The 112,208-nt window shown below is 32.0% G+C and overlaps 2 protein-coding genes and 2 long non-coding RNA genes across 5 annotated transcripts; 1 reads left to right on the plus strand and 3 right to left on the minus strand.

Annotated features, from left to right (window-relative positions):
* Window positions 1-1,047: 1,047 nt before the first annotated feature.
* LOC143052143 (uncharacterized) lies at window positions 1,048-5,661 on the minus strand. The gene is made up of 4 exons (XR_012971007.1): window positions 5,526-5,661; window positions 4,750-4,826; window positions 3,541-3,612; window positions 1,048-1,235 (listed from the first exon to the last, which is right to left on the minus strand). It is a non-coding gene; the product is annotated as an uncharacterized LOC143052143 (long non-coding RNA).
* Window positions 5,662-10,065: 4,404 nt separating this feature from the next.
* LOC143052144 (uncharacterized) lies at window positions 10,066-37,935 on the minus strand. Its single transcript, XM_076225105.1, has 19 exons — window positions 37,838-37,935; window positions 37,333-37,380; window positions 35,436-35,512; window positions 34,873-34,944; window positions 33,848-33,959; window positions 33,471-33,553; window positions 32,488-32,556; window positions 31,583-31,700; window positions 20,104-20,244; window positions 18,647-18,664; window positions 17,826-17,858; window positions 16,254-16,274; window positions 15,916-15,933; window positions 15,049-15,147; window positions 14,518-14,532; window positions 13,984-13,998; window positions 12,450-12,464; window positions 10,641-10,824; window positions 10,066-10,171 (listed from the first exon to the last, which is right to left on the minus strand). The coding sequence occupies exons 1-19, from the start codon at window positions 37,869-37,871 to the stop codon at window positions 10,129-10,131; spliced, it is 1,215 nt and encodes a 404-aa protein (XP_076081220.1). The 5' UTR covers window positions 37,872-37,935; the 3' UTR covers window positions 10,066-10,128.
* A 2,925-nt stretch (window positions 37,936-40,860) lies between these two features.
* LOC143052145 (death domain-containing protein 1-like) lies at window positions 40,861-91,917 on the minus strand. Of its 2 annotated transcripts, none has more exons than XM_076225106.1 (13): window positions 91,782-91,917; window positions 68,414-69,138; window positions 58,366-58,750; window positions 55,924-56,107; window positions 53,969-54,103; window positions 53,375-53,557; window positions 51,910-52,038; window positions 50,174-50,423; window positions 47,165-47,294; window positions 46,468-46,581; window positions 45,234-45,663; window positions 44,108-44,371; window positions 40,861-42,927 (listed from the first exon to the last, which is right to left on the minus strand). In XM_076225106.1, exons 2-13 carry the CDS (start codon window positions 69,114-69,116, stop codon window positions 42,826-42,828), a joined length of 3,009 nt encoding a protein of 1,002 aa, XP_076081221.1. In that variant the 5' UTR covers window positions 69,117-69,138; window positions 91,782-91,917; the 3' UTR covers window positions 40,861-42,825. The 2 variants fall into 2 exon arrangements, with proteins under 2 accessions (XP_076081221.1, XP_076081222.1); XM_076225107.1 differs by lacking the exon at window positions 91,782-91,917 and adding an exon at window positions 81,906-82,016.
* A 14,764-nt stretch (window positions 91,918-106,681) lies between these two features.
* On the plus strand, window positions 106,682-110,307 carry LOC143051130 (uncharacterized). Its single transcript, XR_012970611.1, has 3 exons — window positions 106,682-106,872; window positions 108,401-108,499; window positions 109,043-110,307. It is a non-coding gene; the product is annotated as an uncharacterized LOC143051130 (long non-coding RNA).
* The last annotated feature ends 1,901 nt before the right edge of the window (window positions 110,308-112,208 follow it).

Below are 112,208 nucleotides of genomic sequence, written 5' to 3' on the forward strand. Positions count from 1 at the left end.
GACAAAGATGCGGGAACAAAACACACATACATAGTAGGTAAAATGAAAAAAAAATAGGGGTAGAGCAGTCAACATTGTTTAATAATCTAAATCACTATAAAACAAACAAATTTGAAACAAAGAAGCACAAAATGGCATATAGACCAAGCGTATTAGCAAAACTTAACAAAGAACATTTGCAGAATGAAAGACAATAATACAAAAAAATGTTGCACAACAGCACACTAACGGGATGTATACACGTAAGTACAGAGCCACGTCATATATATCAAATTCACACTGAACTGCATATAGACAAAGCACGTAAGCAAACACAATAGATAAGAATACGAGAATTATAATAGAACATTGACGGGATGTACAAGTACCAAACCACGTCAAATGGATATGGATACAACAGACTAAACAGTAAAAGTAATATTCATAATGACAAATAAAAGAATAGTATAACACGTTATAAAAATGATAAACAACGTCAATGCCCATAAGCTATACGTCAAGACCATCGTGTACTAAATTTGAAGTTGATACCGAATATTTAGCAACAAGATATTGGTACTTTCCGATGAACTGTTTTAGAAAAATTACATTCTTTGAGGCATGCTAGGATAAATTTGTGCCTCTTGTTTGAAAGAAGCCATCTCAAAACTTCATCATGACTACAATTGTCACCAGAATAGTTCTAAAATATATTTTCTCTTTGTCAAATAAAAAGCTTTTTTTCAACCACTTTGACTGTTTTGAAGTGTACATACTACAACAAATCCGAAGACTTATATTTGTTTTGGATTCGTGTTATATCAATTTCGAATTTTTTTTGCAGTAACTTTTATAGAAGTACCGTTTGTAACTTATCTATTCATTCCTTTGTTACTATTTAAGTTATCACAATTCATACATTGATACAGAGAGTAATAGTGGAATATCAAGGATGGGAAGTTGTTGCTCAAAATAATTTTGTATATATAAACCAATCTCACTCAAATCCAATGTTGTGACACGCTAAACTCCGCTATCTTCATTAAAATCCGATGTTATATATGATACGCTACATTCCTAGTATCGTAGCGAAAATTACACTTGAATTTAATGAAATTGTATATCAACATACTTGCATACGGTTTATCGCAGGTTTCTAAATTGCAGTATGAAGAATTACAACATTTCGAACATTCAGTGGTATCACCTGAACGCTTCCCTATCACAGGTAGCAATCCTATTGAAATATAACATTTCTGTAAAACAAAAATATATCCATCAATCATTCCCATCAGTCCTGGGTGTGTACTATCTATTAGATTTATTAAGTTTACTCTAAAATATTTTAAGCTGGAAGAACTTTTAACATTTATTTAATTTGAAATCATTAATTTGTATAGTAGGGCCGTCAGTTGGAATTTGATCAACCAATTGTTCACAAAATATGAGTTACCGATGTCTGTGTGCATCCTATCCGGACTTTGATCTACCGATTGTTCATAAAATATGACTTACCGATGTCTGTATGCATCCTAATCGGAATTTGATCAAAACATCGTCCATAAAATATGACTTACCGATGTCTGTATGCATCCTAATCGGAATTTGATCAAAACATCGTCCATAGAATGTATCTTACCGATGAAAGTATGCATCCTGATCGGAATTTGATCAAAACATCGTCCATAAAATATGACTTACCGATGTCTGTATGCATCCTAATCGGAATTTGATCAAAACATCGTCCATAAAATGTGTCTTACCGATGAAAGTATGCATCCTAATCGGAATTTGATCAAAACATCGTCCATAAAATATGACATACCGATGTCTGTATGCATCCTCATCGGAATTTGATCAAAACATCGTCCATAAAATATGACATACCGATGTCTGTATGCATCCTCATCGGAATTTGATCAAAACATCGTCCATAAGATATGACTTACCGATGTCTGTAGGCATCCTAATCGGAATTTGATCAAAACATCGTCCATAAAATATGACTTACCGATGTCTGTATGCATCCTCATCGAAATTTGATCAAAACATCGTCCATAAAATATGTCTTACCGATGAAAGTATGCATCCTAATCGGAATTTGATCAAAACATCGTCCATAAAATGTGTCTTACCGATGAAAGTATGCATCCTGATCGGAATTTGATCAAAACATCGTCCATAAAATATGACTTACCGATGTCTGTATGCATCCTAATCGGAATTTGATCAAAATATCGTCCATAAAATATGACTTACCGATGTCTGTATGCATCCTAATCGGAATTTGATCAAAACATCGTCCATAAAACATGACTTACCGATATCTGTATGCATCCTCATCGGAATTTGATCAAAACATCGTCCATAAAATATGTCTTACCGATGAAAGTATGCATCCTAATCGGAATTGGATCAAAACATCGTCCATAAAATTTGTCTTACCGATGAAAGTATGCATCCTGATCGGAATTTGATCAAAACATCGTCCATAAAATATGACTTACCGATGTCTGTATGCATCCTAATCGGAATTTGATCAAAACATCGTCCATAAAATGTGTCTTACCGATGTCTGTATGCATCCTCATCGGAATTTGATCAAAACATCGTCCATAAAATATGTTTTACCGATGAAAGTATGCATCCTTATCGGAATTTGATCAAAACATCGTCCATAAAATGTGTCTTACCGATGAAAGTATGCATCCTAATCGGAATTTGATCAAAACATCGTCCATTAAATGTGTCTTACCGATGAAAGTATGCATCCTGATCGGAATTTGATCAAAACATCGTCCATGAAATATGACTTACCGATGTCTGTATGCATCCTAATCGGAATTTGATCAAAACATCGTCCATAAAATGTGTCTTACCGATGAAAGTATGCATCCTGATCGGAATTTGATCAAAACATCGTCCATAAAATATGACTTACCGATGTCTGTATGCATCCTAATCGGAATTGGATCAAAACATCGTCCATAAAATATGACTTACCGATGTCTGTATGCATCCTAATCGGAATTTGATCAAAACATCGTCCATAAAATATGACTTACCGATGTCTGTATGCAGCCTAATCGGAATTGAATCAAAACATCGTCCATAAAATATGACTTACCGATGTCTGTATGCATCCTAATCGGAATTTGATCAAAACATCGTCCATAAAATACGACTTACCGATGTCTGTATGCATCCTAATCGGAATTGGATCAAAACATCGTCCATAAAATATGACTTACCGATGTCTGTATGCATCCTAATCGGCATTTGATCAAAACATCGTCCATAAAATATGACTTACCGATGTCTGTATGCATCCTAATCGGAATTTGATCAAAACATCGTCCATAAAATATGACTTACCGATGTCTGTATGCATCCTAATCGGAATTTGATCAAAACATCGTCCATAAAATGTGTCTTAACGATGAAAGCATGCATCCTAATCGGAATTTGATCAAAACATCGTCCATAAAATATGACTTACCGATGTCTGTATTCGTCCTGACCGAAATTCGATCAAGCCATTGTCCAACAAATATGACTTACCGATGTCTTTATACAGCCTGACCGGAATTTGATCAACCCATCAGGTGTTTGCACACGTTCACCATAGCATTCCTTAATTATTAGAATAACATAATTAATATTATGGATATGTAAAATTATTTTTTGACATAAAACAGATTTTTCCTCGGTTCATATAGTAATTTACATGTTATATAAAAATCCGGCCAAAAAATGAATCAACCAATCAAGTTTTTTGCACAAGTTCACCATAGCATTCATTAACCATTTAAATAATATGTAATACTATATAATATGTAATATTATATAACATTATTTATTATATAATATGCAATATTATATAATATTATTTTATTAATATGGAATATTATTTTATTAATATGTAAATAATATTTTACTAAAGTAGTATTTAATATTATTTTAGGACTTTATAAAAATTTCACATTGACTCATTTAGTTCGGCACACGTTATTAAAAAATATGTACAGTTAAACACTTTAGAATTTAAGATAAAACATTAAAATTAAATTTTAGTTACCACAAGTAATTTATACGATGTTGTTTATAAACAATGTAATGTTTATAGACATTTTGCGTGTTTTGATCTATGGTGGGGTTCGTGTTGCTTAGTCTTTAATTTCCTCTGTTGTGTCTTGCTTACTATTATTTGTGTTTGTCTTTTATTATTTTTGCCATGACGTTGTTAGTTTATTTTCGATATATCAGTTTGACTGTTCCTCTTGTATCTTTCCCCTCTCTTTACGCATGTAATTTCCTCAAATGTTTGTTTCTGACCAGGATTTGTATCATTTTTATAAGATTTGAAAATATGGGAACTACTGTTGCTTAAATATACGCTGGTAAGGCACGTTTGCCATAAAGATCAAGATTTAAAGAACTGGATTCGATTTCACAAAAACACTTACGACAAAGATTGATTGTTAGAATACTGATTTTTTCATGACTAAAGACCAATCTAAGTCATAAGTGTTTTTGTGAAAGCGACTCCTGCTTATTATTTTAAAATACATGTTATGAAATATGTTGGGCTTCGGCTTACTTAAAAAATCATTGAAAATTTTACATGATCCTATCTATTATCCAAATCTGCGATATAATGAATCTAAATGTACTGATAACTAACCTCGTCAGGACCACACTCAGTAACTTGTCAATAATAATGCTATGAAAAATAAAGAGAGTACATTTTTCCGCCAAAATTTCACTCACCTCGTCAGGACCACACTTAGTTACCCTAGTACAATCTCTTTGGTGGGGTAATACATCACAGTCATAGCACATTATGGCTTTAATAAAGAAAAAACATATAAGTTTTGGAATAAAGTAGAGAAGATATATGGAGACTTGAGACACTATTTATCTGACAACAGTATAAACATTTGCCAATCATTTAAGGTCTATTAAAGAGACCCTATTTTCTCAAAACATTTGTTTTTAGATTTTTGTACAAGTATTGTTTATATCCTGCGTATATAATTAGAGATCTAGACTCAAATATACTTTGCGAAGGTTATCATGACCTTAAATTGCATAACCACTGAAGTATAGTGTCGTAATCTAAATATTATATTATGGATTAACTCATTAAACGGAGTGATTTTGACTGAACTAATGACGTTGCATAATTTCCATCAAATTAACAAAACTTTATTTGTTTCGATAGTTCGAATTTGATAGCTTTGAATAAATTTGCCCATTAACCCCCACTTTTCTTTTTATAAATATTTTACATATATCAGCTTTTTTAAAAACTCTATTTTTTTTTTAAACTTGAACTTGATTGAACTATGAAAAATCAAGAGAGAACAGTTTCCCGCAAAAACTCCAATAGCTAATATCTCGAAAACAGACACATTGACCTTGTTATTTTGATCACTCTTTGAATAGGAATGTCTGTGGAGAAAACTTGAGAGTACGAAGCTTTAAAGTACTGACCTTCATGAGGACTACCTGCATTACTATAGTACAGTTAATTATATACCTACCTGATGCAAGGTGAAGACTTAGTATGCATGACATTGTTCCTGCCACTGCTAAAAAACAAAACATCTTAAATGTTAGGTTTTACTTTAAATGTACAATAAGATAGAATTGTTAAAAAACAAGGCTTAATTCAACTAACATTTGAATCAGTAAAGTGGAAAAGTATATAAATTATTATATTACCGAATGCTAAAACAGTAACTGAAATGTCTGCCATTTATCTCAATAACAGATAAGATATAATCTTTGTTCTTAATACATGTATACGAGTGCATGTCCTATGTGTAGGTGGTCTGGGTCCGACAAAGGCAGGTTAAAATTTAAAAGTTTGAAGTTAGAAAATATGTCTATATAGAGTGCCCAGCTCTATTTCGGAATAATATAATTATGTTAAAGAGCCTATAATTCCAAAAATCAAGATACCTTTTGCTTGTATAAAAATTACTTAATCAAATGCTCGATTTTGACAATGAATGTCTCATCAGTGAAGCTCGAAGCAAAAATGTTTGAACATCCAAAACATATTGAAATATCAGAATGCCTATATATATTGGTTTGCAATAATACATCAAAGATTATAGTGTTGTTTGCGTTCAGACATAGCTTTGAATAAATGCACCAATTGTGAACTTGTTAATAGATAACTTATCCATTATAGTTAATTTAAATTAAAATGTCATTATTATTTTGAGAGATGAGAGATTATCTTAAAACTATCTAGTTTTATACTGCTGAATTTGTTTGTATCTGTTTTGATTTGTCATATGTTACATTTGAATACAAAACAAAACTCTGATGAATATTTCATGAATGTTACGTGACACCTTTGATAACTATTTACACCACTGGTTCGATGTCACTGCTAGTGGACGTTTCGTCCCCGATGGTATCACCAGCCCAGTAGTCAGCACTTCGGTGTTGAAATGAATATCAATTAAATGGTAATTTTTATAAATTTCCGGTTACACAACTTTGTATTTTTCGAAAAACTAAGGATTGTTTTATCCCAGGAATAGATTACCTTAGCCGTATTTGGCACAACTTTTTGGAATTTTTTGTCATCCAAGCTCTTAAACGTTGTACTCGTTTGGCTTCACAACTATTTTGATCCGAGCGTTATTGGTGAGTTATATGTAGACGAAACGCGCGTCTGGCGCATTAAATTAAATCCTGGTACCTTTGATAACTATTTACGCTTATTTTTCTTTTAGTACTTAAAGATGGCGTTAGGTGAAATTAAACATATCTAGAATTGAACAAATATCATACTTATAGAAAACCATTAGTCAAGGAACAAAATAAGTTAGAATTATTATTATGTAATACGAGGTTTGGCTGGACACAAGGCAGGAATCAACCCATTATATTTTCTTACGGTGTCCTATGCAGGGTTTGGAGTATGACAGTTGTCATCTAATAGTTCGTATCGTATCTATGAATGATGTATTGTTGTTTATTCTTAAGTTGCACTTCGGTGTTTCTGTTGTTTCGTTGTTTTTTCTAATGGTTGGTGTGTTTATCTTGGTTTCGGTTTGTGGCCCGAATTTGTTTTCCCGCGATTTGTGACTTTTGAGCAGCCTTTTGTTTTCCTTAATTTATGGTAAAATATGGTCTTCCATAAATATTGTGAAGAGATATATTCAACCGGTTGTGTCAATCAAATGTGGATTGTCAAAAAATCAAAAGATTTTCTGCAGAATCTTTAATCACTATCTACGCATCTTTCCAGCAACATTAAAACGTTGGATCGTTCACAGCTTTTCACTGTTTAATATCATGCTCAGTTGAAGGATCGACTAAACCATCTAATTATCCAGCGTTTTTGTCAATACAAATAGGAAAAATAGAGTTTTGAGGATTCATATTTGAACAGACATTCAAGGTATTCCAATGGGTACTAATTGTGCACTACGTATGGCAGACTTATTTTTGTACTCGTAGAAAGGAGATTTCATTCAGAGCTGTCTAAAAGAGAAAAAAAAGGGCCCCAGCAAAATTTTTCAATAAGACTATTCAGATCTATTGATAACGCCTTCCACTGAATCGCCCATATCTTAGTCAGTATTTGCATCATTTATCCCAGTGAACGTGAAATCAAGGATACCACTGGTACTTAGGATTGCTTCATACCTTGTTTTTTTTTAACTCAATATTGTCACAGATGGACGACCTTACACTAAATTCTATCAGACACGGGATGATTTCAACTTTACAATTAACAATTTTCAATTTCTTAACAGTTACAAACCATGTGCATCGTCGTATAGTTTTACATATCTCAATTGAAACGTTAAGCTTGTGCATGTTACACAATATAGACATCATATACAGGAGTGTGCTGCTTACGCAGACACTGTTCGAACAGAGTTATGAGGATGATAGATTCAAAATGACTCTTCATAAATTGTATGGACACAATCACGAATTGTTTGATCTACATGTACACGATGAGTCTGTGTTTAAAATTACCAATGACATTTTTACCACGTCTTAGATTGTCGATTACCTTCTATTTTGTTGTGGTTTCGGGTGGATAACGTGATATAACGTATCGTTTTTAGTTCAAATAATTATAAAATAGTCTTTTAATACCGTCATTGTCGTAATTGTTTGGACTGGTGTTGTAAAATAATTGTACGCAGTACAAGAATTAATTTTGTTACATAAGTGCGTCACTGTTTGAGATGCCATGTGCAGCTGGTCATTGATGGAAGAAGTTTATTGTTGGTTTTCATTAAATAATATTCTTTTTAACAATGCGATATAAGCAGAAGGTTTGGTTGGTCGTGTGCCAAGCCTGAATATTGCAATTGTTACCAAATATATCGTTTCTATGTGTGTTGGCGTTTGTTTTTGTTGCAATGGAGTGTTCCTGTTCTTCTTTTGTTTTCCTCTCATAGTTGATGTGTTTTCCTCGGGTGTAGTTTGTAACCAATATTTGTTTCCCTACAATCGGATTTTGAACAGCACTATACTACTGTTGCCTATAAATGTGGAATCCTTTTCTTTCGATTTAAGATCCAAAACAATACCAATGCAAATATAATGTAGAAATCTGAGTCATTCTTGTCCCTCCATTTTTTAAAACTCAGATATCTCGAAAAGGAGCTCCATAACCTATCAATATTATTAGCTTAGTTTGTTTCTAAACTGATCGTCTTTCGACTTATAGTATCACTTTTTAAATATTTGTCTTTTAATAAATGATAAGGAGCATGATAATCACATTTCTTTTCTACATTAGAAAATGCCTGTACCAAGTCGGGAATATGACAGTTGTTGTTCATTTGTTTGATGTGTTTTGTCATTTGATTTTGCCATGTGATTAGGGACTTGATTGAATTTTCCTCGGAGTTCAGTATTTTTGTGATTTTACTTTCTCCTACTTTTAAGTACCATAACTCCTTATATAAGATTATTACAACTTTTTGATATTCAAATTAAAAAGATAATAACTTGACCTTCAAAACGTATAAATCAAGGAAAACAACAGAACCATCAACATGGACACAAACAATGAGAAAACAGACTACACTTTACATCTCAAAAAAAAATTGAAGATCAAACGACATGCAATAAAAAAAAAAAAAAGGTTGAAACAATGTGCTTCTGAAAGAAATGCAGTTCTGTTCCGAAGTTACACATATCTTGTTCCTCATATTAAAATATGTAGATGAGTCATAATCTGTGATATAAAAATGTACCATCTCATGGATTTGTCTCTTTTCAGAAGTTAAGGGGGCTCGCGGGTCTAAATAATTTTTTTTTTTATTTAATATAGGATTTCGCTATATTTTTCTATAAATGAACTTGATCTTATACTTAATAGAAAAATGAAATAAAAAGATGGGGTCACCGTTCATTTACGCTCACAATCTGCCTTCGAAAGAAAAATACATTTTTGTTAACGTCCCTTTTTTCTGTTGAAATAATAGGAGAAATAGCAGTAATATCGAAATAAAAAAAAGAACTAAATTACAGAAATCGCTAAAATTTTACAATTATTTAGTTATTGTACAGCTTATTCGAAAAAAAAAAACAATTATAGGTCACCGATGAGTTAAAAAAGATATTTCAATTTTAATGCCAAAAAAATGGCATTTTTGCACCAAAGGGAGATAATTTGGAGCTTTTTCAATGATATCTACATTTTTAAAGTCACCTGGGGCCAACAGAAATTGATTTTTTGGAATGATTTTTGTACCATATGATAAAGTAACAACTGCTTAATGTAATAGATAAAATTTGTAATGAAAAATAAATGTTTAATTTTTTTCTGAAAATCTTATACCTGCGAGCCTCCTTAATTAAGAACCTTGCTAAAATGATGCGTTTAGTCCTTTCGAAATGGTGAAGTTGATGTTCGATACCTCGCGTGAAAAGTTTGCAACTCCCTCGTCACATTGCCGACTCCATACAACAAGTCTTTGGATCCGGTTTTAAGGCAAAATACCTTTAATTAAGCATCAACTTTTTTCTATAAAACAAAAAATCAAATAAGCCTTTTTAATTTCAGCTAACACACAGTTATTAATATATATCTACAAAATAACCTGATTTATTTTTAAAATATTTCAACGCCATATCTGTATTGGAAACATCTAGTTAGTTGGATATGCAGTCAATCGGTTTGGGCATTCTGTCCACCCTGAAAATAAAACAAAATCAGTATTTAAGTTAAACGTTGGTGTACTTCATTTAGATTACAATATATGTATAATATGTTAGATAACTGCCTTGAAAAAATTAAAATAAGCAAAATACTGATCTACTAGAATAAATTCTACACGAAAAGTCATTAAGAAAAAAGGAAAATCAAAAGCTAAAGCACATCCAACGAATGAATAATAACTGTCATATTCCTAACTTGGTAACAACATTTTCACATGTAGAAATGGTGAATCAAACCTGGTTTTATAGTTTGCTTAACATCTTGCCATGATGACAGTCGCATAAATTTCATTATATTAACAACGATGTGTGAACAAAACAAACAAAGAGAATGAACACATACTAACATCAATATAACATTTCAAAACATCTTATTAATCAAGGTATGACAAATTTTTATTTTTCATTTATAAACGGTCACAATGCAGGTTCTATAAATAACTTACTCTGCCTGTTCCGGTTTTTCTAGACGAAGACATGTGACATCAGGACACGTGAATATGCCCTTCTTTTTATTGCAAAAGTAACAACAGAATTTTTTCAAATCTTCAACTGTATCTGACTCTGCGCATAAATTAGCTTCTCGATCTAAATATGCACACTGGCAATCTGGTATTGGATCAGTACAACCTTGAAAATGTAGCAAAAAACAGTTAAAATTCATCTGCTTTAAAATAGATTTTGACATTTGCTGAATAGCACATCTGAATTATTAAGGAATACATTCTTTGGTTTTGCATTGCGCTTCAAGTTTGTAAATAATACACTTAAAAAAATGAAATAGGGTATGCGCTCAATTACTAGTACATAGCAGATCTTGAGCTTCTGATCGAAATAAATGACAACATTGTACCTTTCGATCATATAAACGACATGCACATCAATACTTGTAAACAAAATTATGATGTGTCTTTTCCGTCGTTTAAGTTCCATAACTCCGCAATGTCATATTAGAAATTACTATAGAAAAAAACCTGAGGGATTGTTATCTCACTAGATTTAAACCATTCATCAAAGTTGCATGATAAATTCTCAAAGCACGTTTGACTTGTTTTCCAAAAACTAGAATAAAACCCCATAACTCTGAAACATAAAATCTTCAATTAAAAAAATGAAAAGTAGTTTACGTCAATAGTTGCATGTACATTGGTTGAAGCGTGTATGATTTAATGTCTTACATGCTGACCACGGACGAATGGTCGGTCGAAAAGAGGGATAACAGTATATATTATCGGGTTTTTTTTGTCACTGGAGCGCAGAGAACGAACTAAAAAGCTTCACATTGTGTCGAGCAGCTGATATTTGATGATAGATATCCGAAGAAACCCCAATTATATATTTATCGTTCTGTAACTGGTCTTTTCTCCCTCCCAAGACAGTTTTACACTTGACGAAAGATAATGCCTGCTCTCGTCTCAAAGCCGTGATACGAGAATTATGGAGCGACAGAGCAGTGATATAGGCATAGGGAAGGGCGATAAAAAACTGTTGAAAAATGTGTCACTCATCAGGTTGATACAAAGCAGAAACATATAACGAAATACAGACCTGATGTGGCAGCGGTGCATACAACCCCTTAAGGCTCTTAGTATTGTGCTAGTGTACTAGCAGTTACTGACATCAACTTTGAAGCGAATAGCATCTAAAAAAGGGCCTTTACTGAGTTTGGCCATAAAATGTAATTCGTAACAGTACAAGATCAAGTCGTATATTTAAGGGGCACAATTGCTGCCCACATGAATACCTACAACACACCGACAAATTTTATTGCCGAAAGGTGGATAAAGATCAGCTTTTATCATGTCATCAAACCTTTAAAATCAAATTGATGTCGTCGCAATGTTGGCTGGAAAGGCTACAAGGCAAATTAATTTATCCCCGAAAATAACATGAATAAGTTTAATTCAAAGTATTCACTTCACTTCACGGATTCATACATATAAGTTCTCATTTCAGTCTAGCCAACCATGTTTTAATGTCTTTTCTATAATGCCATTTAAGGATTTAGTAGGAATTAAAAATGTTTAGAATTTAAAATTCATACTTTAAGTCAGAAGGGCACTACTTACAGAACAAATCATGCTAAAATTATTGATAGGCTATGGACCTCCTTTTTTAGATATTTGATTTTCAACATATGGCGGATAAAGATTATAGTTAGGTAATAAGGGGCAACATATTTTACCCTATATCGTCGGAAATGTTAGCACACAATTTTAATATGCAAATGAAAAAAATACCGAAACAGTGTTTACCTGGTGTTGTGGCGGCTGAAAAGCAAACAGAAAATATTAAAACTTTTTCAAGCATATGTAGTTGACAAAAAAAATGAATTAAAACTTAAACAACGACGAAAGCATACAAATCAAAATCAATTAACAACAATGTTTGTTCCTGTCGACATTGAAATTACATTAGTCTATATTACTAGTATTAAAACATTTGACTTTTCTACACTTTATACAAGTATTCCAAATTCCAAATTCAAAAACAAATCGAAAGAGTTAGCATTGCTTTGTTTCATCAAAAGGAATGGCCAAACGCAGATACAAGTATCTTGTTTTACTTTGTAAAGGATCACTCTGTTTCAAACAAACAAAAAATTCTCTGAAACTGACATTATCAAGATGCTTGATTTTTTTATTGACATCATATTTGTTACGATCGGGGGACGTGTTTTTCAACAGACTATCGGCTTTCCAATAGGAACGAATTGTGCCCTCTGCTTGCCGACTTGTTTCTTTATTATTATGATGCTGACTTCATACAGGAACTTCTTAGGAAGAAAGATAAGAAGTTAGCAATATCCTTTTACTCTACTTTCCACTATATAGATGATGTTCTTTCACTAAATAATTCAAAATTTGGTGACTATGTCGAACGCATCTATTCCATTGAACTAGAGATAAAGGATACAACAAATACAGTTACGTCGGCCTCATATCTTGACTTACATCTAGAATTTGATAATGAGGGTCGATTGAAAACAAAACTTTATGACAAAAGAGATGATTTCAGCTTTCCAATTGTGAACTTTCCATTTCTAAGTAGCAACATTCCAGCAGCAACTACATACGGTGTATATATCTCCCAATTGATACGATATTCCCTTGCTTGCATTTTCTATCATTATTTTCTTGATAGAGGGTTGTTTCTCACAAGGAAGCTATTAAATCAAGAGTTCCAAATAGTGAAGTTGAAATTATCTCTTCGTAAATTTTACGGACGCCATCACGAGTTGGTTGGCCGTTATGGAATAACCGTTTCACAAATGATATCGAATATGTTCCTTACGTCGTAACTACAATCCCCTTCCCTTTCATAAAAGTGACCTACCGAATCAGATTGTTTTCCGGATTTGTTTCTCATAAGCAACACGACGGGTGCCACATTTGGAGCAGGATCTGCCTACTCTTCCGGAGCACCCGAGATCAGCCCTAGTTTTTGGTGGGGTTCGTGTTGTTTATTCTCAAGTTTTCTATGTTGTGTCATGTGTACTATTGTTTGTCTGTTTGTCCTTTTCGTTTAACCATGGCGTTGTCAGTTTATTTTCGATTTATGAGTTTGACTGTCCTTCTGGTATCTTTCGTCCTGTTTTTACTAGTTAACTTAAAATGATACAAAAAGAGAATTGTTGTCGTGTATTCTGATATGTGTAATTGTGGTCATTTGAGCTGTTTTATGTCATAATAATTACATTACACTAAAATATGATACGATTCTGTAATTTGGATTGCCTAAAATCATATCACATAGTATCTAAATATACCTATATACATTAATGTTTACCTAGTGTAGTGGTGGCTGAAAAACAAAATAGAGAAGATTCAAATTTGCTCGAGCGTACAAAGTTTTGTGACAATGCATAAATTCTTTTGTAAACATCTATAACTTGAAACTTACAAAACTTTTACAATAATCTTAAACATACAAAATGATAACATGACAGCAAAAGATAGAAACTCAATGACGGACAAAAATTAAATCAATCAAACATTGAAAAAAGTATTCAGCTGAAACATACTAAAATGAACAACAGGTAAAGTGCATGCACAAACAAACGAAATTATAATATCACATACATGTATATGTGATCCCTTTAATCATTTATAAACATATTTTAACGGCAACTTTTTGTTGCCCAGTTGAATGGGATCTACGTTCTGTTTCATGTATGTTTGTTTGTCTGTTTGTCTTTTAGTTAAGGCATATTCAGTTTATTTATGACTTATGCGTTTGAATGTCCCTTTTTATCGGTCGCCTTTCTCTTATTCATAAGGTAGTCAATACAATTGGGATTTTTTCATGAAAAAATGATTTTACCTGCTGTACTTGAGTCTGAAAAACAAATACAACATATCTTAAAATAACCCTCAGTAGCATAGTTTTTTGAATTTTCAGACAAAAAACTAATACAAGAACATATGAAGCAAACAAATAACATTAGCATGAAAAATAAAAGAACAGCTATCTGAACCAAAAACACAAAAACAATTGTAACACAAAACGAAAATAAAACATAAGCAGAGGTCAAACTAATAGCAAGTAAGAAATGTGTGTCTGACAAAGTTCTAAGTCTAGCATCTTTGATGATAAAGAGGCAAAAAAAAAACAGAGTGGCATTCAAACTCATACTTCGAAAAAAACACTTGACATGAAATTAAAAAAAAAAGGCCATCATACAAACATACAAACAACAATACACAAAACAAAACATGGAATACCAAAGACTGAGAAAAAACTGTTGGTGATATCAGGTGTTCAATATAGTTCCGCTGGTTTTGCTTCACATTATGAATATAAGATGGTTAACAGTACTTGTACGTATTTTCCTTTATAATGTGTTATACATACCTGAACATAAACTACATGTTTTCTTACACAACTTTGCTATTGATGCTACAGTACAAGTGATCGGTGCGCAATTAATGCCAGGAAAGTCAATGCATAGATCTTAAAAGTAACAATGAAAATAAAAATTATACATAGTTATTTTACATGTAAAGAAGTTGGTGATAGAACGAATAACATTGGCACATAACAAAGGGTATATATATTTATTTTTCTATTCAAGTGTACGTTAAGGTTTCAAATTAACCAACTAATATACTGGAACTGCAATTGTAAGCATTTATATTTGTTTATTAAAATAAGATATTGTGTATACATCAATGTTTTCATCATTTTTTTAAAATTTTTAATTGGTCAGTAAAATACCTTGATTTTTTTTTTCGATTCTTTTAATACAGAACATGTGTTAATGCTCCGCTTACGACGATATATGACAACGCTCCGTTCTACTTTCTGTTGTAAAAAACGGAATTCTCTGGCTGTGTTGCAATTGTTTTTATGTCAGTTAATTGAAGCGTAAGCTATATTTGTCATATCAAAAAATTAATACGAAAAGGAGTACAGCAGTTTAAAAAAAAAATTGTCAACGAAATCTTTTTTGACCATGGCAAAAAAGACGAAATGACGAAAACTAACAGTACTCAAAAGTTATAACAATGGTACCAGGATCATAATTTAGGACGCCAGACGCGCGTTTCGTCTATATAAGACTCATCAGTGATGCTCATATCAAAATATTTATAAAGCCAAAACACTCCATAGAAATTTGAAGACTGAGCAACACGAGTGCCTTCATATCGGGGGCGGATGTGTGATGTTACGGAAGGGTAAACTATTGTCTTCACCTTATCTTCTCAAATCAATACTCACTTGGATCAATAGTCGGTGCTACAAAATATAAAAGAATACTAGTAGATGATAAGTAAAGTTATTCATTTAGATCTATACAATCACTTCTTCTATCAATCAATAAAAAAGCTTCTAGTAATCTATGAAGACATCTTCTATCAATTAATGGAGTTTTCTGTTCAAGTATTATACATTATTTTTTTTTATTGAAGGATTCCAAAAATTTACCCCATTATTAAGGGTTTAAACGGAGTTTACAAAAGAGTGAATAAAGGTTAAAAAATAGACTTTATAGATAAGAAAGGGTAGAATAGATGGTAGTAAGCAGTGTAAACGCTATCTTGTTTCTAAATACTCACTACTAGGACCAACTGTTGTCGCTAGAAATATAAAATTATTGATAATGATTATTATTTTACAAAAATGTAGCTTTGTGTATTAAGTAGGGTGCTCACTCCTTAATTTTCGAAATGATGCCTTTTTCATAACAAAATGTATACTAATTAAATATGAAATATTACGACAAATTGTGTAAACATATTTTCATTGACTCTCTATAGTGACATAAAAACCAAGGACTTGGATCTACGGAAAATACACCAAGTGTGACAGTTTTGTTTAATGTATACATGTATTTGCAAGGTGTGTATTTAATGCATGTCGGAGGACATTGTATTGAATATTTTTAAAGGCGTTTTGATTACATTATTCTTATTATTCAAAAGCTTATAAGTATCCAGTTTGTTGGTTTTTCTGATGAGGTTAGATAAGATTATTCCTAAGGTATGGTAGAGAGCCCGACATTTAAAAAAGTGTTATTTTCGTATAATTTGTTTACTGATTTTAGGAAAATATCTATTGTGGTTATAATAAGTCGATTTTTCAATTACCGAATTGACTCTTGTATTACACGCTTTAAGCACAGTTGTTTCCCCTTTCAATGTAGAATAGTTTTACATTGGAAAAAATGATACGGACAGAACCATAAAAACATGTACGAAACACCTATATGCTGACACATTGTTAATTCGTCATAGGAATTGGTATATTGGTATTTCAATTTGAGTGGAATATATAATCCTATTGTAATGACTTAAGTCATGATAAGACCAAAATGGCAGCTATGCAAATTAGAAAAGCACCTAAAATTTTGCCATCTTGCATGACAAGTGCGTCTTGATTAATTCAAAAAAATGAAGTAACTATTGATTTTAAAATAGTTTAGATAACACGTGTTACCATAAGATCAAATGTACTGACACACATTGAAAAAATGAACTGTTACACATACTGTTAATTCAGAATTGTTTTTTGATTTAAATGTGATTTTAATATTTTGTGATATTGAGAAAAATCCTGTTTAATTTATATATAAAAATCAAAATGCGTGTTGAAATTATTGCTATTATAACCCTGTCGAATTTTTCGCAATTATAAAAACATCGCAATAATTTCTGAACTTACAGATAGAAGATAAATTTAGTATTTCCGCTAGCTTTTGTTATCAATAAATAATTATATATATATATATATATGTTCTTTGGTGGGCAGATTCACGTGTGAATGACTACATGTAATTACAGTGCTAATTATGGAATTGCCAAATTATAGTCTATTTTTCACTAGTCATTTTTTGGGCCCTTTATAGCTTGCTTTTCGGTGTGAGTCAGGACCGTACTTGAACCAACAATTGTTTACTTTTTATACATTGTGACTTTGATGGAGAGTTTGTCTCATTGGCACTCACACCACATCTTCTTATATCTATCAACTAATTAGACATAAGTATCACAAACACAGAAGTAAGTGCTAACAGCTTTTCTAAGGCTATCTGTCATTTAAATGTTTCGATCAGTGTAGTCAAACTTATAAAGTTTTAAATTTGCGTAGTCGTTCTCCGGATCTAAATAAAATAAAATTATAAAACTTACCAGTAGTCATTGTTGCTACAGGGGCATTTGTGACTGCAAATAAATAAAAAAAAAAAAAAAAAAAAAACATAAATCAAGTGTTCTAATACTTTGTACACTTATCAAATATATGTAAAAAATACATCAAGATGTTTTATAAATTCTAATAAGACAAATAATGATGTACAAGTATAAGTTTATATAAGGCCTTCCAAAATGAGCAAAACTAATAAATCAAATGTCCACTTTTAATAGATATCAATCTATAAAATAAACCAATGCCAACAGTTGTTTGTTATATAGACCAGTCCTAAACGATTAACAAACTATTCAACTTCATACTGTTTTGTCCTTTCAGCTTTTTTGTATTCGAGTGTCCGACATTGAAGGAGAATAAACGCATGTCTAACGTACAAAACCATAAGCTTGGTATCTTTGAATATCTTTTATTTACTGTTTAAATGTAGGCATCTGGTAAATATATTTTCTATGTTGACTGCCGTACCCTATTTATTTTACATTTTCCCCTATTATGTCTGTTGTGTTCACACATTGTTGTATATACAAGTGAGAGGTTGAGCTAGCTATAAAACCAGTTTTAATCAGCCATTTTCTACATGAAAAATGTCTGTACCAGGTCAGGAATGTGACAGTTGTTTTGCATTCGTTTGGTGTGCTTGAGCTTTTGATTGCGCCATTTGATTAATAGGAACTTTCCGTTCATTATTTTCCTTGAAAATTTGTATTATAAAACGAAAAAAACTAGCTTCGTAATGTATAACAAATTTGTTATTATATTTGGCTGCATGTCCAAAACTAATTGATGAAATCATATTACTTACTAATCGGTCCTGCTCCACCTGAAAATGCAAGGTAAAATATCATTCTTTTATTTACTTCGTACAAGTATGCGATGTTATTTCGACTTTGACACTCAAATAACTGACCAGGTTGTATAGTAACTTTAGAATTGAATGCTTATTTTTTTTTCTAAGTAATTCTATTTTGGTATTAACGCGTATATATACCGAGGCAAAGTTGACATGAAGCGCGATTACATGTAAGATAAGATATAGGGTGTAATCAGTTTTTAACACTACTACATTAACATGTAGTGTTTCAGTTATGACGTTGTCATAGGAAACACGTGCAGTCATACATGATGCATTTCATTGAGAATAAAAATATAATTTTGGAATTGTCTCTCGAGAAAATAATCAGCCAATCAAACGTTAGCATTCATCTGAAACACACAGGTTTTGTTTACTCACGTACACATTCATTTTTTGCATCATTTTCGTTATAATACAATAATAGCATATATTTAAGAATTGAATGCTTTTTTTTGTAACTTTATTGGGGTGTAAAACGTTAACCGAAGTACATTTAGTATGAAGCTACAAAAAAAAGTATTCGATACTTATAATTACATTTTTTAGATAGGATCATGAAAACACGATTTATATCAAGTTTTTATTTAATTTACATGTGCACTTTATTGTGTGACCTCGTTTCATCATGAATGATAAATTTTATTGTAAAATAAAGTTGATTAAGGAATGACTCGAGATTGCAGTGTAGCCAATCAGAATAACGTATTATAATAAAACACACATCTAATGTAAATATTGTATACTATTACATATACTTATAACGTATTATTTGATCTAACCTTCATCTTTACTTTTGATACAAAAACACTGGAGAGATTCCGAGGGATTATTCATCATTCCACAGAACTTGCACGAAAATAGGAATATCATTTAAAATACAGCCTATCTTGTCCATCCCGACGCAAAAGTCTACAAACTTATTTTAAGGAAAACATCGACAATTTTAAGTTTTTAATATCACCCGTACTTGACAAAGTATTAAATTGAAAAATAAACGCTTTACCCCATCAATAGTTCATTGTTGGTAAACTAATAGTCGTTCATGTACCCTTGTCTTCCTAGCTCATTTAGATTGAGATATTGAGATAAATAAGAGAGCTTCCATTTGTTTTGTTTTTTTTGGGGGGGGGGTGTGGGGGGGGGGGGCTGGCTAGTTTGATATTTAATAAAAGGCAGGACAGGAGTTACGAGTTAAAAAAAAGTAGGATGAGCAATTTGGCAAAAAAGGCAGATTGTCATCTTAAGTAAAAATAAAAGTCAGGATAACTAATAAAAAAGTACTGAATAGAGTGAAAAAATAAAAAGGCAGCACAGAGATTATTGCAATATTTTTTCATCCTAGTCCCCCTTGAAAATCAAATGGTAGCTCCCTAAACCAACTTATTCAACATTTATAAAATACTTACATGTTTTACAAGTGTATGGACATTGGTAATATTTATAGTAGTCTTGTGAACATTCATTCACGTGTGCTGCGCATGCGGAAGATGAATTATCACGACAGAATGATAAAGGTGGTGGTATTGTTAGTTTTGAATGCGGTATATCTGTAAAACAAAATTAATACTTTCCGTTATTTGAATAGAAAGATAACAATTAAAAGTATTTGAATACTTCTTCAATTTTACATTAATTTTACAAAATATATTGCATGCGAGGAATTATAACGCTTATTCAAGTATTTCACAAACTTTATTCGCAATTTTTTCGCAGTTTAAAATTAAACTGTTCAAATCAACACATATATAGATATATGAAGATGTGGTATGCGTGCCAATGAGATAACTTTCCATCCAAGTCACAATTTATAAAAGTAAACCATTATAGGTCAAGGTACGGCCTTCAACACGGAGCCTTGGCTCACACTGAACAGCACGGACCCTAAATATTACTAGTGTATAGCAATTCAAACTGGAAAACCAACGGTCTAATCAATATAAAAAAACTAGAAACACTTAGCTGTGTTTGGCAAAACTTTTCGTACTATTTTTGCCTTTTTAACATTTCTTTTAATTTTTTTTAGTTAGATTCGTGCGTCACTGGTGAGTCTTTTGTAGACACAACGCGCGTCTGACGTAAATACAATATTTAATCCTGGTATCTATGATGAGTTTATAATGAACCACATAAATAGACGACAACCACTGAACATCAGATTCCTGAATACATGAATTGTGAAGCAGCAATAAAGCAATTTTTATATTTTTTGTCTTATAGAAAAATAGACGACCTACTGAACTATTTGATAGAAGTTAACAAAATACATGCTAAATTGCGACAGGGGAATAGATATATGGTCACTTTTTGTCTTCTTCCCACCGGCGAAAAACTCTTGCCAAAGAAGGGTATATGTTCAGCTGTACGGGATATACAAGTACACAGCCACGTTCGCTCAAAGTGGGGTCGTTAAATCCGATCCCGCGTGTGAAAAGTGCCATATTTGCAAGGCACATTTTCCAAAATACCTTCATTTCCCGATAGCAATAAATATTTACAGTTCCTACATCCCGGAAGGGACCTACCTATTATATTAATTGTTAATTGGTGTTCGTCCTGAACATGCAGGGATATACGCATGCGCCAATTTGAAAGGTCGCCTTTTTTTCGAAGTGAAAAAAAACTGAGAATTCTGAATTTTATGTGTATTTCTGGGGTTGAATATCATAAACAATTATAGTTAAAGTGTAAATAAGTGTCAAAAAGAACTTTGTTGCTGTGAAATGCAAGGATTGCAAGGATTTGACATACTAGAATTCGACCCGCCTAATTCAAAATCTACAGGATCGTATGTGGATTCAGTAATGGCGACGTCTGTAGTAAATCAATTCATAACAACGGCGGATGTCCATAATGATAAAACTGTGAGTAATAACAAACGTCTAAAAAGATCTCTTGATTATGATTCTGAGTCCGATTCCTGCTCGGAAAATACCAAAAAACTTAAACCAAATAGTGTACACAATGACAGTATAAACTTGATTGACGGGTTGTCAATTTCATCCGATGATCATCAATATACACAAAATAAACAGTGTTCAGAGAAAGTCGATGATATATGTGAGTTAAAGAGTTTACTGGTGGGATTAGGTAGTAGGTAGCATGAACCAATTTTGTGATATTATAACTAAACGGATGGGGGATATAGAAACTAACATTCCAAAACAAGTGGCTCAAATGATCGATCAGAAAGTGTCGGAGAAGAAATGAAAAAGGTTAAGGTACAATTTAAAACAGAACAAAAGACGGAAAAAGTCAGCTCCTTAGAACAATCATATGCTGATGTCTTAAAACAAAATAAAAATCAGAGTCAAGCGTTAAGTGAAGACAAACTCTCAGTGGTTATAAAAATTTTTGCCGAAACAGAAAAGGAAAATATATCTCGTAAAGTGGGAGGACTAATCAAAGATGGATTACGTTTAAAAAATGTCCAGGTTGCCGCTGTAGAACGAAAAATAAATAAAATTCCAGGTAAACACGGAGTAATAATCGTTAAGTTTCAAAACAGTGATGACAAGCAAAAAGTTATGAAAAAAAAACGTGAACTTAAAGACTCCCGTAACTATAAAGATGTTTACATAGATAATGCTATTCCAAAAGCACAGCGCCTTACGAATTCCAATTTGAGGAGTATTGTTAAAGCGATTGGTAAAGACAAGCTTGAGATCAGAGGCTCGGTGATTAGACCTAAATACGCTAAAAGTACACGTGACACGAACACACATAATAGGCGTGATGACCCAGACGATACACAAATCAATAATGATACACAGAGCGGTAATCATGGCTATCATAACAGACACAACAATCGTGGTCGTGGGAATACTAGAGGTGGAAATAATCAAAGACGTGGAGGTCACTACTAGGTTTCATGCGGATTTTGGAATATCAACGGATGGAAGGTGGATGTAGATAGTGAGAAATATAACTTTTTAGCTGAATGTGTAAGGTACTATAATCTGCATATACTGGGTTTAGTAGAAACCCATCTTACAGGGAATACTGGTATAAATATAGATGGATATACATGGTTTGGTTTGAATCGAAAGGAAATTCACATTAGAGCTAAAACCGGATCTGGTGGTGTTGGGATTTTAATTCGTAATGATGTGCGAGATGAATTTAATATTAAAATCGTAGAAGATAACACAGATGGTATAATCTGGGTAAAATTTGAAGATAAAAACTTTGAACATAACTGCTTTTATGTGTGTGTTATATATTTACCGCCGGAAAATTCCACAAGGGCTGTGAATATTCATGAATTTTTTGATATTTTAATGACAAACATATACACTATCCCACAAGGAAAACCATTTTATATTTGTGGTGATTGGAATAGTCGTTGTTCAGATTTACCGGACTCTATTGAAGGAATAGATAAATTGCCACAAAGAAATGTGGTAGACTTTCAGCATAATGGATATGGAAATATTTTTGTGACTTTTTAACAGATGTAAATTGCTGTATTTTGAATGGTCGAAAAATTTTACATAATGAATTTACATTTGTATCTACTAGAGGAATGAGTGTGGTGGATTATCGTGTTTTGCCATATGAACATTTGGATCATTTTAACAATTTTAATGTTATCAGAACAAGTTCAATAGTTGAACAAATTAATGCATTGGGAAAATACAACTTGAAGAAAGCTATGCCCGATCATTCATTACTAACTTGGGATTTTACCTTGAATTTTGAACAGATATATCATGTTAAGGAGGGGTATTTGCGAAAAATACCAGTCGAGAGAATGTTAAATTTCACGAGCCGTAAGGCGAGGGAAATTCATTCTCAAGACTGGTATTTTTCGCAAATACCCCTCAATAACATGATATATCTGTTTAATTACACCGAATGTTAATGTACTAAAACGCATTGATGATCGTGACGTTACAAGCGTCCAGTCGGATAGAGTATTGTTTGGCAAATACCACGACAGAGAGGGTAAAAAAGGCATATCCTTTTAGCAAATACCCCGGCGGCGTTAAAAGTGAACGATATTCATTTGATAACAGTAAATTGGTGAAACATCGCTGGCTATTAACCAATCAAAACCCCGGATTCTTACATAAGGTGTAATTATGACTCAAATTGCTGTATAAATACACAAACAAGAGGAACTTCTGAGACAAAGAAAAAATATGATACAAGAAATTTACCGGAAGATTGGTTGTGTCAAGAATCTACTATCGCTGAAATTGATAATGCTATTCGTTTTTTTAGAAAATTCCATTGCCGATCAAAGTAGTATTGATAATATGTATGAAAATTTTGTGAAAATCGTTAAAACCGAAATGTGTAATAAATTACCGGCTAAAAATATTGTTCTATCAAATGGATTTAATATTAATAAAAGAAGAAGGTGTAAAAAAGAATGGTGGAATGAGGAGCTTACTTTATTGTGGAATGAAGTGTGTAAAGCCGAAAAAGTGTGGATTAAATGTAAAATTAAGCGTAATAAACGGGAGTTGCGACATATATTTGTGAATAAACGTAGGATATTCGATACGGCCGTTCAGAGTTCTAAACGAAAATATTGGTATTCCTTACAAGAAGATTTAATAAAGTCTTGTGATAATCCAAAGGAGTTTTGGAGGAAAATTGGTAAAATAGGAGTTGGTAGTGAACGCCGAAGTTTTATCCCAATGGAAGTGAAATTAAGTGATGAGTCAGTATCATGTGATAAAAATGTAGTGTTAGATAAATGGAAAAGTGAATTTTCTAATATGTTAAATAGAAATAATCATAATAGTGTTGAATATATTCATAGTAATGAAAATGTGTATGATGATTATCTTGATAGCTTTATATCATATGAAGAAGTGTATAATGTACTGTTGTCTTCAAAAAATGGTAAATCGCCTGGCTGTGATGAAATTACAGTTGAACTTTATAAGAATCAAACTGCATTGTTAGCTTTAACTCGAATTTTTAATATTTGCTTTCACTCTGGTAAGATACCTGCTTTATGGTCGAAAGGTATCATTACTCCGATTCCAAAGAGCTCTACTGCAGATCCAAGAGACCCTATGGCATACCGTGGAATAACTTTGGCTCCTGTATCTTATAAACTTTACTGTGGTGTATTAAACTCTCGTCTTACCGTTAAACTTTATGAACTTATTTTTCTTCATGATGAACAAAATGGTTTCAGAAAGGGACGAAATACTATAGACCATATTTCTACTTTGACTACTGTCATAGAAACACGTAAATTACATAAATTATCAACATATGTAGCATTTATAGACTTTAAAAAAGCTTACGACTGGATAAACAGAGATTTGCTTTTTGGTAAATTGGAAAATTTAGGTATAAGTAGTTAAATGTTAAATGCTATTTTTTCACTTTATAGAAATGTATATTCATGTGTTAAAGTAAATTGCAATTTTACTGATTGGTTTGAGGTTAAATGTGGTTTAAAACAAGGGTGTATTCTGTCTCCAATTTTGTTTAACATTTTTATTAATGACCTTGTAGATGAAGTTAAAAAAATAGATATTGGAGTAAAAATTGATGATGAAAAAATTTGTGTACTACTTTTTGCAGATGATCTTGTATTTTTAACAGAAAATGAGAAAGATCTACAAAAAATGTTGGATACTTTAAATATATGGTGTTGTAAAAATGATTTAGTTGTAAATCTAGAGAAATCAAAAATTGTACATTTCAGAACTCAGTCTACACCAAAGACAAATTTTACTTTTGTACTTAATAATAATGATATGGAAATTGTTCCTAGTTATACTTATCTTGGTTTACTGTTGTCAGAATTTTTAGATTACAATTGTATGGCTAAGGCAGTAGCTAAATCTGCAAGTAGGTCATTAGGTTTATTAATAGCTACATGTAAAGCTAATGGAGGTTTTCAATTTGATACATTTACAAAACTTTTTGATACACTTGTTATGTCTGTAATTGAATACGGTGCCTCAATTTGGGGTCACCAGGATTTTTCTCGTATTAATGCTGTAAAAAATAGAGCAATGAGATTTTTTATGGTTGTGGGTAAATACACCCCTAACTTAGCCTTATATGGAGATATGGGTTGGATGCCCAGTATTATATCTTAGTGGACATGTATTTTTAGATTATGGTCGAGACTTACTAAACTGTCTCATTGTAGAGTTAATAAAAAGGTTTTCTTATGGGGCAATAAATGCTGTAATAGTAAATTTAAAAATTGGAATTATAGAGTCAATGTGAAATTTAAAGAAATGGATATGGAGTTTTTATGTAATACTGATTTTTCTATTGATAAAAATACAATTAAACAAATTGAACATGAAAATTTGTGTAGATATAAAGAGAAGTGGTACTCTGACTTAATGTACAATGAAAGAAGTAAATTGCGAACGTGTAGAATGTTTAAGCAATGTTTTAATAGAGAAAAATATTTATGTATTAATATGCCTGGAAAATATAAGAGTGCATATGCTAAATTTAGATGTGGTGTTGCACCTCTGAGAATAGAAACTGGTCGATATGAAGGCATTATGGTTGACAATAGATTATGTTTTAATAAGCAATGTAAGAAAAATAACATTATTGAAGATGAGAAACATGTGTTCATTAACTGCCCAGTATATGCAGATTTACGAGCTATTTTATTTAGACATGCTAGCTCTTTTAATTGTGATTTTGTTAATTTGTCTGATGATGATAAATTCAAATTTTTATTCACTGATGAAAATGTGTGTTACTTTTTAGCCAAAATCTGCTATGATGTATTATTAAAAAGAAAAGGTATTTTATATAATTGTAGATAATAATGTGTTTTGTAGAAATGTTGTTTTTTTTATAGTCTCTCATAACTCTTTTTAGAGTGGCTCATGTTGTTTTAAATATTATTGTTATTTTATTAATGTATAAATGTATGTCAATTTTGAGGTGAGACTTTAATAAAGTATTTGTCTTGTATTTGTCTGTGTGCATGTACTTTTTGCAACTGGACGTTAGCAACAGACTTGGGGTCAATTACATTGGAATGTAATTAATACACATTACATTGCAAAAATGATCAATTACACTAATTACACATCACACAGTTTTTGAAATGTAATTAATTAAATTACAATTACTTTACTAAAGTAATTAATTAAATTACACATTACATTTCATCATGATATTTTTTAACAATCTTTTACATGTATATATAATGCATGTGTAAAATATTCATGTAAGCATAGTTTAAGCGTTGCATTTGATAATCATTTAATTTAGTTATTTTGATGTTTTGTCATTTAGTCTGAATCTGTCTGGTCTGAAAACAGCAATTGTAAATAAGCTTTCGACAGAAGCTAATGTGCTAGATATTGCTTGATCAGAACTTGGAAGTTTTATGATTAGAAGATCATCATATTGATAGGAGAGGGAATTTGTTCCTATTTACAAAAGGCATTTTGACATCTCAGAAATGAACTCATTTGAATTAAACATAATATGAATAAAGAAATTATAAATGAATTAAAATATATTTTTTTATTTTACTTAAAAAATATTAAAAAGTGTGCTTGTCACAATATTGAAAATAATTTTCAGTACAAACAATGTATACAATGTCTAAAAATAAGCAACATTTTGCTAATTAGATAAAATATATGTAATAGTGGCATTGCCTCTGGACATTTTAATCTGATTAATTGCTGTTTGTTTTTACAGCTGTTAATTTTTATTTCTATAATCCTTTTGTGTATACTAATTTGACAAAATGATTGTATGCAGTGATTTTAAATTCTAAAACTGTCTAAGAAAGATGTTTTATAGTGACACACTTTTGTGTTGTGTTTTGTTTAACAAGCTGATTAATTAAAATTATCAATCTATTTAGTTAAAAGATCTTTCTTAAAAACTGAACAACACTAATATATTATTCTCACATTTTGTAAATTATAAGACTATTGAAAAAATCTGTAGGTCAAATAAATGATATTAAAACTTCAGAATAAATTACAGACTTCATGTATTAAAAAAGCATGTGATATCAATATTTGAAAAATACATGTACATATAATTTGACAATTTGTATAATTAAACACAAATCCTTATCTTTAACACCATTCAAGTATATGTAATTGAAATGTAATTCAAAAGTAATTGAGCATTACATGCTTTTTTCAATGTAATTAATTAAATTACCATTACATGTAATTAAAAAAAATGCTCAATTACACATTACATGCAATTAGATGGAAAATTGTAATGCATTACAATTAATTACCATTACATTTTTAATTACCCCATCCCTGGTTAGCAACTATAAAATAATCAATTAACAATACCTTTAATATAAGGTATTAAATATACGTTCTGTGTATTTTCAGTGACAAAGTGTTTGTTTTATATCAAACCGTTATTAGTCCAGTCAAACTAAGATTTAACCTCAAACTAATTGCAACAGAAAATGTTTTAGTTCTAATCTATAGTATTATGCCCTTTATATTCACAGAAAAAAGTCCCATAAAATCTAACTTGAGGAAAACTGAAAATCAGCATTTTAAATTTCCTATGGAAATTAACATTGGGAGGGGAGATAACTCTTGCAAAAATTAGTCTTTTTTGGTCAGTTTTTGGTTGTTTTTCTTGAAATATATGTATAGTATGATACTTTGATGGGGTTATAAGTTTGTATTTGACTAAATTATATAATCTTCTGCTCATGAAATGTACAAAACCGAAGTGTTATGGGTAGTTTTATTTTTTTCGTACATTTTTCATTAAAGAAATTGCAAATTTGAAGCTTTATAACCATTTTGAAAAAATAATGTGAAAATTTGGTAATGTTTATATCTGTATATTATATTTTTTCAGCAACTTACTTATCTTAAGAAACTTTAAACCACAAAAAGAAGAATACATGCTTAATTTTTTTTTATTAAATTTGAGATTCCTTACCTTGACATTTTGAAAAATTCAATAAATGGTCAACTAATAAATTACGAAATCTAGATTATGGCTTGATAAAATATATGAAAACACCTTTAAAATAGTTTGTTATACTCTAAAGACCGCTAAAAAATCAAAAATCAATACATTCTGATAAATAGAAGCGGTAAATTTATAATTTTGTATTTCTGCCTTTTTTGCAAGAGTTATTTCCCTTTTCAATGCAAATCTCCATAGGAATTTTAAATGGTGATATTTTTAGTTTTCCTCAACTAAGATTTTGTGGGACTTTTTTCTGTGTATATTTGGGGTATAATACTAAAGATTAAAACTTAAAAATCTTCTGTTGCAATTACTTTCAGGTTAGGGTCAAATTTATGCTAGATTGACTGGACTATATATACAGTGGGCGAACTGGTGACAAAATATTACCTCCCCTGTAAACAGTGCACTCTTCTGACTAGAGGTAATCGGTAAAAAAAACACGATGATGTTGTAATGGTTTAGCTTGTTTAAAATGAACTAGCATAAACAAACTAAGACGTGTTAACATAATGTGAATATGATAACGAATCAGGTAAATTATTTCTTGTTAAGTTTATCACCTCATCGTATCATCATATGATAGGTAAATGCGTGAATTTTCGATTTTCAGTGTCGTCAGGGATCAAACTTCTCATCCTTTCATTATTTGATTTTTTTAATACTATCCAATGGTCGGAACACCTTGATTTTCTCCCAATTTGTAAAGTTGATTATGTTGCATGATACATGTATATATTTTTATCGGGGGAAAAAATTGATATGCAGCAAAGATTGCCAGTTTTTAATTTGTGTTGCTATGTGAAATAATGGGAGGTAAATTAAAGTATAAGAAGGCGCGCTTTTTCAAATAGTAAACAATGTAATTCAGATGCATAGTATTTTGTCAAATGATAAAGAATATCGTAGAAACTTACTAGAAATTCATCTAATTTATAAAATATATACAACATGACATACTGAAATTTGAAAAGGGGTAAAACCACATTATCTTGAACAAATTCAGTTAAAAAGAGGGGGGGTGAAAATGCTACGAAATATAGATTATATTTATCTGGGGTCTACAACCAAAGAATGATGAGACATGCAACTACATAACTACTTTTTCAATTTGGGTTTTTTGGGTTTTTTTTTTAGCATCTCTGTTCAAACGTACTTTGGTCTAATATTTTCAGGTTCTCTTTGGATTGCCAAATAATATTATAATCACCTAATTGAATGTTCAAATTATTTTGCAGTGATGTTTTGTATGGAAGGAAGACTGTCATAAAATCCAACAGTTCCGGATGGCCCGTTAAACTAATTGCTTAACATCAATAATGATGAAAGATTCAAGTGTCTGATCCAGCACAAGTTTAGCCAGATTTTTTACAATAGACAGTGCCTGGCATTGAAAGAATATCAAACGGATGTTTTATGGAATGATTCTCACGTACATATAACAATCATATGCATAGGAATGTGGAGCTGGACTCTTTCATGCAACAATTTTTAATTTCTAATATAAACTCCGAAAAGACAAGAGCATAGAAATGTACATGAATGAGAAACATTCTTTGTGAATAAAATCCTTTAAAACTTAAATGTGTCATTAATGTTGCATTATTTATCAGTAGAGATGATTAGATTCCAGTCAGATTGCCCAACTGAAGGTTTTTGTTGGAAATGTTTTGTTAATCTTGGCTGTTTTGCAAGACAAGCTTGTCTGTGCAGGTTGCTCGGCCGCCCCTTTCAGTATGAGACAATATTTTGTTTATTACTAGTATATACTAAATCACTGACGCAAGACTGGAGCGGGGCCCCCTTTAGGCAGTTAGTGCGATTCACCTTAGGTTTCAACCATTACATGCCAAACCAGGGGAGGGGGAAGGTTTTTTCATATTAATAATAATTGAGATTTAACATATACTTTCCTATATGTAGTGTTTGTTTTAAAGTATTGCCAACAAAATTCCTCAAATTTTGGTTCTTAATATTGTTTAAGAAAAACACCTTACCCCTGTACTTCATAAAAGTGCAAAGTCTTCTTCAACACACGTGCATGGTTAATTCGGATCACATATTTTCTATTCCGATATTATAAGAATTCCAAGGTTCATATCATTTACAATACTATTCAACATTTTTCTGGGATTTTTTTTTTTACTACATTAAACCTCGAGGTTACATTGTAGTAAAAAAAAATCCAATAAAAACGTTGAATGTAAATGATATTAACCTTTAAAGTCTTATATTATAGGACTCATGTTTTTTCACATATAATGTGTTGATCAATTATGTTATGATGATTTTAATAAACTTCACATTAGGTTATTTGTCACGTATATTGATTACATTATATCGAGTTGTCCCAACGATACACTTGTCGGTGTGCTCGATCATACGAATTTACCGACATTCATATAGACAAAATGACCCAACTTTGAAAAATTCTTGTGGCGAAACTACATTTCGGAACATGTTAAAAACTGGATACTCAGAAAGCTGCATTATTAAGGTTTGATATATATTTTTTTTTCAAAAAAAAAAAGAAAAATATGCAGTCAAATCTGGCAGTTTTTTACACACCCCTATGTTCAACAATCGATTGTTCAATTAACAGCATGCTTGGCAATTAAAAATTCATATCTTAACAAATTTAGCTTTAACATATACTTTACTTATAGTGGTTGCATAAAAGTTATATAATGGTTTTGTGTTTTAAGAGATATTCATCCCTATGCATATCGGTTTTTATGCGTAAATTGTCTCTCCTTTTTTTCTACCTTTTCTATCTCTTTCATAAGAAGAGTGATTTTTCTATTGTTCTAGTGTCACTGGAAATCCCACTGTATACATGTACTTCGCATGCTAGTACACATACTTAGATTCTATAAATGAGTGGCTTTTAAATCGTATTACTTTTAGTGAGATAATAAACTTTCAATTGTATTTTAATATTTTATTATATATACCTACTTTTCCCGATACACAGCTCTCTATTACAGTTACTACCATCACAACACTGCCCACAGTAATCACTTGCTGCCCTCCGCCCAACACCACCTGACACAGGGTCAAATCTAGCGGCGCATTGCTAATAAAAAAAGCAGTGCGTTTAAAAATAGCATTCAGAGTAAAGTATCATTTCTCACAGATCAGTATGTGCTTTTTCTGACGTCCACATTGACCATGAGATGCATTACACAAGTTTATACAAACTTGTTTAATCTAGACGCCATTTATTGTAGGTTAACAAAATGTTGCTGTATTCTGGGCTTCCAAATATTCAAATTTTTAATACGTTCACCGTACTCAGACTACAATATCAATCAATCAAAATATTAGATTTTGGTGTACTGAAGTTTCCTTGCGGTCATAAAAGCTTCAAGCACGAATTTTGCACTCTTAGTAGAGAAAAATCTAAAGACCAAACGAGCAGATAGACATTACCACTCGTAACAAACTGAGTTCATCCACAAGAAGCAGAGTAGTGAATTTACCACGTCACATATATATCGCTATGCAATACAAGTATACAGAATTTCATACAACAGAATGTAAGGCAAAGAAGAAACATGAGCTCATGAAATAAAAAGCTGGATGTGGTTCCTAACACCTTGGGTTGAAGTCATAAAACTTTGCTCAGTGCATGGAGCACAAAAATCATGCTCGAAACACCAAATCCAGTATTTTGATTGGTTGATTCTCGAGTCTGAGTACAAAAATCTTGCTCGAAAGTTTTATGACCGTAAGGCCTTGACTATTATAAATTTGGCTCGTGGATATATAGCTTCTAAATATTTCCGTAAGAAGTGAATCTGGTTAAAACGTTCAAGTGATTCTACAGAGTTATTTTTCTCTTTAGTGTGCTTTATACTTACATTTTTATGCGCGCATCCAAGTCTGTATCTTTTTTCTTGATTGTGGATTATAGCTTGTGTGTAACAGACCTTGACAAAGAAAAAAGTGGATTATAGCTTGTGTGTAACAGACCTTGACAAAGAAACCAAAGTGGATTATAGCTTGTGTGTAACAGACCTTGACAAAGAAAAAAGTGGATTACAGCTTGTGTGTGACAGACCTTGACAAAGAAAAAAGTGGATTATAGCTTGTGTGTAACAGACCTTGACAAAGACAAAAGTGGATTATAGCTTCCGTGTAACAGACCTTGACAAAGAAAAAAGTGGATTATAGCTTCTGTGTAACAGATTTTGACAAAGAAATACCGATTATCATACCTTGACAGAGTTATTGTTCCAGTAAGATATCAAACTTTGCAGATTTGTTTTACATACAAAGCAGCAGATTAACATTAAGGATGTTTGCTGCAATGTTTCAAATAACAAGTTTTTCAAAACACTCAAACCAATTAATAGAATATAGTTAAAGGAGCTAACAAAGCAAAAAAAATGTAGGTCCTGTGTTCTTGTTTTCGAGATATTAGCTAATGGAAATTTTGGCGGGAAATGAGTATCTCTTGATTTTCAATACATTTAATATTAGCATCTTTTTTCTTCTAAAAGATATAAAAAAAACAAGATTATCAATTAAGAAAAGAAAAGTAGGCTTTAGTGGGCAAAATGTGTTAGGGTACTACATGGATAAAACCAGAAAATTCCGAATATCTGGCAAAAAATGAAAACAATCGAAGCGAACATCATTAAGGAAACAGATATTATAAAGAGAACAATTTTAGAGATTCTGTGATTACCAAAATTCCAGATTGATCCATTGCGATTTTAGGAAAAGCTGCATTGAAAAGTATCACATACCATAATGCAAGTTCTTATTTTTGGGATACTGATCAAGTCGCAATATTCTCATTGATGAAAGCCTCGTTTTGATTTCAAATGCCGCTTCTTACCTCGTCAGTATTACACTGTATAGACAGGTTACAGTCTTCGGGAGTAAGCGCATACTTGCAGGATAAACATCTCTTGCTGTTGCCTGAAATAACGATAAACTGGTTCTTGAAAAAGCGTTTGTACTATAAATCCCTAGTATACTCTTCTATTCAACAGTTAGTGTTATTACAACCGCAGGGCAGATAATTCAGAAGAAAACTGGTAGTCCCCGATATCGAAAAATTTCACATCGGATGTACAACATTTTACGTCCGACGTACATAAACTATTAGCCTTCGGCTTTTGGGCTAATATTTAACCTTGGGCTGATATTGAATCTTTGGCTTATGATACATCTGATATGAAAAATGCCATGTAATAATATGATAATACTTACTAGTTATATGATTATCACAGGTTTCAAGATTACAGTACGAAGTATTGCAGCACTGAGAACAAGGAATTAATTCAGCTCGTTTACCTAAAATCGGAGCTCTTACAGTACATACCTACAACAAATAAGAAATTAAAAAAATGCATGCATGTTTCATTCTATTACTTTAATTTGATTGGCCTACAGTAATATCGCGTCATTGTAAAATTAACCTTCATTTCAAAATGAAATGTTACATTCATGATCGATGACACTTACAAGCTTCCATATTAAAAGTGAATACAGAAAAACTTAATCGAAATCGTGTTTTTAGGATCCTAGCATAAAATTTAAGTATAAGTATTGAATGTACAACACTTTTACATCGAACTCAATTTTTTCAAAAAGAATCATTCAATACTTGAATACTATATAACATGTGAGTATGATTAAAAAAAGAAAAAAATAACGCATAAAATTTCATGGGTCCAATATTCCCTGAGGGAGTTGAAACCTTAATTTCTTTACAGTTTCAAAAGTTATAAACGGGCAATTTTAGAATGTTTTTTTTATAAATCTTGTCAGTGACTAAAAACTGACGATATCCTCGGGGACTACTAATCCACCAACAGCGGTGTTGACTCAGTACTAGACAAAAATGCAAGCAACACGCTATGAATTTCATTTGTTCGAATCGGGTTTCTTCATTTATATTCATCAGGAACACTGAAGATCGTTACATTCGGAAACTTCACGAATGTGGTCGTTAGCTTGATGTCAAGTGATGAATATTGCATATACCTCCAAGACGAGAACAGACGAACAATAATGTCATACTGGTATTGTGTAAGGTAGAAACTAATGTAATGATACATGTGTAGCTTTATCAAAGCCAATTGCAACCGATCTTTAGTACTCATTCACGATTGTACAATTTTGAAAACCAACTAATTCCCGCGAGCAATTTATCTACGCGACTAAAACATTTATTTCAATCACAAATACGAATCTCGGAGAAAAGACAAACTAGGACACTAAAAAATACCTACCGATTTATCTCTGCAGCCTGATCTAAATTTAGTTAAACCATCGTCTGATATTAATCTTGATCCGTAGCATTCCTATTCGTAAAAAGAAAGAAAAAAAATCAAAATTACTTAAAATTTTAAAAAGCTATCAGAAGAGACTGAAATCAAGACAGGTGCATTTTCATTTTGTATATTCGTTTGCTATGTTTTGCATACATGTGTGTAGACTGTTCTCTTTCATTGACTTTGGCTTTGTACGGGCTTTATATAGTGTCATTAGCAATTTTGAGGAGTACAAATATATTGTGGCGTTACTTTTACTTGAATGTTAGATCAGTCCGTTCACAATATTCTAAATAAATTAAGCGTTTGCTGCCAAATAACATCCGGTTTTTTTTTAATAATCCTGTGTCTGTTCAATTATAGTCCATATGTCTAATATTTGAGTCAATATAAAGAAAAGTTTGATAAATAAAACGGTTTTCTCTGGCTTCCTCCACAAATGAAAACTGACTGTTGTAATGGCCAATAGTTCTGAAATACCGGTAACAAGATCTAAATTATGGTGTTTATTGACGACCTACCTCGTTAGATCCACATTCCACAATTCTATCGCAGTCTCTTTGATGTGGCAGTAAATCACATTGATAGCATAATATACCTGAGACATAAATCACAAAATAAAATGTATATACAAATGTATCTAGTCTCTCAGGGGCGGATCCAGCCATTTTAAAAGGGGGGAGGTCCAACCCAGGACAAAAGAGGGGGGTTCCAACTGTATGTCCCCATTCAAATGCATTGATCGTCCAAAAAAAGGGGGGTTCCAACCCCCGGAACCCTCCCCCTGGATCCGCCACTGTCTCTGTACAGTGCACAAAAAGATGGTTCATTTAAAATTAACTGTTGTTGGTTGACTTTTACAGTGAAAGATGGTTGTAGTCGCGGAAGGAATATCTCTCATATGATATATGATATAATTCGGTTATAAACCAGAGTATTGACCTCTTATACACGTTTGTGTCTGACGAAATAAAATAGTACGTCGTTTCTTTGTCACTTCAGTGAATCACATAGCTGTGGAGTCGTAGCCCTCATGTTTCACTCCTTGTGGTATTTTAAAATAACTTGTTCTCGATCAGTGATATAACAGAAGGATACGGTAAAACTTAGTTAAAGTCATAAGAAACGAGTGACTGGTGAAAAATAATGTTTATCCAATTCTTGAACAAAATGCATGTATACATCATAAACTTAATCTTCTGTGCACGAATTTATCATTTCTTACGCAAATGTATCGTATAATCGTCTATTTATTGTTTTCTCTGTCTGTTTGATGTGAAAATATAGCTGCTAATTATTTGTCGTGTTTTGAAGCAGTAGTTTACCGATTATCCCCTTATAGTAAACAATCAACAAAGAATCATGGATATTGAGCACGTGTTTAACATACATGTACAAGCATGAAATAAAAAGCTTTCACAAGACTGTTATACATTGATAATATATATTAATAAAGGAACATAATAAGCAGGGGAAAAAAACGAAGGGGTGTGTTTTGTATATTAGGAATAAGCCATTAAATATTTGGCGTTAAATGATTCTCTCTAAATGATTCATACATTGTAATGGCACCTTTTATTTCAAAAACTAGAAAAAAGAACAACGATTATATTAAATTTTCAAATATGGATTTTAAAACTATAAGACATTTTATTATAAACAGAAAAGTACGGATAAGCAGGCAAAATATTTCAACTACATAGATAAACTGATGTTTTCTCCTCTTGTTTTTGAAGTTTTGCCAGATATTCGTAATCCTCCAGTTTATCCATGAAGTGCCTTTTGAAATATTATAAAATCCTAACCCCAATAATTCAGTGCCTCCCTCTTATCGATCTCTCATAGTTGCTATGTTATCCCCATCCCTTTCATGAATGTGGCCTACCGAATTATACTATTTACCGGATTCGTTATCATATAAGCAACACGACGGGTGCCGCATGTGGAGCAGGATCTGCTTACCCTTCCGGAGCACCTGATATCACCCCTAGTTTTTGGTGGGGTTCGTGTTGTTTATTCTTTAGTTTTCTATGTTGTGTCATGTGTGCTGTTTTTTGTTTGTCTTTTTCATTTTTAGCCATGGCGTTGTCAGTTTGTTTTCGATTTACGAGTTGGACTGTCCCTTTGGTATCTTTCGTCCCTCTTTTATAGAGAAATCGTAGATCAGCGGAATATAACGACTGAATTTCGTGTTATTAGAAACTCTTTTTTTCATCCTTTAAGTTTTAAAGAAAAAAGAAGCAAACGTTAAGTGTATAAAAACTCTAGGGAAATTTTTTCCCGCCAAATTTCCAATGGCTTATCTCAGAAGACAAGCAAATTGACCTTTAATATTTTTCTGCTTTTTTCGCACTTTTTTTAACATACCACAGTACTTAACATTGTCTACATCCTCGTGTTGGTCAATAATTTGCTTACCTGCTCTTACATACTGTTGACCTAGGATACTGGCTAGTACTAAACAACCTGAAATAATGGTCATATAATGAATAATAACAAATGTACTAAACTACAATTGTACTGATAATGTACTGATACTCATGTCTGTTGAATACAGACTAAGATCTATTGCAATTAATCTCTTCGCAGACTTCTTGTCCTTCAAAATCGCGTTTGAAAATAGTTAAAAGATGAAAACGTATAATATCGAGAAAAAAAAGAATCAGAAATTCATTTAATGTTCAATGCTTTACTATCAATGCCGATGAACTGGGACAAACCATGTGATCTTGATGCAAATGCCATGTGACCAAATTATTTCACATTGAAAATAACATATTTTCCATATCCAAAACAAAACAATACATGCTGTATTGATCTGCAAGTAAACCAAAAAATATTTTCGCAGACAGGAATTAATAACTTTAGAATAGAAATAATGATAAACGGAAAGAAAAGGTAAGGTTAAGACGAAAAGATTTACCAAACGTTGTTAATGTGTAGGAACAGTCCACCATATTGTACCAGTATAGATAAAGGTCAGAGTTCTTATCTCTAGTTCTGACATTCTGTCATGATTTGAGGACCTTTTATTTATAAACACACCTGTATACTATAAAGCCTGTATTGAAAGTCTTGTCATACTTACTGTTATTGTACATGTAAGAGGGCCTAGATTGGGGTGTCTTCTATTCTGTTTTATAAGATCGTATATAATAATTTTATCTTTTCTTTATTTTGCCGATTTTTTTTCTATTCTGTTATTCTCATCGAGATCCTCACATGCCTCATGTAATTAGTGCGAATGTCTTCGAATTTTCAGGTCAAATGAGTCTAAGATGAACATGGTTGTTATAATATAACAGCCCCTAACTTTTTATATTTGTATTTTTTTATTATAAAATATTGCTTTTATCTTAAAGGCCGTTACCTTTCAAACTCATGTTAAGATGAACATGGTTGTTATAATATAACAGCCCCTAACTTTTTATATTTGTATTTTTTTATTATAAATTATTGCTTTTATCTTAAAGGCCGTTACTTTTCAAACTCATGTTAACCGATTTGACTAAAATTCTCATATTTGATTTATAACATACTAAAACGTATATCATCCAAATTACATGTAGTCCAGTCTAAAATAAAAAGTTAATAATAAATGCACTCGATAAAACATATAAGAATTTTGTGAGTATTAAAGCCTAGACGCCATGTAATCAAAACTATCGAAGTAACCTCTGAAGACTGTCGACGGTTATAATAACCCAATAATACATAAACATAAATGTAAATAGGTATCGATCTCGTGCAATTGCACTATATTTGTTTAATTTCATGTTAAAGCTAAACAAAATAAGAGAATACACGTTTTACCTGTATAACACTTTTTTGTGGATCGAATCATTCAATTAAATGATTCACCTTTGATACCTTTCAATGTCGACACTATTTTTCCTTTTAATGGCTGAACACCAGTTATACATGCGAAACCAATCTCTAGCAAATGTGTTGAATTATGAATACGGATACAATAAGGTTTGATCGTTCACTTGAAAAAATTGTCTTCTAAAATCGAATTATTATTACGTTATTTCATATTATTATATAATAAGTAATTATTGAACCGAACAAAATCATATTCTGTTTTTTTAATATCTCGTAGTTAGTTCCCCTTGAATGGGTTGAACTTTTGTTTTATATACAGCTGGTTCCCTGTCCTTTGTCTGTTTGGCTCTTGCAACAAGGGCAACTCAGATACCCGTATGTTCCATGGGAGAGAACCTGCCTAGAGTTTTGTAAATGGCGGGAAGCATTATAACTGTTATCTTTAAACAACTGATTCTCACGGAGAGCAAGAGGCATCCATTGTTAGACTTGCCCACCGATGCTCTTTTATATAGATGATGACTTTAATTATGTATTTCACTGTTTATTGCGACTATACTATTGAATGATAATTTGCCGATAAGAATACGGAATCAATAAAATATTCAAAATAACAAAGTTAATTCTAGAAAATTTAAACAAAACAATACATAATTGTTTCATTTCGAATTTTTAGCGTATGTACAATGTATATGCTTGTACGGTGAACTCGACTATAACAGCTTGTTTTACCGCCTTTTTCATTTATCAAATTTATACTTAACCAGTTCGATGGTTATATTATCTACACAATTTACATGTATAAACATGATAGCAATGTTTCTAACATTTTGTCTGATATTTTGTAGATTATTGTTAATGTTCATTGAGGAGCCGTTGTGGACACTTTATTGACATTCATTTCAAATATTGTATATCACAAACTGATTGTTGTGCCATCTCAATCCTTTTCATTGGTTTATCTTATTTATTATCCAGAAATGAAAAATGTGTGCACCATATTTTGTAGATTATTTCGAATAGATTGAACATTTTTTTTGTCCTTTCCTTACAATTTATTTAATCCAAAATTCAACTGTCCATGTTGTTAATGGGTAAATCAAGAAAAAAAATGATGATGTCACGACCACACGACAACATTATGTCCATGATCTAAAAGATAAAAACCTTCAACAGGTTCAATCAATCAGAAGACGTATTACGTCCAAAATAAAAATATAACTTATTTTTGTGAGGCTGCTGACCAAATATGAAGTCATTCTCAATCTGGTCTGTAGTATTTAGAAATGTTTGACGAAAATTTAAAATTCATTCAATGTATCAACATATATTATTAAGTATTGGCAATATGGAAGTTCGTGTCTGGAATAAACCATAGTGTGACGAAAATATTTTTGGAGAAATAGACGAACGGACAGACAGAAGTACATATTGATTACAATATGAGCCCCACTTTCAGTGTTAGAAATAGACGAACGGACAGACAGAAGCGCATATTGATTACAATATGAGCCCCACTTTCAGTGTTAGAAATAGACGAACGGACAGACAGAAGCACATATTGATTACAATATGAGCCCCACTTTCAGTGTTAGAAATAGACGAACGGACAGACAGAAGCACATATTGATTACAATATGAGCCCCACTTTCAGAGTTAGAAATAGACGAACGGACAGACAGAAGCACATATTGATTAAAATATGAGCCCCACTTTCAGTGTTAGAAATAGACGAACAGACAGACAGATCAACATATTGATTACAATATGAGCCCCACTTTCAGTGTTAGAAATAGACGAACGGACAGACAGAAACACATATTGATTAAAATATGAGCCCCACTTTCAGTGTTAGAAATAGACGAACAGACAGACAGAAGCACATATTGATTACAATATGAGCCCCACTTTCAGTGTTAGAAACAGACGAACGGACAGACAGAAACACATATTGATTACAATATGAGCCCCACTTTCAGTGTTAGAAATAGACGAACGGACAGACAGAAGCACATATTGATTACAATATGAGCCCCACTTTCAGTGTTAGAAATAGAATGTTAAATTCATTTTACTGAAAATATGTGTTGGGTATACACATGCCTAAGAAATAAAAATCTATATGGATGTATTTGTGTTTATTTAAACATATAACAAAATACACAATAGAAGACAATATATATGGACGGTTTCTGTTTAAAATCACAAAATTTTGGACCTTCAATAAACATCATCAAAATACTATAACATCTCAATATAAATGCGTAAAATAAACTAAACATACGTAATATATATATTTAACATCACTAAACGATATCATGTAAAGTTAACTTCCTGTATTGATATAATGTAAAATTAAGGAGGTTTGGTATTATGTAAAGTCAACATCATATATCGATATCATGTAAAGGGAACATTATATATCGATATCATGTAAAGTTGATCATGACCTCCAGTATCGATATCATGTAAAGTTAACATCACATATCGATATCATGTAAACTTAACATCACAAATCGATATAGTATCAAGTTAACATTTTTAAATATCGCGCACAGTAAAATCACATAAATGTATCGTGTAAATCTAACATCACATATAAATATCACAGATCAGCTAATCAAATTTATAACTTTGGATAAATAGTTTAAAAATAACAAAAATATTGAACAGAAAAGGAAAAAAACCTAAAAAATATCCCAGAATCACAGTACTTGCAGCCTTAGGCGTTACTGTATGATTCATACTAGAATCCGTCAGATACGTACGTCAAATATGTGAGAGTTAACGTGACAACAGTCAGCGATCGCTCAGTAAATTAATTATAAGCACGAATCGGACGGATAAAGCATATTATAAAAATTCTTATGTAAAACGAACTCCACAGTATGACGGTAAGTTGGAAATTGATCTTTAAACACATAAGAGACAATACCGGACAAGATCACTTGTATTTTTATTAGTTTTTCTTTAAAATTTTTGATCGCTTTAAACAAGTTGTTATTTGAATTTGTGGAATTCATAAATCAAACTAATATTTCATATATTTATTAATAAGAGGAAATCACAGATGACACAAGACGGAAATGAACAACAGGAGTGCACCATGGCTATATCAACACCACCAACGCGGAAAGTTGTCTTAACACGTATATTCGAAAATAGAGGATTCAACCACGGACGAGCATCTGTCTGCCTTTTTAGAAGAGTATGAAGCATTGCTACCCACGAAAAAGCGTAGGCAGTTAAAAAGCAGAAAAGACAAACAGAAGTTAATATGTTGGACGACGATGCCACATAGAACAGTTATTTTGAGGAATAAGAGAATATTCAAATCGGAAAGTCCCTTATTAAAAGGCAAAATCAAAAAACTCAAACACATAAAACAAATAGAGAACAACCCTGGCACATATTCCTTACTTGGTACAAGCATTTTCTTATGTAGAAAATGATGGGTTCAACATGGTTTATCGGTTGCTCCCTAACATAAAACTGATACAGTTTCTAACAGTAGCTGATACAAAATGCATATATATTAACGTAATTATAACTATAACTATAAAATAAACAGTTTACGAATTTTACAATTAACATATTTCACATTTTAAGGACAAACTGAAAGTTCATAGCAAAATCATCGTTTTAATTTTGATTTTGATTTTTTTAATCTTTCGAAAGACTGTTTCATAACTGTATGTTTTTCAACAGATCCCCTGCTTTTCATATCTTCTAGACCCTCAATGTACCGTATCTGCCACTATAATGTTCCCATATTAAAAATCTACGCATTATTGTAAGCAAAGTAATGATATCATAAATATTGCAAAATCACATGGCGATTTATTCTATAAGAATATCACTTGACAATTCATTATATTGCAAAATCACATGATGATTACTCCTATTGGAATATCACCCGACGATTCGTTTGAAACATCACATGAGGATTGATCCTATTGCAATATCATGTGACGAAAAATCCTACTGCAATATCACGTGACGATTAATTTTATTGCAATATCACGTGACGATGAATTTTATTGCAATATCACGTGTGTATCAATGTCTATGTTTTACACTGATCACTCAATGAATATGTTGCATTCGGAACTCCTTGTTACGTTTTTGTATTTCTTCCGTTAAGTCGTCTCTTCCACATCTCATTAAGGCCCCATTCAATGTAGAGACCTGTAAAGACATAGAAGTATGAAACATTATCAAAACAGTTGACAAAGTTACTAACGGGATATTAGTTTTAAAAAGTGTAATGGGAGATAATTTTGCTTTTCAGTGAAAAAAATGCAAGTATCAAAAGCGATAAGCATACTGGGCATAAACAAGAATGTAATATGACAGATTGAGCGATGTATGAGTCATTCTTTCGCTTTAGAGGTAGACAAGTACACGTATTTATGCTGCACTTGTTCTATTTGAGCAGTCAAATTGCGTTGACCGTATATTTCTATGTCATATACAGTCACTGACATGATATCACTTTTCCTCATGAATATTTAAATAGAAATTGCCGAGATTATAATTAATTATTCATACGACCTATTCAACCTGTTCTTGTTTTCAATATGTACAACAACTCAAACTTATTTCTTTTGCATTTTTTATAAAAAAAAACATATTTCACTTGTTAATATGTTTGGTCTGCATACTATAAATTATTATATTTATGCTTATTGTTGATAGTTTAGTTCATTCTTAAACAAATTCGTTCACCATCGGTTGCGAATTTCAACAGGTAAATGTATACTTCATCGTGTTGTATATTTCTCCGCCTGCATGATATGAGGCCTTTTTATAAAAGGGGGAAGTTTCCCAATATTTAAATCAATGATGACATTAACACATTAAACAACAATTGAAAATGTTTTTTTTTAGATTGCAGTATAAAGACAATAATAGTGCATTGACTTGACATATCAACGGTATAAGGATTCGGCCCGAAACGGGGAAAAATCTCGGCAGAGCCTCGCGTTTCTAAGACTCATCCTTATATCGTTGATATGTCAAGTCAATGCAATATTATTGTCTATGTGTAAGGATTCAAAGTCATGCGTCAATGCGTATTTGCAGTCTCTTTTTTTAAAGAAACGTATTTATGAATAAGTTTTGTTAAAATATCGTCTAGAACGTATTTGGAAATCGGAGTTTTGAAATTGATCAGTAACACGGCTGGGTAAAGCTGCACGTTCTTGACTTGTCATGTCAGCTTTTTCACTCTTGTTACATGTATAGCGTGCAAATATATTTGAAATTGTCGTCGTGCATCAAAAATAAAATATACTTCAATTAATCTAAGATAACTTAATCCAATTTGCATGCTTAAACAACTATCAAACTAATATATTCAACAAACCTTATCAACTGCCTTTGGCATTTTCTTCAACCAGCTCATCAGCATCTCGTACCGTGCGTCCTCTTCTGTTCCGTCACTGATTTGTATATTTCGTAATATTGCTTGCATTCGTGCACGGCTTACATTCAATATTTGAGCAAGTCGGCGCCATTCCTCTCCCATTTCAACAGCTAGATACCGCATAAGATTTTCATTAATTGGATCAGAATCGTTTACTATGGTAACAGGTGCTTTCACTGGAACAGGCGATGACTCCAAATTGTACTGAGAAAAAAATGAAACAAATTAAGATATGACTTTAAAAAATGTATACAAATGATTTTTGTTCTGTATTTATTTTTTGGCCATTTTTCTCTTTTCTTTTATATAATTCTTTGCTATTATTTTCTGTTCTTTATATCAACTTGTAAATGTTTTTCTAGATGGGTACAATGTTTATAATATGAGAATAGCGGTTGTCACATGTGGAACAGAATCTGCATATCCTTTCGGAGCACCCGAGACCGTGCACGTTTTTTTATTAGGTTCTTCTGTTTATTCTTTTTTATGTTCTGTTTTGTTTGTTGTATCTTTGGTCGTGTGTTGGTCTTTTTTTGATCGTGTTCCATTGTTTGTCAAGGTGTTGCCAGTTTGTCATGAATTTGAATATCTCTTTGATATTTCCTGCGTCTCTGTTAAATCTATAAAAAGTTTCATCTTACTTGAAAGACACACTACTCGGTGCAATGACGATCTATAATATGTTTGTATTTGCAGAAATAACCTTAAGGTGGTACCTAACACTACAGGGAAATAACTCTGTAAAGTCACCTAAACTTTTTAATTACATTGTGTTGTAAAAGGAATATTAAGCTTCTCAATGATCAAAGTTGGTGTTTGTCAAATTGCTATATAACCAGTGTAATTTTTCTGACAAAACGGTTGGTTCAAAATTTTTATTTTTTTTATATTTTTGTCAAAGGGTCAAAGTAAATACTTTGTCAAAATTTTATGAAAATTAAACGAGCCAAATTAATTTTAGTGTAAGTGTTTGGTACCACCTTAAATAGAATAGGTCACCTGATTTTGTTAGTGTACATACAGATTATTACTCGAGTAAATAGTTTAAATTTGATAAATATCCTACCTTCGGAATATTTATTGGGATATCACATAAATGTTGTTTGATCTTTTCTGTAATGGCGGTCTGCGCAATATCGTCTGCGACAGACATTTGTCGTTTGGCTTTCTTTTCCTTCACATCACAATAGCACCGATAAATTTGTATCTTTCCGCGATACACTCGAAAGTTCTTTTGTAAGTATTTGTCGACTTCCGAAAGGTAAACTTCCAGTTCCGAGATGATATTTGAATTGTACACAAATAAAGGTGGTCTGTTTGTAGTGTCACAAATATTTCCCCTGAATGCAATCTCGATGTGATCTCCTTCATTGAGGTTTATAACGGGACTAGGATCTGGACCTTCAATGTATCCTTTAGCCGCCATTTCTTTGGAAGTTTTAACTGCTTTGTTTGCAGGAACGACACTAATAAGTGTGTCATAAGGATCATCACTCCTGAAAATATTACATAATATAGTCACATTCACTTCATTCTTAAACTAGTGAATAAATTTTAAACAGAAATGCAACGTTGATCTTGAATACTTAAGTTTTATTTATGATCAGATAGGCATAAACAACAAAAAAGGAACACAAGCCCAATAGACAGATCTGAACATCAAAACATACAAAATGTAAATCTTCTAAATTTCAGATCAAGAGTCAATATGATCGCTTGATATGACATATTAGGTACTCAAAGTTGGTATTTTAAATTGTAGCCAGATAAATCTCGACAACGTTATGAAACTACCAGAGTCTATCATGTACTATATTGTATTGTTTAATTGCTTAATTCTCTGCCTGAATATTCTAGCATTCATTTTTGTACTGTATTCCTGTCATCTAATGGTGTCATTTTAGTGTTGTGTCTAACATTGTCATAACAGTGCGGGGTTTGGCTATCCATAAAAACCAGGTTCAACCCACCATTTTTCTTAAAATGTCCTATACCAGTCAGGAAAATGGCCATTGTTATATTCTGTTTGTTTCTGCGTGTTTTACTTTTTAGTGTTGTGTATCTGTTGTGTCGTTGTTCTCCTTTTATATTTGATGTGTTTCCCTCAGTTTTAGTTTGTAACCCGGATTTGTTTTTTTCAATCGATTTATGAATTTAGAACCGCAGCATGCCTTTATCTATCAAACATACTGAATTAACTTGAAAAAATAAAGAATAATGGAGCGTTTTTACGTCATTGTTAGCGAATCTTGGACACACATTTTTTTTGCAGATTGACTGTATTGACAATAATAACATACCTTTGTTTAACAAGAACCTGTGCAAATCTCTGTGACAAGAACTCGGATATTATATTGGCCATGAGAGCAACTGTATCATCTGGTGTGTTCATACGGGTACGAAGTACCATGAAACTGGAAATATAAAAACAAAATGACGTGTTATTGTTTATCCTCCTACAACTATGCACAATAAATAAGGAGACGAGGGTGTTAATAACAACAGGCATGGCCTTCGATATAAATGATTCAATACTATAACCGTATTTATAATCCCTTTGAGTAAAAGCCAGAATTGGTATCTTCAACGTACACATACAGATACAGATACAAAATGGCATTTTAAGCGACTGTCATATAAGTCAGCGGTTTATGTAGTTATAAAACAAGGTTTAATCCACTACTTGTACATCAGAAAATTCCCGAACCAAGTCTTTTGTTATCAATCCGATTGAGGTTTAGAGCTTTTGATTTAAGCATTTCATTTTGATAAGGTGTTTTGAGTTTTTTGACGGAGTTCGGTATTTCTGTTGCTTTACTTTTTATAGTTGCCTTTCGGAATTGCTCGCCGTGACAAATGGTAAATTGATTCGAAATGCAAAAAGCAATTGCAAATTTTCTGTTATCCCATGGCGCTAGTTATGTACGAAAGACAGCGAACAAACAACATTAGTAGATGACTTTCCACCAGTGTCTATATGGGGTAAATTTTTCTTACCTATCTAAGGGTTTGGTCATATCGAACTGCAGTAAATCTAACTTGATCTGATGAATATGTATGTTCTCCAGAACTGACCATTTACCATTTGATGATTGGGTCAAAAGGTAAAGTAGATCATTCTCATCATCTACAAACGGTAAAATTATGTGTAAAACGTCATAGACATTGGATGATTGGGTCAAAAGGTAAAGTAAATCGTTCCCATCATCTACAAACGGTAAAATTATGTGTAAAACGTCATAGACATTGGATGATTGGGTCAGAAGATAATATAAATCGTTCTCATCAAACGGTAAAATTAAATGTTAAAACGTATTTATTTGTTTGTAGTGACTTCGTTGATATAGAATTGATGCTCACAAGAAAGCTATTAAACCAAGAGTTCCAAGTTAACATAAACTTTTAGCCACCGCTTTACAAGCAGAGCCAAATACAATGAAAGTCCCAACTATGTATTGGCTTCCGAAGCTACACAAAACCCCTTACAAATATAGATTTATTTCGTCTTCAAGCCATTGTTCAACTACTAAATTGTCTATTCTTCTTACCAGCACACTTGGTACAATTAAAAACCTGATAATAAATTGTTCAAATAAGGCCTTCGAAAATAGTGGAATAAATTACTTTTGGAGTGTCAAGAACTCGTTGGAAGTACTTGATAAATTGCATGCTTATATTGGTGATTTTGAATCTGTTCAAAGTTTTGATTTTTCTACCCTGTATACCACATTGCCTCACATTCTCATTAAGAAAAAATTCACACACCTAATTAAATGGGCATTCAAAAAATCAGAATGTGAATATATATGTTCAAACTCTTTTAGGTCATTTTTTAGTAGCAATAAACAAAAAAACTATGTTAATTGGACATGCTTTGATACTATATATGCCCTTGAATTTTTACTAGATAACATTTTTGTTCGCTTTGGGGATTCCGTATATCGGGACTAACTGTGCACAACTTATTGCGGACCTGTTTTTGTATTGTTATGAGTTACAATTTATGACAAAAATAAGCAAAGACCCATCGAAACAACATCTGATAAACAAATTTAATAATACTTTTAGATTTTTGGATGATATTTTGGCTCTCAATAATGACGACTTCAGTATGTATATTAATGAAATTTATCCTGTTGAACTTACTTTAAATAAAGCTAATACTAACAATGACCACTGCCCTTTTCTCGATCTTGATATCTATATCACTAATGGAAAGCTGAATACTAAAATTTATGATAAAAGGGATGATTTTTCATTTCCTATCGTTAATTATCCGTTTTTAGATGGTGACGTTCCCTTGTCACCATCTTACGGTGTTTATATATCTCAACTTGTACGATTCGCTCGTGTATGTAACAATGTTTTAGATTTTAACGAGAGAAATTTATGAATTACTGAAAAGTTATTACACCAGGGTTTTCGATATCACAAACTAGTCAAAACATTTACTAAATTTTATCATCGGTATAAAGACATCATTCGTAAATATAGCTCAACATGCAGACTTCTAATACGTTCAGATATTTCACATCTAATTTTTTATGGAAATATTCTTTATAAAGCACAAAGGTGTCAGTATTCACCTCAGAAACTTACAAAACCTTTGAATAGACTTATTTAGAAGGGATATAATTACGATACTGTTGTCAAGTCATTAAAGATTGCATATTTTGGCGTTAATATTGAGTCACTGATAAGGTCTTTGCATCGGAACTAAACACATTTATTCTAAAAACAGTTGTTGGCATGACACGGGTTATGTTCTTCTCATATATGTTATGATGGTATGATACTAAACCCCTAACGTGAAGGATTGTGCCTGATGTTCATATGATGAAATCATAATCTTTCAGTCAGTTTAATTGAAGTCTGGAGCTGGCATGTCAGTTAACTGCTAGTAGTCTGTTGTTATTTATGTATTATTGTCATTTTGTTTATTTTCTTTGGTTACATCTTCTGACATCAGACTCGGACTTCTCTTGAACTGAATTTTAATGTGCGTATTGTTATGCGTTTACTTTTCTACATTGGTTAGAGGTATAGGGGGAGGGTTGAGATCTCACAAACATGTTTAACCCCGCCGCATTTTTGCGCCTGTCCCAAGTCAGGAGACTCTGGCCATTGTTAGTCTTGTATTATTTAAATTTTAGTTTCTTGTGTACAATTTGGAAATTAGTATGGCGTTCATTGTCGCTGGACTAGTGTATATTTGTTTGGGGGCCAGCTGAAGGACGCCTCCGGGTGCGAGAATTAATTCTCGCTACATTGAAGACCTGTTGGTGACCCTCTGCTGTTGTTTTTTATTTGGTCGGGTTTGTGTCTCTTTGACACATTCCCCATTTCCATTCTCAATTTTAAGTTGAAGTCATTCGTTCTTAAGTTTTACAGACGGGATCACGTGTTGGTTAACCGTTTTGGAATATTCATTTCACAGATACTAATGGATATGTTTATGTTATTAATGTCGTAACTACAACCATGACTGTACCCTTTTCCTGAATGTGAAATACCAAATAAGACTCATTACCGGGTTTGTAATAAAATGAGCAACGCGATAAGTGTCACATGTGGCGCAGGAGTGTTATGTGTACTATGGTCTTTTTTTCTTATTAAGCCATGGTGTTGTCTGTTTATTTTCCACATATGAGTTTTAATGTCCCTTTGGTATCTTTGGTCCCTCTTTTATTTCCCTGAATAAGAATACCGATGTTCACTACACCACTACTCTTGATTTTGACCTGTACCTGTCAGATAATGGAATCCTCTTGCTTTATTTATAAGGTAGTGTCATTAAAAAAAAAATCCCCACTAACCCTTACATTTGTTCATATAATTACACACATGTATTTAAAAAAAATGGAAATCTTATAAAATATTTGTTTTTTCGTTGTTTAAAAGGGAAAACAATGTTAAATTGTTCACAAAAGAAGATTTTTGGTATATGAAAAGGATTCATTGAAATTACAGACGAAAATATCAATATTGAAATTCAACGACACTTACCATCGGTATGCGCGTAATCTCCCATATACCACTTTGTTTGAACAAATTTCTTTTCCTCCAATTCATTCATAGCTTCTTCTTGTTGCTGTTGGTACTTTTTCTTCTTTTCTTCCAGTAGTCGCTTCTTCTCTTGTTCTTCGTCATACGTGACGATTACCGGTCGAGCTTGTTTCATCTTATCTTCTTTCATTTTTCTCATTTGGGCAATCTTTCTTGCCTTCGCTGGATTTGGTGGACATGGGATCGTAACCTAGAAAAAAAAAGACTTTTTTAAAACTTACATGATATTAATCGGTAAACAAAAGATGAAGACTGGTGCCTATGATGAGTTTATTAAAATCATTTTTCGATGATTTTACGAAAGACGACTAAGAGCTTTTTCATATACACCATTAGATTGAACTAATGCAGTATTTTCAAATTTGTCTTCATTTACACTTTTTTGTTACTATATTAAATTCGCAGCTAATATTTCATTATTCAATATTGTGCAATAAACTGATAAAAACTTTCCCAAGTTTGCCTTTAAGGATGTACTTAGGTGAGGTTAGGTGAAAATTAATAAATTAAGAAGTTAAAATTGATACTTTAAGCTGGTAGAGCATCAATTAAGGATAAAAATAAGCTAAAAATATTGATAGGTCATGTACCTCCTTTTCGAGATATTTGAGATTTGAAATATGGCGGGAAAAGGCTGACTCGGACTTTTACCTTATATTTGCATTGGTATTATTAGGTCTCAAAACAAAAGAAAGAAAATTAAGAATCTTCTAAAATTTTGGTAAATGACCTTTCATGAGCTATTTAGTCTTACATGAAAAAAATAAATGGGTGTTATGGGGCAAAATATTTTACATTGTATTGTATGGAAAAACACCAAGGAGTCCGAACATTTGTCACAAATTCCAAAACCTCACCTAAGTACATTCTTAAGTCCTGGGGAAAGAAACAAAGCATACACAATTTGAAAACCTAACACTTCGTACTCACGGTTATTGGTTTGACACTTCGTACTCACTGTTATTGGTTTAACACTTCGTACTCACTGTTATTGGTTTAACACTTCGTACTCACTGTTATTGGTTTGACTATGTAGGCTCCTTCCCATGATATTTTGATGATATGACTTGACTTAATGTAATACACTTCGTACTCACGGTTATTGGTTTGACTATGTCGGCTCCTTCCCATGATATTTTGATGATAGGACTTGACTTAATGTAAAACACTTCGTACTCACGGTTATTGGTTTGGCGATGTCGGCTCCTTCCCATGATATTTTGATGATAGGACTTGACTTAATGTAATACACTTCGTACTCACGGTTATTGGTTTGGCGATGTCGGCTCCTTCCCATGATATTTTGATGATAGGACTTGACTTAATGTAATGCACTTCGTACTCACGGTTATTGGTTTGACGATGTCGGCTCCGTCCCATGATATTTTGATGATAGGACTTGACTTAATGTAATACACTTCGTACTCACGGTCATTGGTTTGACGATGTCGGCTCCTTCCCATGATATTTTGATGATAGGACTTGACTTAATGTAAAACACTTCGTACTCACGGTCATTGGTTTGACGATGTCGGCTCCTTCCCATGATATTTTGATGATAGGACTTGACTAATGTAATACACTTCGTACTCACGGTTATTGGTTTGACTATGTCGGCTCCTTCCCATGATATTTTGATGATAGGACTTGACTAATGTAATACACTTCGTACTCACGGTTATTGGTTTGACTATGTCGGCTCCTTCCCAGGATATTTTGATGATAGGACTTGACGTGAGGATGTGTTTACACTCAGGTTTCTTCTGTTGTAGTTCATGTATGGTGGTAGAATCAACAGGCTGGACCTAAACATACATTTATTTTCCTTGCAATTAAGTTTCAAATCAATAAAATTATTTTTGAAATTTTGATTTGAGTGTCTTTGTTCTTACATTTTTTGTACACATTATGGTCCGGATTGAGGTCCTTTCTTACATTATTCTTCAATATTTTAGAATTATTTTCTGTATTCTTTATGTAAGTTGCCCCTTTTTTCTATTGTCTTTATAATTTAGCACCCCATCATTCTCGTTTCTTTATATTTTTACCATATTCATTTTCTATTAATTTATTTTTTTCCTTTCCTTCTTAATTTATTGTCCATTATTTATCTAGTCTGCAAATAAAGGCAACAGTAGTATACCGATGATCAAAACTCAAAAATCGAAAGAAAAAAACAACAAATCCGGGTCAAAAACCCCATCCAGACCCTCACACACAAAATAATAATTATTCTTTGTCATCTGATATAAAACACCATTTTTTTGTCAAACTGGATCAGAATATCTTTTAAAGGACCCTCCCCCTTTTGAAGTTAAATAGTCGTTTCCTAAACAGCAAAACATTATAAGGTCAAGTAGAACATTCCGTCACAGCAATATTTGTCGGTCATATATTTGTTCATGTTTACTTTGTCAAACTACAGCCTTTTAAAATAAGACGTGTTATGTCCCCTATGTCTTATGACTACTATATTTGGAACAATGTTTTCTCCGTCACTCAAAGCCACAAACGAAAAGGAAGATTACATCGAATTTTGTTTATCATTGTACATGAAAAACAAGATCAAATGTTAATTTAGGTCTTTTAAGTTTGCCAAATATTGTTTTGTACGTTTTGACAACATGGACTACATAGATATTAAAAGCTTTAAATATAAAATACAAGTATATAAATAGCCCTATATTGAGTGTGGTTTGTGGGCGGTGGTTAAAGATTTATACATGTACATAGCATCCTTAGTATTTAACCGACATTTCAAAAATATTTCTCGTTGTTCGTACTCCTTATATATGAATTAATTATACAAAAAGTATGTCCAAATAAAACAAAATATATGTTTAAAGTTTCCATACCCATAACATGCATAAAGCGTTGTAAACCGAATAATTGGCAATAAGATTAATACCGCTTAATGTTATTTAGAACGACATTCTTTGCAATTGTGTATAAGATACTTTTGTAATGAAGGTTTTGCCATTTGCTTGTATTTCAATCATTTCCTAAAACGCATTTGAATTGACTGACCTTAACCTTGAAATTAGTATCTCTAAATTATATCCCTAAATATATGCTTGTTTTTCTGAAAAACGTTTGTCTTGGTTGGATTTAACCTTGGCATAAGTATATCTAAATACGTACCTGTAGAAGAACATGTTCTCTTGATTTGAAGGTTTCTTTCGGTACAGTCAGAGTAACCCGCTGATCGTATGATGAAGCAATTTTAGCTGATCTTTTTGAGAAAGTTATATAATCTCTCTTCAATCTTGTCATTACTGCAAACTTAGCAAAGGTTTTTAGCTCTGCTTGGGCAAATTTCGCTTCCTAAAAATAAAAACAAAATAATACATATTCTTGTTTAAATAAGATTTGAAAATAAATTTGTTTTCTTAACGGGCTAGTTCACAAGGTTCGTAACAGATGGGGAGAGCGGCAATTAAGTATATTATATTGTTCCGTCTCTGAGCTCTTTGTCTTTGATCTTATTTCTTAATGCTACATGCTTAACAAATAAACAACAAATAATATCACTAGTATTCTAGTGGAGACAACTTCTCTGCCTTCCTGATATCTAACCTGGTTATTTTAAATTCCCTTGAAAGTTTATTACACCATATATGATGAATTACTACTGTAAAAAGGATTTATATTGCGATCAATAAATAATCAAAATAAAACAGGGTCCAATACTACAGTTCAACAAAATTTTACTCAAAATCAGAACTTTCTCTTTACCTTATGATGGTCAAAGGTAACTTCTCTGGTTTCTAGATCGCTCCATCTTCCGTTAATTTCTGCTTTGATGAATGGTTCCCTCGAGTGTGCACTTGTTCGGGATAAGGTGAAAGGTACGCATATGTATACAGGGACCTAGAATAAAAATTATATCTCTGATATGATGTGTTTGAACTTAATTCAAAAGGAGGAGAAAACAAAAATAACTTATCACGAAAGTATCAATAAATCAAACTGCATATGCCGTAATTTATTAATTTTTGAACTTAGGAAGCTAGATTTATATAAGATCACTGCTTTTGTTTCCTAATCCTAAATTTTTAAATGATCATCCTAATTTTTAAATTACTTTTATATTTCCGCATATTTATTTACTCTAAAGTTGTATAGCTATATATTAATAATTGAATACTTGTAAATTTCGTATCTATTCTAGTAGCTATATATTACTTATTATTTAATAACATACGTTTACACGAAGGAAATTACTACCAAAATTAGATAAAAACCCAGAAACGGACCCGAGTTCATCAATGGTTGTTATCGGTTGAGGATTAAGCTCTGGGCTGATGACTGTGGTGTGGACAATTTTCTGTATCTTGACCAACAGATTTTAATCTAGGATTGACCTTTTCACTTTTCTGTTTATATATATCATTGAATATCAAGGTATTTTTCCTAGTTATTTCTTCTGTTTTACCACCCGGCGTGGGACAGGAGGAGACGAGCAATCTAACTCCCCATTACTTCTTCAATATAAATTACAGGTTTTATTCTATTTTTTTTGTTTTACTTTTAATATTTAATTAACTCTTATGTTTAACAGACATTTGAAAAGAATGTATATGCCTTGTGCATTAAACAAGAAAACAATTATAATTATACTTGTCAATGACTTTGAAAAAACCTATATCTATCCTGACAAAAATCGGTCTATTATTTATGCGTATACATTAATTTGAACTTGGCTTTAATGGAGAAGTTTACAACAGTTAACTATTAAGATATAAATTATCGAGATTATATGTCACGCCACTATTTGCTTAAGCTGTTGAACATGTCTTGGTTCAATCGTTAAGTAAATATTATTTGCACCTTTGTTGCATATATAAAACGCACCTGTCATTAAGAAGTGCACGTAAGCTGATAAATGCTATCAATCAAGCAACTGTCAAAAACTAAGTGAAATTGTAAGAAAGAAAAAATCGAATTACCACTGCATGCGCCTCTCCTACTTATTATTTTATAATAAAGAATAGAACAGAACTTTCATTCATACATTTGTTCAATACTTATTTTTGATAAATTACTAGTTGCTACCTCTACAAACTTTATGTAACTAATAAATAAATAAAAGTATTGTGTTGGTACATGTATGTTGTGTTGATACATGTATGTTGTGTTGGTACATGTATGTTGTGTTGGTACATGTATGTTGTGTTGGTACATGTATGTTGTGTTGCTGGTTTGCTGGCTTGTACCTAACATATTTACTCTTAATAACGCAGGTGCGGTATATGATTCCATCGTTTACATTTACGTACAAATGAATATGTATTTAATAAAAATGTAAATAATACTTTTATTACGTCTTTTGTGATTTTTGTTTAGGCGGCTTTTACCATAACATCTCGTTTGGGCTTAATAACACAGATGCGAAACCTTAATGTTCATGTAATTAATAGAAAAGTAAGTATACTGTGTATGTTGTGTTTTGGTTTTGAAGGCTTATATCTTGCAACTTGTTTCAATTTTTAATAACACAGCTGCGATACGATTTTATCCTACATATTAGTGTATTCACGGTAAGCACAAATGTTCAAGGCTGTAGAATTGTATCAATTGGGAAATATTGTTTAATTTTGGAATGCCTCTTTGATTTCTTGTCAGTCAATCAAAAGACTGATATGCATTGCACATACATGTAGTGTAATTATAATTATTTAACCACTTACATCTAGTTTGCCATCCTCAATCGTCGACGATAACCTCAGTATACTGCTGACCAGTTCTTCCTGTGGGCCATAGGTTAGATTGCAATTTAGTTGACTAACTGGTTCTAACTCGACATGATCTGGAGAGAAGTGACCAGGACTGGCTCGAACAACACAGCCAACGTCGCCATTTTCAAGCACAATTCTGTTGAACAATAAAAATACGAACTTAAAGCATTATACACGTTATAAAATGGAGAAAACATATTTGTGTCTTTTATCCTCTGATGTGCACGTGGGGATCAAAAGATATGTAAAATATGCTGATGTCTAAGATAGAACTTTCTATGTTAAAGAAACCCTAGTGCTGATCTGATTTCTTGTACATTTATATGTCAGTGTGCTTCTGAATCAACTTCAATTTGCAAATAAATCTGTAGTAGACAGCTTTGTATATACATTTTCAAGACGACACTTTTGCCATAACTCTTCATAAACACAGATCCAATCATATAGAGGTAAATATCTCGGTTGCAATAACACAAAATTAACAATCTTTGAAAAGTTGTTATAATTATTCAAAAAGCCTCCCTACACGAAGGAAGCATTGCTTTCATTTAGCAATTTTAACGATATCAAAACAAATGAAATTAAAACCTTGTTTTCTTCCAGAATAAGGCCACAATTAAAAATATTTATTAGTCTTCATGCCTATTTGATTAAAAAAAACTTCTTCAAATCAGGACAATAAAAGAATTTGAGTAGGCAGCTTTTTTCTGGGTAGGTAGCGTTTGGGCAAGCAAACCTATTCTTTTGTATGGCCTAAACAGCTACATTCATTTTATGTGTATAGTTGTTATATAATGATTTTGGTTAATAAAGATTTATTAATGAATTTGCAATTTGTTTTTATACGAGGTACTTTTACTTTTATGATCATGATGAGGTTAAGGACGGAAAGTCCCGGCTTCTTTTTATAAGGTACTTTAACGTTGCCATGATGGGATACAGGACGAGAAGTCCCGACTGCATATTAAACAATCGATCATTTGTTGACTGTTACGTTGCCATGATGAAGTAAAGAACGAGAAGTCAATCGATCCTTTGTCGAGAAGATTGGTTACCTTAACATATATTAATGAAATTTTATCTTTTGGTCCATAAACTTTTTATTAACCTAATAAATGTCAAAGAATTCGGTTTCGTGACTTGACTTTTATTAGTGAATATAAGGCAATAGATTCATTCTTCTCCGATAGGAACTAAATCAGATTAATGTTATAACGCATACAATGGTTGTTTAACTCTGATACAGGTCAATTGGTCGTTATCATATTTCATGTGTTTACCAGCAAAATTCACTTAAGGTGGTACCAAACACTTTAACTAAAATTAATTTGGCTCGTTTAATTTCATAAAATTTTGACAAAGTATTTACTTTGACCCTTTGGCAAAGTATAAAAATTTCAAAATATTTGAACAAACCGTTTTATCAGAAAATTTACACTGGTTATATTGACAAAAATTTTGATCATTGAGAAGCTTAATATTCCCTTAACAACACAACGTAATTAAAACGTTTAGCTGATTTTACAGTTATCTTCCTGTAGTGTTAGGTACCACCTTTATTCTTCCCTTTTCACTATTAAGATTGACGACAGTGGAACAAAAAGTTTTCTCTTTTATCCCCTAGCTTCAGCCTTGGTTTACTTCAATTTTAATAATCGTTGACCTTTTGGCAATCACTCATATAACTTTTGTTTTATATAGACACCTGCACATGTAACTTTTTTTCTCTCGTTCTAAATAGCTATCTAGCATATATATTAATTCTTACAGAATATACGATTATTTTTAAATATTAGAATATGAGTAATGAGAGATGTGTGATATTTTTCAATGACTGAGAACCCCACAGATACAAAAATTAATCAAAATCATATCTTAAGTGTTAAACAAAAGACACTTGTCGATAATGTATATCAAGCTCCTTATCTGTTTAGGCAATTAACATGTCTGGCTTAGTCATACAATATACATCTTCATCCAAGTACTGTTTGATTAATCTTTAAATTTGCCGTGTACTATGATTAATCTATTGAATTTAACGTCAATACCAGCAATATTGGCTATATCATGGCAGTTAGTTTTTAATTGTGAAAGACGCCGGAGAGAACGAATAACTTTTTGTAGGGAAATATATATTTTATTCCATAAAGATTGTAGCCTCGTGTGGGTTTCAAACTCGCAACATCAGTGCTACTTAGATAATTGAATCATCGATGTCCCCTGTAAAACATGAAGAAATATACAAATTGGATTTTTATCGTTTTTAAGTTATAATTCTTGTTTACCTGCACTTTGTTGTTCCTGTGAGTGACGATGATGGATGACCCAATTATCTATGGTCATTAATGTTGTATTTATAAGAAAAAACTAAATAAAGATATAAAAAGTACTTACTCAAATGTGGGCCACTTTTCCCAAACTGCACTTTTCTCCACAAATCCTGATTCTTTCCTTTTCCATTCTGCTTCTTTGTCCTGTTTAGCTTGTTCTATCATTCGCTCTTCTTCCTCCTGCTTTTGAATAGCTTCTTCCATTTTTCTTGCTTCTTCCACTTTCTTCTTAGCTTCGTGATTTCTTTTTAATTCGATTTCTTCCTCAATTTGCTGTGCTTCGTCTTTTGCTTTTTGTGCGTATACTTGTGCTGCTGTAGCAGTACGTTCTGTTTCTACGGATAGTCGGATAGCTTCGGATAATTCCGCGTTCGCTCGGGCAACTTCGGCATTCAATTTTGCGAGTTTTTCCGTAAGCTCTCTCTGTTCAATGCTTTGGATTTCTTCCTCTGTAATGAAAGAATAAGGTCATAAGTATTGTCAAATTACAACTGTTAAAATGTTCTATCAGTTCATAAGTCTTTTCTAAAAAAAAACGTTATAGTTTTCTGACTGCCGGATTCTATTAACAAAATTCGTCCAACTAGCACATTAAAGCTGTAAAAACTCGTTCATTCATCATCAATGCATTTAGTGGCTTACAAAACTCATATTTTAATCAAATACATAAATTCAAATTTTAAGTAGTTTTACTTTAAAAGTTTATATCCGTCTTGATAATGATGTTTTTTTTTTCTAAAGTAGAAATAAAATTTTACGATACTAAATTACGGTAATAGTGTTCTTTATAGAAACGTCACAACACTGAATAAAATTAAGAAATTCATTAGAAACTATATAAAATATCAGTTTCAGTAGGGCGTATAATTTATTAGTTGATTTAATTGCTATTTTGAACGTTAAATTACAGTTGAAAGTTTTACTGATGTTTAACACCGCATATATAAATAAAGATGAAAAAGAGTTTAATTCTCCAAAAGTTAAACTGACATGGCGCTATTGATATAAAATTAACATGAAAAAACAAAGATGACAGCTGTAAATGGGGAAAAAGGGAGGCTGAACGTCTCAATCTTTATAACTATATAGTCACCGGGTAACCACACAAATACCCAATTAAAAAATTAGTAACAGAACTTATATATCTTTAGAATAATATTTCCTTAATTCAAATCTTAGCAATAGTCATCAAAAATGCAATGCAATACCCCTATTTGTTCCTCCATGGAATTTAATAACCACTTGTTTGCACTAAGTAAGCTCGGAAGTGATTGAAGAAAGAAAAAAAAGAAGCTTTGTCTAAATTAATATTGATTCTAAAAATAACATATTCATCAATTAATTTACAGAATGTTAACAAACCGAAAACCATTTGATTGCATCAAAAACATGAAATATTAATGTATAAATTAAATGTAATTTAATTCAAACGAAACAGATAAAAATGTGACGCAAAGATGGCTGATTTATGAAGCAACGTTACTTTTACATGTCAAAGCTACATAACTAATTAAAAAACATTAATACAAACTGGAAAATTTGAATCGTTAGCAAAGGTGTACGCAATGTATCCGAGAATAAAGAATGTTTGAAAGTACCTTTAGGAAAAGACCAAGTTTACTTATAAAATAAATGGAACAAAATCCAGTTCTAGGGGTTCGAACTGAGAAGAAATTTCATCTCATTTAAAATCGTCTTGTGTGCAGTTTAAACAAATCCGAGGAAAGGGTCGTTAAATCCGAAATGATGGACAACTAATTGGTATATCCGATATTTCCCGAAGACATCCGAAATATTACGACACAGTGTTAGTACAGATACATTTAGAAGTTAACGTATATTGTACTGAAAGAACCTTCTTGTTCTTTATGTAGTGAAGTTGCTGTTTAAAACTTTTATTGGCGTATATTTAACAAAGCCTTTGTCTCTTATGAGGCCATTTAGTGAACATCATTCGGTACATTTGTAAATGCCTCTTATGATATCGAACATGAGTCGTTTTCTTTTGTCTTTCTTTCAAAAGTGCTTTTTACAAGTTAATGTTACATGTAACATGTATATCGAAAATATATTTGTTAGGCGTTATCGATATATCGTTGGAGGTTTGACTTTAAAGAAACATGTTTTATATTGTATTAAAAAAAACTTATCATTTTAATGCAGAAATGACTTTTTTAATCATTTTGAGAAGAGAAAAATATTGTTGCATATGATGCATTGATACACTTACGAATGTTGCAGTATATAAAGATCAAAAGAAGGCGTATGCAGATCTTGGTGCAATTCGTCAATAAATCATTTTGTGAATAAATTATAATTGCCAAGTAATCATAAGGCATGACTTTAATTATAACCGCATTCGAAAAATGTCATTTAAATGATGTAAATATGAGAAAAAAACTAAATTGTATTTTATGAACATATTATATATCATGTTCTTTGATTTTAATGGAATGACATTAGATGTAACTTAAAATGTGAAAAAAAACAAATTTACGATAAACGGATAGTTGAACATTGAAGGAAATATGCACAACACTCACATTGTTCAAGCCTTTTTTGCTGTTTTGTTCTTTCGGTAACCAGTTCCAAACAGTTATTTAGTACGAATTCCTGAACTGGTAATCCTGATATGCACAAACCAACTTAAGTTAAGATATCAAATCGTCATACTTATTTATCGTAGAAATCAGAGATTGATTGATTACTGGTTTCTTAACGTCCAGTGGCAAATATGTCATGCATGTTCAGGACAAATCGAAGAAAACCCCTTCCGTTCGGAACAAATCTAAACTAAGGAAATTTTGTGCATACGACCCTCTGAACACGGAAAGTATAGTTTTACAATGTAAGATTCTCAGGTTTTCAAATTATATAAGAAAAGACTGCAAATGAAGCGTTTAAATTCAATGATCAAGTCCTTTTTTCATATTTGCTTATGATATGATCATTTAAGTGGTTAGGTATTTTAGAGTTAAAAAAAACCAACTTCGGAGTGATGAGAAGATAATAACTCTATTAAACATTCGATTCGAGCTTTCATGTGAACGGAAGTCATATGTACTATTATATAGGAAAGTGTTTGACGAAAATACAATACTACGTGTACATGTATGTAAAGTATAAATAGAAACGTATATCCTAGCATTTGCATAGTTATATTGTATATTTCCTTGTCATATATGGCACCGACCATACGTATCTAATGAGGAAGGACACGGATATGTTTTATTAGGTATAAAGTCAACATCGAGTGTTATGTAAAATATTCTCGTCCAATAATTTCAATGAAGGATATCGTTAGGTCTTCTTCTAATAAATTTGAACAATGTTCGATCCGAAAAAAGAAACAAAAAAGCAATGCCCCACTAAAGACCAATGGCGTTGGCTAACACTATCATTATTCTTATTGTTTTGACTCGTGTTCAAAAGTTAATGTTTTGAAAATTGCTAATTAATTTTTCTAAAGTAATCAAACTGAAAAATTAATCAAACTTACCTGATAATTAACTATCAAAACTTTTATGTATCCTAGTAGCACTTTTAATGATTGATATTTCTTAAAGTGGAGCGTTAAATGACCATCTCTGATAACGTTTCACTTATTTCAAGATTTACAAATATCTCTTTAAATTGGTAATAAACTTTCTCTCCAAATAGATGCGTGCTTTTAACCCTTAAATGGTAGTGACCGATATATTAAAGAACGTTGTTTACGTTAGCGTGGTTAATAAAGTCAAATTTATAGTTCGATGGCATGTTATAAGCGGTCATGTCTTATTGTGGCGTGGCCTGATAAGAAATGATGTGATTTTATTATTAGTTTTCAACCATTTATAAAGGTTAATTTAACCTGAGAGAGAGATTTCACTAGGTGATTGTTACAAATGATTAAATCAGTACGAACAATTTAATTAAAATTATGGATTCTGAGTTTCTCAGTGAATGGCATATCGACATGGAAAGAGTTGCTTCCCTTTTGATACGCAATTTGATCAAAATTGTAAAAAATGAACGGATGCTTAACCTAATCTTTCCGTCATACATTTCGGGATAGAAAAGTTGTGATTTTTATTACTATTCTGGACTTGAATTATCATTATCGGGATATTTGAGATAAATGTTTTGCTCTGTTATTGTTTAGAAACATCGTTTGATTCATGGTCATAATGTTTGTCTTTTATCGTCAGTTTTCATTTTTTTTTAAAATGTTTTTTTTTAACGATTGGTCTATTATGGTAAACGTTCAGTGGGAAATGTTTCAGGTATATACAGTGCTATATTTTACGAAGATGCTATAAAAATTACTGACTACAAATGCGCTTCTCTTAGTATTCGGAATATTTGAAATATCATCTGATTATAATGTGTCCACTAACAATGAAAGCGGTCAATTTCGTTTCAAATATCATATATTATTGTAAATCTTTTTTTTAACTTAAGATCAACTTAGTAATTGTCAATAAACGTTCAGTGGTACGTATGTTAGGCAAGTTCAGTGCTATTTTTGACGCTATAAATGAGACTGACTACACATGCACTTCCCTAGATATTCGGGATTTTTAAAATGATTATTCACGATGTGTCCTCTAACAATAAAAGAGGTATTTTTGTGTTTTAAATATTATATATTATTGTATATCTCTTTTGTTCTTGTGATCACTTGAGTGATTGTCGATAAACGTTCAGTTGCAAGTATGTCAGGCATATTTAGTTGTACGTTTGTCAGTGATGCCATGAAATAGACTTATTGAACATAGTGCACTGCCCTTGATATTCAGCGGGATTTTTTAAATGAATACTTACCTCTTGTTTTGTTAGGGGCAAACTTATAATCATATCTTCTTTTTGAAGGCCTTTATTTTATTGTAACTTCTTTACTTCATTGTTTGTTTAAATGATAATTGATAACGATTAATCTACCATTATCAACAAAGTGATTCCGGATAAACGTTCAGTGGCAAGTATGTCAGACAAATCCGTACTAATTTTCAATGATGACACAAAACCAGACTATTTACTCATGCACTTTCCGATGTATAAATTAAGTAGTACCTATATTCGATTACAATGCAAGGAAACAATTAAGGGTTTATCATAATAAATGCAAAATTGACCTAATTTATAAATGTCAGTCACAGGAGTGATTGGAATTGCAAGTTTGACATGAATGACAGCCGCAGGAGTGATTGAAAAGAAAACCAAAATACAACCATAAATATTATGTTAAAATGCAAACAGAAATTGAATAAAATATAAACGATTATTTCTATTCTTCAATAACTAATAAATATAATGTTATGTTTACAATCTAAGAAGTCGTACTGACTGACTTTCTGGTTCTCACGACCTGATTATCTAACAGAAATAGAATCACTGTGCATAGGTAGAAGTCATCGTTTGTATAATACGTAGAACATGCATTCCGGGGTTCGAATCTTAGAACATTTCAATTAAATTTCAATTTTCGACAAGTATGGTCAATGAAATACACGCACTTTTCTTAACCATGTTAACCTTGATTTGTTATCATGTCAATGCTGTGTCTTTGTGACACATATTTCATACGTTCAAAGGAAGTTTATTTATAATTTTTACGTCATCCTTATATCTGTGTAACCTTTTCATTTTTATTTATCTAATAGAAATAGATCGAACTACTGCTCTTATATTAAACTCATCGTTTGCATAATATGTAGAACATGCATTCCGGGGTTCGAATTTTAGTTTTAATCTCAGAACATTTCAATTATATTTCAATTTTCGACAAGTATGGTCAATGGAATACACGCATTTATCTTAACTTTCATTTGTTATCATGTCAATGCTGTGTCTTTGTGACGAGTTTGTGACACACATTACATACGTTCAAAGGAAGTTTACCTATCATCTTTACTTTAACATATATTTATGTAACCCTTTACATTTTTCTTAGGTTATGCGTTAACTATGTGTTTGAATTTTAGTTCAATTTTAAACTCTGGACATTTTAATTATATTTCAATTTTTAACAATTGTGTCAATAAAATACGCCCACTTTTCCAAATGTTGATTATCTATCATGTCAATTTTGTGCCTATCAACCATATTTAACACGGTAAAACGAAGTCTATTCTTATAATTTTCAACTTATTTAACAGTTTGAAAAAAGGGGGGATATGTTAAAGAAAAAAATATGTTTAACTCCACAGTCATCCTTCGCAGTGATCCAATGTTAATGAAGCTTACATTTTCTTTTCATCAATCTTTATTGTTCAGAAAACAAAAGGCAGCGTTCGGAAAGTCAACTATAAAGGCTGAAGTATATAAGGATAAAAGTTAAGTAGCTTATGGAACAAACAGTCAACTTCAAATTCATTTATCATAGCAAACATAATTTTGAATTTTTTACTTCGATCTTTATTGTTATGCACACATAAGGTAGTGTTCGAAGAGGCATATATAAAGGTTTAAAGCTTGATTTAAAACTGTTGTTTCACGAATTTAATTGTTAAGTTGATAAAATAACAAACATTCAACTCCAAATTCATCATTCATGGCAAACATGATATTGAAGAACAGACTCATCCGTATTTAACGTTTAGTAGACAAAAGGCCGTGTTCTAAAAATCATCTACATGTATAAAGGTTTATTACTAGATTTGAAATGTCGTAACCTGAAATAATGAAGGAGCTTATGGAACAAACCCTCAACTCTAAATTCATCATTCATGTTAAAAACGATATTGAAATGAAAACAAATTTATATTTGTCAAATCTATCTTGAGCGTTTAGTAGACAAAAAGCAGTGTTCGAAAAGACATCTATAAAGGTTTAAAGCTTGACCTAAAGTGTCGTAACCTAAAATAAACGCAGAAGCTTATGGAACAAACATTCAACTCCAAAATTATAAATCATGGCAAACATGATATTGACAAACAGTTTAGCAGAAATAAGGCAGTGTTCGAAAAGGCATCTACAAAATTTTATGTATAATGTTTTAATGCTTGACCTCAAATGTCGTAACCTAAAAGGAATGAAGTAGCTGATCGAACAAACACTCAACTATAAATTTATTAATCATGGTAAACATAATATTGAAAAATAAAACGTTTTGAGTGTTGAATTTGTGATTTATATCAATATTTACATGCGACTTCTTTAAACAAATACACGATTAAAATAGAGATCTACAGTTGAGCAAAATATTTACATAGCATTTAAAGGGGTTGCGAGTGGTTTAACTATTAAACTGACGGATTTATCTAAACCTTAAGATTCCTATAAAAGAAGTGACTATGATATAAAACGTTCACTCGTATTTACTGTTCTGTTGAAAAGCGCTTCGTTAGCATACTGTACAAAAGGAAACTTCTTTGCCCATCAAGTTTGTAAAACTTAGAAAGCGCGTTTTGTTCTGGTTAGCAAAACAAAACTGTTTTCGATGTTGAACATTTACACTTACTTGTTCAAAAAACAAAAGTTTGAAAATAAAAAGACTAAAGTACGATGTTTTTGCGTAGGAAAGTAATCGCAGGTGAACTTTTTTTTTACGGAAAATACCATCTGTTTCAATCGTATACCTATATTTATTCAATCGTGTTATCTTGATCGTAAATCCTCTTAAGGAATTTTCGAAGGCCGGTAAATATTTATTGTTTTGAAAGAGATCGAAAATAGATTTAATAATCTAACTTCTTGCTTATCGATTTGTAAATGCTCGTACAGAATAGACTGGGCGAGACGTAGAACAAGTTATCTGGTAAAGTAAAATTGGTACCGTTAACTTCCGGTTTTGGAAAAACTTAGCACGTGCGAAGTATTTGAAGACAAATAATATAGGTTTGATTCCATACTGGAAGAACAGCGAAAGATTGAAAGCGATGTTCAAACTCATTAGCGGAAAATAAACTAACAACGTCATGGCAAAGACAACTATAATACTGGAGTAATAAATTAATATATTTAGTTCATTTATTGTAGGGAAGTTTTAAACAAAGTGAACATTGTAGCGTATTACATGTGACGAGACCCGATTGGAGAATAAAACCTCGTTGTTAGTAACCCAAATTTAATCCATAGAAGTGCATGTACTAACATAATGTTTACACTTGTTAATAATTTGAACAAATCAGTACCTGGCACAAGTACATTTAACTTTTGTACCTGTTTGTATTTCTAATTATCAGATATACTGTAAATTTGTTTTGGACACACACACTATAAAATTGAATAACTAAAGCAGTTTACTTATACATTCGTTTTAAATTATACGTAATTAAAACCTGATAAAATTTGGCACGTTCCAGTAGACTTTTGACTGCAAATTTAGATTTTAATGAACGGAATTTACTATGATAAATATTGTTGTAAACTTCAGTGTATGGAAAAAAGTGTCAATGTCAAAGATTTTATTGATTCAAGATCGTCATCAAACACATAAAACAAACACCATTAATTATTATGATATTTGTATATTCAAACAGCATTTTAATTATTATAATATTTGTATATTATATAGATTCAAACACATTTTAACAATGTCTTTTTTTTTAATTTCGACTGAGCGAGAAAAAAGTTTCGAATACGATATGCTTACTAGACAGTACACTGAGTTAGGATAAATCTTAAACGGTTCGGAAAAACTGGGGTTTTCATCATGATATATTTGTGTTTTGTTATGTGCAATTGTTATGCATTTACATTTCTACATTGGCTAGAGGCATAGGGGGAGGGTTGAGATCTCATCCACATGTTTAACCCCGCCGCATTTTAATTTGCGCAGCCCGCCTGTACCAAGCCAGGAGCCTCTGGCCTTTGTTAGTCTTGTATTATTTTAATTTTAGTTTCTTGTGTGTAATTTGGAGTTTAGTATAGCGTTCATTATAACTGAACTAGTATATATTTGTTTAGGAATAAGCTGAAGGACGCCTCCGGTAATTTCTCGCTACATTGAAGACCTGTTGGTGACCTTCTGCTGTTGTTTTTCTATGGTCGGTTTGTTGTCTCTTTAACACATTCGCCATTTCCATTCTCAATTTTAATGTTTGTAATGTTATTTTTTAGCAAGTCATTTTGCATTTTTACTATTTTTGTGCCTATTTATTATCGTTTGGGTTCATTATTCTCTATCCAGGCCATCGTTTAACCTATTTGTTAAAACTGTGAAACAGTATGTTGATATCTTTTGTAGAACAATTCTAGTCTCGAAACGTTCTATGGTAAAACTATCAATATGATTTTTTTTTCCCGATTTATCATGTTGCCCAATACTCTTCTATTTTTAACCTATAGTTTCTATTTCATAAACATTATACGGTTAATGTTTTTAACTAATAGGGCAAGGTAAGGTTTCGGATTAGGTTCAATGATGGGTAAGTTAAGTATAGCTCTGATGAATTCGAACTTCTTAAGTAAAAGAAGATTAAGGGAGTTCGCTTCTCAGTTTCAAAGTAATTAACTTTTCAAAACACTAGTTTATATAGATAGGGAATTAATAAAGGAATCCAAAGAGCAAAAAAAATATATTGGTCACCTTGCTTGTTTTCGAGATATTAGCCATTGGAATTTTGGCGGTGAATATTTTCTCTTGACTATTCATAGCTTTATCATTGACAAGTTGAGGTTCTCAAAAACTGTTGAAAAGTAATTAAAATTTTATAAGACTTTTACAGATGGCTTAGCATTATACATGTGAAAGATTGACGAAAAGAAAAATGGGGGCCACCGGGCAAATTTTTACAAGGCATTCAAATGGAGAAAACCAGAGGATTCCGAAAATCTGACAAAAAATCAAAAACATGACAAGCCAGCTTCCTTAAAACGATGTTTAGTATATGAGGGTTAAGATAGGTTAAAAAAAATAGAAAATGGGGGACAAAACGTTCAGGATAAAGGATAAAAAAATAAAGAATAGGGGGGAAAATGTAGAAAACAACAACCTGGAGAATAGAGAGTAATGGAGTACTTAATTATAACGAATTGTTTGGGAGTAGCGGGCAAAATGGGATGAAAATGTAGAGAATACAGATAAAAAGGCATAATAAATAAGAAATAGAGAAAATGGTATAAGAATAAAAGATATAAATAACCCCAACCAGACCCTCATTTATTGATTAACCATAAAGACTTACCCGGTGATAGTTCCATCTGTCTCTTTGTAATGCTAAAATGGATGTTCTCCTTCACATGCTTCATTTTAGAACACAGTTCCTCCAGCTGTTTTTGGCTGTCCTGGGACTGTTGTTTAAACTCGTCAATTGTACCGGAAATGACGTTGACAAAGGAGATAAGGTCTTCAACTGGGAAGTCCTCATTTACATTATCAAACTTGTCTGTTTCGAATACTTCACTGTACTCTAAAATCTTATCGTTGAAAGATTTTATATTGTATTCCTCTGGAGCCTTTTCAGCCCATTTTTCTTCCGATTCTGATTTCTTGTCATCATCTTCTTTCTGTTGTACCGTTTCACTCTTATTATTTTCCAAATCAGAAGAACTCTCCTCTTTAGCTCGATCCGTATTATCATCCATTTCTACTTCCACTTCCGGTTCAGAATTATTGTTCCCATTTTGCTCATGTACTGGTATCGGTTCTTCCACCTTTTTAGTCTCTGGAGGCGGTTGAGTTTTAGCCCGTCCGTGGCCAACATGTGTAGGTTTCGTTTTGTCCATGTTTTTAGGCTTCTGAGATGTGATGCTGTAATTTCTTTGAGATCTCTGTGATGTTTCAGAGACAGTACGCTTCACAGGAGATGGCGTCGTTGACGGTCCTTTCGATCCTGGATGCGCATGTCGCTGATTGCTGGAAACAATTCGCTTTCTTTCCCCAGGCATGATTAAATATCAGCTATCGTACCTAAAATGCACAATTAAGAATTATTATTTTGTGGTAAAAGATCACTATCTGGATTTGAAGCTGCACTGAAAAAAGTAAACATTATCCATAATATTTAAGTAATATAGACCCCATTTGTTTTCAAAATTACGTGGGCCTTTGTCCTTTGTTATTATTACATAAGTTTCGTTGTCGCTGCAGAGTTTTGATAGTTATAACTTTACCACAACAGCACGTCTATTTTTTCAGTTCATTAAGCATATTTTTGTCTCATACCAATACATGTTACATCTTAAAATTTATTAAATTTAAATATTTAATAAATAAAATAACCATTTAAAACACAAAAGGATAATAATCTGTTATTCAAAGATGTTAAGCCTATTAGGTGCACAGTGCAGAAATGTGAGAACTTTTTATTGTATCGTTTTGACAATCTGATTAAAGTACATATCACGTTTTGCTAAAAAGGAACTACATTTTTATTCTGGTAATTATAACACAAGGCAATAATGGGCCAACGGTTTCTTTTGGTATATATTTTCGTTCTCAATAAAACCATATACATATGTATAGAATAGACAATTATGTACATTTTTGCCCTGAACTTCAACTTTATACATATCTAAAAGGCTACAATCAGGGTCCAAAATGGATCTTTTTAAAAAGTCTTCATGATCCATCATGCTATGTAAAAAAGACAATCGTACATTATAGACTAAAAAGTAATCATATTTTGAAGATTTCTGTCGATGCACGATGATTGTGTGCACTTTTAGCACATTAAATCATCAGGAAAACCTTAATAAGTAAGTAAATTAAGCTGAAAAAATGTATAAAAGAGGGGCGAACGATACCAGAGGGACGGTCAAACTCATTGATCGAAAATAAACTGACAACGCCATGGCTAAAAATATAAGACAAAGAGACAAAATGGATAAAACGGGAAAAAGCTGACAAAAATTCTTTGGACTCTTTTAATTCAGTAATGAACATAGTTGATATACGTATTCAACATTTTAAAGAACATTTTACTCTTAACAATAACCACAATAAACCTATTTCTCGTATCAAACATAAACTAAAAGAACTAGCCAAGGAATTTGTTTTTGTCCCGGCCGATAAAGCTGCTAATAATATTATAATTGTTTGACGTAAATTTTACATTGAGGTTCTACAAAAAGAAATCACCAATTCACCAACATTCCAACTGACTCTATTTTCAGAAAACGACATCTGTAACAAAGATAAACTTTTAACTACCGCTTTACAAGCAGAACCAAAAACAAAGAAAGTCCAAACTATGTATATTGCTACACAAAACACCTTACAAATATAGATTTATTTCGTCTTCAAGCCATTGTTCCACTTCTAAATTATCTATTCTTCTTACCAGTACACTTGGTACAATCAAAAACCTGATAATAATTTGTTCAAATAAGGCCTTCGAAAATAGTGGAATTAATTACTTTTGGAGTGTCAAAAACTCGTTGGAAGTACTTGATAAATTGCATGCTTATATTGGTGATTTTGAATCTGTTCAAAGTTTTGATTGTTCTACCCTATTTACCACGTTGCCTCACATTATGTTAAGAAAAAATACACACACCTAAGTAAATGGGCATTTAAAAAGTCAGAATGTGAATATATATGTTCAAACTCTTTTAGGTTTTTTTTTAGTAGCAATAAACAAAAAAAAACTATGTCAATTGGACATGCTTTGATACTATATCTGCCCTTGAATTTTTACTAGATAACTTTTTTGTTCGCTTTGGAGATTCTGTATATCGCCAGGTTATCGGAATTCCAATGGGGACTAACTGTGCACCACTTATTGTGGACCTGATTTTGTATTGCTATGAGTTAAAATTTATGACAAAAATCAGCAAAGACCCATCGAAACAACATCTGATAAACAAATTTAATAAAACTTTTAGATATTTGGATGATATTTTGGCTCTCAATAATGACGACTTCAGTATGTATATTAATCAAATTTATCCTGTTGAACTTACTTTAAATAAAGCTAATACTAACAATGACCACTGCCCTTTTCTCGATCTTGATATCTATATCACTAATGGAAAGCTGAATACTAAAATTTATGATAAAAGGGATGATTTTTCATTTCCTATCGTCAATTATCCGTTTTTAGATGGTGACGTTCCCTTGTCACATTCTTACGGTGTTTATATATCTCAACTTGTACGATTCGCTCGTGTATGTAACAATGTTTTAGATTTTAACAAGAGAAATTTATGTTTTACTGAAAAATTATTACACCAGGGTTTTCAATATCACAAACTAGTCAAAACATTTATTAAATTTTATCATCGGTATAAAGACATCATTCGTAAATATAGCTCAACATGCAGACTTCTAATACGTTCAGGTATTTCACATCCAATTTTTTATGAAAATATTCTTTATAAAGCACAAAGGTGTCAGTATTCCACTCAGAAACTTACAAAACCTTTGAATAGAAGGGATATAATTACGATACTGTTGTCAAGTCATTAAAGATTGCATATTTTGGAGTTAATATTGAGTCACTGATAAGGTCTTTGCATCGGAACTAAACACATTTATTCTAAAAACAGTTGTTGGCATGGCACGTGTTATGTTCTTCTCATATATGTTATGATGGTATGATACTAAACCCCTAACGGGTAGGATTGTGCCTGATGTTCATATGATGAAATCATAATCTTTCAGTTAGTTTAATTGAAGTCTGGAGCTGGCATGTCAGTTAACTGCTAGTAGTCTGTTGTTATTTATGTATTATTGTCATTTTGTTTAGTTTCTTTGGTTACATCTTCTGACATCAGACTCGGACTTCTCTTGAACTGAATTTTAATGTGCGTATTGTTATGCGTTTACTTTTCTACATTGGTTAGAGGTAAAGGGGGAGGGTTGAGATCTCACAAACATGTTTAACCCCGCCGCATTTTTGCGCCTGTCCCAAGTCAGGAGCCTCTGGCCTTTGTTAGTCTTGTATTATTTTAATTTTAGATTCTTGTGTACAATTTGGAAATTAGCATGGCGTTCATTATCACTGGACTAGTATATATTTGTTTAGGGGCCAGCTGAAGGACGCCTCCGGGTGCGGAAATTTCTCGCTACATTAAAGACCTGTTGGTGACCCTCTGCTGTTGTTTTTTTATTTGGTCGGGTTGTTGTTTCTTTGACACATTCCCCATTTCCATTCTCAATTTTATGACGGTATGATACTAAACCCCTCACGGGAAGTATTGTGCCTGATATTCATATGATGAAGACATAATCTTTCAATCAGTTTAATTGAAGTCTGGCGATGGCATGTCAGTTAACTGCTAGTAGTCTGATGTTATTTATGTATTATTGTCATTTTGTTTATTTTCTTTGGTTACATCTTCTGACATCAGACTCGGACTTCTCTTGAACTGAATTTTAATGTGCGTATTGTTATGCGTTTACTTTTCTGCATTGGATAGAGGTATAGGGGGGGGGGGGGGGGTTCTCATAAACATGTTTAACTTAATTTCGACTGAGCGAGAAAAAAGTTTCGAATACGATATGCTTACTAGACAGTACACTGAGTTAGGATAAATCTTAAACGGTTCGGAAAAACTGGGGTTTTCACCACGATATATTTGTGTTTTGTTATGTGCAATTGTTATGCATTTACATTTCTACATTGGCTAGAGGTATAGGGGGAGGGTTGAGATCTCATAAACATGTTTAACCCCGCCGCATTTTAATTTGCGCCTGTACCAAGTCAGGAGCCTCTGGCCTTTGTTTGTCTTGTATTATTTTTAATTTTAGTTTCTTGTGTACAATTTGGAGTTTAGTATGGCGTTCATTATCACTGAACTAGTATATATATTTGTTTAGGGGTCAGCTGAAGGACGCCTCCGGTTGCGGGAATTTCTCGCAGCATTGAAGACCCATTGGTGACCTTCTGCTATTGTCTTCTCTATGGTCAGGTTGTTGTCTCTTTAACACATTCCCCATTTCCGTTCTCAATTTTATAAATAATAGTACAAATGACACAAAAAAGAAAACTAAACTTTCGGGGAAATTTGATAAAAATCAAACGATACAACACAAGTATTGTATAGTTTTTAATTCTAGGAGACAAAAATACGTTATTTTTAATGTATTGATTGTTATATCACTTCTATGTGAACTTTGTACTTTGATAACAGAAGCATGCCAACTCTTCAACAACCTCTTCTTTCTGCCTACGACAACCGGAAGATCTCAAAAACAGAAAGTAAAACTTCGTTGTACACATAAGATTCTTGTACTATGCGAATGGGAACAAGCATGTTGCTAGGCGAAATGTTTCCCAAAGATATTTATTTTAGTTTTTGATCATACATACTTTATTTACGAAAAGGAAAACAAATTGGTGATTTGTTTTAAAATATTTTGATGTATTATTGAAACTATCAATGAAGATAAAAGACATCTTTTATACGTTTTACTATCAATAGTTTGAGCTTGTCGTCATCTTAATAAATAAATAAACTAGTAGATATACATTATGCTTGCTTTTCATTTACCAGGTGAATAAATATATCATCTTTTTTTATGGAGATATTTTAAGTTACGCGTAATATTCGATTTAAATGGTTAAAGGTCATAGCTGAATTATTGAGAAATGGTATTGCAACAATGAAGTTATGCTTTCATACGGAGTTAAGCTTTAATTGATCACTTTATTATAGCCTATTTAGAACGAACATAAATAAGAGCGTTAAGAACTATGGTAATGTGCTTTTCTACTTGATAGCATGTTTAAACGTAACTTGAAGATGTTAGAATATGACAGCTACATGTATTTGAACACAATATGCCTTGCTAAGTTCCTTTGCGTGCAAAGGGAATACCATGAATTCAGAAAGAGGGTAAAAACTGTGACAATAACAGTAATCATCATCAAAACAACCCATAATATATAAATAGACTTATAAAAAGCATGAATAACCTTAACAGCTTACTGGTTTGTTATTCAGCAGTACAATAGGTCCCCTCCTTGGTAATTTGAACATCTGTTTGGGTAAATTTGGGTTATTCAATGAAGCAGGGGTTGGAAAGTTTGTGTTGAAATTCCGCAACATACAGAAAGATTCTTCTGATCACTTCTACATAATAATGAGAAAAAGAAGTAGAATGGAGCAAAAACAGAAATTCTCCACTATTCTGCCTAAGGGAGGATAAAAGGAGTAGGTCCAGTAAGACCCCTTTTTGGCCCCAAAATATAGCAGTTTTACAAAATTGTTAAAATGTAAACTTTTAGTTATTTATTGGATAGTAGAATGGTGCTGCTACATAAATATGGGCTGTTTTTGACAATACAATGCACATATATTGGGTACTAGCACCATTAAGTCATGCTAAATTACTGAAATCTTAACAATTCCAGCATTTTACTTAAATTTTAGACGATTTCCGTGTAAAATGAAAGTGGCCGCATTCGAGTTCATCCAAAATATTGAAATGGAAGTTGTATTTAATGATAATACATAACATATATAAAGATTGAGGATGAACACGGATGCGGCCACTTTCGTTTTTGACAAAAACCATCTGAAAAGTGACATTTTTTCGCATATTTGGTAGATTTTTCCTATTTGAGCTTTAATCGGATCGTTTTTAATGACTAATAAAGTTAAAATCTTTCACATAAACTAATAGAATCATATGAAATAGACACTTAAGTGTTTAAAAAGTGGTCAAAATCATTCGTCAGATAAAACTGAAATTTGAGGCCAAAATCGGTCCTTACCGGACCTACTCCTTTGTAGTATGTAGGTGCTCTTTTTCAAAAGTGTACCCGACAGTACTGTTTCTAAGAAAATTAACCAGTTCATGTTAAGGAATTTTCATAAAAGGTCTATATATGTTTCGTATCGTTCAACTTTACATAATAATGATTTGTGTAGAATCAAAGTTCCAACGGTTCGCAAAGAACACTAATTAATTGTTTTATCGATTCGTATCCCCGAAGCGATCATCTCTCAGTTAGCCCTTTCCGTACCTTCAATTGATTTCATTTAATATAAATGTAAACGCAGTACATTTGTATAATTGAGATTTAATCGTCGATATGAAATGTAAAAGTGAATTCTACTTATTTTGATTATACAGCAATTCGATACTCGCGGAAGATATATTTAAAATGTTTAAAATTTCAATTATAAATTCTACGGATTTATATGAAATCTATCTTTTATCCTCTTTTTTATGATGTGGGGGAGAGGGCTCGGATTTTGTACTCTACACAAAATTAAAATGGAAATATCTGTGTAATTCCAGTTTCAGTGTAAAACAATATTTGTTCTGGTATTTATTATTTTCTTAACGCTTTCCTTTTACCCCCTTTTCCTTGTTAGTTTCTAAAATGAACGGATATATACAGATACCAAAAACAACAATAACAACAACAACAAAAGAAAAACACATCGCTTTTTGTGATCTATTTTTCAACGTTTAATGTCATTTCAAGTAGCCATTTGCTAAATCTATAGACAGTATTACAATCGAAAATCAAAATTTACAATACTGTTGAAATGCTTTCAAGTACTACATGGTCGCTATACACGACAGACCAACTTGTACATAATAAAATATTAAAATCTATTAAAAATGTTCATTTTATAGATGAGGGCCCTCATGGGGTTTTTGATTATGTGATTACTTGGCCGTTTTTTTAATGATTATTTGATTATTAAGCCAAATATTTCATGATTATTTGATTACCTAGGACTGTATTTTTAGTTTATGATTATTTGATTACTATTAAGATAAGCAAATATTTAATGATTATGTGATTATATTGGCAAAAAAATGGTGATTATGTGATTACTAGGACCCCCCCATGAGGGGCCTCATAGATCTAATAAAGAGATTTAAAATGTCAGTAGGGTTTAAAAGCATTTCAAATTATATTCAAAAATAGAATTTCTTTGCTTCTCTTCTGCAGACACTTAAATACATCATAGGCAATTCAAAACAGTGAAAGTTTTCCAGCCCAGTTTGAGACATTAATATTATACAATGACGCACTATTTCAAAAGATAATTATGATTGTTCAGCCCCTTATCTGTATCCTTTTAATATAACTTGAGTAAAGATCAAACGAGAAATTTTCATTTAATATTGAAAAGTATTTGATACTCTTCATTCGAACAAATTAAATTAAAAGTTATCTGTGAACTTTAATACTGATCACACAGTAAGGGTAAGCTGGAAGAAAGATAGACCTCATACGAGAGTATGGATGGGATCAATCGTTTTTAATTACTTTAATTTTTAAATGCATTGTTCTCTATCCATCTTTTTTACCCTTTGTTCTCTATTCCTAATATTTAAGCACCCTATTATCCTCTATTCTTTATTTTGTGTCCATTATTCTCTATTGTTTACATTTTAGCATCCCATTAAGGCTTGAATTTCTGTTAATTTTTTCCTTCCATGATATAACTAAAACAGTTTAACCGGACTTCTTCGAAATAAGACATGCATGGCGGACAATACATGGTAAAGAAAGCGCGAATTGGTACAGCCCCAATAAACAATGGCGTTAAATTTTGATGACAAATTTAACAAGGTTATATAGAAGACAACTCCTAATTTTGACGTGCGCACATCACTCATTTTGCCCAAAAATTTCGTGACATACAATAAAAATACATATTCAAACAGTCATATCAATAGATTTAGGAAGATGTGGTGTGAGTGGCAGTGAGACAACTCTCCATCCAAATAACAATTTATAAAAGTAAACCATTATAGTTCAATGTACGGCCTTCAACACAGAGTCTGGGCTCACACCAAACAAAAAGCTATAAAGGGTCCCAAAATTACTAGTGTAAAACAATTCAAACGGGAAAACCAACGTTCTAATCTATATAATATACGAGAAACGAGAAACACGTACTGTATGAATTACATAAACAAACTACAACTACTGTACATCAGATTCCTGACTTGGGACAGGTGCAAACATTTGCTGCGGGATTTAACGTTTAATGATACCAAACCTTCTCCCTTTTTCTGAAACAATAGCATTACATCACAACATAGAAAACCACACGATAAAATATCAATTGGAAGGCTTAACTCAATAAAAAAAAACGTAAATTAACACACTATGAACCAATAAATTTGATCTGCGATGCCTGAATGCAAATGTAATGACTACTTCATTTGAAATCGGTGGATAGTTTTATCTATTGCCAATCATACTATACATCTCCTTATTGTTATACTGACATGAACAAGAGCATACTAGACACAAAGTTCCGTTCTGGTAGACCACATTGTATAGTAAATGTCATTGTCATCTCAATCTAAGAAAAGTAAGCTTTCTCATACCCATAATGCAACATAATGATTTGGAATAAAAGTACGTGTCATATTAAATAAGCAACCCACGACTACATCGTTTTCATGCTAAACTGTTACATTGTTAAATGGTATTTAATTGCCTTCGTGACAACATCACTTTGTTATTGTATGTTAAATGAAAGATACCAGGTTAATAAAGTTAATGGTTTCACGGATCATTTTCCGAATGGGACTTTGAAGTTTGAATGTCGCTATCTGTGTTTTAATTGTCATTTGAAATATTGATTTAATGTTCCGGTTTGGATAAAACCATTTAGCAGTTTTACAAACATCAATTTTTAAAATTAATTCCAAAGTGTCGATAAGGCATTACGGCTTTTAACGGTTTGTGGAAGTATTGAGCAATCATTGAAGAACTTCAAATCAAAACAATTATGTACAAAACCATTAATCAATTACAGCAGTTAAAATACTTGGATGCTAATGGGATTATTTTTCTAACAAAATTTGATTTCTGTGTAAGTTTATTTGCTGCAGGTATACTTTGAGTGCTATCTGACAATCTCTAAAGTCATGTAAAATTAAACACATGCAGTGTCTGCAGCTAAATACTAAGACCTCCAGTAAGGTACATCTGCCAGTGTGCGCATGTATCAAAATCATTCAAAATTCGTCCTTTACAAGGGACGAACACATTTTTTGTCGTAATAATAATGTTAATCCCCCTTCTAACACGAAAAGCCTTATTCATTGAGGAGTTTGTTCAGTATTGCATTTGAATTATTGTACAGCCAGTCTATAATTCATAATATGTTGATATAACGGCCTCACAGCTGACTTTTCCAATGCACAAATATGACTTAACATCTAAAACAATCCACTAAAACAGATCAGTTTTGAATAATGGAGGAAACCAGAGTGCCCGGAGAGAACCATAGATCTTCGACAGGAAAACTGTCAATCATGGTGAATTAAGATTGAAATTGAAAGCTCCTGAGACGTGCGGGATCGAATTCACAACCTAAGTGTTGACATGCTTGAAATGCAGAAGTTTGGCTGCCTAGACCACTCGTGGTGCCTCCTGTGGCTTTGAGATCAATAATGGAATTAAATACACGGTTCATATAATTTTGATTTTTATATGCGCTTGTATTGAATTGTGTCATTTTGTTTTCTTTCTGCTTGCGGAAAATTTCGTCTCAATAGTTATCAAAAGTACATGTACCAGGATTATAATTTAGTACGCCAGACGCGCGTTTCGTCTACATAAGACTCATCAGTGACGCTCAAATCAAAAATATTTATAAACCCAAACTAGTACAAAGTTGAAGAGCATTGAGGATCCAAAATTCCAAAAAGTTGTGCCAAATACGGCTACGGTAATCTATGCCTGAGATAAGAAAATCCTTAGTTTTTTTTAGGAATAAACACACTCATACACTGTTAAAATCATCAATTCAAAGATATTAGTATTCAACCGTCATATTTCATTGAGCGACATTTATAAACTATCAAATCTACAATTTATACAACAAAATCACCTGAATTATTAATGGCATATCCTGTTCTGTTGGAATGAACAGTTCACTAGACTCAAAATATTTCCTTTTATTACTAAATTGAAAGCTTATGGGACATCAATATTGCAATTATGAAACAGTAATATATAATATGAAACAGGGCATGAAACATTCATATTAATCAGATTTGAACACTGAATATTTCACCACAAAAATAAAATATTTTCGAAAATCAATCAAATATTTATTAATTAGATATAATTTCATTTATCCATAAAACCCATGAATAAATAACAATATATTAAATTTAACGAGAGAAGTATGTAATAAATTGGATTTTAAATAGAAGTCACTTGTTCTTTTCCCATACCCTTAATTATTCCCTAGTTTGCTCGTCCCGCTATATTAAACACAATATTTTGATTTTTTTTTATACTGTTATCAAAAAGTATGAAAATATTTGTATCCGGATAACGATTTAGGACGTACATTGTACATATGACTAAGGCTCAACAAAATGAAAAATGCTTGTTTTTCAATTTTAATTTTACAAAGATTTTTTTTAAAAAGAATCTCTTTTGCATTTACTGAAACTAACAAAAACTTCCCATCGTCCAAGTGGGATCTAAGCGAAGAAAAAACAGCTTTGACCGAAAGTAATATTCTGGTGTTAAGTCTTACCTTATTGATAGTCTCTTGTGAAAAAAATATTACTGGACAGACTCTTTTACAAGTTTATATACATTTTAAAATAAGTAAATACATAAATAATGGTCAGAAATATATGAGAAAAATCAAATATCAGGGGTAATAACCTATTAACTCCGCGGACAACGTTTAACGTCATCGTATTATAGTAAAATCCATAGGCAAATATATGTGGTGTGATTATTTGTTTTGATTTAATGGACTTATCCTTTTAAATTTGATCTCTACCCATATAAAGTGACCCATAGATTATTACGCATGGCTTAAGAGTGATTTAATACATGAATTAGATATAAGTAAATGATTTTTATTATAATAAGTATATTTTGACTTGATAATCTTAATGTTTAGCATAAAAGTATGAACGAAAATACCGAACACCAACTTGAAGGTAAATTAGCAAAAAGAGGGAGTCAATTAAACTAGTCAAAATCAAACTATCGACTGTATCAAGCAACGGAAGGACTACATATGGAACGCAATAACTGTCTTATGTGTATTTTTTATCATACGAAGGTGCTGTTCTATTATACGATGGTGGTTTTCTATTATACGAAGGTGCTTTTCTATTATACGAAGGTTCTTTTCTTTTATATGAAGGTGCTTTTCTATTATACGATGGTGGTTTTCTATTATACGAAGGTGGTTTTCTATTATACGATGGTGGTTTTCTATTATACGAAGGTGCTTTTCTATTATACGATGGTGGTGTTCTATTATACGAAGGTGGTTTTCTATTATACGATGGTGGTTTCCTATTACGATGTTTGTTTTCTATTATAATAAAATAAAGACACACAAGACAGCTATGGCGTTCCATAACTAAAACCCAACTGTCATATTCATGACATTTATTAGGCATACAAGCTTGTAAAAAAATCATTATAAAAAGTGTTTGGAAAATATTTTGGAAACAGATATCATAAGGTCATTTAAGTAATTTAAACGCAAACAAAGCAATAACCATATTAAGGTAACAGACAAATAACCAAAATAGACAAACAAAAGACAAAGACAACCAGATTGAACAACACCAAATATTCCTAAATAACCGGTACCTTTATCATTAATGACACCCTTCGTGTTGACCATGTTCTTGTTGAAAAGGTACAATAACTCGTAACGTGCATTACACTGTTCGGCATACGAAACGAAACATATCTTGAATCCAATTTTAATCCATAAATGCAACGCAACATTAATTCGTAGGACGCGATGAAAAATACCATTGTAATATCATTATCTTGATGGTTCCTTTTACATTCGTTTTTAAAGTAAAATAAACGAGTTACTTTTCTCCGTGATGGAACTCAATTGAACATAGACAACACCTGTTATAGCTTATTACAGATATATCTTTAGTAGAACGGACGGGAAAAAAATGCCCAAGTCGAACTTTAAAGGGTACACTTTCAATGGCAAAGTTAAACCAGTTGTAGCTCTATGTTTTTCAATGATTGCATACATTTCATAATTTATTGATTGATTGTTGTCTTATTTATGCCCAGTGACAGTTATTTCATGCATGTTCAGCTAGAACAAGGACAATATACCTGTCATACAACACACGGGTCCTTTAATGGGGGACAACTGGGATGACAGTGATCGACAGGGGGGGGGGGGGGGATTTGGTTTGCCACTGCATGGGAAACAACGAAGCTTTGTACTTTTAAAAATCTAACGGTCAAGCGGACCCCTTAGAATACGGTATTTATACCAGTCAACTCTTTTGGTGAAGAAATAAATAAGAAAAGTGTCTGTCTTACCGTTTGAGGAGAGGCCAGTTCGTTGAACTCGTTCATGTTACTTTCTTTAAAAAGGGAGGTAGATGTCTCCTTCTCCTTATAAAAACCATACACCCATTTTTTACAAAGGTGGTGGTATCCAACTTTATAGAAGTCCACTTTTGTATATATTTCAATTAAAAAAATATCGATAATGAATAACCCCCCTTTTTTAACCCTTATACACCTTTAATGAAACTCATCGTATTAACAAATAAATTTCACGTTACCATTAAAGCTTTGTTTGTCTTGCTATTGTTTTCACTGAGCTAATGCATATAGAATTAGAAAAAATAACATTACACAACACTTACATATCATTAAACATTTTTACGAAACTCGATATATACAAGAACAAAAATTCACAGTCAACGCTAAAATCACATTAATTTTTAATAATATTTTAAATTTTATGTTTATCTTGCAATGTTGCACTTACCGTGTATAAACAGTGCGGTACCCAGAATCCTTTAGTGTGAAAAATGAAAGTTATATGATATATAATTCCTATTGTTTACACCTTTAAATTGGTCAGAGTCGTCATCAGAATAAACACATAACAACATAACAGATTTGTTTGATTAATCTAATACTGTATGTGGCTATGTAAATTTATTTTATCAATAAAAATGAAATCATGAAAATTGAATCATGGCATCTTGTCTTGTCAATAGCAACCCCAAAGAGGTTCACGACAGGAGATAAACAAAATACAATAGAAATAGTCCAAATTGTCAACAATTGAATTTGAAGATACAAAATAAAGCGGGAAAATAGGAGAGGAAGAGACAAAATAAAGCGGGAAAATAGGAGAGGATAGAAGAAACAAGAGGACAATTTTGGAAAAAAAAATAATTATGTTACATATTTATGTGAAAAGAGATTTATTATTTATAAAATGCAACCCCTGCCGAACCCATTATAAAAGCGAAGATCGTATAAGTACTACATTGGTATTGTTCACTTTAATTGTGTGTTACTGTATTTCTACTTGTTGAAATTAAAAGAACCTTACAACTTCACTGTATAAATGGCAATAAAAGTTTAATTCAATGCATACAATATGTCGAATTGAGTTTGCTTGTTTATGCAAATTAATATTTACTAAGTCTCGTTTTATCAATAATTAACCGACTTAAAATTGAACTACATGTTCAATGTAGACTGGTTCTCTCCCATGCAACATACGGGTATCTGAGACACCTTATAACTGTCAGAGCCAAACAGATAAAGGACAGGTAACCAGTCCTATGTTTTTAAATAAGGCAGAATCTCTCCTTTGCAACATACGGATATTCGATATATGGTACATCTGTCAAAGCCAAACAAATAACCAGTGAACCAGTCTAATGGTTAACATAGAACTTTCCACGAATAAATCTTCCAATGGTCGATCTAATTTTATATATTGCTGTGTGTTTAATTGTTCTACATTGGCTCGAGTTATAGGGCAGGTTTGTGATCTCACAAAACATGTTTTACCCCGCCGCATATTTGCACCTCTCCCAATTTAGGAGCCCTTGGGGTTTGTTAGTCTTGTGCGTTATTTTTTTAATTTTAGTTCATTTATATGTTTGGGAGTTTAGTGTAACGTCCATTTTCACTGAACTAGAGAACATTTTATTAAGGGGCCAGCTAAAGCCTCACTCTGGGTGCATTTTCGCGCTGTGTGGAAGACCCATTGTTGACTGTAGGCTGTGTTCTGCCCATTGATCGGGTTGTTGTCTCTTTGACACATTCTCCATCTCCATTCTCAATTTTATCTTACTTAGGCTGAACAATTCTTTGATCGAAAAGAAAGGCAATGAAATTAATTTGGTAAAACTATGAATCAAGAGTTGAAATTTAATCAGAATATCGTAGAGTAGAAAGTATTTTCACATTAAAACACCAACTGAAAACCAAAAAATCTGTATAGGCTAAACAAAATTATTGAAAAATAAATGCTACTAAATTTTTACAACATTGATAGAAAAGAAAGGATACCGGGCATCCATCCACAATACACCAGCAGAGTTTGCACAGCCAAAAACACAACCAGCAAAGGAACAGCGATTGTATTTTTTTTTTTTTTTTTTTATCTCAAAGTCATAGGAGGCAGTGGCGGATCCAGGGGATGGCGGGTGGGAGTCCGGGGAGTTGGAACCACCCTTTCTCTAGACGATCAATTCCTTTGAATTGGATAATATTAATTGGGTCCCCGAGTTTTATTACACTGCATTATTAAATCTCACTCGCAACATTGACATCACATTTTTTTTCCTCACACAATTCATGATTTATTATTATATAAATTGATTTTTATTTAAAACACACGAAGCATTTTGCGTCTTGAAAACAAAATATTATTCAATCTATGTAATACATGTGTCAATTTAGCCATTAACCGATATTTAAATTTTGCACTGTAATAATAGAAGTATATATCATATAACTTGAATACTTTAGATATTGATATTTTATTTATGTACTGTAAACGGTATGAATTGATTTTGAAAAGATTTAAAAGGAAAGTTTGAAACATGAGGTAAAAGATCTTTCAACTTCGCAATAAATTAAATGATAACTGTATTCAAAAAAGGGTTAAAGTTTGATTTCGCACTGTAAACACGGCCAACTTGTATATATAGTATAAGGATATAATTATATGTAAAGGGAATTATTTCCGTGTACAGTGTACGACAGAAACCCGTGTACTAATTGGTCAGCAGTGTCCCTGGATGTATAAATACGCAGTTACGTGCAGACTTGAATGAGAATACTACAATTTATCAAACTCCGTACAGTGATCGTTTCCGTTCCGGAACTATTTTCTTTTATTTCATCAAAGTGTAGAGTAGTATGCAGATCGTAGCTGGTACTGCCGGGGAGTTTGACGAATAACGTACCCTTTAGAACCCTTGCAACAACAACGTGGGATCCGTACATTGCCTGTTGCAATATAAAAACGGTGTTGTCCAAAACATTTTGAATTTAGAACAGTTTAGAAGCTTGTAACCAGGGTTTCCGCTGGCGGTCGCCATTTTCGCAATTTGCGAAAAAATAATAATTGTGGCGATAAAAATTAGTCATTTGCGAAAGAATTTGGCGAAAGAAATATATATCACGATTTATTTTCCCTCATCTTGTTTATTTACTTTTTTCGAGTTTACGAGACAATACTCGGAATTCACCTTGACCTCATTAAGATTTGGACAGAAATCAATAATCAGCTGATTGCATTTTATAGCTATCGACAACAACTTGAAAGGAATAATTAATAAAGGTGTTGATTGAATTGTTTGACAAAAAGACATGGTTAAATGACTTCCGCTAAATGTCACATACAGAATATATTTACCACTTTGCGACGCACCTGTATGAAGCAAGTTACAAGTTGTAACTCACTGTTAGAAACTGAATGTTGAAACCAACAAACAAGGACGAAAAACTAAACCAAGACTTGGATAAAACAGAGCTATTAACGAGGAAAATTCCTTAATTCAAACTAATTTCGATATTTTGTAACACCATATTCATGTATTTTCTTACCAATGCCAAATATAAGGTAAAAACCCAAGTAAACCTTTTCCTGCCATTTCAATAAAATCTCGAACAGGCCCGGAGTTCCATAACCTATCAAAGTTTTTAGCTTATTTTGTCCCTTAACTGAAAATAATGCTCTTCGGAATTAAAATATCAATTAAACATAAAAGTCTAGACATACACGTACCCTACATATATGTAAAAACAAATCAAAATGTACAGGACGGTTTATGTTGTAATTACATAGAAAGTGATCAGTATTCAATTGAAAACATATCGGAATAAATAAATATGTCAATGTTATCCAAGCGAGAAAAAAGACATTAAGTACCCTGTATGATCTACATACATTATCCATATTTATAGCACATCAGTTCGCATACTAATATAAAATCTGCATATATCTGAAAGACAAACAGCAGATAAAACTCCCAGGTGACTTTCCAATATAGATTCTCTGCTTGTCACTTTTACGCTTGAAAAATAAATCTTATTTATATTGGTCTATTTAAAACTATGCCACGACATAGGCAACTGTGACACGTTTAACTTCTCTGAGAGCAGTAATAGAAAATCTGAAAATAACCCTATGTCATGGTAGCTTTTATATTATTTGATAACATCTGCATGTTACAATTTAATTGCCAAAAAAAACAAAAAAACAGTATGGAATTCGGCGTATCTACATTTAATAACAAGATTAAAGAAAATCAGATACTTAAAATAGTACAATTTACATTTCGAATCCTTTTATAACTAACTATGCCGTATGGGGTTTACTCATTGTTCAAAGCCGTATACTGTGACCTATACAACGTAGTTGTCATTTGATCTCTTGTGGAGAGCTGTCTCATTGGAAATCATGCATCATCTTCTTATTTTTATAACAGACGGAGTATGGAAAACATCATCCAGAATATTAGATATTACAAGCCGTATAAAAATCTCCACGAAATTCATGGTGTAATTAGATATCGGCATCTCGTGTATACGGTTTGGCATCATAACTTTTTAGGCATACAGTTTTAAAATGTGAATATGATACAACTCTAAAAGAGATAACTTTTAGAGTTGTATCATTTTCTTATCCCAGGCATAGATTACCTTAGCCGTATGTGGCACAATTTTTGAAATTTGGATCCTCAATGCTCTTCACTGAGCGTCATTGATGAGTCTTATGTAGACGAAACGCACGTCTGGCGTACTAAATTATAATCCTGGTACCTTTGATAACTATTAACAATACACTTCTTTTCTTTAATTCTGTAGGCCTTAACATTTTCTAATGTTTTAAATAAACTCGATCCCACTACTGATGGACGTTTCGTCCCCGAGGGTATCACCAGCCCAGTAGTCAGACCTTCGGTGTTGACATGAATATCAATTATAGGGTTATTTAAAAAAAAAATAACTGTTTGCAAAAGTCTGAATTATTCGAAATATTAAGGATGTTCTTATCCCAGTTATAGATTATCTAGCCGTATATTGCACAACTTTTTGGGGGAATTTTGAGTCCTCAATGCTCTTCAACTTTATACATTTGTACTTATTTGACTTTATAATTATTTTGATCTGAGTATTACTGATGAGTCGTATATATAGACGAAACACACGTCTTGCGTATCAAATTATTTCTTTGATGTCTATTATCATCAAAATATTCTCTTTCTCATTATTTTCGTCAATACGTCTTGCGTATCAAATTATTTCTTTGAAGTCTATTGTCATCAAAATATTCTCATTCTCATTATTTTCGTCAATACGTCTTGCATATCAAATTATTTTTTTATGTTTATTATCACCAAAATATTCTCATTCTCATTATTTTCGTCAATACGTCTTGCGTATCAAATTATTTTTTTATGTCTATTATCATCAAAATATTCTCATTCTCATTATTTTCGTCAATACGTCTTGCGTATCAAATTATTTTTTTATGTCTATTATCATCAAAATATTCTCATTCTCATTATTTTCGCCAATGAGTATTCACTACTATTTAATTATTTGTTAAGTTGGCCCATTGTGTTGTGTCTACTGCTCATATCCTTAAACTAAGAACCTACAGAAAATTTAAAGTAAAGTATGAATTAGAAAAGTACCTATTTATTGAATTTAGATAAAAATATGCTAAAATAAGAATAAGTAATAGTATGCTGGCTGATGAATGCGGTAGATACAACAAAACAGCTTTATAAAATAAAATATGTCCTTTATGCCATAAAGAGGTTGAAGATGAATTCCATTTTATCATAACATGTTCAGAAATTAATAAAACTAGGATCAAAATGTTTAATGAAATTTCTAGTATTGTCCCCAGTTTTAATTCAATAAGTGAAGAAAACAGATTTGATTTTATATTTTCCTGCGAAAAATGTGATATTTTACTTATCATTGTTAACTATATAAGTGAAATGTATAATGAGAGAAACAATTATAATGTCAATACATGAACTGTGTAATTGGTGGCTCAACTTATAATGTTATTTATAAGCATAATATTTGAATTGACAATTTTAAAGAGGAGGCATGCTGTCGAAAATAATATTATAATCAATATTAATAATCTATATTTTTTTCTTTCAATGCTACATGTTTGTAGTGTTTAATGTCTATCGTTTTGTAATTAATATGCCTGTCTGTCTGTCTGTCTGTCTGTCTGTTTGTTTTTGTTTTGTATTTTAGTAACAATCCTATTGTTTTGATTTTAGACTGATAAAATTCTTATTCTTATCCAGGCCTTCATTCACCGTTGACAAATCGTCAGGCGGGAACAGCAGGGTCATTCTCAGAGCTTAACTATCCACATATAGGCCGTTTGTGTGTTACTTTAACGCCATTAAAGATCAATCTAGTTCACCGTTGAATTGACATAAAGAAGATAAAAGACATAAATTTCAACATGTAAATACAGATCAAAGAGGAAACAAACTGTTTGTGATATCTGATATGAGGGTCATGATGGGGGATTCCTCATTTCTTTTCTCTTCATAAATGTTGCCCATTATCATATATTCTTTATATTTTAAGACCCCATTCATTGGCGGATCCAGGGGGGGGGGGGGGGCAGGGGTTGGAACCCCCTTTTTTTTGGCCGACCAATGCATTTGAATGGGAGCATATAGCTGGAACCCCCCTTTTTACTCTGGGTTGGGAACCCCCCTTTTTAAAATGTCTGGATCCGCCCCTGCCATTATTCCAAAGGGACTCGGTTAGCAGATAAAAGTTCTATTTATCAGTGTTCTTTCTGACATTGCAACTAAACATGCAATGATTGTTTTGAAGTAATTTGCGTTCGACATTTATGGAGGATTCTAAATCTTCAGTACATGTATACGGATACGGAAAGTAAACTGCACATTGCTAGAAAACAAAGAAATGGCAACGTTGAAATATTTATAATGTATACACATAGATAGGAATTATATATATAAAAAAAAAGATTTCAAAAACATTGATAAACAAAAAATATCTGCTAGCCGATTCCCTATGCATTATCATTCTCTATTTTTCTAACGGTTGTTCTCTTTTCTCTATTTTACCCTTTATTCATTCACCACTTTGTTCCTATTATTCTCTATCATGCAAACCCCACCAAGACCATCTTATTTATACAAGTTGGAAATCGGTGTTTGATTAAAAGATGAAAGAAATCTTACACAGGTGAAAAGGGTAAACAAAGCTAGCAGTTATTCTACAAAACTAAAATATGCACTTGTCACGGCGAATTGACACTTTAAATATATAGTTTATAGGTATTTAAATTTATAGTGTTAATAAAGAACAAAGGGGTCGTTAATGTTTTTATAAGTACTTAATGCAAAAAATATAAAATAATATATAGTGTTGTGTAAATAAATTCTACGTTATTTGCATTTTATATGTATATTTTTGGTTTATTTCTGTCAGTTTTATTATTATATATTGACTAGAATCTTTTAGGGTTGTATCTGAGGGTATATTTTACGTAGGTATGTGAAGTACTTTATCTAAGTAACAGTCTATTTCTTAAAGTCCTTATTCCGAAATAAATTGAATATCAAATTGTAATAAAATCCTATAAGTACTTCACCACAATATGACAACTTTTCTTGTCTACCAATAAAAATAAATTAAAATTTTACAAGACAAATCTACCTTTAAAAGTATATTAAAATTTTACAATACTTTATAAATCTGATTTAAAGTAGTCTGTGCAAAATTTGGTTCAATGCAAAAGATAATTCGATATTTTCATCTAAAGATGTTCGCTGCTCCTTGTTGTTTGATTTTTTTCCACTGGTTTTATTCATGTAGTGTCATTTTATATTTTGCCCGTTGGCTATGTGATAGGTTTATTTTTTTCGCTGCAAGGGATAAAAAGTTGTGTTCTATTACCGATTACGAAATTGTGGTCCGTAAGTGTCACCTCCCAGGAAATTCTAAATAATTGAATATTTGGGGTAAATTTTTTGGGAGGGGGCAGGGGAGTCTCATCTCAGAGTCTCATGACAATGGTTTGTAGTTTAGACGATTTAATCAATTATTGGTCTCAGTTCAAGAATGAGCAAAATTCATATTGTAGAGTATAGTCACATATAACAGCCTTGACATGGTACATGCATAGATCAAACATTTTATAACACATTATTAGCTAATATCTTTTGATTGATTTCATGAGTATGCATTAATCACCATCATTATACATGTCGGATCACGTGGTCTAATATGTTACATTGCCATTTAAGACGGAAACAGATTATATAGTGGTTTAATGAAATATTAATGCGCCGGGGATAGTAACGTGAAGTAAACATTTATTTCAAATCGTAATTTAAATTCAAATTATTTTTCCTGATCGTCTGCTCCGTTTATAGTGTGATGTAATCCCGTTATGTCTATGAAACTTACATTTTCTAATTACTTATTTGCATAAAAGAGCAAGATATTTATAACTATAATCTACACGTAACAACACGGGTATTGCATTTTTGTTTATCAAATCCATTTATGTTGGTTTCTTAGACACAGATGTGCATTTAGTAGGTATAAATGTATATGATACAGCCATAATAACATTTTCCAATTACTTGTTTTGCATAAAAGAGTTAGATATGTACAAATATTACATTGTATCTTCAAGTACCAACACTTGTACTGCATTTTTGTATTTGAATAAACATTATACTTGTCTCTTAGACACAGATGTTCATTTGGTAGGTATAATGTATATGATAATGTCTCAAGTTTGGATATAAATAAATTGAGCCTAAAAAGAGGGATATCATAACAGTCTTAAAATCATTTGGCTCGCAGAAACCTAGATTTACATGATTCATCTGTTTTAATTTTTCATTGTCGATTGATTGATTGATTGTTGTTTGCTTAACGTCCAGTGGCAAATATTTCATGCATATTCAGGACGAGAATAAGTTCACAATAAATACTATAGGTAGGTCTTGAAATAATAGAGGCCATCTGGGATGATGGTCGGGGAAATTTGGACTGCCACTGGAAAATGAGGGCATATTGGATAGGGACAGAAATTTAGCCTTGCAACAGGCCACCTACGGACCCCTCAAAGAGTTGTTGCAAGGGTTCTTAACGTGCAAAGAGCGTGACACTCTCCTTACACGAGGCATCGGATTTAACGTCCCCAATCTGACCGGACGTGACTGCGAACTTGATACATCCCGCACAGCCAAACGGACGCCTCACTTCGGCAAGCGTTTTAATGCCGGTCGGAAAAAGACCAAGTGACCATATTTCTATTCCCCAGTCACCCTTGGGGGGTTTTCATTGTCGATAACAAAGCAAGAGAGACAGCACTGAACGTACCCAGGGCCGGATCCTGTTAATTTTAAAGAGAGTGTTCCCAACCCAGGATTAAGAATTGGTTCCAACCAATTGTCCTCATTCAAATGCGTTGATCGTTAAAACGGGAGTTCCCAACCTCTGACACATCTCCCTGGACCAGCCACTACTTCTCTCCTTTCTCTGCCGACTACCCAACGATTCTTTTCCTTTTTCAGTTTTTTTAGCATAGAAATAATCGACCCTTCTAACTACCTGCTTTTTTTATTTTTATTATTTTATAGTTCTATATTCTAGTTAGGGGCTAGTTTGAAAATCATACAAACGTAAACGACATAGTACACAACTTTAAAAAAAGTTCGATCTTATCCATCGGCTTTGCTTTCATCCGTGTCTCATAGAGGCTTCCTAAATATATACACCATCGAAAGTGCGTTATCTAAATGCAGGATTGATAGATTGTCTGATATCTGTCATTCATAGAAAAGAATTAATAGTTTACGGTTCTGATTCAAATGGTTTAAAGTATATTTCAACTTTTTATAGTAAAAAATCAAAGTGATTTGTTATTGTTTTTCATCAACAAAACTTAAAAAATAGAAAAGAAAAGAAATAAGATGAAAAATATCAGTAAATACTAAAAATGTAAACAACACCCACCTCTAACCTCTCTAACTAATGTAAATGCGATAATGGTGTATACTTTTAACTCGAAATTGTTGTACAGTTTTAACAAAAACAATAGAACTCGACTGTCAATTAATTAAAAATTGACATTTTTTTTGGATTTAAATGTATCCCTTTTAAACTAGCTTCATGAATATAAAACAATAAACCATGCTTAATTTTCTAATTGAAAAATGAAATGGAAATTAATAAATGTAAACAACATACCATTTATGAAATAAATACCAAACAGTAAAAAAAAAAGCATAAATTTAATCCTGTTATAGAAAAAAATTATTCATATAAAATAACAGTATGAAACTCGACATACCTTGTATCCTGTTTACATGCAGCAGTTACAATAAACTTTTAACTATTGATATATACAGTGAAGGCAATACACGAATTAAATACCACAAACGATCACAGATTTCAATAACTGACGCATTGAGGCGTGACACGAGTGAAAAATGAAAGTATTTTCATACAACTTAGTTTACAATCAATCAAAGGTTTGATTTAAACGTTCTAGTGCGAATAGATATGTGGCAATGATAAGTTTATTTATAAATATTCTTTAACAAATTTTGTTACCTTTTATTATTTTTCATTGAACGTAATGTTGTAATGCATGTATTCATACGATTTTATTAAAAATAAATAAACTGCAATATACATAAAGGTGGCACGGTAGTATTTGCATTCCAGAATACTTAGGTTAATGTATCTAAACAGTGTAATTGGACAAAAAATACAGTATCAACTGAACATACTTTCCCAAACTGAGGGATGAATCAGATGTAGAAAAATATGAATTAATTTTACATACAGATGAAAATGAATTTTTTTAATCTTTTTTTAATTTTGTATTCACTGCACCATAAAAGACTTAAAAATACTAGTGACCTTAGGTTTTTAAAAATAGCAAAAAAAGTAAACGGTCATGATACATATTCAAATTCCTGCTGAATAGTAAAATGAAAGTACTTTAGTTAATTGTGAATGTAGAATTTTTTGCAGTGTTAGAAAGTGGTAAAAATTCTAAAAAGGCTATCATTATCCCTTATGGGCCAGGAAATACTACCGTGCCACCTTAAACAATGCATTGTAGATAATTTATAACTTCTGTATATAGATGAGGGTGTTGGTGGGGTTTACAGGGTAGATAATTTATAAACTTCTGTATATAGATGAGGGTGTTGGTGGGGTTTACAGGGTAGATAATTTATAAACTTCTGTATGTAGATGAGGGTGTTGGTGGGGTTTACAGGATAGATAATTTATAAACTTCTGTATGTAGATGAGGGTGTTGGTGGGGTTTACAGGGTAGATAATTTATAAACTTCTGTATATAGATGAGGGTGTTGGTGGGGTTTACAGGGTAGATAATTTATAAACTTCTGTATATAGATGAGGGTGTTGTTGGGGTTTACAGGGTAGATAATTTATAAACTTCTGTATATAGATGAGGGTGTTGGTGGGGTTTACAGGGTAGATAATTTATAAACTTCTGTATATAGATGAGGGTGTTGGTGGGGTTTACAGGGTAGATAATTTATAAACTTCTGTATATAGATGAGGGTGTTGATGGGGTTTACTGCATAGAGAATAATAGGCAAACAAATAAATATTATAGAAAAATTGGGCAAAAAAATAAAGAATCGAGAATAAATGGGTTTTAAAATATAAAGAATATATGCAAACATTAAGAATGCCGAAAAATTATATTGAATACAGAAAAGAACAATGTCTGAAAAGCAGTTGACAAAAAAATAAAGATTATAGAAATGGAGGACCCCATCCACGTCTCTTAAATGATGATTTTTGCACAAGAAGGAGTCTGTCATATCCTTTTTTAAGGTCGTCTCTTTGGTTTATGTTTGTGCGACTTTGAACGTACAGTCACATCCAATCTGCAAAAAAATGTGTTTTTTACATACAAAATTATACTGTTTTGAGACTTGGAGGTTGTACATGCATGTTCAGTAAAAGGAAATAAGGACTACTCATAAATTGTTCATGTAGTGACAGTTTTACAAGGTTTTATAGCAAAAACACATTATGTGTGGACTTTTTTAAAATTTTAAACGTGAATATACTCCTTGCAGATATGTTCGAATAGGTACGCGCTAAACTCATTAACACCAGGATTTTTTTGAAAATAAGTTCCGATCTGGTACACCTTACACAGTTCACTACATATTAGGGGTATTCATGGGGTAATGGCTCTCACCTGATAAACCCCCAAAAAATGTTCAAGAAATGATTTACTTCTTAATTCTAAATTGAATTGTCTTGCTTATACCTTCATTTATTTTTGCTTTATTAACGTCCAGTAGCAAATATTTTATATATAATATGAATGGTATTCCCGATGAAAACCAACGGCAAAATTTTTACAACTTCTTCTTCGGTAGTTTGATAGTAAAACAAGTTACATATTAGTGGCTTTTGGATTTACACACATTTGTTCTATTCAATGAATGGAAATTTAAACGAACTTCACAAAGTATGTCAAGCCTCGTTAATTCTTTTTTATGCACTTATCAAATATCAGTTTAATTAATTTGTTCTTTAATAAATAAAGGAAAAGTAGTGATATGGTGTGTAACTTCATGGCATTAAACCTTTATTCAAATTAGCAACAACTTAAAACAAAGGAACAACACAGCTCATTTATGCTTTCGCCTTATGAAAGGCGAAGTAATCAAGTTGTTCAACGATACCAACTATGCATCTGAACCAAAACAAGACACCCCTTAAAAAACAAGATCTAAAACAAATATGAATTTGTGTTCTTTCTTTAAAAAAATTGTGTGTAAAGGCTGCAACATCGAAAACACCAACCATTGACCGAATATCGAACGACATGTGTATCTTCTATGCTCTGACGTGACAGCCTATCGTATTTTTTAAAAGTTTTATTTTAAGGTTAAACGTAACAGCTCGACAGTTCATCTTTTATCAAATTGTTTGCAGACATTGATTCGGCTCGACAGTTCATCTTTTATCAAATTGTTTGCAGACATTGATTCGGCTCGACAGTTCATCTTATATCGAACAGACATATATATGGCGTTCATTATCACTGGACTAGTATATATTTGTTTAGGGGCCAGCTGAAGGACGCCTCAGGGTGCGGGAATTTCTCGCTACATTGAAGACCTGTTGGTGACCCTCTGCTGTTGTTTTTTTATTTGGGCGGGTTGTTGTCTCTTTGACACATTCCCCATTTCCATTCTCAATTTAACGGAACGATTCAGTAAATCTTAACAGAATATTAAGATAGTAGTATAAATAGTTGAGAGACAACCGTAGTCACACCTGCTTCACTTATCAGTCACCAAATATATCTTATCAAAAGTGTTTAGAATTTCTCATTATCATATTAAATACCAAAGTCAACGCCAATCTCCATTTAGAATACTATCTTAATCTCTTGTGAATAATAATATTTACAACCTTTTCTTCTATAAAGCGATTAATATTTTGATCATGTGTAATAAATAATGATCCGTAGAAGTTACTTTGATCAAAAGATATTCGGTTAAATTGAATGATCGAATTTTACTTATCTTGGTTAAATGTTTTGTGTTAAATACTTTATGAACTGTATTGGTATTGGGTATGGTATTTACTGCGGAACCATTGATACTGTGATACTGTTTGAAAAAGTCGACTTTTGACTTCGGTATTTAGTTTTTCGACAGGCTACATACTGTCTGGTATAGGATATTCTGGAACTCGGTCAAGTAAGAGAAACTCAAAGAAGTTAATTAAGCCTAACAATCTGCATTTTTTGTTATAAAAAGAAGTGTTCTGTGATTTTGTCGTGTATACAAAAACCAGTAGTATCTTCACAATTTGAAACGATTGGAATCTTGATTTGACGTGTCGTAAAATTATTTACTGCGGAGTCAAAAGTCAGTAGTATAAAAATGAACTATTTATCAGAGACAGCAAAATATAGCCTATCAAATTATTCAAAAGACAACAAAAACCGTATTTCAATTAGTTCAGACAACAAATGACTAGTTTCGGACAAGCACTATTAGTTACATAGTGTGCTAGTGACCTAGTACGGTATATATGGGGTCAGTAAATTCCATATTGGGTGAGAGCGAAGCACACTATGTAACGAATTTATCTTACCGACTATCTTAACGTGTGAAATTTAGACCTATCAAAATGAGCAAGTCCTCAATACTGTTAACATTAAGAAACTACTTCCATTGATCCTACAAAAACAGATACCAACAATAACAACTTATGAGGTTTAAATGTGTTATATGAATTTATTTCAATCTTAATCATCAATTTCTTCGTCTGTTTAAACGTTTACGATGTTTTCTCAGTACCGTTTTGTTTTTATAAAGGGACGTAACACCACTACTAACCGTGTATGAAATAAGCTCCGCCTCCCTACTACCTTATATGGAATATAAAGGGACGTAACTCCACTACTAACCGTGTATGAAATAAGCCCCGCCTCCCTACTAACCTAATATCAAATATACACGGTCTCCACGAGGGCTCTTTTAACCAATCACATTCCTAGAAATGTATAGGAGGTAAGATAAATACTAAAACATTGAAATTGAGAGTTCACACATAGTATTTGCTTTCATTGACAATCATTATCAGTTTTTATGCTGTATAGGTCGATAGTTCTTTCTTATGTCTGTTTGTTTTGTACACACAACGTTGTCAATATAATGGAATTTGATGGGACTGTCATACAAGTGAGAGGTTTTGCTAGCTATAAAACCAGGTTCGTTCCACAATTTTAAGCAAGTAACGAACATGATACTTGTTATCCATTTTGTTTGATGTATTTGGGCTTTTGATTTTGACATTTTATTAGGGACTTTCTTTTTATAATTTCCATAGAAGTTCTTTATGTTTGTTATTTTACTTTTCTCTCCCCCTTCCTCCACAAAAATGACAGTTCGTCATTTACTCTATTTTCACACACATAGTTTAAACTCGGTAAATAATTATATTGCGATTCATTTATTTCAAACAAACTACGAATTAATATTGATTTTAGGTACAATAAAACTGTTTCATTGTGAAATTCATCATTGTTGATAGTTATGTAACGCCATTGTTAATGTGTCAAGTTTTACATATCTATGGTAGATCGCACTTAATTACTTCAGTGCACCAATTTAAACATCACTTGCCATTAATATTATCATAAAAGGAATCAACTTCACATCAATAATGAAAAACTAAAGTTTGTGAAGAGACTTTCGTGACTTTTCTAATTTTATTGTAAGTTCTTAAGGTTATATTACGTGTATATCTATAAATAAATTGAAAGTGAAACAGCTAAAGTTTGCAATAATTCGGATTTTATGATTTTGTTTTACCTACATAGCTAAATATCGAAAAAAAAAAAACATATCTGTGGCAGTTATTATACTCAAGATACATAAAGCTGAATGGAAATATGAAAATGCTTAATTATATACGTGTGAAAATAAAACCAATACTAATCGACCGTCACAAGATAGCCACTAGTGCTTAAAAAGAGAGGCTAAAAATACCAGAGGGACAGTCGAACTCATAAATCGAAAATAAACTGGCAATGACATAGCTAAAAAATAAAAATACAAACAGGCAAGTAATAGCACAAAAAACACAAAATAGAAAGCTAAAGACTAAGCAACACTAACCCTACCAAAACCTGGGGGTGATCTCAGGTGCTCTGGAAGGGTAAACAGATCCTTCAAATTGCATTAAACACTAATCATTCAATCACATTCACTAATCTAGGATTTTTTCAATTCAATATTATTTCAAAATATATACTTTTTTTTCTCTCTTTAAAGACTGCTCTTAGTAATGATTTTGAAAGGGCACTTTGAGTACACATATACTGGTTCCCTTGTGTAAATGGTGTCCGACAGGGAGACAACCTTTCGCCGACGCTTTTTTCGATCTTTATAAATGACTTAGCTGTTGAGATAAAAAATTTGAACATGGGTATCCCGGTAGAAAATGAAAAAATTAGTATATTGTTGTACGCCGATGATGTTGCTTTAGTGATTGAAAACGAACGCGATATGCAAGTTTTTCTTGATGTACTTAATAAATGGTGTGAGAAATGGAGATTAAACGTAAATAGTGCAAAATCAAGTGTTATGCACTTCCGGAAAGGTCGAATTCCACGGACCAGTTCAACATTCAAAATTGGAAATGAACAACTACAAATAGTTGAGCAATACAAGTACCTGGGCGTTATTTTTAGCGAGAAACTTAAGTATACTGCTGCAGCGGATGCATTTGCCAAAGCCGGTGGTAGAGCACTTGGTGCTGCTATTTCAAAAGTTCATTCATACAAAGAAATTGGATTTAAAACCTTTGAAACTGTGTTTAACTTCTGTATCAGCCCTGTTTTAGATTATTGCTCTGGTGTTTGGGGCTACAATACTTATCATGGCATTGATATGATACAAAACAGAGCAGTACGATATTTCTGTGGTTTACATCGGTTTGCACCCACAATAGCATTAAACAGTGAACTTGGCTGGTTACCACCAACGCAAAGACATTGGTTAAATATGGTACGCCTATGGAACCGTCTCATTCTTATGGACGACGAGAGACTCACGAAAAAAGTTTTCGAGTGGGAGTATAAGAATAATGGATTATGGTGCACACAAGTTATGGACATCTTTAATAAACTTGGTTTAAGTAACCTCTATGAAACAAAACAAATAGTGGACATACAAGAAGCCAAAGAAAAACTGTTATGTTATACTGAAAGTGAATGGAAATACAAATCTGGTTTATCACCGAAACTACGAACATTTGTGACCTTCAAAGAAAATTACGAACTAGAACAGTATATTACATCAAATCTGTCTAAACAAGAACGATCGGCTCTTTCCCAATTAAGATGTGGGATTCTTCCTATACGCATTGAGACCGGAAGGTTCCGTAACGAAGCGCTACCAGACCGAATATGTGTACTGTGTGAAAAGCAAGAGGTCGAAGATGAAAAACATTTTATGTTAAACTGTCCATGTTATGACAAACTTAGACAAAGGTTTCTACCTATGGCCGCATTAGACAATTTTAGTGACAACAGCGAAAAACTTATCCATTTATTGAAATACTATCAAATTCAAACTGCAAAATTTGTAAATTCAGCTTTCATTCATAGAAAAAAAAAAACTTTACGTCTAATTCTGTATTTTTATTTTGTAAACTTTTACGTTTTCGGATATGATATTATATTGCTAAAGTGACATATAGGTCCAATGGGCCGGGTGTAAATATCAAATTGCTATGTATATAATTGTATAAATGTATGTTCTGATACACATGTCACTAATAATAAATAATTACTTACTTACTTACATATAGGCCAAGAAATGAACCTGTAATTTAGTGGTTGTCATTTTTTTATGTGTTACATATTTGTTTTCGTTCATTATTTCGTGCATAAATTAGGCCTTTAGTTTTCTCGTTTGAATTGTTTTACATTGTCATTTAAGGGTCTTTTATAGCTGACTACGTGGTATGGGCTTTGCTAATTTTTGAAGGCCGTACGGTGACCTATAGTTGTTAAATTCTGTGTCATTTGTTCCGTTGTGGAGAGTTGTCTCATTGGCAACCATACCACATCTCCTTTTTTTTTTTTATATAAATATAAAAATATACCGGGTGAAATGGTGTTTAATAATTCACTGATAAATATATCAGCGGGAGTGACAGGATCTTCGGGTTATACGAAAATTTAATTTAATAAATTTAAACGTTTTATTTCTGTCAGATGCATTGTGTTGAAATATTTGCAATACTCTCAAACAATTATTTATTTTAAGACATCAATATTTACTGACATTTAAAAATATTTTAATTTCATATGATTAAAATTCTAATGTATTCAGTTTTTATTAAAACTAATAAGAATATAAACATTTTAAACGTGACAACTTGCAAGTAAATAAACCATTTGTTCGTCATTTTATATATTCAAAGCAAATATAAACAAATATAAACAACATTTAAATTTAATAGAAAATGTAAACAAACACAAATTATACCTAATATGAATATAACTAAAATCAAACAGAGCGTTTCACGCATAACTACATGGCTACTTTTGCATTCATACCTATTAACATTTGTAGTTCCATAACTTTGGGGTACTGAAAGAGTACATACACAATAGTACTTTGTATTTCAATACTACATGTAGGATCCCATAGTACTGAGCCCGTTTGTTCAAAACTACTTACTTTAATATTTGTTTAGTTTAAACATATTTTATTTGTTGAAGTACAAATTGGATAAGACACAAGTCAAACAGACTTATGAAGTCTTCTCCATTTAACATTTATGGAAATATAATACAAAAATATATGTATGAGCATGCATGTATAGAATGGTATATCTATTTAGTATGTGTATATATAAATATGGATCAAAAGACGGAAAATTGAAGAAAAAGAAAATAATAATAATACAGAAAAAAATAATAATACATAAATGAATAAATGAATATTTAGAAAACAGAAACACAAAAAAATAAAATAAAAAATAAAAAAAACAAAAAATAACAAGAGGCTTGAGAGCCTGAATCGCTCACCTTAATTCTTTTGGTTAAATCTCTCATCAATGATTATTTTGGCTTTTCAATTTATTTAAATGTTTTTTGGATCGTCCTATTTTCTTCAAAAGCCAAAAAAAATAATCATTTTCTCCTATGTTCTATTTTAGCCATAGGAGCTATGTTTCTTGACATACAAGGAAAAAAAATATAAAATTTATACTAGATACTCTGAAACTCATTTAGCCTAAGTTTGGCTGAAATTGATACAGCAGTTTCAAAGGAGAAGATTTTTTAAAGTAAGTCAACATGATGAACAAATTGTGAAAAAAGTCTTTAAAAAAGGGCAATAACTCCTTAAGGGGTCAATTGACAATTTTGGTCAAATTGACTTAATTGAAGATCTTACTTTGCTGAACATTATTGCTGTTTACAGTTTATTTCTATCTAAAATTTAAAATTATCAATTCAGGGGCAGCAACCCAACAAAAGGTTGTCTGATTCATCTGAAAATTTCAGGGCAGATAGATCTTGACCTGATAAACAATATTACCCAACGTCAGATTTGCTCTAAATGCTTTGGTTTTTGAGTTATAAGCCAAAAACTGCATTTGACCCCTATGTTCTATTTTTAGCAATGGCGACCATGTTTGTTGATAGATCATAACTTCTGATACAATTTACAAACTAGATATCCTAAGGAACATTCAGTTGAAGTTTGGAAGTATTTGGCCCAGTAGTTTCAGAGGAGAAGATTTTTGTAAAAGATTACTAAGATTTACGAAAAATGGTTAAAAATTGACTATAAAGGGCTATAACTCCTAAAGGGGTCAACTGACCATTTCCATCATGTTGACTTATTTGTAAATCTTACTTTGCTGAACATTATTCCTGTTTACAGTTTATCTCTATCTATAATAATATTCAAGATAATAACCAAAAACAGCAAATTTCCTTAAAATTACCAATTCAGGGGCAGCAACCCAACAACGGGTTGTCTGATTCATCTGAAAATTTCAGGGCAGATAGATCTTGACCTGATAAACAATATTACCCCATGTCAGATTTGCTCTAAATGCTTTGGTTTTTGAGTTATAAGCCAAAAACTGCATTTGACCCCTATGTTCTATTTTTAGCAATGGCGACCATGTTTGTTGATAGATCAAAACTTCGGATACAATTTATAAATAAGATACCCTAAGGAACATTCAGTTAAAGTTTGAAAGTATTAGGCCCAGTTGTTTCAGAGGAGAAGATTCTTGAAATAGTTTACGACGACAGACGACGACGACAGACGACGGACGACGGACGACGACGGACGCCAAGTGATGGCATAAGCTCACTTGTCCCTTCGGGACAGGTGAGCTAAAAAAAGGGGAAGAATTTTACCTAGATGATGATGTGTGTGCGATCGTGGTTTGCTATCTAGACAATTTGAAATATTTCCGAACTTTTAATAAACTCAAAAATATTTTTGAAAATGGTTTGGGTTTTGTTCTAGAGAATATTTGTTCCGAATGGACAGGTTTTTTTCTCAACATGTTCAGCAATGAATTGGAACTACGATTAGATTTCTTAACTTAAATGGTTTTATGCATACGGACCCTGGATTTTAACTTCTGGTTATACGTATTTGTTTTATACTTTTGATATGTAGTAGGTACAGAACTATTTTGTTCCTATCTCGTTCTTTTAAAATAATTGGACTGTCAGTGCAATGTTCTATCATACTTTTATAGTATTTAAGAAGTACTTTATTTTTACTGTAAAGTCATAGTTCCACAGAAGGTATACAGCTTTATTTTTTCAAATTTTAAATACAATTGAAGTAGTGTAAATTATGGTGCTCAAATTGTACATTACCTACTTTTACCATTGCCACCACGCCCACGAGTTCTGATAGATTTTGGTGACATGACTGTGTTGCTTCCGCGAGATTTATACGAATTAATGATAAAAAGAAGGAATGGAACAGTTTTTATATGGAACACGATATTGACCTCATTGTTGAGGGCGTAGTAAAATCGCGGTATGTTCATAGTATGATCTTGGTAAGACCGTGCTATTATCGTTATAGAAGCGTGGTAAGATCGTGTTGCAATCGGATAAGTCGTGGTATAGTCGTAAGGAGAACCTGATAAGCGAACTCAGATCATGATATTCGTAGGGAGGTCACAGAATAATCGTACCGAGAACGTGGTATATTCGTAGCGGGATCTATATAGAAGCTTAACGAGGACGTAGTAGCATCATGAAAACAACTAAAAAACATTTTTATGCCGCTCATACCGCGACCTCACAATGATCTGAATTCATTTAAATCACGATGAACGTGTTGCGATGGTGGTCTAGTTAGTGCGGTGACAGAAGTGTAAAAAGTCGTCTAGATCGCGAGTTTAATCTCCCCAAATAACACACGGCTAAAAATGGTCTTAACTTAAAGACAAATATGTCGTCTTTAGTTTTTACCCTGTCGTCAGAATTTCGTACGGTCACTTTTTTCTAAAAAGTCGTTTTAATGACTGGTAGTATATTGGAGAGTTTCAACCCCCGTTTTTCAAAATGAAAAAATGTGTATGTTTGCTTACATTTAATTGAAATAGTTTTTCCTGAAGTTATTTTTATATGTCAAAACATTCCATTCAGTATTTTATTTTCTTCTAATCTATAAAATTTGCGAGGTTTAGACTATTCAAAATTGAAGTAATTTTAATTGCAAATTCAGACTCAAACTTTAGTTTTCTCTTTATAGTAGTAATAAAAATTATCCCATAATATTTTAAGCATATAATATTTAATAAAACTAATTAGTGATAAAAATTTCGGAGCCAAAATATGAAAAAAACCTGAAGAAATCAATGGAAAAAGAATGGAGTAAATATCTTCAATTTCAACACTTGCCTTCCGTCACATTTTGTGTATTAGTCAATAATTTGCTCTCAAATGATATATGAAATTATACCTTTTTCGCTATTATATAAAACATATTTTCAATTAAAGTGCACTGATATATGCCACATACTTTGTTTGTATATGTTTATATTCTATGTTTTTTCGTTATAAAACATCAAATATACTTTGTCAGAAAAGTCTTATTGTAAAATCAAAATAATTGACGGATAGTTGCAGTAAATATTCCGTGATATGTCAAGTCCTTTGCAACTTGCTCCATTAAGTTAAAAAAAAAGACAAAAGTCGTTACATTTCATGCAGAAAAAAAAACCTCGATTGAAATTTTGAGTCAATTTACCAGTTTAGGGAAGTCAATTTTTGTATCTGCATTGCATAGAAGATTGGATAAGGTGAACATCACGCTGTTTCATGCACTAGCTGTTAATTTGAAGAACTCCGTGCAGGCAGTTTATCATCGTTCATGCTACAAAACTTACACAAGTAAACATATTTCTTCCCTCTTTTAGAGCGGGGAAGCTTCTAGTCTAATATTTAATGACGACATACAATTACCTGACTGTTGTCCCTCAGTTTCGGGTATTTGTAAACGTTCTAGAATGCAGTCGTTAAACTGGAGCGCTTGTATATTTTGTTGCAACAAAACATTTTAGAAAGATAAAAAATTACTCAAGTTTGAATCCGATGAGCGTATTAAAATGTTTTATTCGTGTCAGATAAAGTTAAAGTTGAAATAGTTTTCCGTCCATCTTTTAAACTTCAATCACTCTGTCATTTTGGTTGCATTACAAATTATTTGCTAAAAACGTAAAAAAAAAATTCAAACCCGTGCAAGCAGATATCTCAAAACACGATACTGCTTTTAGTAATTTTATTTTGGCTATTGACAATGATTTAATGGTCATTCTTCATGACACCGTTACTCGATAAATATAAATCATTTCTTCCGGCTGATTCTAATTTAAAATATTCTACATGTAAAATGCAGTCCAAACTAATTTATTTCTATAGAAATTCAGTTGTCAAACAACTGCAACAAGTTCAAGGCAAATATAACATAATATTTAGTAGCAAAATAACTATTTAAGATGCCATATAAGCTTCTAGTCAATTGAAAACTGAACTCAAAATCTCAATGTCAACTGTAATAGACACAAATAACGGACAGATATTTCATTCCGCTGCAAGTTTACTTAGAAAAGACATCGAAACTCTAAAGAAGACTACCCAACTTCGGATGAATTGTCTCTTCCTTCTTAATTCAGCCAATGCCTTCGTATTTATTGCAATTCATTCTATGTTTACTCAATGAAAATGCACACAGCCAAGACTATTCTCAGGAAATGGCATCAGAGAAATTGTGGAAATGCTAAGCAATTGTTGAGACAATCGTTTTTGTTTTACTCCTTTTCATTTAGGATTGGCCTTACAAATGTACCATGGGTTTGGTTCAAAACACCTTGTTGAAACATTGAATGCCAATGGATTTTATGCTACTTAAAGTAAAGTGCGACGCTATCTAATGTGTTGCCAACCATGAAATTGAGCGAATTCAAGATAGTGTGTACGTCTCGTATAATGTTTCCCCAGCATCTTTGCAGACAAGCATATGGATGTCATCACACCTTCCTAAAACCCCTTTTAGATCTCTTTTAAAATCTTGGATGAATTGATAGGGATGGTATGAGGCTCAGTGGTATTTTATTTAGGAACAAATGTCTTCGGACTTCCTACACTATCTTGTCTGTACTTGTAAAGAAAAACTCAAAATACCGTGTTTGCTTTGAGCAGAACCTTTCATGTGCAGACCTGTGGCCATGAGTGAAATGTGTAGAAATATTAAAACATGTCTTGTGACGGTTGATGAAAATGAAGATGATGGAGATAACGGTTGATTTGGTATAAAGCTTGTTGCACTGGTACACACGGTTCCAGTCCCGAGGTTAGGGGAGTGTTGGCGTGCCCTTAAAAAAGTTAAACCCCGCCAATATCTGTATTTGTCTGTTTCAAGTCACGAGACGGTAATGCAGTGTTTGTCGTTTGTTTCTATATACTATATTTGCTTCTTTCTTATTTATTTTGTACATTAATCAGGTCGTTAGATTTTTTGTTTGTTTTACATTATTCATTTCGGGAATTGAAGACTATGCAGTATGAATGTTACTCATTGTTGAAGCCCGTACGGGACCTTTAATTGTTTTATGTCTCATTTGGTCTCATTTCGAGAGTTGTCTCATTTGCAATCATATCACATCTTCTTTTTTATATGGAATACTTTTGAAGTTTGGGGTACGTTGCAAGGGATAAAAGGGGGGATATAGTTACAAAACCTTTATTGTAATAGATATTAACCAGAGTTAAATACACAACAAAAGATAATACTATGGTAGCAGTAATAATTGTGAAAAAACCCAAAAGCAACGAGTAATCTATAAAAAAAAAAACTGAAGTATCCGCAAATTCAATTTGAGGTCATATTTGACTGTAGTGTTCTATGGCTTTGGTTTGATGACTCACCCACTATGATAGTTTAAAAAATAATTTTAAAGTATTGTCCTGCATGACACTTGATTTTTACCTGAAATTGATATCTTTCATAAGGTTAAGGTGCTCTAAACATTTTATAGGTTGAAAACTTGATTTTTTGAAGTTTTGTTTATAAAACGTCGTTTTAGGATTTTTTTTGATAAAAAAATATCAATGATTAAGGTTTATGTATAAAAACAAACATTACTAAAGCCAAAACAGTATCATTTGTATATAGGTAGAGTTTAGAAATAGAAAAAAATGTCAAAATTGAAACCCTCGCAAACTTTCACAGATTTTTACATATGACCTTTGACCTCAATTTTAAAAAAATGTGACCATATCAAGTCCTGACGACAGGCATATTATTATAGTACACGATTTCCTCTTTCCAATGATATATTATGTAGGTGTGTGTTCGGTGGGGAGATTAAATTCCAAAAAATCTGCCTTCAGTCACCGCACTAAGTGTGACGGGGAATTAAAACATTTTAAGGATATTTGATCTGATTCATTTGTGAACGACATTTATACCACTCACAGTCCATTGCACTGTAATATATATAGGGGTTGAATCCGCGTTTCCGGAAATACTGTACAGTCCGTATACGATGTTGTTATATACATGTATGTAATCGTAATCACAGGTACTGTCTGTTTTTCGTTTTGCAAGCGCCATTAAAGGATGTAATTTGATGAGTTCCTAATATTTTGCCTCTCGTATCCCCACACAGGATTATTACAGCACAAAGGGAAATAAGCGTGAACAAGTCAACAGAAATAAAAAATCATTGATATGTTAACTAACTATACGCTATTTTCCTTTTACCATTTAAACACGAAAATGGTAGACTAGAGCAAGTGTTGTTTAAAAGAAAAGCCGACTACGATAATACATTGGTGTAACTGAGTTCTCGATCCTAAAATCTCTTAATCTTAATTACCACGCTTGATATAATTTTGCTGAAAAGTGTGTTGTTATCTATTTATAATTATCAGTATATTTATAATATTTATTAACTTATGCTGAATGTCAAGATAATCATATTTTGCATAATTATTCAGCACGATAATATCTTTATGTTCATCAAGATAAAATTTTATGTTATCCCAGTGTCTTTAAGCCATTCATTTGTTTTATTTACTTTTGTTTACAACAGGTAAAACTTACCTATGTATTTTGTAATCGTTTTACAATCAATTATTGGATATGTATGTCTTGTTCAAAAAAGTTTCTTATCACATATTAACCCAAAAAGCCGGAAAGTTTCGGAATGCACTTCCTGTTTGTTATATTAGTCTCTCTACAAAATGGAATCACGGAGGTATTTTCTGATGACATGCATGTTTGCAACTGTATTGCATATCTTGTGTGTTGCTGTGACCATGGCGTTTAAAGGAGATCATATTCTATTCAATGGTATGGATTTCAATTACTCATTTTTATTTCAATTTGTTTGTTGAAATCGGAAATGTATTATCTGTTTTTACCCTTTTTCCAATTGAGATACACGAGTATGTCTTGCACTGTTTTCTAAATTTAGTGAAATGTCTTTTTTCAGATCATATGAAATTCATTCGAATAATTTCAAATTGTTGTGGAGATTTTTTTGTCTAACATTATCGACCTCAAAATATACAAACCATTGTGAAATTGTCTTTGTTTGACCACGGACTAAATAGAAAGTCCCTGTTTTGACATTTAGGGAATGACTGTAATATGTTTTCTGTCTAGTATGATTAAATAACATCAAAAATGTGGTGCGCACTTAATAACCTGCATAGCGGGTTATTTTAAAATGTGCTCCACATTTTTTATGCTATTTCGAATAGACAGAAAAAAAATATTACAGTCATTTCTTATAATTCAATTCTAAATTCCATTTTTAACCGGAGTAAACCATGAAAAAACGTTGATGAAGACACGATCACATGACTAAATTATGTATATGATCTGATAAACAAAACAACGTCAGCCAAACAGAAGACGCGTTACATCCGTTATTTTAGTAGAGTTCGTGATGTTTCTTAATTATTATTTATAACTGTTGATGTAAATGTCCTTTGGTTTTGTGAGTCTTTGTTTACTCCTTGGTTTAGATTGTTATTGTCTTATTATCCAAAATCAAATTATTGTAAAATATTTCTTTGGAAACACGTGTTAATTAAACCAATGAGAATCAACCAAATAAATGAAACAATATGTGTTATGAAATATCATTGCGTAATTCTTGTTATAACATTGTGAACTGATGTTTCTTTTCCATTGCAAACACTTTCAAAATAGCCGATTAGATTATAAGAACACACGTGACAAAATAAACCAATGAATAACAAGAAAATGAACATAAATATGTAATATGAACGATCATGGCATATTCCTTGTTGTTACATTGCAAACTGATGAAAATTTTGCATTGCAAATTCTTCCCAAACACAGCGTTACTTATAGGTTGACGGTACATGCTACTGTATTGTATGCCCTTTCGAAATTTCAAATCTGTTAATTCTTATCAGAGAGGTTTGTTAATTAAAACACGTGTAATATATGAATCTGAAATATTGTGAAGTCACTAGTTTAGATAAAGGCAACAGTAGTATACCGCTGTTTGAAATTCATAAATCGATTGAGAAAAAAAAATGGTTTCAAACTAAGACTAAGGTAGACACACCAAATATAAGAGGAGAACTACGACACAACAGAGACACACCACTTAAATGTAGCACATACAGACACGAACTATAATATAACAATTGCCATTTTCCATTTTAGCACGCAATATATACATTTTATAACTTATGGAGTATTGCTTTGCAGGTTTATCCGTATTATTTTTATATTATTTTATTTTGGTAAAATGGCTAATTTTGATATTTTGGAAGGGTTCTTTGTCTTAAGTTCTTGTATTTTTATACTTTTCTCTTACAATATTTGTTTTTGTTAATAGAAATATTGTCAGGTCGACGAAACTGTGAGATGTCAATCAATCGACAAGAGTTTGAAGGATGTAAAGATGACTCCCACTTTCCTGACGCTAGTAGCAATAGTAAGAAATATTATGCATATGCAATTATTATAACAATTATCTAGATAGTTATTCGTACAATAAAACAATGTATATAGATATAGGAAGATGATTTTTTTTAAATCAGTTTCTTTAAAACATGTCATAAACAATTAAAAATCTGCATACGAGGTATCGGAATAAACGACACTCCCGTATAGCCAAACAGACATCCAATTGCGGCAATGATTATGTTGATGGTCGAATTAAGGTCAAGGATAACCCTTGTAATCTATTGGATCCCAAAAAGAGAGGTACAGAACTGTTTAACTGTCGTTCTTTGTTTTAAAGTCAGAGTTAGGCTTAACACACACAAGTAATGATTGATAATAAAAGAATTTGACGCAAACAAAGCCAATATATAAGGTTGTATCCTTCAATGAATGTGCCAATATAACTCAACACATGAATGACAAGAATTTAGACAGCACGACACAACAATTTATTTTTTGGTTAACTGTGTTTGCATTTGTTGTTGCTACATTCTTACTATCGGTATACAAATCTTTTATTTTCTTGTTAAAGGTATATTGTTGAGAGACACACCAAACTGGCAAGACTGTGGCATGTTAAATTCTAAACACGAGATAGAAAGACATGGACTTGTAAAAGGAACAAAATATGACTCCCCCTTTACCTATTATATGGCAAAGGTTGGGAAAAAGTACACGGATACTACATTTATCAGTTATCATTACTATTACAATAAAACACAGATTGATACTAACCGTTATCAGATGTTATGGAACATGACAGGAATATTAGACATTTATGACGAAATAAATATTGAATGGAGAAGAAAAACAATTTGTATACAAGGACAAATCTAATATGTGGAGAAGCTTATTCGTATTTTATAACTGATATGGACGGTTGCTACAATAATTTAGCCCATCCTTTATGGGGTCTCTACTGCAGTACTTGTCTGAAAGACATATCCGTTTATGAAGCGAAAACGTCGATGGTGACGAGTAGCCGCTATTCTATTAACATAGAAAGACAAGAAGATTTAAACAAAATACAAGTAATGTTTCCATGTTCTGCAATAAATAACACGAGTCGGACAGCTTTCGAATCCAATACCAATAGCACATCCAGATGCAAGACCGATTCACAAGTAGTTGTGTACATGTTTATTTCTTACTTTATATTCACCATAATTATAGGTGTATATATTTGCCATAAAGCAAGATTATGTTATGCAATTGTACATAAATTGAAATCATTTGGCAGAAAAGGATATAAGGGGCAAGTTTATACATTCGACGCTTTTATTTCATATAGCCATTCTGACATCGATTGGGTTTTAAAGTTTTACAACAAGTTGCATAGCTTCGGCCACAGCATATCATTTGACGAAAAGGACTTCTTAGTTGGCGCCTTCATATCTGATAATATATATCACACTTTAGGTAAAAGTCGTAAAGTTATTTTTATTATAACAGAGCATTTTCTCGAGAGCACTTGGGGCGAGTTCGAACTGGAAGTTGCTCGTACATATGCGTTGGACAATGTAAGACATAACATGATTATAGTAGTGGTAAAAGATGATATTGATATTAATAGAATGCCGAACGTTTTAAAAGATATATGGTATAAAACAACCTGTATAAAATGGTTTAAAAGTAAAGACAAACAGGAAGATGATTATAGCAAACACGAAGATAAATGTATCAGAAAAGTCCACAAGGCAATATCAGTATATAGTTGACACATATATAGTCAACAATTGAACATCACAGATTGTTCAGCATAATCAATTCAAATAAAGGGAAGTACAATCCTACAAATGTGAAAAATATATCAGGTAGATTAAAGAAGAAAATTGAAGTGTTTATTTCATATAGTCATTATACTAGAACGATCTGTATACATTAACATCGGATTCAAGTCATAAACCAACACTATAACAAACGTTTCGATATTTATTTGAAATATACGAAAAAAAGAACACGATTTTTCATACGTCGTCATCCTTATGTACAAACTTTGGTTATATACCATTAAATGTCTTTCTAAAATAATAAACTTGTGGTGAAGGACCTCAACAACATTCCGAATATATCAATGCTAAAAACAGGTAAAACGAATGGAACGACCAAACAATAATATCGATAATATAAAGACAATAACAAATCGACCACGATACGATTGATATAAGCATTATCGATAGAATAGGAACAACACAACATCGATATGATAGGGCACTAAAACACTAAGAAGCGTCAACGCTTTCTGCTCCTCTAGTGACCCAATTGTCTCATTGTTCTTGATAGTTCAATTTGGGATTTGATTGATTTTTGTTGTTTAAACGCCACTTTTAACTAGGGAGTATGGTTTATTAATTATATTAACCGAAGATATTACTCAACAAATGAATCAGTTATCAAATCTTACATAAACTATCACTTCTGAGTAAAATAGCTTTCAGCTCTCAAAGCCTTCAAAATATACAGTAGCATATATATTGAGATTTTTTCTTAACAAAAGACTATAACAAGTAATAAACTAGGGTTTATACACCGTAATGAATATTCGTAGCATCGGATTCCATGGCACGTACCACACATGTAATGCTTGTTTTCTGTTAACAACGTTTTTGTATACTGTTTGTGTGCGACCTTCAAATTTAATAATCATTGCATTGACCTTCGGAAATTTTTGGTTAGATAATTACCACTATGCCCGGTCGATATCAGCGATTATCTGCAGAGGTATTGAGAGAGGAAGTTATACGTTGAATTTAGCGGTAACGTGTCCCATATGCACATTTAAGCAAACGAAATATGCTTACACTTTTGTCTGCAAGTTCATCTTATTTTGAACTAATTCTTCCCCGGCAAAAAATGTGATAGTTGATTCATTGCATTCGAGTATTAAATATATTTGTAACTGTATTAACACTTGTCGTGTGTTCAAACACTGAATAAAAATACAGATAGAAGAAGGAAGGAAGTAGGCATACAAAGCGTGGGAAATAACAGAAAGGACATTTAGTTATATCACAAATTCTACGAGTTTGAGTACAATTTTCGTTTTTTTATTAATACACTTTTTGAAGGCTAAAGGGATCAACTGAAATAGATCAGATCTTTCGAAGGTGAAAATTTAAAGTGCATTGATTATGGAAAGTTTATATTGCGTTACGTCGCGAATGGTTTGACAAAAAAGAAACAATACACAAATAATTTTACAATCTATTATTTATAATCGGTTGGACAAAAGCATTAAAATTCCAATACCTTGCATAGGTTAAATACATCCCTTATACATACTTTATTGATACTTGTCCATTTAAACCTGATAAATTGATATACACACACTTCCTTGTTATGAATTAGGAAGACCGGAGTTTACATTCATGAAATCAATAATTTACACGGTAGTTTATGTCTCCTTTGTTATGGTCATGGCTTGAAATGGAGATTAGAGTATGAATTTTTACCGTTTGAAAAAAAATTGAAAATAACAAGGTTTGTTACGTCTGAACTGCTACATTTGCCTTCATCTGGAAGGCGCATTTTTTTTTTATTTAGGTTAATCAATAAAAATTGCTAAATTCTGATCAATATGGTAGACGTTTTGTGATGGAGTTGTAACCTTACCTTATTAATAACTAGACATGGTTTTTTTTATTATCTCGTCACAGGTCTATCAATGCCCATGCTACGTCAATCTTTAAAGACCCAAA

This window comes from Mytilus galloprovincialis, chromosome 11 (assembly GCF_965363235.1).
Source record: "Mytilus galloprovincialis chromosome 11, xbMytGall1.hap1.1, whole genome shotgun sequence".
NCBI classification, from domain to species: Eukaryota; Metazoa; Mollusca; class Bivalvia; order Mytilida; family Mytilidae; genus Mytilus; species Mytilus galloprovincialis.

Coding starts and splice junctions, on each gene's coding strand:
- LOC143052144 (XM_076225105.1), bottom strand. CDS start 37,871: ATGGTGGACTGTTCCTACACATTAACAACGTTTG. Junction 33,960..34,872: donor CAGGCTGCAGAGATAAATCG/GTAGGTATTTTT, acceptor TATTTGTTGTAG/GTATGTACTGTAAGAGCTCC. Junction 10,172..10,640: donor GAAAAACCGGAACAGGCAGA/GTAAGTTATTTA, acceptor TTTTATTTTCAG/GGTGGACAGAATGCCCAAAC.
- LOC143052145 (XM_076225106.1), bottom strand. CDS start 69,116: ATGCCTGGGGAAAGAAAGCGAATTGTTTCCAGCAATCAGCGACATGCG. Junction 58,751..68,413: donor ACAGATGGAACTATCACCGG/GTAAGTCTTTAT, acceptor CTTTCATTACAG/AGGAAGAAATCCAAAGCATT. Junction 50,424..51,909: donor ACATAGTCAAACCAATAACC/GTGAGTACGAAG, acceptor TTTTTTTTCTAG/GTTACGATCCCATGTCCACC.